Genomic DNA, 120,119 nt, shown 5'->3' with positions numbered 1-120,119 from the left:
TCCTAAATCCCTACTGAACTGTTACTCACCATATCCTCATAACGGATATTGCAAAATATATTGAGAAGTTTTGTATCATTTTTACCTTATTACTACTTTCATTTTCAAACAAGTAGCTGTTATGTGGTACATTTAGTGCGTTAAAATGGATTCATCTTTTAAGTTTAATCAAAAACAGAATATATGCATAGATTTTTTGGAGGAAAAAACTCAAATCAAATCAAGCATCAATTAAAACCATAATTAGTTTTGCACTTTATTATTATTTTTTTAAAAGCAGCAAATGAGTTTGTGCACTAGATGGAATGCAATTTATATCTGTGCATGTGTAACTTGTTCATAGATTCAAAAGCTGTGTCGGAGTGCACTAATCACTGACAGAAGGTTAACTGCCTTTTTTTCTTTCAATATCACAAATACTTATGTGTGAAAGTCCCTTTTGGTATTTCAAACAACATCAAATTAATCTTAAGAGTATACACAAACACTGAGTTAAAAAAAAAACATCACACTTGATTACATAAAAAAATAAACAGTACATGACCATCTTAAAAATCAGTTTGGTTTTATCCACCAAATAGCAATGAATATGGTAATTTGAATGCTCAGAGTGCTAAGTTTGATTTTAAGAGATATACAATAAAATGATGACGCCCTTCAGTCTGAAGTTATGCAATTCATCACTTTCAGACAGACTTAAGCTAACTAGGAGTGATTGACAGAGGTATGTTCTGAGCAGCTCTGGGACGCACTTTGAAACAAATGAGTACAAGTCAAGGAATTACGAATGCAGGGAAGCGGGTCTGGTGCTCACACCTGACCTCTATACACAATGCTGGTGTTCACTTTGAGTGGAACATTCAGTGGATTTTAAACCCATGGTTAGTCTTAATCGCAGCGCTGATGCATAAAAGAAAGTTCTGGTCCTCCAACAGTCATGACGACGGATGTCCTGGCAGACCATCAAATGAAGTTCAGTCTTTCCCGTTCCCCTCGTCAGAACAGCTTTATCATGCTCTCTCTTGACTTGCCAACTCCCACCCACTTCACTAAAAAGAGAAAACATTTTCTAATAATCATTTTGTCATTTCTAAGCATGCCAGTAGGACATATTTCATTCTGTTGCTGCATATGTCAGAGGCTGAAACATTCTAAATGAATAAATGATATAGTATGTGTATTTTTACCTGGGACCTGCAGGAAATTCTCGATAAAGTGAATGTAAGCTTGAGCCTGTGATGGCAGCTCATCAAAACTGCGCACTTCCTCAGTGCTACAACACCAGCCAGGAAACGTCTCATAAGTCACCTGAACCTTTGTGAGGACATCCATGTTTGCTGAAATATACAAATATTACCCCTCCATTATCAGAAAAGGTCTATGCTAGTAAATGACAAAAAGCATGGTAATATTGTAATGTGTGTGAATATCATTGTAATCCGTGACAAATCTGAACATGTGTTAAAATTGGTAACTTACCAGGAAAACTGGGAAGAGGCTTTCCATCAACTGTGTAAGCTATGCCAATCTTTATTTCTGGCAATGTGTCAAGAATGTCTAGCTTTGTCAGTGCAATGCTGAGAGAAACAGAAGGAAAAGTGTTGTTAAATTAAACTGAACAAATCTTAAATTCAATCTTGGTAATAGCTACAACAAAGAAAAATAGAGACTGGTTCAAACTGTTACAATTACATAACTGTCCCACTTGTACTCTCTACCAAAAGGTTTGGGGTTTTAAGATTTTTTTTTAAAGAAGTTAATTTATTCAGCAAGGATGCATTAAATTGATCAAAAGTGCCAGTAATGATATTTTTAATGTTACAGAATATTTCTATTTCAAATAAATGATGCTCTTCTGAACTTTCTATTCATCAAAGAATCCTGAGGGAAAAGTATGACAGTTTGCACAAAACTATTAAGCAGCACTGTTTTCAACATGTTTCTTAAGCAGCAAATTAGCATATTCAAATGATTTCTGAAGGATCATGTGACACTAAAGACTGGAGTAATGGTGCTGAAAATTCAGCTTTTCCATCACAGAAATAAATTATATTTTAAAATATAATAAAAAGAAAACCATTATTTTAAATTGTAATATTTCACAATATTACTTTTTATTTGTTGATAAAATAAATTGATCCTTGGTGAGCAGAAGAGACAACATATTAAAAAAATATTACTGAGCTCAAATTTTAGAACGGTAGTGAAATTAAAACACTGAACATAACTCACGCTGAAAAACCATTAACCATGTGGGCATAGCGAACCAAAACCAAGTCCAGCCATCCACAGCGACGCCGCCTGCCTGTTGTGACGCCAAATTCCCTCCCTTTGCTCTGCAGCAGATTACCAGTTTCCTAGAAAATACGAGAATATTTTCAATTTTCAAGTACAATACATGTGAAGATATGTCACAAGTTTTACCCCGACTCCTCTTCAAAACACACCCTGACACAGACTCACATTATCTTGCTCAGTAGGGAATGCTCCCACTCCCACCCTGGTGGTGTAGGCCTTCACCACTCCATACACACGGCCAACATGAGACGGAGGGACTCCAAGGCCTGTGCAAACGCCTCCGACCGTACAGTTTGATGAGGTCACAAAGGGGTAGGTCCCTGAGAGAGATGGAAACATTCTATGTTAAGACAACATTTGTATCATTCACACGGTCAAATACAAATTCCACTGTTCTTGGAAGGTCAAAACATTTTAAAGCACACCAGTGGATCTTCCCATTTATGCGGGATTGACAATCATACCAAAATCGATATCCAGTAAGGCAGCATTAGCTCCTTCCACCAGAATCTTCTTGCTTGGTCCAGTAAGGGCTTTGTGCATGAAATAAACCCCATCAGTTACAAGGGGCCGTAACCTCTCAGCATAACCCTGTGGGTGAAATGGAGAAAATACTACTGGGCAGGTTCATGATTTAGAAGTTGAACACATACTAATGATGCCGAGATGCTAATCACCTTCAGTTGCTCCAGCTCAGCATCAGTATCAATATTAAGGTTAGGATATGTGGTCTGAAAATGACCAGCCAGCACCCGAAATCTGCAGACAGATATTTACAAGTTTTTAATCTGTCTTCATGAAGTCCTAATTTTCACAGAGAAAGAAAGTCTAACAAAAGCAGATATGATTATTACGAAACAATACATAGAATTCAATGTAATCAAGTAGTTTTCTGAAATATTAAATAGAAATCTATCATTATGCTCACTTTTCCTCAAATACTGAGAAGTCTGAGACCAGATCACACACTCTCAGTCCATTACGTGCTGCTTTGGAGGAATATGCAGGTCCAATGCCCTTCTTAGTGGTGCCCAAACTGTAAAACAAAGGAGGATGAACTCAATATCAATCTTGTAGAAAATTATCTGCAAATGTGAGCTGTTATAAGTGAAAAAAAGAAAGAAAAGAAAACCCACTTTTTCCCTGCCTGCTGCTGTCTCAGCTGCTCCTGTATCCCATCAACAGCCTGATGGAAGTTGAACACTACACAGAAAAAGAGAACAGCTCTAATTCTAATGTCATTGATATAAGTTTCCTGGTATTTTTATTTATCCGAGACAAAAGCATGTCATCTGGAATACGTCAAAATTACTCATGAAGTCCAAACAAAACCGTACCAATATGTGCCCTGTCAGATATCTTCAGTCGTTCCTCCCATCCTTGAAGTCCTAATATAAACAAAGCCATAAAATAAAACTCATTAACCCCTTACTAGACACCCCTCATTTTGGCAAGTGGGGCATATATGACATACCCAAAATAAAAAAGTTGCTGCTCACAAGTCATTCTGGATAGACACATAATCAACATATTTAAAAAGCTGACACCTGAGAGTTTACAATTCAAGACTCAGAATTACTCAGACTGTTATTAATATGGAGATATATAAGCTCAAACATAAAAACAAAAATAATAATAATATAAGTTGAAATGTATAAAAAATATTACATAAATGGGGTATAACAACTTATAACCAAAATTACAGTGAAGCCACAAGTGTGGTCAAGCTTCATTTCAAATCTGAGGATTATGTCTTAAACTATGCATTTTCTGAATCATTTCATAAGACCATGTTATGCGTTTTTAGAGAAGGCTAATAAAAATGCTAAAGAAGTTATTTATGGCCCATTTATAACTCTAATGCACTCTAATGTCTGGAATGGAGAACTGCCCATTCACGATTTCAGATCAAGTACGAGTGGGATGTTTTAACGTGCAGTGATGTTGAACAACAATAATCTGGGGCCGACTGCGATCTTTGACGTTAAGTGGTTAATGTAAAAACAGCATTAATACTTCATCTGACAGAGCTCAAACAATACAAAAACAACCATATATATAATTGTTTCATGCTACTATCATCTACACATTGCAGAATTTTTGTATTTGACAACCTTATTTAAAGGCAGGATTAAATTGGAAAATGCAATATTTTGACAGTGAAAATCGTCGCGAAAAAATCTGATACTGTATGTCAGAATAGATCTGTGCATGAAGTCTTGCAAACTAATAGACTTTCCACTTGTTCTATGTAATGTGTGATGCTTCCATGTTTCTTTGTTCTACATCTACAAAGTACTGATTTTGTTGTTGCAACAACCACAGCTTTTTGTAAGGAAGACTGGACTTTTTTTATAATTTTCATACTTGTATATTTCATGTTTTCATATTCTACGTTATTATAATGTATGTTATACGTTATTGTACATTGCACGTTAAGTACCCTTAAGTTAAGTAAATATGACTTAAATCTTCCTTTTGCGTTCGTTTATTAAAACAAAAGTACTTGCCTTGGTCACCACTAGGACCAGATTATTAAAAAAAATGTCACTGATTTTGCAGTAAACCATTTGTATGTACTTTGTAACAATAGCTGTTCAATCCAGATCATGTCTTTTTCATTTGCAAAAATACTAAGGTACACATTTTTAGCTACATTGTCCAGTCCTGATATGTAGGTATCTTAAATACATGGAATATATATTAAGCAAATGATATCACAATGACCTCATGTTTAACATTGTTGTGTATTTCACTCCATATACTGATCATTTTACCATCGCCTTTCTGCAAGTTCTTCTCAGCCTCATCAAAAAGACCTGGCAGATGTATCACAACACCATTTCCTGTGGGAAAGAAAAAGAAAGGATGTCAACAATCACAACAGCAGGTCAAAGGTTAACATCCTAACCCAAACAATGAAACAAGAAAAATTCAATGAGAAATGACTACGTTTTAATGGAGAGTTATAAATACATAATGAAACGGACACTTAGTAAAAATTAGCGGGCAGTAAAGCAAGCAACATGTGATTTAATAGATCAAACAAAACATACCAATAAATGAGATGGCCTTTTTGTTGAGAACGCCACTAGGAAGCAGGTGAAAGTCGTACTCAACCGAGTCCACGACCACTGTGTGTCCCGCGTTATTTCCTCCCTGATAACACAGTTGAATCAAACATGAGCGCAAGTATCGCGATAAGATAAAAACAGAGCCGCAGGAAACGTTACCTCACTTGTCCTGCCGCCAAAAAGTGGCGATGGCGATGACAACAATAAAGGAAACTTTGGCTTCATTGCTAGGTTAGTGATACGTCGTCTGAAAGTGGTTGTATGTTTTTTCGCTTTTACCTCAATTAAACTGTGTAATAAACGCAATCCTCAGACACCACAGATAATGTTTGCTCATAAACTCTTATAAACACAAATTGATGCGCGGTTGGACACACACCTGGCATCTGCATACAATGTCGGCGTCCATTGCCAAGAGGTCGACCACTTTCCCTTTCCCCTCATCTCCCCACTGAGCTCCCAAAACTACGGTCACTTTATTCTGGGGCTCCCGCAGGATCCGCAGCGAGTCCACGCTGTCTCTGGAGCGCTTGAGCACGGGTTCGCCGTTCAGCGAGGCCGTTTCCTGACCATTAGACATTGTGCTATCCGCAGCCATGCCGAGAGTGTGAAGAACAGCGTGAAAGCGGCTAGGCTACTGCAACAAAGCAGCGCACGAGATTGGCCTTCAAAATAAAAGTCCGCAGTCAAAAACAACAAAAGAGGCGATGGAGTTCGAACACACGACCTTGAAACCTGCACTGGAGGAATGAACACATGCACGCTTGTAAAAAATATCGGAATTAAATCGGAGTGTATGAGACATGCTAATGTAATGAAACTCAATTAAGTTTATTCCCGCCCCAGGTTATTGATATTGCTAGTTTTATACGCTTATCATATATTGCTTCACGTGGGTATTTGGCGGGTATTTTTTGTGGAAACATAACTATTTTTGCATTTAATTGTTTTTGTCTTTTATTACTTGTAAATAAATAAATAATGTTTTTGTCTATGTTATTATTGTTAATTCTGACTTTCGGCTGAGGCTTCTTTTGTTCAACCACAACATCTGTCTTATTCTTTACGATCTAGTAAAACTAGTAATCTGAATATTTATTTAATATAAACAAATCGGAATATTTATTTAATATGAAAAAATGTTTGACTCTCTAAACTTCTAAAAAACAGCCAAACCAGTCTGAGTTGCAAATCCAAACACTGGTAAATTGCATTTTAAAAGTAAAAAATGTATAGCCACTTCCACTATTAAAACATTTTATTCATTCAGTTGTTTAAAGTATAGTTGACCATGAGAAGACATGCATAAACTGGACAAAAAAACATGCTATTCCACTGCTTTGCTCGAGCTTGATAACAGGCTACGTAATGAACTGCAAGCAGCTCATTATCTACTTTTCAGAGAGCAGCATGTTTCTTTGGACTAACGGACGATGTTATCAATCAAAACCCTCCCAGAAACTTTTGAAGGAGAGTGTTACATGTATGTTATGTGTTGTTTACTGCTTGTCTGTTTGTATGTTGGGAGTTTGTATGGAGGGGCAACTTACCCAGGTAGTGATAAAGCTGTAGCAAAGCACTGGACTATCTAATTATCTAATTGAAGAACAGTTCAGTTGCAGTTTAAAATGTTTCAATTATGTCATATTCTCTGTACATTCTTAGGGATCATCCAAACACAATAAAAAGGCGTTTCACCGGTGTTTTGTGTGTCAGCTGTTTCAACACTAGTTTTGACTGGCATGGACTCATTACATAAAAGTCAGGGTGAGTGTGAGCTGCATGCCAGAGAGATCCATGCATAATTCAATATTCAGGTACTTTATCAAGTGTTAAAGAGTATTCTTTTTTTAGTAAGTTAATATAAATTAAAAATTGTACTTAATTTGATTTAATTTAATATGATGTACTGTATGTTTCAACTGCCTGCAACTCTGCTGCTGCTGACACTCACTATGGTATGTTATTGCTGTCTTCTCTTTAGTTGCAAATTCTCACGAGCAGATTCTCGGTCATGGAGCAAGTGTGTGAGACATTTATGATGGCTTAGAAACCAGGTGTTGGCTCCATTAACAGAGGAGTTAGTTTTTCAAGCGTCCATGATTCCCATGTTGGTGCAATGCATCGGTCCCACTGCTGCCAGCTTCATCCTCTCTTCTGGTGGTGGTGTGGGTAAGTTTAAAATAGCAAGACGATAATGTAGAAATATGTTGTCCTTCCAGCAGATGGCGATGTCGAGCTCTAATAACAAGCAGTGAATGTAGGATTGCTTGTGTGCATGCTTTTAAAAGGTATTGCATATAGTTCAGAAATGTTTAATCAAGTCAAGTTACCTATATATAGCACTTTATAGATGGTGTCAAAGCAGCTTTTTAGTGATAAACAGGAAAATAAGATTAAATGATGCAAACAGAATTAAACTCTGCTGTAAAGCAGCTGTAAAAAGACATTACTAAACAGTAGTGCTGCACGATTAATCATATCGCAAAAGCCCTTATACCAGGGCTCCAGAATAACTTTTTTTAAGTGCACCAGGACAAAATGTAGGTGCACCCAAATTTTTCCTTGGCTGCGTTGCCTTTAACGCCACAGTTTCAATGTCACCTTTTTATCACCTCCATATACATTCATATTATGTAAATTATTTTAAACAAGAGTAAGGTGTAGCTAATACAGAAACCGAAAATTGTCGGGACAGCAGCATTTGTCCAAATTTCAATCTTAACCGTTCTATTTCATCAGAAACGATCTTAAAACAGGGCTTTAAGTGTAAAATACCAAACTTGTCTTTTAAGCAAAATAAACATTTCAAAATAGAAAGTGCTACTGTTTAAAAGTGCTTCCCTGAACCGTCGATCATAAATGACATGTGGAATTCGCTATGGTAACAGTCGTATTTTTTTAAAATTTGACGGCCATTAGGCTACCCCAATAAATTGGGCACATGCAACGTCATTGCTGTACGTCGGGTTCACGTCTAATCCATTTTTCTTAATCAGAATGATTTCCAATCTAAATTTGGTGAATGGCAGCTCTTCTTTTGCGATGTTATAGGCGACGTTGAATTTTATTATCATCTCTGATTGTTCTGAGGACCTGATAGCTGCTGCCTGCCGCTGAAATGCAGCCGGGAGAGGGGCCACTTTGGTGACACAATTATCGCGGCATTTTTTAAAAAAATATTGTGCTTTTTCAGCGTTTCGATTTGAAACGTTGTTGATCCGCTTACAAATGCACTGTTCCCTGCCATGTTCTGGCCACATTCTTTACAATAAATGCAGTGTATTATGTTCTCTTTCTTATTGGACCTTAACCAGGGAAACTGGTCTAACCAGTCTTTACAAAATGTATATGTTTTCCCCAATTTATTTTGAGTCTCTAGCTCAGGCTCAGTAGGCTCTGAGTTGGATGCCATCTCCGGCGAAGGACCAGTCCCTGGTAAGACCAACTTGGCATCTTACCAGGGACTGGGGAGACTGGTGGCTGAAGGAGCTCCATGTTTGGGCTGTTGTCGGAGCATTAACCAGGGAGAGTGTTGGGGGGAACAGGCCTGCTTTTCTTAAAGAAAAAACTCTCTATGGGTCTATTTCTTTTCATTGTTCGTTGTCTGTTTTCTTGTGTTTATTCTGCTGATGCTGATTGCCATAACTGATTCTCTGGTGCTCAGGTCGCAATTTCAAACACACAGCACGGAGCAGTGTAGGCCTACAGGAATATCTGGACCACAGCCAATCATAGGCAAAGACCCGCCCCATCTCTGTCTCTTATTGGTTTAGACAACGATATGATCCAACCATGAGTGTGAGTTCCGTCAAAGGAGGTCAAATGTTAGGTGCACCGGTGCGACCTAGGAAAAATTTTAGTCGCACTCTAGAGCCCTGCCTTATACCATCACGCCAATTTTTTTGGCCAATAGCACTTAGCACCACCCTAAGAATGCGTCACGTATGCGTTATATTAGTGTTCTGCGTGCTATTTCCTCAGATTTTATTCCTTCAGGAAGTGGATTTTCTGTTGCCCGTAGGAAAGCATGTTTGTCGTGTTCTTTGCTATAATGCGGAGCAGTTTTACCTCACCTCTCAAGCGGACACGATGACAGGTGCGTGCAATGTCTGGGTCTTAAACATGCCCAGGCGGCGATTAACGGCCTATCTTACTGTCGTCACTGTGATAGCCTGCGTTTGAAAGTTTTGCGCTCCAGAGTCACCTGGTTTCTGAGGAAAGAAAGCCTCGTTTCTTACCCCCTCCTCTCCATTTCTGCGGTTGCAGAGGTGCTGCAACAGATGGATGCTTGGGGTGACGATTATGAGATTGAACGCATGGAGAGCGAGCAGACGGAATATTTGAATATTCAGAGCCGATTGCTCGCAGACTAGTGTGGCTCGGACCCCGTCATTTTCGTTTCTTGACGATTTGCGGCCTAATCCAGAAGCTCACAATCCAATTACACCATCCAATTCAGGAAAGGCCCACCTCCTTTTGGCGGGATCCTTCTCACCACGGTGTATCCTGGGGAGATTTCGACTCTGAATCAGGAGATTGTGTCACTCCTAGAGAAAGGGGCTATAGAAGAAATATCCCTCACTCAGATGGAGTCTGGCTTCTACAGCCGCTATTTTGTTGTGCCCAAAAAGGATGGTGGCTTGAGTCCAATACTGGACTTAACGTCGCCTAAACCTTGTGCTCAGAGTGAGCAAATTCAAAATGCTGACGTTGAAGTGTCCACTCACTCATGTCCAAACCGGAGATTGGTTTGTGACTATTGATCTGAAGGATGCGTACTTCCACATCCAGGTCGTCAAGAGGCACAGGAAGTTCCTCAGGTTTGCGTTCGAGGGCAAAGCATATCAATACTGTGTTCTTCCGTTCAGATTGGCTCTGGCTCCTTGAACGTTCACAAAGTATATGGACGCAGCTCTGGCCAGGGCATCCGAATTTTAAACTACCTGGACGATTGGCTGATATTAGCTCAATGTCAGGACTTGGCAATAGTACATCTCAATTTGGTACTCAGCCATTTGAGGAGCTTGGGTTTATGCATAAACCTTCAGAAGAGTGTGTTGCTGCCACGTCAACACATGACTTTTCTGGGCATAGATCTAGACTCTCACACAATGTGGGCATGGCTGTCTCTCGCACATGTTCAGTCATTGCAGTAGTGTCTGAGTCAATTAAGGACAGGATGTCGAGTCCAGGTGGGTTTGTGCCGCAGACTGATGGGTCTTAAGGCAGCAGCATCCCCTCTGGTTCAGTTGGGCCTGCTCCACATACAACCGTTACAGTGGTGGATCAAAAATCAAGGAATCACTTCCCTTTGCCACCCGTTTCGCAGAGTTATGATAACACGCACAAGGTTTTTATGCTCTAGATCCGTGGTCGAGACTTTCACTCCTTTACAGAGGGGTCCAGCAATCGTCTGGAGTTGCTAGCAGTGTTTCTGGTACTCAAACGTTTCTCACCCTGTCTGAACTCTTTTGCAGCCTTAAGAAGCCAAAATGGCCAAATAAGTAGGCCTATTTCTATCATGTCTAGACCGTATGCAAAAACAGCTGTACCTTAATTCCAGGTAAGATAACCATCTCATGTGAAACTTAATAATCAACAAGATTAGAAGATCACACTGATAAGAAAACGGAAAATACAAATAGCATGTCAGCCCACAAATAGACATACATTTGTCAGAGTAGAAGTAAAATGTCATGAATTACCCTGGTTTACTATTGAGCTCAGGGCTCTTAAAGCAAAGAACAGGCAGTTGGAACGACAATATAAAAAATCAGGGCTCACTGTTCATAAACTTATGTATGATGAGCATTTGGTTCGGTATAGCGATGCCCTCAAAATAGCAAGAACTGAATACTACTCTCAAATCATTAATGACGGTACTGCAAAACCAAACAAGATGTTTAGAGTAATCAACAAACTCCTTAAACCTACCAATCCACTTATTTGTTCCACTGTGCAGCAGTGCAATAAGTTTCTGATTTTCTTTACTGATAAAATTGAGAATATTTATCAGTCTATTACTTCTTTCTCTTTGTGTGCACCTCCTGAGATTCAGCCTGTAAATTGTCCACTTACCCGTTTTCTAGTTTTCAAACGGTCACCATTGATTACATTTCCAAATTAATTATGACGATGAGTTCCTCTACCTGTACTCTGGATCCTATTCCAACTCATGTTCTCAAGGAGTGTCTGTCATCTATCAGTCCTCTCATTTTGAACATTGTTAATGCTTCTCTTACTACTGGACTTGTTCCCCAAGCCCTTAAGGTTGCTTCCATCACACCCGTTCTTAAAAAGCCTGGGTGTGATGTGTCTGATCTGTCTAATTACAGGCCAATATCTAATCTTCCTTTTTGGCGAAGGTTTTGGAACGTGTTGTTATGTCAAAACTACATTCTCACTTGTCCATGAATGAGCTTTTAGAACCTTTTCAATCTGGTTTTCGATCAGGACATAGTACTGAGACTGCCTTGGTCCGAGTTATGAATGATCTCCTCGTCTCTGCTGACTCTGGTGCCCTTACTATCTTGGTGCTGTTAGATTTGAGTGCAGCTTTTGATACGCTGTGTCACTCTATATTGATTGAGAGACTTGAGACTTGGCTTGGTATTTCCGGTACAGTGTTGGAGTGGTATAAATCTTACCTCACTGATCGTACCCAGTGCGTCACGTTAGAAAATAATAAATCTAACGTTGGACAGGTATGTCATGGTGTCCCTCAGGGGTCTGTCCTTGGCCCAATACTTTTTAATATTTACATGCTTCCTTTAGGGCAGATTATTAGAAAGCATGGTTTGGGGTTCCACTTCTATGCTGATGATACTCAGATTTATATTAGCACAAAAACTAATATCACAGGTACATCAGCAACGCTTTCTGACTGTCTGCACGAAATTAAATTATGGATGTACCACAATTTTCTTAAATTAAATGGTACTAAGTCAGAGGTTCTTTTAGTTGGTACCCCTGCAGCTACCTGTAATGGTAAAAAAAATAATTTAGACATTGAAAACAATGTACTGTCTCCATTACCTCAAGTTCGCAACCTTGGTGTAATTTTTGATTCTCACTTAACACTTGAAGCACATATCAAGAGCATTTCAAAATCTGCATTCTTCCATTTGAGGAATATTGCCAGGATCAGGCCTTTTCTTTCATTACCTGATGCTGAGAGGCTTGTCCATGCACTTGTGACCTCTAGGCTTGATTATTGTAATGCCCTTTATCTTGGCCTACCTGCAAAGTCCATTAAGCGACTGCAACACATACAGAACTCAGCTGCACGTGTTCTTACACATACTCCTTTTCGTCAGCATATCTCTGGTGTGCTTAGGAACCTGCATTGGCTTCCGGTACATGCCCGTATTGATTTTAAAACTCTTATTTTAACATATAAAGCTGTACATGGAACTGCACCATCATATATATGTGATTTGATTACGCCATATATGCCCTCTCAATCTTTGGGCTCCGCCCACTCTTTTCTACTGAAACAGCCTTCTTGCAGACTGAAAACGATGGGTGAAAGAGCTTTCTCTGTGGCAGCCCCCTGGTTGTGGAATGCACTTCCTTTAAAGGGATACTCCACCAGTTTTTCTTATTAAACTATGTTATTCCCTTAACTAAGACGAGTTGATACATACCTCTCTCGTCTCAGTGCGTGCACTATATCGCTCTGTATTGCCGCAAAACTATGTTAGCACTTAGCTTAGCCCATGCATTAAATATGGGCCAAGTAGAGAAGCGACCAAACACTTCCACGTTTTCCCTATGTAAACACAGTTACTCGAGTAGTGTAACTTGACCTGGGCTGGTGACACAAAATAAACCGTTGCGCTTTTCTAAGCGTTTAAAATTGATGACTATATTGTATGGCGGAATACCATAACAAGTGCTTTTGAGCACTTCGACTTGGCGCAATAATATCTTCACTCGTGAAAAGTCCTCTTACCAGCTCCCGCTTCCTCTCGTTGTATTGACGGAAATGTCAGAGGGAGAGGAAGCGGGTAAGGAACCTAATCGTTAAAGGAACCCTTTAACGATTAGGAATGCTACAACATTAACGAGTTTTAAGAAACTGTTAAAAACCCATCTTTTTTAAGAAGGTGTTTGTGTCTTAATTGGTGTATGTTAATTTATCTTAATTTTTAATGCATTTACTTTTGTACTGTACTTGTAGCGCTTTGGGTACAAGAAAAGCGCAATATAAATAAAATTTATTATTATTATTATTATTATTATGAATACGAGTATAACTGTAAGGATTTGAAAGGATTAATCTTAGAAATAACCATAAAAGATTAATCATAATTATCATATGCGTATTTTTCTTTCTTTTTCTTATACAACACATGTTTAACAAGATTTCATCTTTGATATGAATTAATAATTTTTACTTTTATACATTTAAGTTGCATTTGTTTGGTTCTTTGTTCAATCTCTAACAATTAATTTATTTGTATTATTAAACTGCAAACATTAAACTTTGCTAAATTAAATATCTTTTACTGGAAGTATTCTGTTAACTCTGCTTAATTATAATTACAAAAACTGAAACTAAATATATAAAAACTAAATATAGCCTAAATGTGTTCACAAAATAAAAACTAAACTAAAACTAACTAAACCATTAATGAAACTAACTAAAACTAAACTAAAATTTATAGGAAATTTGAAAACGATATTAAAATACAAACTAATTTAAACATGCAAAACTATAATAATTAGTTCTTAGTAAATAAACATGAATGAACAATAGGTGTGTTGGAAGATACAGTACAACTTAACGAAATGTTTACGCCTCATACATAATATCGATCAATCAGTGTTTTTCAACAACAGAAAGAGGTCAATAACACAGCTGGCGAACAATATGTCACAACGTTAAATTTACCTCAGGAAAGCCATTTGATTGGACATTAGTTGGGTAGACAAATTATATATAGAGAAAGGAGTATTTTGCTAAATATGTGCACTATATTAAATATTTATTATATTTTTACTTACAGTATATCATTAAAATATTGTAATGTTGTTATTATAGCCTAGTAAAAAACACATTATATTTAAATTGAGTTGTTATTTTTAACCTTTAATAATAATACCAGCTGACAGGGCTCTCTGTATATTTACAGCATTAGGTGAGATTTTTTTTTTTTTTTTTTAGAAAAATTAACATGTAGCTAATATTTATCCAAATGAATCGATATTGAATCAAGATCGGAATCAAATCACAAGATTTGAATTTAAATCGTGAAATTTGTGTCAAGCAATCATAAAAACAGTAACCTACCAGTCATTGTACCATGATTTAAACATTGTAACATGTTGTCACTAAACTTTTCTTCACATTTCTTTTTACTTACCAAATATTTTGACAATCACAATACACATCCTGCTTAAATGTCCCTGTTTGTCTGGACAGAGTGTACAAAATATCTTATTTTCATGAGCATACTTGTTCTTATTTATTGTTCTATTTATTTTATACTATTGTACTATTGAGACAATAACAAGTTTGCAGTAATGCAAAGATGTCATTATTTCATTTTTAAAAAATATTATTTTAATTTGAAAACACTGCATTTAGTTGTGGCTAGTTTGAGTAGAGAAATACACATTTCAGCAGTATCACTGATCTGTGTGTGCATTTTCCTTGAGAACCAAGCAAGATAACTCATGAAACCATTTGTTTATTATAGCGCAATCGCAATATTGACCTCAATAATCGCAATATGACATTTTCCCCAAATCGTGCAGTGCTACTAAACAGTAATTATTCAGTTGAAATCAGTTCAGTGTTGATTCATTTCAGTTCAGTAACTGTAAAGTACATCAATAATGCAATGAGTTTAATTCAGCTATAAAGCAGCTCTGCAGAAAACAGTGATGTCATCATCCAGCTAAGTTGAGTTCTCATCCAATAGTGTCAGTGCGGTCAAATCAGTAATATTGCTGAATATTAAGTATCCCCAACTGAGCGAGTCAGAGGCGACACTGAGTAGGAACCCAAACTCTATCAGGAGACAGAGTGGAGAAAAGAATTTGGGTGAAACCTCAGTCGGGGAGCCAGTTCTCCTCTGGCCGATGAACGAACATGGTGTGATTATGATTAAAAACTCAGCGTGACAGGGAATCTGGAGTTTAAATTTTCCATTATGTTCAGACTTTACTGTGTTCTTTCTGTCCCACATAGCCCATTTTCATCATATCACTGAACAGCTTCTCTTTGGACAAGACACTGTGTTTGAGATCCTAATTTGTACAGGTAAATGCTTTTAAATGCCTAACATTTGATGTTGTCTCATCTAACACTTCATAACGTTATCTTTTCAGCTTTCTAGTTCACTTATACCTCCATTTTTGCCTTCATATTCATAAGAACAGGCGAGTGTCCGTGACATGTAAGTATAAATACAGTGTCATCAGGGGCCTCATTTATAACCGTTGCATACGCGCAAAACAGGCCCTGAAAGAGGCGTACGCCACTTCCGACGCTCAAGTTGTGATTTATAAAAACAAACTTGACGGGAAAATTTACGCACGAACGTTTTGGAGATGGAGCAGTTTGGCGATACCGATGGTGAGCTTGAGTTAAATGTCTTTTTGATCACTTTTAGACAGAAAATCTAAAAAAAATTATACATATACAGAAAGATAATACAAATAAAAATTTGCACCAAGCCTATCACATGAAGCAAACATCCATCCCTTCTTAAAAGCGCGTTGGGCCATTAAGTGGAACTGACGCATATGTAGCATCTAACACATCTAAAACCATAAACCTTAATTATAAGTCCTAATCATAAATACAGTTCATGTTCACAATTACAGTTTAAATAAATAAAATAATGATTTAAATTTTGTTTTACTTCTGTTGTAAATATTTAGATTAAATATGCCATTCTGATTAATGGAGTTAAACACTTAAATTACATGAAATCATTACTGAAAAGTTACAACATTTTTTATAGGCTATTTAATAAATATAAATATTTGTTGTGGATGCAATGCTTTTGAACACTTTTCCTCTGGCATGCTGTGTTTTAATGTTTTAACTACAGAGATAATTGCTTATCATGATAATAGTAGAAATAGTTTTGTGCAAATAATGCACAACAAGGTCTATCTGTTTCCATTAAAAACATAAATCAATTAAAAATACTCTTTGGCCAGTGGAAAAGATTGAGAAAAACTTTCTCCGAAATGTATTGTACACTATTTAATTTATTTATTCAAAAACAGGGCAAGGATAGGCTACTAAATGATCAACTATTGTGACATCACATCCGCATTTCATATTTTCTTAATGTCTTGTACCTAAACATGTTATCACGTGGATGAATAATTATATGCAAATGATATGCAGATGAGGATATGCATAGTAAAACTAGGCGTTGTAAGCTCCATATATGGTTGTTTCGAGGAGGAGACGCATGTGCGCACAATCTTCCGCTGACTGGGATTTATAAAGTGAATTCTGCGCAGGTTCCGTCGTACGCACCGGTTTATAAGTCTGAATATTTTTTTGCGTAAGCCATTTTTGACTTTCTGGCGCACGTACACTTTAAGTACGGCCGTCTAACTCGATCCAATGGCGGTATTCGAATTAGCGGTGAAGGTCTTTGCTGTTACTGTCATTTCTCGCGGCAAAGTATTTTTGGTTAAATGCAATACATTTTCTCATATGTATTAACTCGTTAATAAGGCTTTAATGATATCTGTGCATCATTAAATGTGAGCGAATGTTTTACTATTCTTTTAAACTCTTGAATGAAAATAATGTCACAATTTAATATGTCAGGTAAATGTATCATTATACAATTCCATAATCAATTCCAAGGTAATCAATGCAAAACATCAAATGCTCTAGTACAAAGAGGAAAATACCCGACAAGAAATGCGTGAGGCAGAGAGACTCGGCTCTTGACCTCACGGGCTGATCTGGATACAGAAAAAAAGCCCCGAGCTCTCGCTGCGTTTCATTATATACCCAGACCTCATTTCAAATCTAAACATCATCCACAGTGGAATTTACCTGTAAGTCACCATTTGCTAGCAGTGGAAAATTAGCATTCAGTCAAATGGTCAGGTGTTAACTCAAAGACACACCCTCCAGTGTGGAAGATGTTTCTAAACTTCCTAAGAAGTTTATTACCTTTTGGTTTACTTCTCTGGGAATGAGACATTTGTACCAGTCGCACAGAGACATTTCAAATAATACCAAACATGTATAAAACTCGATGATATTCATTCACATTAAACCATTTAGATTCTTGTGTGAGTTTGGGAGACCTCTGCCAGGATGAAGAATGGGGGAGAGAAATGTAGATTAGGATGAAGGAGGTGAGACCTTCATCTCAATAGTGCATGAGGGGGAGTTCAAATGTTAATTTCCTTTGTTTTCTCAGAGAGTGGCCCTCTCTTAAAGTCCTTCCAGTTTTTCCAGTCTTACAGATCCTACGCACAGTTTTATAAAAATGAGGTCCCTGGTTTGTGTCTCACCTCAGATTTCAATTTCTTAATGATCAGGTCATCTGGTGGGACCTGTGTTGTGCCATTCGTTTTGCAACTGGATGGGTTTTCCAGCCATTGACTCAGTTTTGCTGCACCCACAGAGGCCTGTGATTTTTTTCTCCTACCAGATGGGTGTTCTGCTCTTCCTTATCCTCCTCTTCCCCTTCACAGATCCTGCTCTCTATGGCATGACCCCCATCTGCAGTCTACTGCTTACACCTCGCTCTGACTTCACATGACACATCTTAATGGTGCCTGGGTGGAAATGTACCTGAAAGTCTTAAAAAAACATAACTGGGGCAAGAGATCCCTTCCTGAGAGCATGAAAGACAGTAAATGAAGCATATTGCTTTCATGCAAAAGACTCCACACATTCATCAGCCTAAATGCTAAATTAACGACTCTCATGTTTCATTTCTTTGCATTTTGTGTTAATAGTTTTCAAACTGGAGTGTAGCTCAGAGGCTCTTTCGAATGTTTTATTTTTTCATTTCTCTTTCATTCAATTAAAGTGCAGTTATCAGCTGTCATGTTGTTAAATTAAAACCAGATGCTGATGTGTATGTTGCTGCGCTCTCTCCTATTGCGGCCTTTGATTTTGAAATTAGATGATAAATAAAATGCAGCTCATATTTGTTGCTTTCGGTGACGTGAACTCTATTAAATCAGCATATATACCGCCAGAATTGAAGATCGGATATATATCCATTGTGAAAACGCATTTATGTGACCAAGTGTAAATGGAATCATTTTGATAAATTAGATGGCTATCTAATCAGTAAAAACACATAAAGTGTTTATAGATTGAAATGGCACAGAAACATACACCAAACAAAAAACGAGAGAAAAGGAGTACATTTTCATCAGAAACAAACGAGAGAAAAGGAGTACATTTTCATCAGAAGGAACTGTCAGAATTGCCGAACAAAGAAGGGAAGCCAAAGCTGCCGGGGACAGAAACAAGGCGGTTAAATGCGGAATTTCAAAGAGCAACAAGGAAGGACAAAGAGTCATACTGTAAGCAAACTCTCTTTCAAGCCTGTAAAGCAGTGGTCTCAAACTCAATTCCTGGAGGGCCAGAGCTCTGCACAGTTTTGCTCCAACCCTAATCAAACACACCTGATCCAGCTAATCAAGGTCTTCAGGATTGCTAGAAACTTCCTTGCAGGTGTGAGTTTGAGCTGGTTGGAGCTAAACTGTGCAGAGCTGTGGCCCTCCAGGAATTGAGTTTGAGACCACTGCCGTAAAGGAATGATAAAAGACAAGTATGGACGACTCTTGACTGACCAGCAGGACGTTAGAGCCAGGTGGCAAGAATACAGAGAGCTTTATGTAAGCACTAGCAATAGAGAACAACCTTACAATGACCCGGTGGAAATAGAACCAGCAATTTTAAATGAAGAAGTTAAATGGGTGATGCAGCAATTAATAAAACAACAAGGCTCCAGGTTTTGACTGTATCCCAGCAGAATTGTTGAGTCCTATTTCCACCTGCGGCCATCAAAGCAATTTGCCAAAAGCTCTGGGAATCCAGGAACTGGCCAAAAGATTGGAAAAGTTCAGTTTTCATTCCAGTACTAAAGTAGGCGATGCAAGGAACTTTTGCAACTACCATTCAATAGCCTTGATTTCTCACACAAGCAAAATCCTTCTAAAAATATATTAAAAATGATACAGCAGCGCCTACACCTAATCATAGAAACAGATCCTGACTCGCAGGCTGGGTTTCACTGAGGTCGTGGCACACGTTACCCCATAGCAAATCTGGGGTGGATCATTGAAAAATGTTATGTAATGAATCAGAAAGGCATCTACATTTGCTTCATTGTCTATAGCAAGGCTTTTGATTGTGTTGAACATGACAAGTTATGGAAGGTACTTCAAGAACTGAGTCAGAATGTCAGCACATCTGTATTAAGATCGCTTTATACAGATCAAGAAGCAGTTGTCCTAACACAGCGGTGATACAGAATGGTTCAAAATTGAAAAGGTGTGAGACAAGGCTGTATTCTCTCCCGATTTCTCTTCAATCTTTATGCTGAAACGATCATGAGTAAATTAGGTCTGGAAGAATTCGAAATGGGTGTGAAGATTTGCGGCAGAAATATCTATAATCTCCATTGGTGATACAACCTTATTAGCAGAAACCGAAGATTGTCTGAACCACCTTATAATAAAAATTCAAAAGCAAAGTGAAAAGATGGGACTCCAACTGAACATCAAAAAGACTAATATTGACAATAGCCGGAACCGGAGCAATTTAAAGTAACCATCAATAGAGAAGAAATTGAAAGTCAAGGACTTCTGCTTCTTGGGCAAACTGGCGACTGCACACCTGAAATATGGCGCCAAATTTCATTAGGACGTAATGCAATGTTGAGCATGAACCAAATCTGGAGGAGCAAAGACATCAACATCTCAACCAAATGCAGGCTAGTCCAAGCAATTGTGTTTCCTATATCAACATACGGATGTGAAAGCTGGACTATGAAAAAAAAAATGATCGAAGGAGGATTGACGCTTTTGAGTTGTGGTGTTGGAGAAGGCTCTTAAGGATACAATGGACAGCGAGGGTTACCAACAGGGAGTGCACCAAACCAGAGATGTCGCTTGAGGGAAAAAATACCAAATCGCGGCTCATCTTCGGTCATGTGACGTGAACAGCTTCATTGGAAAATGTAATAATGCTTGGCCAAAACTTTAACTACTATGTACTAAGTTATTGGTTAATTAATTAGGCTTTTACATTGTACTTATATTATTATAATTACTGCATGTAATGATATCTGTAATTAATTTCTGTATTTACAGTTATAATTACCATTCCCTTCCCTTTTAACCCATACCCATATAACTAAAACTGTCCATAATCTTATCCGTATTGGTCCTCAGTAGCAGCAAAAGTGTTTTGCAATACCAACACAATAAGTACATTTTACTTATTATTTGATATAGTTAATGACAATATAAAGTGGGACTTTAAATAAAAGAAACAGCACAACTGTTTTCAACATTAATAATAATCTGATATTTGTAATTATTATAATAGGCTGGTTATGAATATTTCATTTGGTTTATTTTTATATTTTCAGTTTTCTTTTTAATTTCATTTTAAGTTTTAATAATTTTGCTATGTGCTTTTGTTATGTTGTTTTAAAATTTTTTGGTGATATCAGCTAAATTGGGCCACTTTTTGGTAAATCGTTTGGGACAATAATACAATACCATATATGCCTTTTCCATGTGTTTTTATGATTAATAATGACTGTTTTTGATAATTTTGTGTTGAAATTATGTAATAAAATATAATTATTTAGGCCCTACATTTCTTGAAACATCAGCTGTGCCAACTTTTTTTGCATGAGCAGTTTCAGGTAAAATGGGCCAGTTGTTCAGGTAAAATGGGCCAGTCAAACTGCAAAGGGAAATAGTAGGCTAATTTATCCTCAATTTTAATTTTAAAACACAATTGCTTATACAGCCACATGACATTTAAACTGCATTAAACAAACATATTCATATGCGCCATTAAAAAAAACATTTTGGGTGCAAACCCACATATTCAAATGTGCAATTAAAAAAGTCCATTTTGGAACAGCATCAGTAAACTGATGTCAGTGGTGTGTGTGTGTGTGTGTGTGTGTGTGTGTGTGTGTGTGTGTGTGTGTGTGTGTGTGTGTGTGTGTGTGTGTGTGTGTGTGTGTGTGTGTGCGCGCGCACGCACACACACACACACACACACACACACACACACACACACACACACACACACACACACACACACGTCTGGTTCGCTATCTTTGTGGGGACTCTCCATAGGCATAATGGTTTTTATACTGTACAAACTGTATATTCTGTCCCCTTACACTAATCCTACCCCTAAACCTGCCCATCACAGAAAACTTTATTCATTTTTACATTTTCAAAATTCAAAGTTTAATTGAGCGTCAGCGTCAGTTCTGGCAGGCCAAGTAGTAAAGATGCTGCTAACGCTATTGGCCATCACGGTCTCATCAGCGATCTGCTCAGCGGATCTGCATCAGCGCATCAGCTGTTCATCTCCCCTCGCTGCTAATGGCTACGCTCAAATCAGGGCGCCCTATTTAAACAGATTCAGTTCGCTCCTAACTGCTTGCTGCTCGCTCTCTGCAACCCACCACCTCCCCAGCTCCTTCTGGTCGTGTATAACGTGGCATTTGCTATTCTGTCATTGTTGCTGCTCTGTTCATATGGGGGAATAGTTCTGCTCTCCCAGTGCTAAACTGTGAGCGTTCCCTAATGCTGCTGCTGTCCCCTGACTCTCTGTTATTTCATGGTGCTCATGAAAGGTCAGAGGACTCCCTGAACAGAGCCATACCGCCAAATTTCAATTATCAACTGAATTGCAATTTATTCAATACAATTTCCTAATCATTTCTATTGTCTTGTGTGTTCTTGACTTAAATGAACCTGACAGAAGTATATTTATTAAACCATTTCCCTCGTGGGGACTGCTGGCTGGTCCACACAATGTAGGTGATCTAAGATTTTACTATCCTTGTGGGGACATTTGGTCCCCGCAATGTAATATAAACACAGGCAGACACACACACACACAGACACACACACACACACACACACACACACAGATGATGGCCCATTTTAGCTGAAACCATGTGCCCATTTTACCTTAGTGGGTTAAGGTAAATTGGGCCACCAAGAAAAACATCACTTTTTCAAAAAATATGTTCATATACCAAACTAACAACATTATTTCTGATTGATGCCATCAAGACAGATATTATGCATATTTTTTTTATGTGCATGTTTGTTTTTTTATAGATTTATCATCCTTATAATATTAAGTTAGATTGGGTATGCCAGGCTACTTACCATGCAGCTTTCTGGTGTAGTCTTGATTTGAATGATTCCCCCGCCCACCATATCAACCATAAACTAATCATATCACCTGTTACTTGTCAAGCACAGTTATGACAACAGTTTGAAATAATTTGCAGTCATTGGCTCTAAATTCCAGAGGAGCTGGAACCCCCAAACCTTAAATGGCCCATTTTACCTGATGGCCCATTTTACCTGATATCACCCTATTTACATTTTTTTCTTTAATTTATTACTATTTTTAGTTTTAGATTTCATCTTAAACCTTTATTTCAGTTACTTGCAAAAGCAAGTTGCTTTTTTTCATCTAATATATATATTTTTTTCAGCTTTATTTCAAATAATGAAACAATTTTTTATTAGTTTTAGCTCTTATTTGATTTAAAAATGACAACCCTGATAAATTTCATTCTAAAAGTTATTGTAAATTGGAATAATATTTCAGAATATTACTGTTTTTACTGTATTTTTTTTCATATAAACGCATCCCAATATAACTTATAAATAATCAATGTTACTCTGTACGTAACTTACTATTTTCATAGTTTAGTAATGGTAATGAGGACCAGTGAACATCCCCTTAGAGACATGTACATAACTCAACAAACAGACTCAAAGAGCTGAAAATACCTGAAAGTCCCGTACAGTTATCTCCTGTGAGTGCTCCTCATTTATGCACTTTCAAAATAATCTTGTGGTTTGGACCTATAATCAGCATTGTGCATCTTCCTTCTAACAAGCAGTTCTGTCTATTTTGGATCTATCATCTTTTGTATGATTGATCTTCAATGATTTGCCACCCTCCAAAAATGTACTAGTGCAAAACATTTCCTGCACATACAAAAATAATATCTCCTGTGTCTGTTGCCATATAACTTCTCAGGTCACAGTGAAAAGAAATCTTCCAAACGGCAGCTCCTGCCAAATACACATTTCTGTGGAATGTTGAGTTTTGACTGTATGAGATTTCAAACCATATGGTGGGCATCAGCAGCTGTCAGTCTTCCAATAATGATTGCCAATCAATACAACACAACATTTGATGTTCAACAAAAGGGATTGCCACAAAAAAAAAACAGATTTTGTATCTGAAACTTTAGAGTACGTGTCAGCACAGCGACGTTGAGGATGAAAAACCCGAGCCCTTTTTTTTTCTCCTATAAGTGTTCCGAATAGCTCATATTCGGCTGAGGTAGACTAAGGCTCCAGGAAACTTTAATTCCAGGGTCCTCCTGAGGCCTGGTGGAAACCCAATTGCAGGGTATCTGGGAGCTGTAACAAGATAGGCGCAGTGGGACGCGGCAGGGCTGTCTGAGGTTTTTTACTGTTCTCCAAACAAAACTGTTGCCCTTTGCTTCGTCTACATTGACGCTCAGGTGTGAAGGATTGAAGGCATTCAGTAGCCAAGAGAGTTAGCTTATATGTTTTGTATTACAGCATATATTCATAAAATGAATGTGGCGAACAGGACGGCCGAGGGACGTGAGAGAATGGCGCGAGGCCGGTGGTGCGATTGATAATGAGCAACACCTGTGAGCACACCGGTCTCGCATCTCTCACGGAGGAGCGGAAGCATAAAGGAGGAGCGACGACGTTGATGATCGAGAGAGGAACAGGCCTGATTTTAGTTGTGTTTTTGTATTTGTGTTTTATTTTAGCCAGCAGTCGTCCGCGAGGGGCTGCTGGCCGTTATGTTTTAGTTTGGGTAAGCCAGCAGTCGTCCGCGAGGGGCTGCTGGCGGTATTTTAGTTTGTTTGTTTTATTTTAAATAAAGTTTATTGTTAAATGTTCGCCGGTTCCCGCCTCCTTCTTCCCTGAACATTGCTACACTGGTGCCGAAACCCGGGAAGAGGGAGGAACGCGCTGTCAGAGAGTCCTCGCCGCTGTGGGGAATCCGCGGTGTCATCGAGCATGGTGCGCGAGTCGCCGCCGCTCGCCGTGGGCCGGAGCCTGCTGCCATCCGCCTGTGTATTGGAGGGACGACTGCTGGCTAAAATAAAACACAAATACAAAAACACAACTAAAATCAGGCCTGTTCCTCTCTCGATCATCAACGTCGTCGCTCCTCCTTTATGCTTCCGCTCCTCCGTGAGAGATGCGAGACCGGTGTGCTCACAGGTGTTGCTCATTATCAATCGCACCACCGGCCTCGCGCCATTCTCTCACGTCCCTCGGCCGTCCTGTTCGCCACAATGAAATCAGGCAGCGGCTCTAAAGCTTTACAAGAAATCCAGATTTTCTGACTCTAGGATCTAGGATATTTCCATGATGAATTAACTGTCACCCTCAGGAGCACCGGCTGACTTTTGCGGTCGGAGGACTAATGCAATTCCGAGGGCAGCAATAGTGTTCTGAAACTTTGAAGCATTCCCAGGATATCTTGCCTCCTGGAATCCATGCAGATTGTTAATGTGTTCACCATTCTCCCGTTATATATTCACATATGTGTTTCATTGGCCTCATGCGAATATATGGTTTTCCACTGGCAGTGTCAATGACAAAAACATCAGTGCTGGTGAAATATGGTGTTAGTTGGTGTATTCTGAAACCAAGTATCGATTTATTTTGTGCAATTGTGATTTATTTGCCATTTGTTGTGGAAGATGTTCTGTTTTTCTAATAACCGATGAAGAAAAAATGACCGACTGTTCTGAACTGAAGCTCAATTACATGCCGCATAAGAACGGCAGTAGTGTTAAGCATATTAAGAAACTTCCATTGGAAGAACATATTATTTTAATGATTGAAAAAGAGGATTATTGGAGTCTGTTTGAGGTCAATGGGTTGCCTCCAGATAGACAGCCAGAGATCATGGAAATAATGAGAGTTTTGACATCATGACTCTCTCTCCTCCTATTCCAGACCTTTTCCTCTTTATTGGTCTCTTTTGTAGCAATTTAGCTGGCGAAATATGGAATATCTGATCATCTTTTAATTCATTTTCCACTTCACACAGCTCAAAATCTTCTTGCCCCCTTCTCCCTCATAAGCAGGTGTCTGCCTGGCTACATCTGACAGTCTGTTGCGTTTATTATCAAGGTGAAGAGTTAGAAAGACATTGATAGCCCTGGAATCTTCATTAAGGGATCTGATCATCCCGTTTAGAAAGCCAACATTACCAATACTTTCCACTGATGGCCGTGCATAGACTTACAGCTGATTTTTTAGGATCCCACAGCTATACAGTGTGCTGTATGATAAGAGCACCATGACTTAGTGTTTTTATGTCGTTCTATGATTTCCCATTTTCTGGTTACAAGCAAATAGATAAAGTGGACACAAGGGAATTTAATGCGATTTAAAAGATTTTTTTTTTCCTCTTCAAAGACAACAAAGGATGTTTTCGGTGTAATTACAGGACGGCCAGATTTCCTGTCTGTGAGCAGCAGACGTTATTGTTATTCGTTTGTTTTATCAAAGAGCCAAAGTAAATTTTTAAATTCCTGTTTTAAATGGAAAAAGCAAAGTCTTTCTGAGCTTGTTATCTAAGCCTTTCCACATTATGTTACTTTGAATTCCACAAAACCCACAACATTCCATTCATGGCTTTACATATTATGTTTAACACAGACCATACATTTGATAATATATGTGTGGTGCAAGGAAACAAATGTTGCTCAAGTTTACCCTGTCATTTGTCTCCTTGTTTTGAAACATGGATAACTGGAACTTATTAAATCTTCCCTAAGATGTGGCTTTGTCTTCAAACCATCCACTTCACAATGTTAAACAGGCTGAATAAAACAACAAAGGAGTCTGTGCATTGTATCCTAGACATGTGTCTCCACCGTTGTTCTTTTTAACGAGTTGGGAGTAATTCAAGAATAAGATGGAGACAGCTTATATGGTCTGAGCTCTTGCAAATATCTCCTTAACGGAAACGGGCTATCCCGGTGAGATGGAAAACTTTAATGGTAATTGAGTCGCCTTTTCTCAAGGTGAAATTTCCTTGGGAATACATTCTGCTGAATTCGTTTACCATGTGGTCTTGACTAATAGTTTCAGGATGTCTAATGAATGATGAGTGGCTGCTGCCTCCTGCTCAGAGGCCGCTGTTGGGTCGGCCTCGCTCGAGAGCCTTGCCGCTTTGAGTCAATAAATAAATGATGGAACCTATTAAATCTGTACACACATATTGAATGAATTCAACACATTGTTTTTATAAAGCTCATTATCATTGGATGGCAAGTACTGCATTAAGGTAACGTGTGTCTAAGATATGTGTTAGGTAAAGGAGCTAAAGGCCATAACAAAGCAGCCTTTATGTTCTTTTATCCCTTTTGACATCTCATGGCCAACTGTGTAAGAATGATATAGCCCATCATCAGTTTTCAAATAGTGGGATGTGACGCGTGATTCTCTGGTAGGTCGTGCAAAGTGTGAGATGCGTTCATGTCATGTAAAAATTATAGGCCTGGTTTCACAGACAGGGCTTATTATCTTTTATAAACGTGCCTTAGAAAAAAAAACATTACTAGTCTGCATCTTGAGACAAAACAATGGCACTGACATATTTTAAGATATGCCAGTGCAAGTTGCTTTCAGTTAAAACAGCTCAAATCTGCATTTTAGACTGGGTTTGAGGCTTGTTGTCTGTGAAACCAGTAGGAAAAATTCTGAAATTCAGTGAACAAGTTTGTTAATGGCCATAATTTGCATTTACATTTTTCTGACATGACCCACCACAAGTGTGTTGCAGATCGCGGCAGTGTTTCTTGTTTTTGGAGGAGGCGTTACTCACATGCAGCAGCACACAAAAATACACAGTAGCCACATTTACATGGACAATTTATATTTCATATTATATTTATTGAATCTATCATAGGGACTCCGGAACTCAGGCTTAAAATCTTTAAATTAATGCTTCACTTAATTAACTCATAGAATCCGTCAGATTGGCTTCTGAATAAAAGAATTGTTCACTTCATGAACTGCAAGGCCAATGCATTATTAGCAGGGGTGGTAAGTAACGAAGTAAAAATACTTCGTTACTTAAGTATTTTTTATTTGCATCTACTTTTACTCTTACTCTACTACAATATTAAAGACAAAGTTTACTTTTTACTCCGTTACATTTCCCCATGCCTGCTCCAAGTATTTATTACACTGGCTTTCCAAACCAATTAAAAACTTGGTTTTATTTTGAAAAAAAGAACGCACGAGCTCTTTGCCAGCATTCGCTCGCATAGCAGTCAGTTCGCCATTGTGGAAGATGACCGCAGAAACAGGTGAAGGTGCAGCTCTGGCCAGCAATGACCCAGAGATTCCCGCTTACACTGTATCTTTCACATCTTCTGTTTGATACAGCTAATGTTATGAACATGTCTATTGCAGAGCTGCCAACTCTCACTCATTCAGACTCACGCAATCGACACTTTCCACACGCTCTCACGACACATTCATTTTCTCACGCAGAGGAAAATCGCGAAGCAAAGAGGACATTGACACCGACAGACAGGACAGAGTGGGTTACTTTTGATATTAAATAAATTCTCAGCTCTCAGATTCTGTCAATTTTATTACGAAATTCAAACAATAAATACCGTTTTGGAGCTTTTAAATGTGACGTGACAGATAGCTAGCGCCTGCTATATGGGGTGGCGTTAATCTCTTTACTACTCTAGTTAATTGTAAATAAACACAAATGAACAATAATAGGTAGCCTATGTTGAAAGATACAGTACAACTTACCGAAATGTATATACCTTATACTTAATATCAATAAATCAGTGTTTTTCAACCGCAGAAAGAGGTCAGTAAAACAGCTGGAGAACAATATGTCACATAACGTTACATTTAGGCTACCTCAGAAAAAAAACAAAAAACATTTAATGACCATAGCACGTTAGTTTGCTAGAAAAATTAGTATTTTATAATATAAATAATTATTAGTATAAATTAGTATTTTGCTAAATATGTGCACTATATATTTATTATATTTTTCACTTATATCATTAAAATATTATAAAGTTGTTATTATCATAAAAATCACATGTATTTTTAACATTTAATAATACCAGCTGACAGGGCTCTCTGTAGCCTATGTTTACAGAATTAGGTGAGATTTTCTTAATTTAAAAATTAACATGTATCTACTGTACCAAATATTTATCAAAATGAATCTATATTGAATCAAGATCGGAATCAAACCACAATAATTGAATTGAAATTGTAGAATTTGTATCAAAGAATGGCCTACCAGTCATTGCACCATAATATGCTGTCACTAAACTTAATGAAATTGTTTAGAATTGATGCAAGGTGCTTCATTGTCTCTTGACTGATTGCAAATCTAACAAATTCTTAATTGCAGTATCTAATAATTTGTTCAATTAAAACATTGCATATCACTCCCAAAACAATTGATCTGTTTAATTATTAATATTTACAGTTTGAATATTTACTTTTTACTTTCGGTACTTAAGTACGTTTTAAATCGGATACTTTTGTACTTTTACTCAAGTGATGTTTGAATGGAGGACTTTCTACTTTTACTGGAGTCATTTTTTATTTAGGTATATATACTTTTACTCAAGTATAATTTTTGAGTACTTTTACCACCCCTGATTATTAGGCACTTGAAAATAGCTGCTCTTACTTGCCTTGCCATCAAGAAAGCAAAAATATAGTCCTTTTTTCTGTGTGCACAGTCATGTCGTTTTTCTGTCCTCGTTTATATCCATATACATTATATGCAATGAAATGCATTAGTAAATAAGTTTATCCAATGCTATAATTTGACAAGGAAAGTAAAAACAATAAAAAATAAAAAAATAAATACCCACCATGAATGGTTAAGAACACATTTGGAAGAATATATATATATATATATATATATATATATATATATATATATATATATATATATATATTCTTCTTCTTCCAAATGTGTTCTTAACCATTCATGGTGGGTCTCAAGATTTATTATACCTCTCTACATGAAAAATTGTGTTTTTTAAAAATTAAGGTCATGGGTTCAATTCCCAGGGAATGCATGAACTAATAGAATTTGAAAACAATGTTGCTTTGAATAAAAGTGTCTGCCTGATGTAAAAAGCTATGGAAACCCTAATCTATACCACTCACAGTACCACCGGTGGTTTCCAGATCGTTTTCATTAACCCTTACACCTCACCTGGTGTCCTTTACTGCTCCCTGTATTGTCCAATTGTGTGTAGACAGATATATGTTATTGCATAATAGTTATGAGGGAAAAAAATAACATTGGATTAGTTAAGCTGCTGCTAAATACTAAGGACTGCGTTCGATGGCAGTGAATCAAGAATTTTTCAAACAGTAGAGGGAAAAGCAGTCTGCTTAGAGCCTTGCAGTAGCACAAGAAACATGTGATCTCAACATAGTCATACTTCTGTTAGCAATGTAACCAGACACTAAGCCTGCCAAGCACTTTTATCCCAAGGGGACCAATGAGATATTTTGAGGACTTTAAGATCATAGACTACCAGCAGACACCAAACATTTGAGTTTTTCTTTATATCTTGGCCTTTACAAACTATTTTGGGTTGTCTAGACCATAGTCAGGTTATGATATTCAGAGAGACGGTTGTGATTCGATTCTTTTCATAAAGCATCACTGCTGAAGACTCCACAACAAAGACAAAGACCTCGACCACAGCAGGGAAGAAAGCTCTGTGGAATGTGAAGGTTTCTCAGTCTAAGTAAGCAAATCTACAGAGAGAATGAGCACATGCTATCTAGATCAGTCGCAATGGGGCCAGCATATGCTATGCACATCAGTTAGAAGAGGGGCTGAGGTAATAAAGAAACTAGAAGTCACTGCAGACTTTCATACCTGGCTTGAGGACCTGAGTGAGATGGTTTTATAGATCAAAGCCTCCTACAGTCACAAATGAAAAACCAGAGAGGGATGGAGGAGGCCAGGATAAATGGCTAGATTTTTTTTTGAGTCCAAAGAATAAAAACTGGGGAGAAAAAAAGGATGGTAGAAGAAAACAAATGTTCAGAGTTCTGTAAAAGTTAGTTTGCTCTCAAGAATCTGATCTAATACAGAAAAATGAGAAGCTTATCATGGATAAAGTAGTGAAAAAATAAGAGTTATTGGTTTATTCTCCACAGTAGGTCACAGATGTGTGTTTTATTGACATTTTATCAAATAAGTAACTATGATGATTCATTTTGAACTAATAAAGGAAAAGTGTATACGTAGCGCTTCGATGTTGGCTACAACCTCTTGGAACAACTGATGACAGAATGAAATATAGGCTCAGCCTGTGTACTGAATTAGAAAAGAATTACATAACAGCCCATAAGCTTGGGAACCAGTTTTTCCAAACTCCTATCCACCAAACGACACGCGTTGTATATTCCTGCAAACCCTTTAAAACAGCCCAAAACGACCCATTTTGAATTGAAAAAACACAGAAAGTGCACATCCCAAACCACCCAAGAATCAATGTAGCAGTATTTTCCTGTTCATATTCAAAATCCTCATGAGCTAAAGGTCATCAATGCTAGAGAGGCTAGCAGAGATTCCTACTAAATCAAATCTACTAGTACAGACATCTGTAGTAGTTTTCTGATCTCTCAAAGTATAGGGTGTTGAGAAAAGGGGAGACAGGATGCTAAAAGACCCCCTACCCCCAAATTACTAACCCATTTTTCCAAGCATTCCTCACCAGGATATTCCCTTAGGGACCATCACTTTTCTGTGTATACATTGGGCATTCATGCTCTGCTGAGGGCAAACATACAAACAACATATTTTGTTAGTCACATGGAATCTGAAGCTTTGGCAGTGGGATGTGGAATGTTGCCTTTAATAGGTCAAACACTGTAGCTGATGACTGAGTAATAGGGCCTACAATTTTTAGAAACAAAAAACAGTATAGACCAATCCAGATGAAAACAGTAAAACAAAACATATAGGCTAAATTAGTTTTTTTGTTGTTGTTTTTTGTTCCAGTTCGATGCTCTCAAATAGTCTAAATACTGTATAAGCCAAAATTTTTTTATTTTTTTATTTTTTTACACCAATGTGTTGACCACGGGATGAAAGCGCAGAGGTCTGCGAGCGAATTGGAGCAAGTAACCTCGTTTTATTGTGTTCAGTACCCATTTTGACACACCGTGGGATGGCTTCCCAGGCCTTGGCCCATGTGACAAGGGGCTGAATAAAGTCTGGGGGCAGGCCGCCGTGTGTCGTGGACCCGGGCGCCCAGGTGTTGTGCAGAGGAAAAGTGCTCTTTTTCTGAGAATTCTTGCAGTTTGGGTCGGCACGTTCTTTGGGCGACCTGAAGCCGAACTTGGAGCGTTTAGGCAAAAAGTGTCCCATGGCCTGCGAAGACTTCTGTGCTTCAGTGAAACGCTCAGCGAAACCCTTCACCCTGGAACTGAAGAGGCCGGTGGTAGACACGAGGGAGTCCAGGAAGGCAGTCTTATCTGCGTCCTTCATCTCTGTGAGGTTAAGCCACAAGTAGCGCTCTAAAACTACCAGGCTGGCCATGCTTCTTCCAATGGCCTGGGCGGTGGTCTTTGTGGCGCGCAGGGCCAGGTCAGTGGCACAGCGCATATTGCAGAAGGCCGTGGGGTTCGGTCCAGACTCGTCAATGGAGAGGAGGAGTTTTGCCTGGAACACTTGGAGGACCGCCATAGTGTGCAGGGCTGAAGCAGCTTGACCAGTGGAAGTATTGGCTTGGCCGGCGAGAGCTGAAGTAGTTTTTGCACAGTTTGGACGAAAGAACCACTTTAGACCTCCATCCAACGGCGGTGGGAGGGCAGAGATGCGTGGCCACCGCTTCCTCTGGGGGGCAGTTTTTCGTATCCCCTCTCCTTGGCGCCGTCAAGAGTTGAGAGCGCTGCAGAGGTTGAAGTGTGTAGGCGGGCCGAGTAGGGGGCTCGCCATGACTTCGTCAGTTCGTCTTGAACTTCAGATAAAAACGGTACTGATTATTGATGAGGGGCCTGTTGGCGTCGAGGCGCCGAAAACGTCATATGGGTTTGGAGAGACAGTGAGTAAATAATAGTGAGTAAATTGACAGGATCTTTATTTTGGGTCCACTATTCCTTTCATATTGGTCCTGCAAAGCACCATCATTTAGTACACTATTTATTCATTTCTTTTTGTTATGTTGCAAGAGACATATTTGTAGTGTAGCCTAGGCTACTTCTACATTTTTGCAACAGAAATTAACGTAGGGAAATGTAAATGTGTTGGGTTTCAAACATTTCCCCTAGGCTTAAATCGACGAAAGTTATATAGGGCTAATAGATAGAAAGCATAAATCTTGTAGCTACTGAGGTTTTATCCACATAATAAAATTTCTCTCCTGCACACCCTTTGCAATGGTCACTTACGACTATTATTTATTTGTTGAAATCTTAGTCAGGGGAGAGGACCAATCTGATATAAGTGTTTCCTTTTTGGACTGACCATAACAGGCCTGTCTGAAAGCTGTGCACACACTGAATTGGCTGTCACAACATCATCGTCAGTTATCACTTTAATATAGTTTTAGCCAGCTTGTTAGGGTGCATAAAGATTACTATCATATTCTACAAACAAAACTGTAAATACAAAAAGGTTCTCAACTGACCGTGATTTACTGTGTGAACTTCTGTGTGAACTTTAAGCTGTACATTTTTGACTGCTGAAATGAAGTGAATTTGGCAAAACATTCAGTCTGATTTACTGACAGTCATTTCTCAATGCGGTGGAAAATTTGTTCAGCTGAATCAGTTTTAATGTGCTTGTCATAGAAATGTTCCAAGCTATGAAACACAAGAGCAGTTGTGGTGCTTTGAGCATCCAGTCTTTCTGATCTCCATTCAGGAAGCCTTATCTTGCACAGGCAAAGATGCAAATCTCAACATTTAATGTGGAATTGCAGGCAGACGTGTTTCAGACTAGAGAGTGTTTCAACATCTGAGAATCAAGGAGGAAAAAATGGCCCATGTAGATTAGTGTCTCTGGAGGGTTACATAAACAAAACCAAGAGTCACCTCTTTTGTTGAATTTTCTTTTTCTCATTGAAAGAATTCATGTTTTTACAGAATTCATCTGTGGTGCTACTTTTGTCTCTTCAATGTCAATTTTTATTAGAGTATTCTGTTGTCCATATACAATGAGGTATTAGGGAATTTTGGTCAAGCATGTTCGAGTTAGAAAGTCCACTCCTGAACAGACTTGTTTAAACTGGACGATTTTTTGGGATGGATTTCAGAAAGGTTTATTATTTGGATTAGAGAAATAGAAGTAAAAGAGTTTGCTGGGACAAAGAGTGTGGTTATTCCAAGTTGGAGTGCTGTTATTGAAACTGAATGACATAGTAATGAAGAAACCTTTGCTTAAGTTGCCTGACTGTTAAACCGCTAACATCATTCTGTGCTGATAGTTACTGATAGCAACATCGGATATCAATGTGCTCATTGTGGATCAGTGTCTCAGAAAAAAAAAAACGTATTGATAACTGGATGTCTGTATCTCATGAGGGTCTGAATTCAAATAGGAAAAGATTAGATTGTGGTCTTGGACAAACACTTCTCTCCTGTCTTGAAGGTGGACGCCTTGAACCTATGTGGTTTAGTTGCTCCATGCAATTGAGAAGAAGGCAGTAACCAGTGTAAGAAAACCTCTACATATTCACAAGTTTTCAAACATTTCCTTTAAACCTTGATTCAGTCCAATAGCAATTTGAGCTCAGCGGGCACTTCTGCTTTTATTATGCATATTAGTTTTATATGGAAGCTTTAAGAGACCATCATGATTTGTCATGATCATGACCTAATTGTCTTGAGATCTTGAGAACTTTAAAAGTTTTTCTCCTCGTTGGTCTTGAGGTAACAAAAACATTCTAAGCACTATGTAGGCTATTCTTTTTATTATATTGCTTTGAAATAAAAATGATAAATCGTGATATAGCAGTATATTTTTATTGCATGGTTATAGAATGTTTTTGACAGATGAATGGTGATCGACATACACGTTGGTATTACAAGAAAACTTTTGTTATGTTGAGATCATGAGAAAATTAATTATTGATCATGAGAAAATGACAAAAATAATGCATGAGTTTCATTTTTCATAGTCTTGCACAGACAACCCATTTTGACATTTTTACAATGGTCAGTCAAGAAAAATATTACACTCAAAAAGAAACATTTGCTATTAAACCATCTTCTCCTCATTAACTTCACATAAAAACCCTTTTTTAGATGCCATGAATTAAACCTGCATATTCTCTAATCATGTTTGGTTGCTTTCCATTGTGAAAAGGAATTTGAATGCATTAATACACCTTGGTTACTGTGATGAGACAGAATAGGCTATACAAAATAAGTTAAATATTTTTAAACCATTACTTCAAAATAATTTTATATTAGACAAAATAATTTCATATTAAAAAGTATGCTAAATTCACTTAAAATCAAAAAGAAAAACAGTCTGAGCAGCTGTGCAAAAATTAACCATAGAAGAATGGAAAAAATAGAAAATCTGATCAGGATGACCCAGGATGAAGTTTTCAGGTTGGATAGATTTGTGATGGTGATTGTTGTAGTGATTGGACGAGTAAGTGGAGGATGGGGGGACTGGGGGAGGACTTGTTGGCAGGGTCACAAACTATTTCCTTAAACAGAGTTATGAAAACCATACGGCACAAGGGAAAGCCACAGGCCGAATCTCCCCCACCAGTCAGTGAACTCATTACCCGCCCCCTCTTCTAATAACAAACGCCTGTACCCTCCTTCTCTGTCTCTCAGCAGCTAACAGACTGCAGACAAAATTCATCCCTTTAAACATAGAGACCAGAGGTTTGAAATAGAGCAGAGGTTTGAAAGAGCTCATAGGTAAATTTTAACATTTGATTAGGTAAAAAAAATTAATTAAAACAAAACGCAGACAAGTAAGATTAACAGACAAACCAGGAAATAGCTCAGCTGCAGAAAAAAACAGTTATGGGAATCAGGACTGTTAGAAAATGCTGTCCTGCATATCCCTGTCTTTTTTTTGTTCTTCTATATTTGAATTGGTCTAAGGGAGTCGTGGGACAAAGCTTGCAGGAGCAGGATGGTGTGTGCAATGCAGAGGGATGCTATTCTATTCATCTCCAGCGCAAGACGTTCCGTGAGTCTTGGAGGAGCTGCAAGGATAAAGGGGGGAACCTGGCTACTATGAAAGGACCAGAAGAAGCTTCTTTGATCCATGACCTCCTATCGTCCAGGGTTAGACGTGGCCCCCGACCCAGAATCAGGCTTTGGATTGGCCTTCAGCGTCAGCCTCGGCAGTGCTCGGCCACGCGTCCTTTGAGGGGCTTTACCTGGATCACTGGGGATCAGGAAACGCAGTATACGAACTGGCAACGCGATGATTTACCCAGTGCTTGTGCTGCTCATCGTTGTGTGGTCATTACCTACAACACAGCTGACAAAACTGGCAACAACCAGTACAACTTCAAATGGCTCGATGGGTCTTGTGCAGTGCCTGTGGAAGGATTCCTCTGCCGCTACACCTACCAAGGGATGTGCCCCGTTCTTCAAAAAGAAGGAGGGGGTCCTGCACTGTACACAACCCCGTTTGAACTGGCAAGTACTATTCTTACGCACATTCCTTTCGGCTCAGTGGCAACTCTTCCTTGTCCTGACAACGAGAAGGAAGACCAGTCAGTTCTGTGCATGCTGAGGGAGGACGGGAGCATTGGCTGGTCGAAGGATGCACCGCTCTGCTTGAATACTGCGAGGAACTGGTGTGAACAGGACAATGGAGGATGTGAGCACTACTGCTTGAACTCAGATACCCATTACTACTGTGAGTGCTCCGAGAATTATGTTCTGGGAGAGGATGGAAAGACCTGCCAGCTTTCGGACCCCTGCCACACTGCCAACTGCGAGTTTGAGTGCGAGTCCACTTCTCAGGGACACCACTGCAAGTGCCCTGATGGGTACCTCCTGTCAGGTGATGGTCAGAGTTGTCTTGATATAGATGAGTGCTTGCAGAAACCATGTCCGCAGGAATGTGTCAATGCACCTGGTACATTCGAGTGTAGATGTTACGAGGGCTACCTTCCGTCTGAGATTGGAGAATGTGTGGACGTAGATGAATGCATGGAAGGAAAGTGCGATCATTTGTGCGAGAACTCGCCTGGTTCCTACACGTGCCGCTGTCACGAGGGATTCTTTCCACTCAGAGAAGATCCAGATCAATGCGAAGATATCGATGAGTGTAAAACTCCAGACATTTGTGATCAGGTGTGCAGAAATTACGAAGGTGGATTTGAGTGTTTTTGTGAGGAGGGTTATATGTTGCAAGTCGACAACTACTACTGTCGGCCAGTCGAAGACGATGAACATTTGATGGTCGAATCAGATGATGCAACTCTGAATGATCCCAGCTTGCCTGAACTGGTGACAGATGCCAGCCCAGAGTGGCTAACAGAATCCCCAAGCATGGAGTGGCATCCGACTTACCTGAGCTGGTTGACGGAGAAGACCCAGGAAGGAGATGTAGCTACACAGGAACCTGGATTAAATCAGCATGTATCCTCAGATTCACCTTCACCTAACTTTTTGATGGATACTACAACTTCAGCTGATTCAAATGAAGAGGATGCACATGAGGAAATATCAATAGCAACTGGTGATACAGTAGATGTAAGGACTTCAGGAGACAAAGGACCCTCAATGGCTTCGACATTTGCGCCTAAGAGAAAATGGGATTTTGTCATGCTCACTCCTGAAACATCACAAATACCAGAAGATACATCAGGAACAGAACAGCGTCCAGGGGACAGAAAGAAACATGACAAAAGCTGGTTGCTTGTGGCACTGCTGGTACCACTGTGTGTTTTTCTTGTGGTCATGTTAGCATTAGGGATTGTCTATTGCACAAGTTGTGCTGTAGAGCCACGGAGCAAAAGCGTGACAGACTGTTACCGCTGGACCACCACCTCCAAGACTGAAAAGTCAAGCACAGCAAAATCTCGTGCTTGAGTAATGTACAGTTAAACTTGACTTTTTATTTTATTTTATTAAAAAAGCAGCAATGACCCTGGACTTCGTCAAGCTATTTTGGTGTGATCACACTGTCACTTTGGTATTCTGTAGGACCCTGTGGGATATAAGGGCAAAATAGTAACTTAGATGCACAATATAACTTTCAGACATTGTTTTAGTCAATGGATAAGATTTTAAAAAGCATCAACAATTCTTTCCAAATGGAAGTTGAGCAGAGACATTTTGTGCAAAGTAGGACATAGCAAACAGAATTTAGCATGCTTCCATTTTTCATATAAAACAATAGCCTAAATGAGAATTTTTATGATGCCTACAAGTGAAAATAAAAATATCAACAGATAAAATGTATTTGTTCCTGTCTTAGCTTATGCTACAGCACCCCCAAACAGTGAGGTATGTAACTACAACTGTTTGGCCAGACAACTGTTTTCAATCATTGACATTTACACATAAGAAATTAAACAGATATGAGTGCGTCAGTTTAACTTACAGTTAATATCCCTTCATTTTATCCAGCACAAGTTATATTACTATAAAATTGTGGCAATTGGATCAGACATACAGTAATAATGGAGATGCCCATGTTACTTTGATTTTGACTATTAAGGCAGAAAAAAGGAAAAGTGTCACAGAAAAATCGAACAGACCATTAGTCATGAAACTAAAGAAACAGTTCAAGCACAAAACACTCATGTCTTCAGTGAAATAGTAAATTAAATTAAATAATAAAACGAATTAAAAGATTTTATTATTCCATAATAGCCTATATATTACATCCATAATAACAAACATTTGTTTCATCAACAAATTAGTTTTTCAGTGTATCTCACTATTCTCATTTAGTGTTTATCAAAAAGTGTTTTACTATAGTGTTAAAATAAACGTTTCTTGCTGTCGCTAATAAAATTTTATTAGCACTTTCAGCATCCCAATTCTAATTCACGCCTGCTGTGACAGTGATATCAGCTAGAATGACTGCTGGCTTGGCTGTTTTGTGTTGTACAGGCACAGCCACACCAGTAGCTGTCACTGTATGACATTTGAGTTATTTTCTATACAAACTAACGTGATTTTAATAAAGCTGAACTTGCACTATGGTATGGTTGTTTCCCCATAATTATTTGTGTTGTTTTCAAAAGATTCTTTTTCACACTTTCATTTTTTGTTTGTAAAAATGCTATGAGCAAAAGCATGAAAGCAAGTTAGGGTCAGTTTGTTTACTGCATTAGGATTGTTGATGTCACATGTGGAGTTTGCAGAATAATTTTTATCTAATGACTGACTTGATGATCAGCTGAAATATTTGTCTGAATGTATTTTAAAACAATCTGTCATTACATAATGTATTTCTGTCTACATTTAATCTATGGGAAGCTGATCCACTAAGGAATTGCTTTAAATTGATTGGCTGCATAGACGTCATCCTTCAAGAAAGTAAAAGTAAATAAAGAACAATGCTACTAAAGAGGTAATATGATTGAGTTTTCATCTTAAAAAACGTTTATATATGAAATTGCAGGAATAAAGAAACAGTATTTAATGTTTTCTAGTGTAATAAAAATATATAGAATTTATGAAAATAAATACTGCCTGGTACGTCATTACTGACAAACTCCTTAAAAACGTACAATCCGACGAGGATGGGATTCGAACCCACGCGTGCAGAGCACAATGGATTAGCAGTCCATCGCCTTAACCACTCGGCCACCTCGTCATACAGATTAAGCGTGTTTGTGCTTATAAATAAAAGAGGACATATTTAACTCATGTCATACATTCAATTTGACTTTAGTGTATTCATTTTATGTAAATATTAAAACTTTAATTTACTAAATGCGTTTAAGCACCTTAGTCTCCATGATATGTTGCTAAACCGCTACCGCAACACTGTTCTAGTAAACACTAAACAGACATTAAAATTAGCAATTATAAAAACGCATTCTTGAAAGCACGAAACGGCTCTTGAAAACCTTTGAAGACACTGATACATCAAATAATTTTTGACTTGGAAAATTTTAGCTTGACATTCGTGTAACCGTAGCCCCATGCTGCCCTCTACTGGCCACACTGATATTATATTTATATAATAGTACCCTATTATAGCATTACCCATTTCCTATGCCGTAACTTATATGGAAACTAGTTAGCTCCAGCATATTCAAAGCTTAAAAACGATTTATTGTGTAATCATTTATTATTAAATATATTATTCATCTGTATGATTCAGCTGAATAATGTAATTAATAGTAATGATTTATTTGTAAATTGATCTATCTAAAATATATCTAAAATGTGGATCTCTCTGTCCACATCTGTGATCACTTACCATTGACCATCAAGGTTTACATAATTTAAAGATCTGAAAGGTTAACGTTGTCTCGCATTTATTAGTCTCCGTTTACTAGATAAAGAACAGGAAAAGAAACATCTCAGGGAAGTCAGCAGCAGCTGAGCGCACTATCAACGTCACAACCAATGAAACAGCGGCTTCTGTGGGCTTGGCCAATCACACAAAGAGTACTATAGAGCCCTTCCCCGCGTCTCTGACCATGTGAAGCTTGCCGCGAATTTCAAGCAGTTCAAACTGTTTAGGCGCGCACGGAAACATTTAAGCTGGTTTTAGACTTTAAATAATAATAATAATAAAACAAATCAAGTGGTTTGTTTATTTATTTAAGCATTTTATACGATAATGGCTACTCCTCCCAAGAGATTTTGTTCAAGCCTCGACGTTGACCTCAGTTTCGAAAAAAGGGCATTGAAGGTATCAATAGAGGGAAACATTGGTAAGTTGCTTTAAGTAACGAAATAATATACATAACATAAAACCCACTTAATATATCATGTAAGGGTTTTTAACACGTTCGTTTATTTATTTATTAAACGAACCAGTAATACCGGTATGCACGAGAGTTTTCTTGTATTGTTATACAGTAGTGCTGTTGGCGCCAAATACTGTATCTATTTTGTAGAGTGAGGCTTCACAACCATCAACTATGACTGAATTGTTTAGAAATAGTTCATCAAACTTCCCTCACGTTGGGTCATAGCATTTAAAAAAAATCGAAATCTTAAACAAAAAACTCAAAGAACTGTTGACAAGTAAAGGATGTTTTTTCATAAGTTGCAGAGCCATGCCAACCAGGCTAATTAATACAAATATATAAACATTAGGGAATTGTTTTAATCTTTGATAATTATGGGACAGCACAAGTTATGATTGTTTATTTTGGTATTGTGAATTTTAAAACCTTTGTCTGTGCAACAGCGGCAGGCAAGTCAACTTTTGTTCGGTTGTTGGATCGGGCGTCAGAGGAATGGGAGGTCATACCAGAGCCCATTGGGAAGTGGTGCAATGTACAAACCACAGAGAACGAGTATGAGGTACAGCATGTGTCTTATACAAGAGGTTTTTATTAAGGAGTGTCTTCAAACTCAGTCTCAAATGTTAATTGGAGTTTTTTAAATAATATATCCCAATCAAACCTTGTAGGAGCTCAGCACATCCCAGAAGAGTGGAGGCAACCTGCTGCAGATGTTATATGACAAGCCCAGCCGCTGGTCTTACACTTTCCAGACCTACGCCTGCCTGAGTCGTGTCCGTTCACAGCTTCAGCCTCCTTCTGCCAAACTTCAGCAGGCAGAGAAACCGGTCCAGTTCTTTGAGCGTTCTGTCTATAGTGATCGGTACATACAAACAGTTTCTCGCAACAATTTATAAGACAATAAAAAAAAGACATGTAAAATGGTATTGATCTTAAAAAGTGTTAATGTTTTGAAACCTCCAGATATGTGTTTGCTTCCAACCTCTTTGAGTCTGGAGATCTGAATGAGACAGAGTGGGCCATCTACCAAGACTGGCATTCGTGGCTCCTCACTCAGTTTGAGTCCCAGATTGAGCTGGACGCCATGATCTATCTTCGCGCTGATCCCGAGGTATCTAGCAGCTCCCTACATGTTGAATGGATCACCTGTAGTAATATGAAAGTGATGTAAATGCAAGGATATACTATGATTCATTGATTTCACGCATGATCTGCAGAGGTGTATGCAGCGCCTTCAGTTCCGAGGGCGAGAGGAGGAACAGGGGATTCCACTGGAATACCTGGAGAAGCTGCATTATAAGCACGAGTGTTGGCTGTCCAACCGAACCACAAAGTTAGTGGTCAACGTAATATGTGCTAAAACTTGTATTTCAGCTGTTTTCACTGATTAGTTATCTAAATGGATCTCTTGTCGTATACAGGTTGGATTTTGAGTATCTTAAAGACCTGCCAATACTGGTCCTGGATGTAAATGAGGATTTTAAAAATGACAGAATTAAGCAAGAAGGTGTAATTGACAAGGTACGTATAAATGGGTCTGTGGACAAATGCCATCGTTAAGAGTTTTGCCTCTTATGCCCGTTTCACACTGGATGCGCAAGCAGAGCGGAGGCAGCGTTTGTAGTGTGCAGATGAACCGCAGCTTGTGTTTTTCTGCAAATACTGACGAGTATCATCCATTCTGTCAAGTTTTTCAGATGTTCTCGTGTGCTTTGATTTATGATGGGCATACTCTGCTGCAATGCAACAATGTTCCTCTTCTACTGTCCCACACACATATTTATATAACATGCTGTATATATGTAGGTTACATGATAAATGTAATCTTAACGTTAAGATACCTCTAGTTTTAATAATTTAAACAGACTTTTGAAGTTTGGGCAAAAACTCCTGTCAATATTTTCATGTATTTTATTTTTTCACAGTGCTGATTGTCATTTGGTGATTGTGAAACATAGAACACCTCACTTATACGATTTTATGATGAAATTTAAACTCAAGTCTATTTTGAATGAGAACAACGCACTGTGGCTTTAATCCAGCGTAAGCGGCGTAGCAAACATAGACTTCACGCCAAAACAATCGTGGCACTGCCGCTTCTGCTCAGCTCCTGCTACAAGCTGCCTCAGCGTGTAGTGTGAATAGTCTAAATTTGTTAAAGGGATAGTTCACCCAAAAATAAAAATCATCATTTAATTACCCTAAAGTTGTTCCAAACCTATACATTTCTTTGTTCAGCCGAACACAAAAGAAGATATTTTGAAAAATGTTTTTAACCAAACCATTGTGGGGCACCATTGACTTTCATAGTATGGAACAAAATACTATTGAAGTCAATGATGCCCCACAACTGTTTGCAACAACTTGAGGGTAAATGATGACAGAATTTTCATTTTTGGGTAAACTATCCCTTTAACATGGGCGCTGGGGAAAAAATGCTCTGCTTACTCGTCCAGAGTGAAACAGGCCTATCGGTAAAGTGTTTTAGAATTACCATGATTTGATTTTTTTTTTTCCTTTTCTTTCAGGTGAAGGAGTTTCTGAGCACCTTGTAGCCTCTAAATGTAAATTGATCTGTGTGAATGATGGACATTGCTGATTCCTCACATTATTCTGGATTCATGTCTCTGATCATTTGAATGAATTTATGATTGTATTTTTTATTTAGCTTGTTGTACATATGTATTTGAATAAAATTAAAACTTCATTTTTTACACAGATTTTTTTAAAAACTCTTCTGCAATGGAAACTGAAGCAGGACAGGACATATGTAAAGTGCAGGACATTTTTGGACAAACAACATATACAGTCCAATATGAAACCATTGGCTTTTAGTGCAGAGATTAGTATTTATATACGTTTCGTCATTAGGTCTGAAGACTATTCCTTAAGGGAAAATATTAAAGTTCATTTTACAGGGTTCCCACAGACATAGGAAAGGCCATTTTGAAAATTATGATTTACTCAACTGAAAAGTGGCAATAAAAAAATCTCAAAATTGCATTCGATATTCTTTGTTCTTAAATATTTCATACTCCTGTAATTATACCTCTAATTCTGGTTGTCAGAATGCTGACTCACTCAGTAATGAGGACTTGCTGGCTCATTCTGTGATTTTAAGTTCATTATTATAATTAAGATTGGTTTCATAATTTTCGGCTTTCATGGTCAGTGAAGGCAATTCATTTATGACCAAATTCCAGGTTAATTTTATCTATGTTCAGACTGGTTTACCCATATAAAATTAAAGAAATGTATCACTGTTTTAAATGTCATTGAGGCATATCCCGACAGCTCATTTGACATGAGAAACAATGAAATACATTTGCAATACCGTAATCATGAACAGGAATAATTGTGGCATGTAAATATGTCAAACTAAGGTTGTGGCCCATATTCATATTTTAGACTCAAAATGAAGAAACTTTGTTTTTGAACGATATTATGAGCTCACTCATAAAGCCAATGTATGCAGTGCACATAGATGAAACAAGTGATTTAAACAAAAATTTTCACCTAAAAAACCTTTTGCATGTAATCAAACTGAGTTTTATTATTAGGAATATTAAAATGTCACATTGTTTATTGAAAAACATTAAACCACTGTCTGTTATTGAAAAATATTAAACCACTGTCTTCTAATTGTTCTAATATTTCACATTCAAAATCAAGAATGTCAAATTATTAAAGTCTAAAATCTTTGTTTAGCTTACAATTGCCATCTAAACAGAGTTTATTGTGAACATTGAATTTGGCTTTCAATGCAGGAGAATGTTATCTGATTTTGAATAACTTCCAATTAGTTTTCAGTTTTAACTGCCAAGAAAAAGCTTTCCATAGACTTAAATAATTCCATGGAGTATTTTTTAAATGCATCCAAGTCGAACACAGCTTCTGTACCAATATAAGAGCCTAAATAGTTTTATGCAGAAGAATGTGAAGAAAAAAATCCCTATAAAAAATACGATTTTCCAGGAAAAGAAGGATATTATCCTTTGTGTACAATATTATATACAAGTCAAAATTAAACTACAAGTCCCATAATTAAATCTTCCAGAGAAATCCGGGTATTGCTTCACCCAGGTCGGTCGCGCCCTCCTCTAAACAGAATGTTATTGACACAGTTGTCCTTACATGTTAAATAGTTAGAGTTGCTTAACATCGGACGCAAAGAGATGACAGCTACACTTTTAACAGTCAACACATTAGATTTTATATTTATTAAATAACTAGACAGTTAGTGACCGACTAATCTGATGCATCTAGCATCGCGTTACTGTAAACATTAGACCTCGGACATTTACAAAACTTCCTAAATATGATTCTGAAACAAATTAACCTCTACTTTCTCGATAAAGACAAAAATAGGCGTATCGAGAGGGCGGGAATTTGTGACAAGCGTACCCGCGTCCAATCGTCTTTACTAAAGGATGTTTCCTGGCGTTAAATCTTAAAGCCCTCTTGTAAACCAACCTTGACGTCGCGTGCGTTCGCTTGAGTAGCGTGCATTGCAGCCAATCAGGTTCCAGTACTTAACTCTCGCGCCCAATAACCTACGCATATTTTGAACAAGGGCGGGACAATACACAAATGGAACGAAGTAGGGTAGGTTGTTAGAAAGTTAATGGCTTGGGGGAAAGAGATTCTCTTCTCGCTTCAGGAGAGTTTGAGGATTTTTCTGAAGTAAAACGTAATTATTTTATAACAATATAACCCCAAAGAAAGTAAAAAGACAACATTACCTTCATAAATAGACGTACTATTTAGGAAAGTATGCAGGATGCAGTAGCCGGGACGGCAATGCTGACGGACGGCTTCGAGGACGAGATTGACTCGGTGACTCCGCGTTCCCCTGCGTTAGGGATGGGGGTTGGAGCTACACCAGGAGCCGGACTCGGGGGCCTTGGTGGCAAGAAAGTCCGCTTGTTCGGCGAGGCTGGCGGGCCCACCACAGACAGACTTGATTTCAAACTCACAGCGGCCGCGGTTTTATCGTCAGGCCCCGGATCCGGCAGCGACGAGGATGAGGTGTCTGAGGTGAGAGCGAGTCAGCCTGCAGGAAAGTGGAGAGAGAGTGTGTGTGTGCTAGCTCACATGCTAACTCCTGCTAGCCCTAATAGGCTTCATTCCCAACCCACCAAAACCCTGGAATTAATCACCTCATCTAAAGAGACCGACTTATCACGTCCCACTTTTGACACCATTCACACAACAACAGCTTTGCGCGGAGCGCTGTTAGCAACTATTTCAGTAGCGTTTCGCGCGACCCACGTTGCCAGTTGCGTTTCTAAATAGCTCATATTCAGGCGAGTTAGCTTAGCTTAGCACGGGCTCAGATGAAGGCTGCGATTTGGGCCTAAAGAGAACATCAGGGGGCAACGCCATCGTCTGCTAGTTAGCCATCCCAAATAATTTCACAGATTTCAACCACTTGTCACTTGAGTTTACACCTTTAAAGTGTAACTTATCACACGTCGCGTCTTAATGACAGTCATTTTGAAGGATGTAGAAATATCGCTAGCCGGGAGGCTAAGTGGCTCTTGGTACGTATCTAAATATTAGCTGGAAATATTAGCTTTTTAGCAAAGCTTATCTGCGTGACGGTGCCTCGCCAGGCCTTTGCACTGTGTTGGTAAACTTAAGATTTGACTTAGATCTGACATCTGTGTCAGTAGATGCAGGATGTTATAACGTTCACATATCCTTAGTGTCAGTACTTGTACTTAGGTTCAAGACATGTAAATGTTACAACACAGCAGGTTCTGTAATTTCATGGGACACAAATGTTAAAACAACAAGCTTTAGGATTAGATATTTATTATTTGATGTCAGAGGGGCAATCATTAGCCATTGTGATCATGAAGTGTGGCGCTGGGCTTCAGGACTACTTGTCATGTGGGTTTGTACATCAAGATGCACCTGTTGGGTCCTGTAGATGTTTAATTATCAATCCCACTTAGGAAGGTTTTTTATAACTGCAGCAACGTCTAATAGAATCAAGTGCATGCTTCCACTTTATTCAAGCATTTGTAATACTCAAACAGCCTTCCAGAGGTATGGTCTGAATCTTAATTTTTATCAAAGGATTGTATGGATTTACCTTTTATTGACTGATGACATGGATTTGCCATGCAAGAATTGCATGATTAAAATGAATGCATGTGTAGGGGTGGGTGATGTATCACAATATAGTTTGCTTGATAGAAATTAGGTTTTTGCGATATCAAGAGTTTAGATAGTATTGAAATTATTAACACCAAATTTGGTAAAAGTAATTACGAGCTGTAGGACAAATAAATATAATAGAATAGAGATGCAAATTAAGTAAACATACTTGTTTTCCAGGTCGATCTATGCGTTGATACCAAATTGAGTTCTCTTTCGTGGCAAATTGGGGCTTGATCTGTAAAAAATCGCTTTTAAAACTTAAAAATTTACCCTGTCTATTTTCTAAATGCATGTTCCAGATCTTATTCATCTGATTCTATTCTATTAATGGATTCTATTTTATTAATATCTGGATCCTCGGGTGTAAACGACAGACTTCTCTCTGGTTTTCTCCAATCATTTATTTCACGTAAACCCCGCTTCTGCAAGTTTCTGTGCAACGGCCACATATCAAAAACCGATGCATATAAATCAATTTTTTTTATTTTTATAATTGGTTGCACTTGGATGTACATTACTATAGTGGAAGAAAATATGTTGCTACCATTTTATTTACGTTTTTGTTTTATAGTGTGTCCATTTTTTTATTAATTTAACTGGCATGTCTTAAAAACGAATACAACTGATAGACTTTCATGACGAAGCATATCATGAGACCATAACCGCAATCTCTACCGGTTGACAAATTTCTTCTTTATCGTGTCTATTGGTATATCGCATACTTGCTCCACTACCAAGTGTGAAGTAAAAATATGAATGCGTTGTTGGCTGCAGATCTACCGTAGGCCTGTTTTAATGTAAATGACTGAAGTCAAATGAAGTTCTCGGTGAGTAAGCTGTGCTGAAACGCTTACAAACATACACCGTTGTATTTCAGAGCTGCATGTGATCCCCCCCCCCCTCTCTGTCTGGAGTACAGGGGTGTGTCTGTTGTTGCCTTTTATAACTTGTAATGGTTGCCCCCTCCCCATGTGTTGTTGGTATTTGTTTGGAATTTAGGGGGAGGGGTATTAAAGTCAGTGGAGGTACACATAGATGATGACAAGCTCAGGTAGGACCCGCATTCCCACAAATTCTGGCACTCTACATGAACTTCCTGTTGGGTCACTCTGCTTCATGAGTCAGTCTGCTCTATGCTTTATGACTTAAAATTAGACTAAATGTGTTTAGAAATGTAATCATGTATGTGAAAAACAAGTTTAGTCATTCTGCAACCCAAAGTATAGCTGAATCAGAATATTCAATCTGACCTGGAAGCAGGATCATGTGAGAAGTTGTTACATTACATTCATTAATTTTATAGCCTTGTATCTTATTTGTCACTTTAAATTGTGACCGTGATTTTGTTCTCTTAATATAGGCCTCTACTGCGAGCTATATTCATGGTTCTGGAAAATCTGGGAATATTAGGAAATGAATGAAATGTTAAGGTCATGGGATATTTTAAAGGCAATTTAAATTGTATGGAATCACTGTTTTAGGCCACATCCACACGAAACCAGAGCTTTCCCGATCCAATCTTTTTCTTCTTGTTCTAAATTCTTTTTCGTAAACATGGCGTCCTCTCAATAAATATATGCGTACACGCATGATGACACTGAAACCGACTGAAAACGATGTAGTATACATGCCAGACCAGTATATGACGCTGTAATTCTGCCACAGAGATACACTAAACAAGGAGAAGTTTCAAACTTGGAGCATGCACATAACCTTTGCTTGCTCTATACGAACTCAACACGACAGCAAGGTGAAGGCGAAGATTGCTCACCGTAGTAGCATAGCAACAGAAAATTTTGGCTCAGTAGCTTCTGCAGCACGAACACAAGCATATAGTCCGCCGTTGTTGCTGTTACGTGCGATGTAGCGGTGTGTGACTAATGCTGACACGTGGTGTGATGACATAATCGTTTCACAAACTGTACGGATTGGCCGTACACACGAAAACGCAAGGGTGACGTTTTCAGATTTATCTACTCTGGGTCCCGGTTTCAAAAAGTAGCGGTTTTAGTGTCCCAAAACGCCGGATCCGTCTGGATGAAATGCCAATACAATACAAAATTTGTACGTATACAGCTAAATGGGTCTCCGTGTGGACAGGGCCCTAATCACTTCTTGTGAGTGTGGTGGTGTTTTTCACACACTAGTCAACATGTGGAAACCCACTATATGTCCTGTATATTAACAGGCTCAGAAGTGATGTTCTGGGTTCATTCAGAGACTCTTTGTTAAATCAATATCTGAGTCAAAAATATTAAAAATGTCAGATGAAAAGAGCAGCATACTTGTAGCGGACAATTGCCCCTTTCTGCTCTCATGTCAAAATGCTTTTTCTTAGGAGAATAGGGAAAAAAACACATTTAGTATTAAAGTTTGCATTGCATTTACTGAGTTTAAGTCCTCGTCCTCTACTGAATCCCTCATTAACATCTTTTTATCTTAATGTCTTATGAAAATAATATTACACCATAATATTTTTGACTTATGGAAACTCCTAACATAAAAAGGTATTTCTTGTGAGCATTTGTTAGTGTGTGTGTTTCTTTCTTTTTTTCTTAACACATATAATGACCAAGACCATACACATGACTGTGGCCTATGACACAGCATGTGTTTTCTAATTAATTGCATATTGCTTTCTGAAGAGGGAGTCAACTAGACAGTCGTTACATGTTAACTCCCTGTTTTTGGGGAAAACTGCAGATTTAATCGTATACAAACCTGGCAATCCTTCTAGCCTAGATCATGGCTAGTGCAACATGTATTTGTGGTGTCTGTTTAATAGGGGTGGGAATCTTTTAGTACCTCATGATTCCATTCTAATCAATTCTCGAGGTCACGATAAAAAATCAAAAAGAATTCTCAATTTTGAGTATTTTGATTCGAGATATGTGCATGGATTTGATTGTAGTTTACGGTTTTGTTACTTTTCTTATTTGACTGCGGTAGACAGTTTAATCAGTCTAGAAGAAAAAAATCTCACTGAATTAATTGTAAACAAATTCTATTTAAGCTGACTGCAATCATTACTCAAATGACTGGCAGTCTTCTGTAATAAAGCAAGGCAGTCCTGAGACAAATAAAAAAACTACTTAGTACATAAATTAAATTCCTTGATTCAAAAATAAGATTTTTTTCAAATATAAAATGAAAATAAACCGTACAAATACAAAAGAAAAAATATACAAATTCAATGGGCTAAACTAAGTTTTTCAGGTACAGTAGCCCAGTTTTATTTGACATGTCTTAAGAAATACTATAGAAATTGAATCAAATGTAAAAAATAAAGAACTCTATAGTCTTCATGAATTAACTATAAATTGATTATTAATAAAGATACTGAAGTAATTCAGTCAAAAACAGCGAGTGATTTTGGAAAAAATTATTACCATTAATTAAACAGACGGAATTATTCAATTCAAATTTATTTGTATAGCTCTTTTCACATTGTTTCAAAGCAGCTTTACAGCAAGTGCATTTCAGAAATGTACATAGAAAAATACAGTTAGTTAATCATGTATTAATTTAGGGCATAACATATCACCGGCGTCGATTCGTCTCTTCACAGGCGTTTAGTCATGTCATCGCAGGTGTTGGGGCATCTGAAGTCTCCGTGAGAGGCTGGATACAAACTGGAGCTGACGAACGCCATTTACAAGATAACAGCAGAAAAGCAAATGGGAAATAATTAGCATAGCTGCTGTTCATAATATTAATGCATTCGATCTGATTCAACAGTGGTATAAAAGGTACGCATTATGTGAATGCTTGACTAAAGAGATGCGTCTTTAATCTAGTTTTAAACTGGGACAGCGAGTCTGAGCCTCGAACAATATCAGGAAGGCTATTCCAGAGTTTAGGAGCTAAATGCGAGAATGCCCTCCCTCCTTTAGTGGACTTAGATATCCTAGGAATGACCAGAAGCCTCGAATTTAGTGATCTTAAAGAACGAGATGGATTGTAGGGCGATAGAAGGTCCATTAAATACACAGGAGCTAGACAATTTAGGGCTTTATAGGTCAGTAGTAATACTTTGTAATTGATACGGATCTTAATAGGTAACCAGTGTAAAGATGATAAAATTGGTGTTATATGATCATATTTTCTTGACCTAGTAAGAACTTTAGCAGCTGCATTTTGCACTAACTGTAGCTTGTTTATTGAGGATGCAGGACAACCAGCTAATAAAGCATTACAGTAATCTAGTCTTGAGGTCATGAATGCATGAACTAACTTTTCTGCATCAGAAACAGATAGCATGTTACGTAGCTTAGCAATGTTTCTAAGGTGGAAAAAGGCTGTTCTTGTAACAAATGAAATATGATTTTCGAAAGACAAGTTGTGGTCTAGTATAACACCCAGGTCTTTTACTGTAGTGGATAAAGTAACAGGACATCCTTCTAAATTAAAATTGTATAGTACGAGGTTTTGTGGGTAGTTTTTTGGACCAATAAGTAGCAGGAAATTACACGTCATCCAGCATTTTATATCTTTGAGACACTGTCATTTTAGATGAGTTAGTGTTTTCATCTGGTCGTGATGAGATATATAATTGAGTGTCATCAGCATAACAGTGGAAATTAATTCCATGTTTTCTTATAATATTACCAAGTGGCAGCATATATATTGAGAATAGCAGAGGGCCTAACACAGATCCTTGCGGCACTCCATAGTCTACTGACGTTATCTTCGATTTTTCCCCATTTAAATAGACAAAATGATAACGGTCTGATAAGTACGATCTAAACCAGCTTAATGCCTGTCCCTGAACACCAGTGTATTTTTGTAGTCGATCCAAGAGTATTTTATGATCTATTGTGTCGAACGTTGGCTAATACGAGTAGAACTAGTATAGAGATACGGCCTTGGTCAGGAGCTAAAAGTAGGGATGGCCCGATACCATTTTTTTCAAACCGATACGAGTACGAGTATTTACATTTGTGTACTTGCCGATATCGAGTACCGATACCGATATTTCTACCGCAAAAGTAACTACAGGCTCCCAGAAAAGAAGACAGAAGACTATTTTAGAACACAGGTTAGAAGACTGTTTTTATTTTCTTCTCTGCTTGTTTTAACAAGTCTAAAAATAAATAATAATGAGTAAAATAATAAATGTATTAACACACAAACCACTGTTAATTTAACATAAAAGCAAGCAGTTACTGCGTGCATGGTCTGACATGACTGAATGCGCCCAAAGTGCGCTCCCTTAATAGTCTAATTCCTAAAAAGCTGACAATTCATCGCGATCTCACACATCTGTTATTATCAATGAAGCTGACTGCACAATGAATCTTTCATAATATCCACACTTTGTTTGTTATAATTAGAGGATTTGCCAGCATACAGAATTCAGCACTGAACAAAAAAGTTTTGAGCTGTGAGGTGAGTTTATCTAAAATGCTTCTGATTAGCCATTGCGTTCAAGAAATCAACACACATGTCTGTGATTGGCTACATCGCTCAACTCTGCAAACATGTTATGAATAGAAACTCTGGCCTGTAAATCGTTTCTATTTTGTTTTAGTTGTTCTTCTTGCTTTTCTGCAACAGATGAATGAAAATCTATTAGTTTTAAAATGTTGTATTCATAGATATTTCTAGTTTGCGGGAGTCCCGCGAATCGTTTTATTCTCCCGGAACCCGCACACACAGAGTGAGTGCATTACCGCTCGCGCTCGGCCATCAGATCTAGTGCCGCGCCGCACTCTTTTGCGTTGGGAGTGCACGTCCCTATGCCTCAGTTCACCTCGACAAAGCACTCGCGGCGGCCAGTTTCGTTTCGCAAAATGTACGTGGTATCGGGGCGTGGTATCGGCGAATTTTTATGAGTACGAGTACATGAGGACAGTATCGACCCGATCCCCGATGCCAGTATCGGTATCGGGCCATCCCTAGCTAAAAGTATATCATTTGTAATTTTAACTAGCGCAGTTTCTGTGCTATGGTGCGGTCTGAATCCTGACTGAAATTATTCATAGATATCATTTTCGTTCAAGAAAGAGTACAATTGGGCGGACACAACTTTTTCTAGTATTTTAGACATAAATGAAAGATTTGAAATAGACTTAATTAAACTTTTATGAGACTTGTATATGATCCTCTCTAATTAGTTTTTGTACTATTGTGTAGTTCAGAGTGTATTTAAGTGCAAGGGTTAGTTACTCGTTGCTATACATGCGAAAGAATTTAAAGTTTATATGCAAAATCATTTTTATTTTTATAAAAGCTGTGGATGTAGTGGGCGTACTGCGGCTAGAGAAGCAGCAACGACGGAATACAAAAGCGTGGGCGAAGGTATAATGCGTGTATTAAATTGTATGAAATAATCCCGAAAAAGCACAAACACGGCATAGATGCCAAGCTAAGCAGCTGGAATTAGCTGACGTGACACAGCCAAACGGCTAGGAGTGACGGCAGCGACAATCCACCTGTCACTCTAGTGGCCACGTCCTTAAAGAGCAACATGCAGGTTGGAAACCCCTATATAGCATAGTGTATGTTGATGATAGAACAACTAGATTTTCTTAACTGGAGTAATTTATATTTAGCCATTAACGATATTTTGAGATAAATTGTGATAAAATAAGTTCCGCGTCTGTAAAGCACTAACCGGAAGTGACGATCGATGAGGGAGTCTGGTCAAGTTGAAGCTCAGATTACAATGGATGCGAATGAAGAAACCGAGTTCTCCGATGTGGACGAACATGCTTATGATAGCCCACAGGCCTATAATTATGAGCCTCCTAGGCGAGATAGTAGTCAGGGGGAGATCAGGGGGAGGAACAATGGGCAGAGGAGAGAAGTAGAGTTGTGGTGTCAAGAAAACCAGTGGCGAATAGGGCAAGTGACTTGGTGAGTTCATGTAAGTTAGCACCGTGGCTAAAGCTGGTTCATCTACTGTATTGCTAGTACCTTGGTGTTTTGCAATAAATCTGCTTTAACAAACATACGTTCGACCTTGTTCTTGATTAAACATCCATTTAGATTGTCTTAATTTAAGCCAGCAACGTTTTGTCTTCTCATATTCTACGCTGACAGTGATTATGCAGTCCATCCAAGCTGGTTAGCACTATCTACATTGACTAAATACCATGCCATAACAACAAATTAATTATGACAGTACCTAAGCTACAATAGCAACAGTCTAATGGCGCTTTTCCACTGCATGGTATGGCTCAGTACGGTTCTGTTAGCTTCGCTTTTCCACTGCGTGGTACGACTGCGCTTTAGCTCGGTTTGCTTTTCAACTGCAGTTAGTGATACCATTTAAAGCGAGCCGTACCGTACCATGCAGTGGAAAAGCGGCATAACAGTCATATCTGTATAAAACTCCAGTACGCGGTAGGACTTACTCTAAGTGCTCGTTTTCATTGCACAGAATGTTTGCTACCGTTAGCACTTGGTCCTCCAGTCCCGCCCGCGCCAAAATCCGGTGTAAACTTTGACGGTGGACTTGATTCCAGCGAGTGCACCGAGGGAACAGCATCAGTAATCAGCCTCACGTGGTCCTTACTCCAAAATCCCATCCGAGAATCCATCAAATCTCCAGGTCGATAATTCTCTGGAGTGAAATGTGCGCCACAAACGACCGAGTGTGTGGTAACAAACGCGGCAGTGAAGTCTGCTCTCTTCACCTGCACAAAACGCACCCAAGACCGAAAAGACTTTTTTTCCTAGAAGGAAAATTATGGACACGATGTCCTGACAGGCTGGAATTCGTGCAACTAGCACAAACACAATAATTTACCATTATGGCTTCTCTAAAACTCAATCTAAAATTTTCTGTCTCTCAATACTGCTCTAACTACACCAACACCCAACAATGAGAAAGCTGACCGTGAGCTCTTTTATTTACCTCTGCCCACGTCATATGACGCGTTGCTATAGCGGGAAAGGCGTATTCCAAAGCCTAGTACATTTTCATAATCTCAATATCAAATGAGATTTCATTAGTAATTTCTACATATGTGTTTTTAAAATACCTCTGCAGACAATTTAAAGTATTAATTCAGAAATAAATTGAACCTGCATGTTGCTCTTTAATTATGCAGAACTTTAAGGCTTAATATAATTTAAACGGATGAGTTGTAAAAAAATTCACCCCCCTCACAGTTGTCATGAAGGCCAAAATTAGCTATATATAACTAAACCCACTTTTTGCACCAGGGTGTAAACATTGTTTTCTGCTGTAAAGTTGGGCATTTTAACGTGGGGGAGATACAGATTTGACTCACTTTTGCATCCAGCCTCATCGGGCAGTCGATAATTTAAGTTTAATTCACTTCCGTGTAGGTTTCAAGAGAAAGAAAGGGAGAAAGGGTGGTTCCCACTTGATATAAATTGAATTACATAGTAACAATTGCAATATTAAACATTTGGGTCAGGTTTGCGTGATTTCCACATTGTTTTTACCGCTTAAGGTACTAATGTTAGTCTTCACAGTCATTGATGGCAAATTTAATGCTGTTCTTTCTCAGCTAATGCAGCATCTAGTCAGCAAATTAATTACTTTATAATGATATTGCAACATGGACTGTAGTGTTCTGTATTCATACCGTTTCGCTTTCAGTGTTTTAAATGCTCATCTGTAGTGTCAGCGCTCTCAGTGCTGTGCGCAGTCTCACGTGTTATAATAAACAACACGCGGTGCCAGTAATAGTTTTTATTTGGCCTCTAGAGACTGCTCTCGTACTGTGTAATGACTGCGCACACTTCTCAGCCGTTCCAGCAAAGGACGCAACCTGGAAAAACTATCGGTGGACCACCAGGGGTGGACTGGCCATCGGGGAGACCGAGCACTTCCGAGCCGACGTGCTTTTTGGACCGATACATCTTGTACTTAAAAAAATAAAAAAATAAATATATAGTATACACATACATACAGTGTTGGGAAAGTTCACTTTCTACATGAACTAGTTCAAAGTTCAGTTCACAAATTTTAAAATGAAAGTTCAAAGTTCATACTTCCAAATTTTGAACTAGTTTATATTTCTTTTTTTCCATATGTTGCTACGAGCTATTATTTTTCAAAATTCTTGCCACAGCCCATACAGAACCAAGGACAGCACTTATTTTATCGGCGGGCAAAGTTTGCACAGAAATGTACGATTTTTCCCATCCTCACCGACCTTGTCATAAAACGCGTTTAAATGATCATACGACGCCTCCTTGATGCTTTGTTTTGATGACGCATGCGGCGGTGTGACACTGGTGGCTGGTATTGCCAGATTGTGTGTTTTTAACCACATATTAAGGCCTGTTTACGGTGTTTTATCCGGGTTTTCGCCTGAAAGGCTCTATAGAAATCTGACACCCTATTGAACGAAGTTAAACTGAGAGAGCTTCCTTTAAGTTTCGTTGAGGGTGACCCGTTTAAGAACAGAACGTAAAGTGCTGTTATTAACTTCACTTTGCACACTGTCTCTGCAACGTCTGTCTCTGCAACGCGTTTTCTCACTCGAGCATGTGGATATTGTTTTTCTCAACATGAACGTGAAACAATATAAACACGATAATAAACACGATAACAATATAAACACGACTCGAGCGCATGTACGTTCTGTGCGATAGCTGCACAGTCTGCTTTATTAGCGTATTTTTTCCCGTTCGCACTGCTTGAGCTTAAATGCTTTTGTTCTTGCTTACACATATTGTTAAATGTTTTCAACTAAAAGAATACCTTAAGATATATAGTAAGCTTGTTGTGTATATTGCGTAATGTAAGCTTGTTTAGTGAGGCGGGTGTTGTGAGGTTTTGCGCTCGTGCACGGCTGGATGCGAAATCGGAGCAACACCCGCCCCTGTCAGTGATTGGTTGGAACACTGTTTATTTTGGTTTTGAGTGGTGGTTGTACCCATTTGTTTTTGTGTGCAAATCTCAGAGCCTAGGCTGCCTACAGAGACGCGTTTTTTGGACGGCATGCTTATGGGGCGGGCAGCTAGCGGATCGTTAGGAAAGATTAGACATTTATTTTTGGGCCAGAAATCACTGATAAAACCTTTAAACTTAAAAAATAGCGTCTTTCTCGAATGACATTAATATATTTAATATAATAATATTTGATTTTTATGAACCCAAATATTCGAGTACAATATTTTTTAAAAATGCCCATCCCTAATATACAAATTCAACGGCGTGCAAAGATCGGTGGTGTTTATGATCATATGTAGTGGGACGGTCTGGGACAAAATTCCAGGGCTGATTTATTTGTCCCAGCCCTGAATTCACTATTGCTAGCCCTTTTTTTCCAAGCCAATACATTTAAAGTGATTCTAAAGTGCTCACCCTCATGTTCTTCCAAACCCGAATGAATTTGTCTTCTGTAGAACACAAAATGAGATGTTGGAGAGGATGTTTACTCTGCTCTTTTCCAAACAATATAAGCGTAAGGTGACCAGGGGCTTTTAAGCTTTTAAAAACCCATAAAATACCATAAAAAGTCTATATGACTAATGTGCTATATTTCCAGTCTTCTAAAGTCATGTTAGAACGTTATGTGAGAAGAACAGACTGAAATATGTGAGAAGAACAGACTGAAATATGTGAGAAGAACAGACTGAAATGTAAGTTATTTTTGTAATATCGTTGTCTTCAGCTCACCAATATCAGCTGTGTGATTTAAATATATGCCCGTTTATATTTCTCACGTAATGATCAGTTACGAGACTCTCAAGAACCAAGAATATCTTGCATCATTGTTGTGACTGTTTGTTGTGCCATATATAAATGTGAAGATGCAATTTAGTGTCTGTTGCAGCTCAGATTAATAGTGAATAACTGCATGAATTGAAGAAGAAATTAAATCAAACTGGTTAGGAACAACACAGAGTAAATAATGACACAACTTTTATTTTTGGGGGAACTTTTCTTTTAGTATACACGTGATAGACCAATACCTTACACATGCTTTTCATCAGATATTCTGTGTTTATCTGAAGAGCATGTCCATACTAAATGTTATCCCTCTGATTTTCCTCATCCACATGTCTCTCAAAACACAAGCAGATAAATATGCTGTGATTAGTTTGAATGAACCTGGCTGACACGGGTCATATGTTGTGCAGAACTGTTGTGGACGAGTTGCTGTTTTGGACTTTACACACTGTATTAGGGGTGTGCCAAATCATACCGTCCACGATAATACCGGTATACATTTTTACATGATAAAAAAGTGTCATATTGCGATATCAATGATATAGCGACGCGATGACGTATGGCGCATTTACGTTCCCTAGCACGCACAACAACAACACCTGTCTGAGCGCGAGAGCAGCCTGTCAGCCTCCGATGACGATTTAGCAATTTCACAAACAGCGTGAGTGTTCAGCGGGACTGCCGACGCGCGTCTTCTCTCGCGCGTGTTTAGGAGTCGGGACATGACTGAATGGTCTCTTGCACAATCGGGCCATCAGTGCATCGTAACTAAAGTTTATAATTTTCAAGTCTTCTTAATTCTTATCAGTTTAAACATTCAAGCGGTTTTAAACTATCCAGTAAGCTACTCGCGCACTCTCTGAGAGAGCTGCACTGCGTGCATACATAGAGTACAGCTCGCGAGAAACTAAAGTTATTTTTTGCGGATTATATCGCTTTAAATGGAAAAACGCAAAATTGTGTATAACTTCCGGTCTTGGTAAGTATACTCATAAACACAGTCGGTTATGTATAAAACGCATGTGACAGTGTGACAGACAGCATAATGAAAACAGCAATGGATCCGTGCACTAGCTGTAAAAGTGACAGCAGCCATAGGCTATGCGTCTGTCATTAATGTTGTCGTCAAAACAACAAAAGATAGCTTTAATTGTAATGAATGAGAATTATTAGCCTATGTATTTAATTTAATCAGGAAACAGAACTAAAAGACTGTGTTATTTTACATTTGATTACTTTATTATGTTTCTGTAGTATTTCTGAATGCTGGTGTTAGACCTACACACATTTAACATTTAATTCAAAGATTGAAATCAAGCTTCCTTGTGTTGTGTAAACTCTTAACAACAAAATTACCACATTGTAAAAACGGAATGAGTGAGCAAACATTTAGACGAGATAAACATAAGAAAATTTTCAACAAAAAAAAAAAATGTTTATCGTCATAAATATCATTATCGCAAATATTCTTGAAATATCGTGATAGAATTTTGAGGCTATATCGCCCACCCCTACACTGTATGTTATTGTTGTCTCTCTGCCAGGTTTCCTGCATGCATGGCTTAATTTTCACTGTCATTTTTTCCCATCTCAAGAAGATATTGAGTAAAAGCACTTTGTTTAACGACACCTCAAGGTGTAGGAATATGAGCTAGTGTTTTTGATTTCACCAAGTCATCCTATTGTTTTCGTAATGGTTTAGGGTTACCAGCCCTTAACCTGTCTGCAACCACCAGACATGTCTTGTCAGGTATTCAGGGGATTTTTTTTATTTTTTATGAGGGGGGATTTTTTTTAGACAATTTTAAAAAATGTTTACCTAAATATTTGCTCACTTATTGTATTTGTGTTTTTACAATGGGGTAATTTTTTTTGTTTACACAACAAAAGGAAGTTTGATTTCAATCTTTAAATTAAATTGGAAAAAAGTAGCACAAATAAATACATGAAATGAAGAGAAATGTTTAGGTCTAACACTAGTATTCAGAAATACTACAGAAATGGAGAAAAGTAATGAAATGTAAAATATCCCGGAATAGTCTTGTAGTCCTGTATAACAGTGGTTCTCAAACCCGTTGCCAGGGGGTCCGAGAAAATAATTTTAGAACCCTATGAACGGAATCGCGGAATCCAGTGAGACCATCTGGGAAATTCTTGGCAGAGCGCTCCTGCTCTCTCTTTCTCTCCCCCCACAAACATGCGCGCATATCCTGAGAGAACAGTGAATCCGCGAATATACAGTAGCCTAGTTGTAAAATCAAAGTTAAGAGGCTAGGTTTATATTTTTCAGTTCTTTTTTTTTTATCCGTCAGTTTATTTAAACTGTTTTAAATTAATATTGTTTAAGACGTTTAGTAGCTTGCCTATGTCATTTGTAATGGAAGCCCGTTTCCGCCACTGAATACAAAAAAGAAAAGAAAAGGTAATTGTGACTTTAAAGTCGGGATTAAGTCACAATTAGCCTAGCTTTTTTATAGTTTTATATGGCGGACACGGGCTTTCATTCTCTTTGAAAGGCGGCATAGGCCTATCAGCCTTTCAAATAGCCTTTTGCCTTTACACAAGTGCGTCATCTCCAGATATGAGTCACTTTGAGAACGTTTCAGCATTTAATTTGATACAAAAATAGGGGCGGTTCTAGGGTCAGTCAGTGGATATTCGGGGCTTTAGCCCAAACTAAAATTGGGTATTTTTCTTTAAATTAATGAATTGATTATAAAAGTGATTTAAGGGAATAAAGAAAAAGAAAGGCTTATTGTATTAGTGAAATAATTACAGTTGTCAAATATTAAATCTTTATCGACTTACATTTTACCAGGTGTTCGTTCACTGTTAACATCCTTCTGTGAACGGTAATAAGCCCCGCATTCTTTAATCATTTTGACATTGATGAGCTAGACTGCTGAACTTTTTGTCATCCAACAAACAGAGTGGTGCGTAATGGAGTGCATCAGAGCAGCATCAAGAATATCAAATACATTGCAGTGAATCTCTTATTTGCATCTTAAGGTTATTGCCAATAATAATGACAGGTTTGCGAAAAGTGTAGAACTCGGTGAGCTCGCGCAAAACACATCTTCAGCACGCGACGCGTTTAAATGTCTCTGATTGGCCGATGCGTTTAAAAGACATGTCTGTGATTGGCTACAATGCTCAATGCTACAAAAGCACGTTGTAAGTACCTTTAATGCAAAGGGAAAAATATAAATAAAACTGTTATATGCACTTTTCATGATTAGGTAATCACGGCAGCTGTAATCTTATTCACATTTGTTTTTCTGATTAATTGTTTTGCTCTATGAGAAAGACAAGATAGCAAAATATTCGGGGCTTTACTAAAAACATTCTGCCACTGGGCCTACATAAATAATAACAATACAAAACTTTTATTCACTACAACCCACCAAAATAAAAGTTTGGTTTAACTTAATTACTAGGATGTGTTCTGCAACAGTGTTAATTCTGTTATGATTTGTTGATTGTTCTGCGATTGATATAAGGTGCAATGAGTTCATTATTTTAAAGTTGATGCACGTTAAGTAACATTACATAATTTAAATGTTATTTTAATTGAATGTTCACCCAAAAAAATGAAAAAGTGTGTCATCATTTGCTCACCCTCAAGTTGTTCCAAACCTGAATGAGTTTCTTTCTCCTGCTGAACACAAAAGAAGATATTTTGAAGAATGTGGGTAACCCAAACAGTTTCTGGTACTTTAAAAAAAAAAAAAACATATGGAAGTCAATGGGGTCCATCAACTGTTTGGTTACTGACATCCTTCAAAATATCTTCTTTTGTGTTCAGCAGGAGAAAGAAACTCATTCAGGTTTGGAAAAACTTGAGGGTGAGTAAATGATGACAGAAAATTCATTTTGGGTGAACTATTTTAATGTAAAATGTTAATGTTTTAATTTTAATCTAGCGAATTTTAATGTTTGGTTTTATTAGAACAAGCCGGTGCTTGCTGTCTTGTTGTTGATTTTATAAAAGCTTTAAGGATAAATTACTTAGTGTAAAAGCTATTGAGTCCAAATGCAATTTGAATGAAAGACCCACTGTTTACAAGTATATAAGTGGTATCAACATGATTTAAACTGACATGTGTTTCTGTACTATAAAACAGGTCTTAAGTTTTTAGGGTGAAAAAGATTATAATGCAATTAATTCCAGTGGCATTTAAGAGTACAAATAGTTTTAAGCATATTAATCACAGACATTTATTGTTATGAGGGGGTCCTTGGAATTTTTTCTCCGCTCTAAGGGGTCCCTGGTCCCAAAAAGTTTGAGAACCCCTGCTGTATAATTTGAATACATAGGCTATTAATCCTGATTCCTTACAATTAATGTTATCTTCTGTTGTTTTATATACAATAATGACAGACACATTTTAGGCTACTCTCACTTTAAGAGCTAGTGCACGGATCCATTCACATGTTGCGTGGAAAACGCAGTCTGCGCCACTTTCTCCTCTTTTAAAAAGGGCTCCCCGTTGCTAAGCAATCATGAGCCATGTTCTCCATGAAGATGAAGACATTTCAGCAAAGAATAAATGCTGAACTTGAGCACGCAAAAGACGTAACGTGAACGGACCGTACTGTTTTCATTATAGTGTCACATGCATTTTCTTTTTGTATTATTTTTATTTAAGACATAACTGTGTTTGAGAGAATACTCACCAAGACCAGTATTTAGACAATGTTGTGTGCTTTTAACTTGACTGTTAAAGAATCCGAAAAAAAAATCGCTTGAATGTTTAAATAGGTAAGACTTAAAAAGACGTACAAATTATAAACCTTAGTGACGATACAATGGCCCGATTGTGCAAGTTACATTTCCATCAATTGTCCCGACTCCTGGAAACGCGAGAGTGTAGAATCGCCCCCTGCAGCTGCAGCGCGATTGGCTTGCCTTGTGCAACCCATTTTGAGAGACAGAGAAGACGCGGCATTGGCGGCAACGCTGAATCACTCATGCTGTTTGTGAAATTGCATCTCGCAGAAGGTTTTAAAATGACTGATTTTATCTTATAATCTTTTAGGTTAAATTTACTCATATAACCTACATGCTAGATTGAATGAATGTTTGCAGGAATTTCCCGCATTATAAATGCAAGACCTGCAGGAATTATTAAAATGATACGCAATGCCCACAATCCCGCGCCGAAATTCGAGCCCTGGGTACTTGTGTGTAATAAAGGAATTGTGCCGCCTCCTCCAGTTCTCGCCTCTTCCTGGAAGTGTAGCACTCGCAGTCTCTCTCAGTGCAGAGATGAGGTAATGAGTCACTTGTTTGGACGCCCTCATCTCTCTCTCTCACACACACACACACACACACACACACACACACACACACCATGAGACGGATGCTTCCCAGAGTCTGACCAGAGCGCAACAATTCCAGCCACGCCAGAGCCCTGCACATTCAAATGCTCCTGAATGCTTTTAATTACTGTTACTGCAGATGAGCGCTCTGCTTTGACCACACCCGGCCTCGCTGTCTTACTCACCCTGCTTTTTGGGTCAGCTCCTTTTGGAAGCCCTTCATATTTATCTTGTCTAAAATTGTATGACCCCTCCCAGTTCTATGGTCTTGATACTTCAATACACAAAAAGGGTAATCTCTTCACATAATTATAAGAACAACCAGAATGGTGTTTTGTGTTTTGCAGTGTTTCTGGTGGTGGCCTCCTAGATGTTGGCAAGAACCAAGGTCTCCTAAATTGTATAACTGTTCTGCAAGGTTTGAGATTGAGTTGGTTCTTTCTCATAGAAAATACGAGATTTTCATCTTGTTCATTTCCATGAATACTTGTGAAATGTGTGCGTCCTTCTGCCAATGTGGGTGGAATACGGTACTAAAGTATGCAGAATAGGCACCAGAGCGGTTGACATGACAATTGCCGCACATCTTGTTTTTTGTTGGCTGCATGCAGAAATGCTTAAAAGTTTGCTGATTTATTAGGAACCGAGCACCAACGGTCATTACTGTTGTCTTCAGTGTCACATGATCCTTTTGAAATCATTCTAATATGTTTCGTCTTATTATTATTATCAATGTTAAGAACAGTTGTTGCTTCATATATTTTTGATAAAACTGTAATGCATTTTCTTCAGGGTTTTTTGCTAAATAGTTCAAAAGATCAGCATTTGAAATGGTAAGAACATCCTGACAGAATAATAGTATTAATTTCTTAAAAAAAAAAAAAAAGTTAAAGAACTTACTCAGCCCAAACTTTTGAATCATAGCACACTGACTGCTCAATGAATGGAATTTGTTTTCCAGGAAATTTGTTTGTCGTCTTTTTTCTGATTGTAATACTATTTTGTTTGAATTATAAAATATAAAAATTTGACAGCCTCATGAATGTAGTAAATGCAATAAGAATTCTTTATTTGCCTATTCATTCTCATTGGTAAAGAAACCAAAATCAAATTCCATATGACTCTGTCTGCGAAACCGCAGCACAGGGCAGATATTCTCTTGTGTGGGAGTGTTGGTAGTCTAGAACTTTATCAACAGTTTGTACAGGCAATAGCAAACAGATTTTAGCTTAACACAATTTGATTGAATGCTTCATGCACGTCATATGCCTCCTGCTCTGTTTACATGAAGCAAGTGTTTACAACTGGGTTATTTAAGCATGCTTTTCCTTTCTATTTGCATTTCAAAAACGAAGTGATCCTTTTGGGCACATCAGGCATTATTTGAGCAGCATCAGTTGTCACACTGGCTTTGAAGGGTTCTGTGGCAGACCACAGGAACAATTAAAAACTCATGCAAGGTTACTCTGCATTGTTAGATCTATTATCTGATATGAATGAGGACAATTATTTATTTGAGTGATGTTTGAAAGTTTCTTGTAAAACCAAAGACATGGGCAAAACGTATACTATGGAGAATGTGATTCTCTCTCATCATATGAGTATTTAAATGATTAGTAGTACAGTGAACTTGATCTGCCGTTGTTTGAGTAATGGCCAAAGTTCATGTAGCATTATATGAGCTCTGCATTGTGCACTTTAGTACTTTAAAACCACCTTGTAAATTCTGTTATTTTGGACTTTCTATTCAAAGATTCATGCCCCACGTTGTACAAAATGTAATCTGGTTTCCACAAAAATATTAAGCAGCAGAACAGTTTTCAACATTGATAATTAAAAGAAAAATATCTTGAGTAACAAATCAGATTCACAAATATATTGACAAATATTAGATTGATTTGTGAAAGATCATGTGACACTGAAGACTGGAGAAATTCAGCTTTGCCATCACAGGAATAAATTCAATGTTAAAATGGAAATGAGTTATTTTAAATTTAATATTTCGCAATATTACATTTTTAATAATTTTATCAATTCAGCTTTGGTGAGCTTTGAAATGGACTCCTTTTAAAGGGGTCATATAATGGTACATGCACTTTTTCAAGTTTATTGTACTGAAATGTGTGTTGGCAGTGCCTGTACACAACCATCATATAATGATAAAAATCTATCCAGTGTTTTTGTTTTAATCTCCTTATGTTTTCCCCTGCCTCAAATTGAGCTGTTCGATTTTATGACGTCACTAAATCGAACGCCCCTCCCACGATTGTTGATTGACAGCAGCGTTTCAACAGATTCCTGCCCTGAGCGAGCTGTCAGTCATCATAGTCCGTCATTGTTGATACGCTGGAGCAGAATGGCGTCTAAGCGATTGTGGTGGTCTGTTCTTGGGTGTAATAACGAACACAGCAGTAATTTTGATGTTCCTAAATCCGTAACGCTAAAGACACAGTGGCTGAGTTTTGTTTTCGAAGGGAATATTCCCCACGAGCAATGTCAATGCTTTCATGTTTGCGCGATTCGCAAATCTTTTCTCACCAGACTGCTTTATTAACGAAGGAAGTAACTTATAAAGCTGATTTTGATAAGAAGCTGGTCCTGAAAAAAGAATCGTAATCAACTATTCATGTGAAAATATAATAACCAACCATTCAGAAACGTCATGTTCGAGCCTTAATTGTCAAACTTCTCCGGGCCGTCATCTTGTTCCGACTCCGGTTCAAACTGATACGGTTGCACAGATGTGTCCTCCTCAGAGACTCCCGCTGCCATTTTTTTCCTATTAGAGCTTAGATTCTCTGCCCGAGCCCGACCCGACCCGCGGGCCGGGCCGATATTTCCCGCCACTATCCTCGGGTCGGGTCGGGCCCTTGATCAAGCACGTCACGTGTCACGCGCAGCGTCTCCTCCACTCGCACGCTGTGCTGTATTGTGTAGCTTAAGTGCAACATGGAGCTTGAAGAAGTAAAGAAAAAAATTAAAACAGGAGAATTAACTTTGAGCAAGTATGAAGGAAAGTCGGAGGTATGGAAATATTTTAAACTCGTGGGCAGTGACAACATGTGTTGGCTTTGTTGAGTCCAAATGCGGCGCGCTGCTAGAGAGTCTGTATGTGTTGTAGCCATTAAATAAGTGCATTTAGTTTCATATTTATTAAAATATTATAATGTTATTTTTTTCCATCTATGTTGATTATGAAAGTGAACAGAGTAGATAGGAGGATGCGCAATATCAGGAGACATGGAGTGGTTCAGGCATGATTTTGACCACTTCATTGTTTTGTTTTGTAGAAAGCCTTTATTTAAAGTGAATTTCGTTTTGTATAAATTGTATCTTAATTTTAATACATTTTTCATCAACCAATTGCCTGAAGAAGAAGAAGCATTAATAAGAAGCAAATATAGAAGGCAATATTCATGACATGGAGGCGCCGGCGAGCCGTGTTCACCATAGCACGTGAACTGGAGCATCTCATCATGAAATTAAATCAATTCTCGGCACGCTTGTCACCGAATTTACTAATTGTTCAATTTAATAAAATTAAAACTATCATTGTGATAATTAAAATAATTGAATATTAAATATTAAGTGGCCAATTTTTGCACATTTATTAATAGTATATATATATATATAATTGCGCAGCTCCACACTGTCAATGGTCTAGCACCCATTCAGCACCTGCGTTAAAAAAGATCTGTCGTCGCCCCTGGTTATAACGGCCCACATATTAAAAATGGTCGGTTTTAAATCGGGCTCATAATTACAGTTAATGTGTCGGGCCGGGCCGGGCTCGGACACAACGTGCACGGGCTCGGGTCGGGCTTGATTTTTTGGGCCCGATCTAAGCTCTATTTCCTATACCCTTAACTGTTGTCAAGGAAACACTCCAGGTGCGGTGTGGTCATAAAGCTGTTATGAACGCCCGCAGAACAGAGGGGCGGAGTGAGCGACGCTCATTATCATTTAAAGGCATATGCACTGAAATGGCGTGCTGAAAACAGAGCTGTTTTTGACCAGTTAAAATTAGTGTCGTCTTACAATACTAACGGAAATTTTTAATTAAAGTATATTACAAACTTTTCATTTAGACCCTAAAGAATCAAATTAACTTGTATGAAAATGGCATTATATGGCCCCTTTAAAAAAACAAAAATCTCAGACTCCAAACTTTTGAGTGTGTATGTGTGTGTACTATCGATCTATCTATCCATCTTGGTCTGTGACCGTCATGGGATCCAAGTTCAATTTTGCTGAGTTGGAACTGGCTGAACTTTTGATGCGTCTCACTTTCCATGTAAGTTTTAAAGGTTGTAGCTTTATTGCTAGGGGATGCTTTGAAGCACCTGTGTATTTATATTATTCTTAACTTTGGTAAAATTTTGTGGCTTATTACTTTAGTCTGGTAATCACAAATGTCTGAAACGGTCATGGAAATTAAGTTTAGGAATATCTTCTCATCTCAAGATCACTGATTTAACTTCATCTATTGACATAATTATGAGAAAAAAGATCAGACGAGAATTTAAAAAAAATCAGGAATGTCAGAATTATTCTGCATTGTGCATAATGTCTGTCAAAACCAACATGTTGTAGGATGTTCACTGAGAAATATCTTTATACTGCAAGGCTATATTTTTTTTAGTTTTTTTTGCCATTTATATATTTTATTTAGTTTTTTTTTTATATACCTGTTTTCATACAGAAGTTTAGTTTCCTAAATAAGTAAATGTATCACATTTTTGTATAGTTGAATATAGGAATTGAAAATGGTTCTTCCATACCATAACACTGCACTTAGATATGTGTGAATTTCCAACACCAGGAGTAATAATTTATATAGTTCAATATTCTTTTATTTGTTCAAATGTTCTATGTAAAATGTTCTATTAAAGAAAAGAGAGAATATAAATATTTGTGTTTGCTGTAAAGGGGTTAGAAAAAATTAAATTGGAATCGGCTCAAATCGGTATCGGCAGGCCAAACTCATGAGAAATCAAAATTGGCATAGAAAATTGTAAGCGGTGCATCTCTACTTAAATTACATGTTACTCAGAAACACAACATTCAGCTGTCGCAAATTCGTTGACTTTTGAAAATTAAGTACTTTTTTTTTTAACCATAAAAGACGAGTAGTTTTTGTCTCTAATAAAAATTTCGGTACACCTGTACTTTCTGAAAACTGATTTACTTCTCTGCTGATGGCTTTTGAGATCACCGTGCTGGTCTAGCCTGCCCAGGTTTGTAGCCATCAATGTGCTTCTGCCTACGCTAACAAGCAGCCCAGTTCCTCCCAGTACCTCACAGTGTGGGATTTCCTACCCTCCCTGCGGGTGTTAAGGGAGGTGTGTGGAGGTCAAGGGCACAGGGAGAGAAGAGGGAGGGGGGAAACTCGCTGATCAGCTCATCTTAATGCTTACAGTAATTCAAAGGCTGAAAGGCTCAGGGCCTAAATAGCATGCAGCTTTTTCTCCCAGCTGCGTTTAAGAGAGGGCCTAGTGGCTGATGTGAACTTTGTGACTGGTGCCCTCATTTGTGTTAATTACCTGTCCCTGTTCAAGGGGACACAACATGTGCAGCAGCACTATTGTTTTAGAAGCTCATGGAATAAACATTTTAACACCTTAAAGTCACCAAGAAAATTCACTCTGTTTTGTAAATGCATGTTTTGTCCTGTTTTCCACGTCGGCGCTGTTTGATCTGACCTGTGTGGTTTATAACAGAATTCTGCGACAAATTTGAATGCTTCCAATTAGATCTCGCTGCAATGTTATTTATTTTGCTGTGAATTCAAACGGTTTCTCACTGGATCTCTCAGCGCTGTGTAATAGCAGTGTCGCGTGACTGAGATCAGCCCATGGGTAAAGCTGTTCTGAGCTCGCACTAAACGTTTTGCTTAGCTCAAATGGATAGCGCTGTTTCATTTCTCTTTCGTTTCGTTTGATGGTTCTCGTATGTAACAGAAGTTGCAGCTCCAATCAATTGGACAACTTGGACAACTCTTGTCGCTTAATTGATCGCAGTCCTGGAGCCCTACTTGCATAAAGTGTGACTCTTGTCCAGGTCCTTTTTCCCTTCAACTTCATAGAAGCCAAAGTGGCGCTAGATTTTAATGCAGAAGGGTGAATCGAAAAATGCTTAAACACACAATAAAACACAAACTCGGTGTTAACCGATAAGAGGAATGTTCTGCAGTAATTCACATTCACTTTGCACCTGTTACTGTAATTTCTTTATCCTGTAAATATAAGAAACGTTTTACATTTACACTTAATTACATGCTGTTATCCCTTTTCAGTTGCCACTCTCATAAAATACTGGAATTACACTTTGACTTTTAAACATAAATTTAACGTTCAACAACAAATATTTAAGCCAAATGAATATTTTTGTGCTGAATATTAATAGTCTCCCTCTCTAATGCATCTCGTTTGTTTGGCGCGCCCTTTCACAAACTGGGGCTCATTCAGTAAAGTCTAAAGTTTAACTCAGACTGTCAGGTCGAGCCTTCATGCAAAATGCGTGAATTTGTAACATTTACAGATAAGGATATAACGGTCAAAGTAAAGTTCTGCGCTGAGGAAACATTACGCATTATTAAACAGCACACACATCTGTCAAGGCGCCTGACAGGGCAAGTCATGTTAAACATCACGCTTATGCATTATCTTGAAGCTTAAAATAAAGAATTCTCATTTTTTGAGCAGCTTGGATTACATACCTTTCCAGCAGCAGCTCACTCTTTCCTCCACTATTTTTAGATGCATTTTGTGCATAGACATGCGTTATTCAGTGCTGTAATTTAATGCGACTGACGGATGTTTTCTGTGCACAGTGGGCAGACGCGACTAATCGATTGAAATCGTTGTCAATGATTTTATTGATAGATTATCTATTTTATCGGTTAGTTGTTACTGCCCTAATAATCACGATAAATGTCAAATCTTTATTTCTTTTGAGTTTAAAGGCTGATTTTTTTGCTCCGAAATGAACGTTGTTGAAACCAGACAGTTAATTGTAGTTTAAAATTACTCCTTTATTGTCAGAACATGGCTGCGCGATAAGCGTTCTTGTTTTATGACAGACTTCTCCAATAATTTAGTCCACTTAAACTCGGCTCCTCCACAATCAACTGCAAGCTCGCATTTATTTTTCAGTGCAACATCAACATCTCAAAATCCAATCAGCAGCTGATGGATAGAACAAATTCCAAAATTGTTCAATAATCCGCTACACTTCGATATATGCAGGGTTCTAAGAGTTTAAGGCTATAAAAAGTCTTATTTTTACTTATGAAAGGTCTTAAATTTTAGCTGACACTCTGAATTAGACATCTCTTAATGCTTTCCAAATTTAATCTAATTAGCATACATTTTATTTGTTATTCTTTCTTTGTGGATTTGTTTGTTTGCTTGTTGCATTCACCATTCGTACAATCACCAAATTGGGGTTCAGTTCTGTCTATTTCTCCTCGCGAAACGAAATGCGTTTCAAATGCAGAGACGAAAAGAACAATGTGGAAATCATTAGCACCACGAGCATAAAACATTAGCTTTGCTGTTATGTTAGTTTAAGCACAAACTAACCAAGGTAAAACCTTTAACGTTTCAATCATAAATTTAAACTAACTAAATCGCAGGCTATCATTTGATAAAGTGCAGCCAAACTCAATATGACTTGTTAACGGTGTATGTCCGTAGTGTTGTCTCCAGCTGGCCGTGTTGGGGCCGGCCTGGGTAGACAATATAATCGGATATCGCAGTATTTTTTAAGGCAATTATCAATAAAATGCTTTTTTTACATTTCGCCCAGCCATAGCTTCTAGTGTTACTGGGTTTTTATGCATACTTTAGGGTATGCATACAGCGTGCGTCATTGTTATAGCATGTGCCTAAATGCATGTATTCTGTACGTTCATCTTCAATATGGAGTAGCCTATACTTTGAAACGCGGCTGTAAGAATACCCTAAAGACTTAAGTATACTACTTTTTCTGCACAGTTGAGCGTGCAAGTCCACATGGACGCAAAAACTGGGCTGCACACTGATTTTGTGCATGGACATCAGCATTATGTACCGATTATTGAGTGGAACATGTACAAGGGAAGTATTCTTTTGTTTGCTTCAAAACTGAAGTATTAGTTGAGCTTAAGCATGTTTCTGTGAACGCTTCAGCTGCTACTGCAGGTGACAAACCACACATACAAAATGCATGAGCTAAAAGCACCGGTCACGTTTTGTTTTCAAAGACAGCTGGACATTGCAAAAGAACGTCGGTGTCTCTACAAAGAATGTAGGGTTGTCGAGACGTGTGATTCAAAGATGAACTACATTTAACTTAACAGTGTTTAAGAAAAATACAGCAAAAATGCGAGACATGTTTTTTCCCCCCGCGTGTTTACATAATTAATAATAATTCAGATGCAATACATGTCTACTTAGACACATTGACAAAGGTTTCTGGCATATAGTCCATATGCATATTTTCACTGTCATGTTTATTCAATGCTTTTGTTTACTTTAGAGTCTTTTCTGAGCAAATGTTTATATTCCAATTAATCAGATTTAAATACTTGCAATGTCGTTCATTCAGCTGGAAGTTTGACTAAAGGGTGACTAAAGGTTTTGTTTCTTTACCAGAAACAACTGGACTTCGCTGGTCTCAGTCAGGGAATGGTTTACTTTGTATCTGAGGATCAGTGTGAAGCTCTTGTATCACTTCAGCACTTCTTGATGTATGGTATTGTCACACTGTGGAGTCACGGTGTTCATTGGAGCACAGCAGACCATATTCATTTTTCACAATTCAGGCCACAGTCTGCGGATTCTGATAGACACACATGCTGCCCATTACACGGAAGAGAATTTTAAAACCATATTTCCTTCTAATTGAAGTTGCTTTTTGAGTTTATTTTGCTATCTAAAAAATGTGCAAGACCACATCCTTTTCTTTTTTTTCTTTTCTGGTTTGCTAAATATAAGCATACAGTTGCTGACACTGACTCTCTCCATGCAGGTGGAATCGTTCATACTAGACCAGGAGGATCTGGATAACCCCGTACTAAAGACCGCTTCAGAGCTTCTCCTATCCAGCGCAGCAGACGGAGCCGACCTCAGAACAGTAGACCCAGAAACACAGGCCCGGCTCGAGGCATTACTAGAAGCAGCAGGTACATCCTCCGGCCAACCCTGATGTGATCGCATTAAGCCTAATGATTTATCCTGTGTCTCTGCATGCCTGTGCTCACACTTGTTTATTTAACGTGTCTACACAGTGCTGAGCATGAGATATGCTTTCGTTTCTTGTGTTTTAGAGCAAATTGCTAGTACAATAAAATTCACAATAATAATTTGAAATTGGCTAATTTCACATTGAGACTGGAGTGAGACCATAGGACGTCTCTCGATCTGTCTCTATCTTTTTCTGCGCTGTAATGTTGCTTTACAGTCACAGATTGCTGTAGCGCCTCAGTTCAAGCAAGTGGCAGCGTAGAATCTGATCACCTGTTCATCTTTACAGCACAAAAATAATCATGAACGAACACAGGGCTCGACATTAACACTTGTCAGTTTGTCTGGGACAGGTGGAAGTGGCAAGTGAAAGTTTTCAGTGTAAACAGCGATTGGTAATTGATAGTGTATTTTTGGTAGCAAGGAATTTAAACCGCTTTAAATACGTCACCCACCCCCACTCCCCCTGACAGACTTTCGCGCACACACCAGGTGCTAAAACAATTGAACATAAGGAACATGTTTATTTTAAAGTTATTATTTCAAAATTTAGAACTAAGATAAGGCTTTATTGTCTCCTATTGGAGAAATTCGTCTTGTGCATTCGAAAGAACAATGACATCACATTACGCATAACACACAACAACTCAGAACATGCTCTTAAATTATCCCATTCAGTACTTCATTTAACATCCCACAACCACACTCAATACTAGGGATGAGTCGCGATCTTCGAATAGTCGAACTGCGTTCGAAATTCGATCATAAAATTACTTTTCCGAATATCGTTATATTTTCGCGCAATTCCAATGTGTCATAATTGACGGCGCGCCAACTGTCACAGATCGCGCAGCAGGGTATTTTCCTTTCGGGGACACAAGGTGCCACTAACATGAATGAAACCCCCTACTGCGCGATAGGATACCAGTGTTTTATACATAGTGTAAACAAACAACAGAAGAAGAGCACCGTGACCGTTAACTCTGCTCCCAACAGAGTTGGGTAGTAACCTTTACTGTCTATGGTAGTAACAGTCTACAAAGTAGGCTACATTTACTTCCTTACGTTGGGGCGACGTTCCTCTCGTTACTTTATTTATGCAATACATGCTGTTAAATGCATAGTTTATTCCAAGCGCGCTGCATCTGTTTTATGGGCATGAGCAATGCTCAATTCACAAATGAATCACTCTTTTGAGTCGATTCTGTTCAAAGACTTCATCAAACAAGTTGGCAGATCTGTCTAAATCGGTTCACAAATCAGTTTGAATGGTCTGTTCAGTTTCCTGCACGCACTGAATCCTCTGAAGCGCTTCCAATTCACACTCGGAGTCGTAACAGGAAGATTTAAGAACATCAAGAGCGTTGGATGAAGTGGCCGTGGGCCTAACAGTTACAGTTTAGTCTAGTGAAAGCAAATCTGCAAATGCAAAATATTTTTGCTAGCGATGAAGACCTAGTTGAACATCTTCTTATGCTGTCGGTGAATGAATGATTCCACAGGACGATACATTCGAGTTCATTTCATTCAGGTAATACATTTTACAACCAAACAGATTATTACGCGACGATAGCACTACTACAAGTATGATGACATTATACGTTTTTTGAACGCATTAATTTATAGGCTACATTAAATAAGCTACCATTGTTTATGAAATGAACACCATCCATCCCGCGGTAATGTGTGTGTATTGCGCAGTAGCATCACACGAATAGTTTTGATTGAAACTAATGTGTTTAAAAAGTAGGCTATTGCAGTAACAAGGCAGGTTCGCATAAAATTATGATATATGACATTATTTTTTTATCTAACGAGCATCTGGTTTGGCGATGCAAAAACAGACTGTCGTGCTTATTGTTTTTTTCTTCTATGTTAACTATGTTAAAAACGACGAAAACATGTTACTTGTTCAATTAATAAACAGTTTGTTTGATGACAAATCGCTAAAGATGGAATTGACCTCTCTTTCTGTCATTGTGAGTGTGCGGTTTTTTTTTCTGGTTTTTTTTCGATTTTCGAACGATAATCGACTTTTGCTCCTCGATTTTCGAATGGCATTTTTGGCAGAAATTCACATCCCTACTCAATACCCCCCACTACTTTCCTCACATTCACATAAAAGAGAAGAAAACCTGCATCACACCCCCTCCCGACAACTGCACATTTGCTGTTAACTCGTACTGTAGTCAATAGCTTCTGTATTGCACAATTCCCAATTGCATACTACGATATCAACTATAACATAGCATACATATACATACCCACATATATACACATACACGCATGCATAATATTGCACCAGTGCCCTATCATTACACATCCTATAACAATAATGTTACTACCACACACACACACACACACCTTATCCGTTGTTATTCATTAATTTGATTGAAAGCGGCACAAATGAAAATTTAAACCTGTTAAGCTTAAAGTTTGGTAATGTCTGGCTCTACCACGCTTTATAATGGGAGTGAATGGGTGTATGTCTTTGGAAGTCCATCAAAGCACATCCATTCATGATTAAAGTGCTCCATGCATCTCTGGGGGTTAATAAAGGCCTTCTGAAGTGAAGTGATGCGTTAATTTAAGAAATATATCCATATTCCATAAATCGATGCGGACGGCCGTCTGCCAGAAGCTAATTATTTTAGTCGATAAAGTTTTAAATATGGTTATTTTTCTTACACGATTTCAAGAAGACATGAAAGAGATCAATTCAGTATTTGCATGCTGTCAAGACTCGGCTTTCTGGGTATGCGTTTCGGATGTGCGAGTTATTTTTGCTTCTTGTGATTGAATGTTTAAAGGAGTCCTAATATTTTTTTTCACTTTTAGAATTGGAGAATTAACCATGTTTTTGTGATCAATTATGGTTTGTAGTTTTCCGACAAAGGTCATAACATCGTATCTATAATGTATAAGAAAAACATACCACTCTAAAACGTCCTGTGAAATCCGTGCTTGCACAGTCGGTGCATGAAATGCAACACAGTTGGTGCTCTCAGCCAAGCAACAAAGAAATTTGTGTCTGTGCTAAACTTATTTTTTGCCTCTAACTCAATCACAGGCATCTGAAATCCTTCAATTTACTAGCCATTGGCTAATTAAATATTTAAAAAAAAATTTTCATCTAGCGTGAAATCTGTTCTCATGTGAGTTATTTACTAACATTGTAGATGGTTGTTACAGACTGATAGATTTTCAAAATATTTGCAAGAAGTTGCAGCCCTAACAAAAAAGCAGTTATTTTTCAAAACTACAGTGTAGCCACAATGCTAATCTGTTTCTCTTAAATGTAAATTTTATTATGAACAAAAAGTAAGCGCTGTTTCTGGGTCTCTCGGCTAAAAAGCTCACGGTTACAGTATAAATAGATCTACTACTGATTGAGCAGCACAGAGGTTTTTTGAGATCACACACAGAAATATCTGTATACAGAGAGCTAGCACTTAATATAGCCCTGCAAATCCTTAAACCGGTTTATTTTTACATTCTGTAGTGTTTTTTTTCTCCTTATGGCTCACTGTGAGCTTTTGTTGCATACAGGTGCTGATGGACTCAGGGTCAGTGTCACATTGTTTGTGTGCATAACATTTTATAATTGTTTTATTATAAACTCGAAAACTGGTGCCATGTTCTGTTGAGCTAGTCTGTGTTGTGATGTTGTGTGTGTTTGTTTGGCTGAGGCCTAGCGTGTTAGGCCTGATTCTCTACACTAGCTTGCCCTGTTCCGTGAGCGGATGGTTATCTCGCAGAGGAACCAAAGGGGAGATTAGTGGCAACAATGGATTTCCATACAGCAGCAGCAGCATCGCTCATGACTCAGCACTGGCCTTTAGTACTCTTGTGTACTGTCTGTGTGTGTGTCTTCATCTGTGTCCATGAGCATCACTATTGCTTTTTCCATCTGTGCAGAGCTTGTGAACGTGTGTCTTTTTCTGTCTGTTCGTTTGTTTCTGTGTGCTTTGTTATTGTCTGTATTGCTATTAATTGTGTGCCTGTTATCCTGTATAGTTACCTTCTGTTTACACATGTTTTGACGTGTTTTCATTCCACCTGAACCACACTATTGTCACTGAACACATCTATACCACATGTTTTACCTGCTACCACAAGCATTATCTGTTTTACGTCATCATAGGAAAGCAAATACTGCTCTTCCTGGTTGAGGTCAAATCACTTGAAATCTACCACTGTTCGGTTGGCTAGTGGTACATGCTCAAATACAACCGTTTTCATGAAAATCCAAGGTGGAATTAAAAACAACCTGCTAATAAAATTTGAGGGTTGGGAATGGTGCATAGCATACACATTTCAAGGTGTAAATGGCCCTTGTTTGACAGTTTAGAGGTTGACCGATTTCTGCTGAAAATAGCCTTTATAACTTAAAGCAAAAATTAAGACTTTTTTTGTATGTTTTGCAAATCCTGTTTGCTGTGTCTAGATCTGCTCTCATCTATATTTTTATCCTCACTTTAACACGTCTATTTATAGATGGTCATTGAATTATTGACTCTCGCGATTCATTTAAAGCCGCAGATTCGTTCACCGTTTTGTTAAACGCAACAGTTCTGCTGTGGCTTTCATTTGAACTATTATTTTGTTGCAAAAAAGAGCAAAAAATATTGACAATACTGTGTTTAAGATGTACATCGCTTAATAGGACCTTTTTGATTGTGAACTGTTGAATAAAATTTTCACATTTGCAATCGTGTGGATTTTCAGGACAAATTTCGGGTTAATTTCTGTTAATTTCAATCATTGAATGTTCATTTCTCTACCATAAGCCGTCTCCAAAGGCGTTTCAGAGAATTTGGCAGTGCATACAACCGGCCTTACAACCGCAGACCACGTGTGACCACGTGTAACCACACCAGCCCAGGACCTCCACATCCAGCATCTTCACCTCCAAGATCGTCTGAGACCAGCCACCCGGACAGCTGCTGCATAACCAAAGAATTTCTGCACCAACTGTCAGAAACCGTCACAGGGAAGCTCATCTGCATGCTCGTAATCCTCATCGGGATTTCGACCTGACTGGAGTTCGTTGTCGTAACTGACTTGAGTGGGCAAATGCTCACATTCGATGGCGTCTGGCACTTTGGAGAGGTGTTCTCTTCTCGGATGAATCCCGGTGTTCAATGTACAGGGCAGACGGCGTTTATGGCATTGTGTGGGTGAGCGGTTTGCTGATGTCAACGTTGTGGATCGAGTGGCCTATGGTGGAGGTGGGGTTATGGTATGGGCAGGCGTATGTTATGGACAACGAACACAGGTGGATTTTATTCATGGCATTTTGAATGCACAGAGATACCGTGACGAGATCCTGAGGAAGCTGAAAACATCACAGATCTCTCATGGCCAGCATACTCACTGGTAGGGCTGGGACGTTATGGATTTTTTCTAACCACAGCCAAAAAGCAAGAAATTCCCGCAGTATAGCCGTAAACCGATTTAAATGGGCTACACTAGGGATGTGACTGTGAGGATATTTTCCCACCGGTTAATCGACGTGTGACAACACCGGTAATACCGGTATCACCGGCGTGGGCTTTTAAATCACTAATTTAAAGGCAAACGTAAAATGCGCGCGTTTGCCCGGGCATGCATAATGGTGCGGTCGTGCGGAGCAGCACTGTTTTGTTATTGTGCTCTGAATTGGCGCTAATTTGGAAACAAAACCCTTTTATTTTTTTTATCGCTTATAATAAGCTGGTGCGGCAGCACTTCACTTTCACTTTTAGCGTCAATTCAATTCATCCTTCGCAGGGAGTTTGATTGACATGCGATCTGACAAATCAAAATCCCACATTTTTGTCCGACAAAGCAGTCAGAAGTAGATTAATGTTGGTGGATTTGAATTTGGCTTTAACTGAGGCAATCTGTCACGACACATTAAACGGCCACAAAACGGTAGGCCTACTATGCTTTCACTAGCGTACTATAATATGGAAGGTAAAAATTAACTGATTTGTATACAAACACTTAAATTGCACTTTTATTTATTTTTTCTCATAATAAAGTTATATGAAATATAAACATTTAAATGGTGGCTGTCATAAAAAACTTGCCAGATTTATTCAAACATGCATTAAATATTGAAGAACATAAAAAATTAAAATGAATATGTTATATGGTGCATATATTTAGCAAAATGCTCCTCTCTACAGTTAATTTTTCTAGCTGACAGTTTATGGTCACTGGATATGGTTTTTCTGAGGTAAATGTGTCGTCACATGACATTGTTTACAAGCTGTTTCACTGATGTATTTCCACGGTTGAAACACTGAGCGATTCCATATGACGATACTGATTTCGTCGTACTCTATCTTTTAATACACTTTCAGATGCTCATTCATGTTTATTTTGCGCTGTAACTGATATTAAGGCGGAAGAGAAGATCATGTGTGCTGCACGCTACTGCTTCTCTTGAGCTGAGCTGCGCCACAGTGCCAAAACGGTATTTGTTTTTGAATTTCGTAAGAAAATGGACGTAATTTGAAATCTGAGACTTTTTCATATCAATAGTAACTGAAAACAGGATGACTATCCTTATCGAATCTTGGGATTTAAGAATCAATATCGGTTTGTAAAAATGAGAAACGAGAAATCAATATTTTTTTACCCAGCCCTAGTGACATCACTAGAAAGAAAAGTATTTGATTGAAAAATAAATATTTGTAACCATTATAAAGGTTTTTACTGCCACTTTTGATCAATGTATCCCTGCTTAATAAAAGGAACAATTTCTTAAAGGAACTATTTCTTAAATCTACTGATGTGTGTTGTATTGTGAGGTAGCTGGCATTACCCAGCACTAGTTTATATAAGCTTGCTATTCTCATGTTTTCTCACTGCTCGTGTACAAACACACACACACACACACACACACACACACACACACACACACACACACACACACACACACACCTATTGATACAAGGCCTTACACTTACTCAACACACAGACGCATTTATGCAATCATCTTTGCACTTGCAGGCACGAGCCTACTTAAAATTTCACAATAAAAATGGAAATTGCATAGTCAAAATAATTTCCAGCATGCTTGATTGCCAATCGATAGGGACAACCCTGTTTATTGACAACCATTTATCTGCTTGAGTGCCGCAGGTAGCAAAGATATTTTAGAATTCAAGTATGCTGTATTTTGGTCCTTTTTAAAGTTAGTCATCACATTGAGAACAGAATTATCTTTTTGGGATTTGTATTCTCAAAATACACTGCATGCATTTTGGACTGAGTCTCTGCCCCATTATTGGCATACAGGGCTATAGAAATAACTAAGGAACAACGCATTCAAATATGGACTTTAAATCTAGCATCCAGTAAACTGGAAATTTTCTTCTCCCCACCTTGGTTATTGGTATCAACAAATGCATTATCGGTCAACCTCTAAAAAATATCATTTATTTTACGGGAAAATCATGATAATTTGTTTGAGCATTTATAGTGTTTTGCCATTCTGAAACTCTGTGGGAGCTTTGAAATTTAGATTTAGACATAAGGTCATATTTACTAAAACTGCATGGTGTGAATTTGGCTAACCCACCGTTGTATTTCCTGTGTGTGAGCGTGTTGGGCCTGTACTAACCATGGATGCGTTTGTTCTTGCTGGATGGCGTGTGGTGCTGGTGTGGGGCTGGATGCTGCAGGCATTGGTAAACTCTCCACTGCCGATGGCAAAGCCTTTGCAGATCCAGAGGTGTTACGCCGCCTGACTTCGTCAGTGAGTTGCGCGCTGGATGAGGCCGCCGCCGCCCTCACCCGCATGAGGGCCGAAAACACACTCAACGCCAGCCAGGCCGACAAGTAGGCATCTTTTCTCACACATACAATTACTTCTCCTGTGCCCACACATTATGATGCAACACTCATGTTCAACCAGCAAGAATTACTACATTAAAGCTAAAAGCTGAGCAATATTAAATGTGTTTTAAGCTTTGTCTGAATGTTTAAAGTGCACTTGATATTTGAACCCTCTTTAATTAGACACAAGTATGAGCCTTCTTGTTCCTCCTTGAGTTAGAGTAGTTAGCTTAGCTTCGCCTGCACAGTCGCAGTAATTGTAGTAGTCTGGTTATTTTTAGCCGTAGCCTGGCTGAGGCCTGCTCGGACGGCGACGTGAATGCGGTACGGAAGCTACTAGACGAAGGACGCAGCGTCAACGAACACACTGAGGAGGGCGAGAGCCTGCTGTGTCTGGCCTGCTCAGCTGGATACTATGAGCTTGCACAGGTACCGTGTACAGACTCGGACACTTAGTGTTTTGTGCTACCAAATTTCCAAGCCTGAAGCTTTCCTTTCAGTTGCTAACAGCCAAAACAACCTCTTGTCAAATGCATGAATGATTAAAAAAAATTAAATAATTAAAATCAAATAAATAATTGAAATGTTAAGTTAAGGTGTGCGTGTGTGTAATTTCTGCACTTGAAGCAGCATTGAACTGAACTTAAAGAATTCAAATAAATTTAAGAAACATTTCCATTCTACCATTTTTTTTTCAAGACAAACAGGTAGTTAGCAGATCTCGGCAACATTATTTATATCATTGCTAAATGTATATCTATAAATTGTATATCTATAAATTGTCACATCTATCTATATCTATTTTAGCGCTATATATATATATATAAATATATATATATATATATATATGTTGTGTGTGTATATAGTTTGAGTGTTCAGAATGCATGTGGATAAAGTTGGACCGAGTTTGATACTGTATAGCAAATCTCAACTGCTTGTATTGTCCCAAAATGTAAAATATATTATCGCCCAGCTCTTATCTTCTATATGCGACTGTAAGGCATGACGATATCAAGATATTATAAACATTAACGTCATGATTTTTTTGTAAAGCTTCTTTGAAAAACGTGTGTATTGTAAAAGTGCTATACAAATACACTTGTCTTGGCTAGTCCCTCTTTATTATCTTATGATATATGAGATTCTTAAGTATTATCAAGGCTACTATCCTTTTATATTTATACCTTAAATAGATTTTTTTCTTTTTAAACAAACAAACTTTACACCCTATTTCCAGACCAATCGTCCCATTCCTGACTGCAATTGGTTATGGTGCTGTTAGTGGTGAAGAAATTGCATGCTTTAATTTTCAGTTTTAATTGAAGCATGTACTGTGGTTATCTGAGAAGAATGTCTGTTGATTTGAATTTGGGGTTGTAGGTCTTGCTGGCCATGCATGCTAACGTGGAGGACAGAGGGATCAAAGGAGACATCACGCCACTTATGGCTGCTGCAAGCGGTGGTTACGTTGACATCGTCAAACTGCTCCTAGTGCACGGAGCCGACGTTAACGCGCAGTCCTCGACAGGTACAACGATATACTACCATTTTTTTAATAAATAAAAACAACAGTGTGAAATGAAAGTGGGATGAAATGTGCCAAAAAGAGTAGAGGACATTTTCACTCTTGTGCAAGCAAACACACCTTGTTCATCCATTGCCTTGCCCTTTCTTGCAGGTAACACAGCCTTGACATATGCGTGTGCAGGAGGCTTTCTGGATGTAGTAAAGGTGTTGCTAAAGGAGGGTGCTAACATTGAGGATCATAATGAGAATGGTCACACTCCGTTAATGGAGGCTGCCAGTGCAGGCCACGTGGAGGTCGCTCGTGTGCTCCTGGAGTATGGCGCTGGAATCAACACACACTCCAACGAATTTAAGGAGAGCGCACTCACACTCGCCTGCTATAAAGGTGCGTCTCATTGTATCATAGACTGTTTACTAGAGTTGGACGGTATCCAAATTTTGATTTGTCAAACCTCCTCCCTATTTTAATGGGGTATACGGTATTACCACGTGACTAATTAAAAATTATGACATAAGGCTCAGACGACGTAACCAAACTGTTGGCTTGTGCCTAGGGATGAGTCACGATTTTTGAATATTCGATTAGTTATTTTTATTATAGCAGGGTTCCCGCGGATCCTTAGTCTTAAGATTTTTTTTAAATAAGGCCATAAAAAGTCTTAAGTCTTATTTTTACTTATGAAAGGTCTTAAATTTTAGATGCCACTTCGACTTTGACATATCTAAATGTTTTCCAAATTAAAACTATCTAATTAGCGTAGTATTATTATTTTTATTATTCTATCTTTGTGGATTTGCTTGTTCACGTGACAATTCGCATCACATTCGCGGCAGAATAACGCCCGTCTCCTGCACGCGAGAGAGGAGAGAAAAAGTTGGCAAATGTCAGTTCAGTCGTAAGTTCATTCTTTATGTGCGACGTGTATTGTCTATTATGATATTGTAATCATTGTTTTAACGATGTATGAGGCACTGTGAGCTGACATCGCATTTGTCTCTCGTGCTTTCACTGCGTGATGTGTGCAGATATACGTAGGTATGTCCCCAAATTAGTTTTTGTCTTATATTTATATCATATGTTCTTATATTAGAATATCACATCAGTAAGAGTGCCGTTTTCCCGTGCACAAGTGTGATATTTGTTATACAATAGTTAAATTAAAAAAAAAAATAACATTGTGAGTTACTTTTTAGACACCATATTGTCAATATTGTTAGTTTTCCCTTTATTTTGCCGACTAGAATTTCAAAGTGAAACCGTAGTCTCAATGCAACAGACAGCGATGATTTCTTGACTGAAATCCGCGTTTTGAACGAGTCATTTTAACGATTCAATGAACAATCACTTGTTTCTTTCCCGAATGAATCAGCCGTAAACAAATCGGTTGAATGAATGACTCCCTCAACTCGCTTATTAAGACAGTGACTTGCCCCCGCCTATTGGCGGTTTTAGTTTCATATTTAAAGTACCCTTTAATTAAAACATTAAATTAGAAATCATTTCATATTTAAATATTGAATATTGATTTAAAAAAAAAAAAATCTCATAGCATGGATTGTAAATATTAATGCCACTTCTGATGCCGCTTCTGTGTCACCTCTGCACTGCAAAGATGGATTTTGATTGAATTATTTAATTTGACTGGTAATGGTGGTATGTATAATTGTGTAATTAATAAGGCTGAGCAATTTTATCGATTCTGCGATATAAATCGATATTTTTTTTCTCAAGAAAGTATTGATTTTTAAGCTGCGAGTATAGATACACAAGTCCCATGCAAATACCCCGTGTTTACCCCCATTCGCTTTAAAGCTTGGACGTTTTCGGTTCTGCTGTCGGTACTGGAGAAAATAGAAAATACACGTAGGCTACTATTTATTATTGATATAAAGACGTAATCTTGAACATGTTTATCTCGCCAGCCAGTTCTATATATAATAATATTAAACCATTTGTCTGTGATGCAACTTTGCTATTCGCAGTCCAGAAGTGAGACAGACCGATCTCTCACGCGGAGCCACAGCGCACGCGCACAACACGACACTACAGCCCTGCTCAATGACTCACAATGAGGACAGAACTAAACATTCAAACGTGGTTACACTTTAGATCTGGGATAATATTCTAATTTTATTTTAGATCCGGCTTTCAGAGATTATAAAAAGATATTTGAGATGAAACCAAACTAACTGCATTATGTCTAGAGCAACTTCCTTCCCTTCACAGCGATGCGCTGTCGTGTCTTCCTAAAACCCAAACATACCGTCAGAAAAAGCATGATCGGTGATTGTTGTAAAATGCAGCCTCTACTGTTGCTAATTTGCGGACGCGTTTAATCATTAAAAGAGCTATTAAAAGCATAAACATCTGCGCAAGAGACGCTGTTCACAAGGCGACGGGCGCTCCGAAATGGACTGCAAAGAGAGAAGAAAAGTATAGGCTACTTAACTTTGGGCTTCATGTGCGCATCTAAACTATCAAATATACATAATAATATAAAAATGACCAGCTATGAGATTCACTGAAACAGTTTATTCACTTAAACAGTTTGTCTTAAATGGACGTAAATATTTAGGAGAAAATGATGGTGCATCAGTCACCTATTAGATCTGGACTCGGTCTTAAAGGGGCAGCGTCTAATAAACCTGCTGACGATGGAGCCATTAATGTGAATCAAACAACAAAAGGCACTCACAGCTCTTGAATGAATAACTTAAACTTGTCCAGTCAGAGACATATATTGTGTAAATCAAGTTTTTAGTTTTCAGTTCAAATAATTCAATCCAAGTAAATGGAACACTCACAAGATGTCACCAAAATCACTCTGTCCCCTTTAAATCTTTCAGAAAATGATGTAAATGATGTATCGAATTATATCGAATCGCATCGTTAGCTGAATATCGTGATGTATATCGTATCGTGAGCTGAATATCGTGTATCGTGAGATTAGTGTATCGCTACAGCCCTAGTAATTAAGTATTATTGTATAAATTAGTATAATTACTGTATAATTTAATTTGAATAATTTGAATGTTAGTATTTGACATAAAAGGGGATGCATAACTCTAAATAAGTTTAGAAAAAATGTCCATATATAGGTGAAAATGCCCCTGAAGTCAATTTAAGGTGGCAAATATTGCACATTAATTAATCATTTCTGTCACTGCTGTGAACTGACCACTGCATAGAATATGAAAAATATGAATATCTTCGTGATTCTGCTGTCAGCAACAGGCCTATACCAGCCATTGCACCAGCACAAAAACACAATAAGTAAAATATCATCTAATTATTATCAACAAAACGTTGAAAATATCGAGATACATTTTTGTCAATATTGCACACCCCTAATGTACGGGGTATTAATTTTGATTTCTTCAGGTCTTAAAAAGTTCTTAAAAATACTTACATTTTACTTTAAAAAGTGTGCAGGAACCCTGTATGGAATATCGAATAGGTTATGCTATTGTCTATAAAAAAATCCCCATGTTCTCGGTTCTGATGCGGTGACACGTTCATGTAACCGGAGGGTGGTGATGCCAATAATGAATCTAAAAGCTGTCCATTAGAGATCTGCGCGGGACGGATTTGTCCCGCTCCCGCAAGATTTTGTCCAGCTCCCGCAAAAATGTTATTTTCTCCCGTGGTCAACTTAAGTGGTCAAAATCATGTCTGACCCATTCCAAATGTTTTCCGATATATTGGGCATCTTATGATCCTATCTTACTCATCTCATGCGGTTCCCTTTTCATATAATCAACATAGATGAAATTAAAAAAATAATATTATATTATTAAACATACATATGAAACATGTTAAAGTTTTTTTTATATTTCAGCGTCACACCTCTCCGCTGTATAGGTGTGTAGCCTATACATGCATGTGTGTGCATGCATGTGGTGGAGGGGTGCAATTTTCAAAAAATTATAATCGAATCATACCAGGTGATCTTCGAATAAATACTGCCAAACTGCAGAAGTCGTGTTCTTCTTCGAGAACAGGTCACACTGTGTGCAACTTGCTATCTGCCCCCCACCTCACTCTCTTTCTCCTTCATACTGTCACGTGATGACAACCACACATAAGCATTTTTAGGCATTAAATTAATTATATTTAATCCTTGTCTCCTATAGTGCATTGCATTTTAAAAATAAAATAAATAAATGACGGTATTGAAACTGATACCGTTGCTATTTTAATACCGCCAAACCCTACTGTTTACATGCATAAGATAATCAGCAAAGATTCCTATTCTGGTTAAGGGTATCAGGTTAATGCACTAACAATCAGACTAAGAACTTAGAAATGTAAATGATGAAGTAGCCTGTATTAATTTGAATTTTGTATGTTGTAAAAAGCTTTTTCAGAAAATCCACTAACTTGATCATTCATGTTTACCTCCACATTGAAACAAAGGTAAATCTGGGTGGTGATAATTAAATACAAGAACAATTTGCCTAATGGCATTGTAATAAAGAGTATTTCTAGTAGAGAATAGCAAGAAAAAAAGTTTCATATCTTAGTTTATTTGAAATATGCTGTGTACAGTACCGTTCAAAAGTTTGGGGTCAGTAAGGTTTTTTTTTTTTTCTTTAAAAAGAAATTCTTTCATTTAGCATTGATCAAAAGTCACGGTAAAGACAATGTTACACTTTTTTCATATAAATGCAGTTCTTTTAAACTTTCTATTCATCAAAAGAACCCTTAAACTTGTCTACCGGAATATTCCAGTATTTGTGGAGCATGTTATTTCTGTCCTTTCATAATAAAGTCTTAACCAGAATATAGACCTCATATGGACAATAATTTGCATGTAAATTTTGCTCACTGAAATAGTATGCTTAACTTTATATTCAGTAATATATCAGTTTGGTACATTTTGGAGTAATATTGACCGTATCTTGCCTGTTCCTCAGGGCACTTGGACATGGTCCGGTTTCTCTTAGAAGCAGGAGCTGACCAGGAGCACAAGACAGATGAGATGCACACTGCTCTCATGGAGGCCTGCATGGTAACACCAGCTTTTATGTTCACAGTCTTTTAGACACTTCCTCTGATGTTTGTGCTGGCCTTTTGAGTTATTCTCATGGTTGTCTTGCGTAGGATGGGCATGTGGAGGTGGCACGACTGCTATTGGATAGTGGGGCACAGGTAAACATGCCTGCAGACTCATTTGAGTCGCCTCTAACGCTGGCTGCCTGCGGGGGTCACGTGGAGCTGGCAGCACTTCTGATCGAGAGGGGGGCCAACCTGGAAGAAGTGAATGATGAGGGCTACACTCCACTGATGGAGGCAGCTCGTGAGGGCCATGAAGAGATGGTAGCACTGCTCCTGGCACAAGGTACTGGGGTCATCTCACTTTCGTAGACTTCGCTCTTAGGATTTAAGTCAATAACAACCAGAATCCATTTTAAAAAGTAATACTATCTCAAAGGGATAAATTAAAAATACAATGCTTGCATTGTTAAAACTGTCTTTTTTCAAACTCTGACTATCTGAATGTTAAGTTTCCTTTGCAAGTTCACTCTTGTTCACAAACTGAAAATTGGTCTTTATTGTTTGGTTTTAGGTGCAAATATTAACGCTCAGACAGAGGAAACGCAGGAGACTGCGTTGACTCTAGCATGTTGTGGAGGTTTCCTAGAGGTGGCTGATTTCCTCATCAAAGCTGGGGCGGACATTGAGTTGGGTTGCTCAACCCCACTCATGGAGGCTGCACAGGAGGGGCATCTGGAACTGGTCAAATACTTGTTGGCTGCAGGTAAGGCTTTGCTTTGGATGTAATTCTTCTAATTTCTTTCTCCTGCATGATGTAATGTGTTCACAGGCTTTTCTCTCTCTGTTCAGGAGCTAATGTCCACGCCACAACAGCCACGGGTGACACAGCTCTGACATATGCGTGTGAGAATGGACACACAGATGTCGCCGACGTGCTGCTGCAAACAGGGGCTGACCTGGTTTGTGGATATCCTGATTTACCATTGCATTTATTTCTCCTTTTTTTCATTTTGAGTTTTATACAATTGAAGCCTGTTTAGAGGTGACTGGTCTCTTTGTTACTCAGGAACATGAATCAGAAGGAGGCAGGACTCCACTGATGAAAGCAGCCAGAGCAGGACACCTGTGCACTGTGCAGTTTCTCATCAGCAAAGGCAAGTTGTGACGTCCCAAACTAGGGCTGCAACAAACAATCAATGAGAGTGACAATATATGATGATAAAAAAAAATGAATGAATTGGGTCTTTCCAATCAGCATAGCGAACATTCATCAGTGACACCAGTTTGGTGTAAAAAAAATACTTGGGGTCACTTCATGCATGCAAATGCATGGGGTCACTTCATGTTAAATGTTTAATAGTTTGGGCCTGTTTACACCTGGTCACTTCATGTGTTTTTACTTATCGAATATCTCTGATTTGTTAAAATGGTTCCATTTACATGGCCATATAAATGTGTCTCCACAAAATGAATATAAATCCAATCTTCAATTCCGCCGCTATATGCAAATTTAACGGAGTTCACATCAACGAAAGCAATAGATATGAGCTGCATTTTATTTATCATCAGCTAATTTCAAGATCAAAGACCGCAATAGGAGAGAGCGCGGCATCAGCACTGGTAAGATAATTTAGTCTGACTACTTTTAATGAAGGTGATTGTGTTTGAGCGTCTGCGACTTTTTCATTTGTGGCAGTTTGCGCATCTGCTTGCTGAAGAGATACTCAGCTACTCATCCGATGCGTGTTGCATTAGCGCTGTCATATCTGACTATAAAATGTCATATAGCCTATAACGGGCTCTCACGTTTATTTTTTTACTTTTCCGGAGAAGTAAAAATTATGCATGTGGTTTCAACAACCAGATGCATTTACACTTGTCCAGTTTCATCTGGAATGTGTGTCAGACCACCTCCTGAAGTGGTTTCAGTGATTGGATTTAACTCTTACAATTTAAATTTAAGTCTCGAAAGCGTTTCAGAGAGCATTTACACCTGGTCTTTTCACAATCGGATAGCTATCCCATCCGTATAAACGCATGACGTGACCAGGTGTAAACAGGCCCTTTAATTATGCCAGGTTGCTCATCCCAACTGCAAATAAACAATTGAGTATCACTGTTTTTGTCACATTAAAACAGCTGAATAGTAGTTTTTTTGTTCAAAGCAGTTTCTAGTGCTCAACATGACTCTGTTTTTACTTTATTTTGATCAAGTAAATACTTTTTAACACATATTATCACAATTTAAACTATCGTATTTTCCGCACTATAAGGCGCACTTAAAAGCCTTTCATTTTCTCAAAAAAACCACAGTGCGCCTTATAATCCGGAGCGCCTTATATATGGATCAATTGGTTAATTGGACCAATTGGTTAATAAAGCTCCGCGTTATTAAATTCGCCCGCAAACTAGCGCTCGTGTCCATCTTATGCCTGCTCTGTCACACCGCCAGTTAAGCCTTGTATAAATCAGGTTATGTGTGTAAGTCACGTGCCTGCTCACGAGCGCTCACTCTTACTAACAGACATACGAACAGACACACTGTCCCCAGCGCTGCTCGCGCGTCACAGAATGTTCATAAAGCGTTCCCCGTTCACACTAACCGGGTCGTTTCATTCAAAACAGCCAGCTGTTGCTGTCAGCGAGCCGCCGCACATGAATACTCGTATGAGTCAGGCTGCGAATGTAAGTTACGTGCCCGCCCCAGAGCGCTCACGCTTACTAATAAATGCCTTGCCTCCGATGCTGCGCACTCGCAACATTCCCTTTAGCACGTCTAGTGGATGCATAACGCAAACCCAGTCAAACGTTTGACTGCAGTATCTTATGCGCCTTATAATCCGGTGCGCCCTATATACAGTTAATGTTCTAAAATAGGTCATTCATTGAAGGTGCGCCTTATAATCCGGTGAGCCTTATAGTGCGGAAAATACGGTAGCTGTTTTCTTTTTTTAAATATTTCAGTGCTCAACGCTAAGGTTTTTTTCTTCTGGCCCAGATTGGCCAGTGGTTCAAATTTGTACTTGCCCTGTCAAACTTTTCACTGGCCTTACCACAAAAAAGTTGATGGGTGCGTCCCAAATCGTGTGCTTGTGCAGTTTTCTGCGCCATTTTGTAGTTTAAATAGTGTGAGTAGTGGATTACACTGAAAATCTAAAAAGGAAAAAGTGCACTTTAAGTACCCGGATGATGCACTTATTTAACTGAAAAAACGAAGCGAGAAACGTTGAACACTTCACGCACTTAACTGTCGCAGCTTTACTTGCGTAGCTCCGATGTTGAAAGACAAAATAAACATATAAAGTTCATACACTATACGGTCGAGTACGTAGTGTAGAAGTGTATAGTGTATAGTGCGTCATTTGGAACACAGCTATTGTTTTCGTTGTTTATGGCCCATATAACCATGCATTATAATAAATGAGGTTATTTCATTTTAGATACCAACATTTTTTTTTTTTAACTATCAAATGATGAATTACATCTTATGTCAGCTTCTGCCCCCTTTGTTTCTTACTTTACATTGTATTTTAAAATTCAACCCCACACTTTTGTCTGCAGGTGCTAATGTTAATAGAGCCACAGCCAACAATGATCACACAGTGGTTTCTCTGGCTTGTGCGGGGGGCCATCTGACTGTGGTGGAGCTGCTGTTGGCCCATGGTGCTGACCCCACCCACAGACTGAAGGTGAGGGTTCCAGAGAATGACAGTGCCCAGATGCTAACTGGTGATATGTGGTCACACAAATTTTGGTCAGTCCCCTGTGTTAATCAGAGTTTCTCTTCTACTCACAGGATGGCTCCACAATGCTGATTGAAGCTGCTAAAGGTGGTCACACTAATGTGGTGTCATATCTGCTAGACTACCCAAACAACATCCTGTCAGTCCCTGCCCCAGATATGTCCCAACTCACACCGCCCTCTCACGACACTTCTCAGGTGAGCAGAAACATGCTTTACACTATCCAACAATCTAAGCATCACTACAAATTACCCTCTTTAATTTACCTAATGCTTTGAGAGATTAAATTACCAATTTGTGGAGAGCTGAGTCCATGCAACACGAATGTATATTATATAATAGTTTTTTTATACATAATTATTATATAATAAAATTATTTAATAATTGTTAATTTTGTTTCACGTGCAGGCCCCTCGAGTCCCATTCCAAGCCCTGGCTATGGTGGTGCCCCCCCAGGAGCCAGACAGAGTGCCCTCCACCATCCCCACGCCCCCACCCGTTACAAGCAAAGGTTAGTTTGACTAGAATTTCTAGTAAAGTTATTCTAATTAACTGGATGTTTTGCTCAAGTACCACTTATCAAAGTGGCTATAGTCTTATTGTTCACTGTCAGTGCAAATCTGATTTTTGTGCATATCCAATTCAGAATCCAATCACACTTAGCAAGTGTGAATGGCAAAAAAAAGTGTCTTTTAGCACATCATTGCCATAGAAACCAATGAAAGAGTGCTACATAACACACAAATCGGATCTGAACAGTTGCGATACACAAGGACAGTCACTTATTTAGATCAGATTCCAGTTGGATCCACAAATATTTGTATTTGGACTGACAGTGTGAACGTAGCCTTTATGAACTGTTATTGTATCAATTCCTGCCATTTCACGATGAAGAATCCACTTTGTTTTCTGTGATCATATCACAATTGAATAATGCTTGGCCATGTTAAAAGGCACTCTAGATGCATTGTGACAGGATCACTTTAAGCATTTGAAGATGGTTTTAGATTTTGAATATTTGATGTAGTTGTAAATGCAAATGCATTTTCGCCATCCATATTCAGATAGGCAAGTAATATGCACGCTTATTTATCCGGCACATTATCGTATACATGACGCTAAAGCGTTTGTGTTGCTGTTTCTCCTGCTCTCAACAAAAGACAACAAACACTGCTCTCATGCTTTAGATGTATTGGAATGAAAGTCTTACTGCAGTCCAGATAAAAAACTTAAGATATTAATTTTTTGTTAATCTCTTGTGTAAAGGGGGGCCCATGAGAATTGAAATGCATTCAGTTGAGTAGAATAACTAGACTGTGTTGATGAGTTGCACTGTATGCATGATGTCTGGTTAATATCAGCTTTTTGGTTTGAGCATTAGTTTGTTTTTTCTCTTAGGTGCGTCCAAGCAAAGGCTGAGCTCCCTTCAGAGCAACTCTGTGGCTTCGGGTGGCTTAGACGCTGACCTGCTGCCGCCCTTTCACTCGTACCAGCCTCTGGAGTGCATCGTAGAGGAGACTGAGGGCAAGCTGAATGAGCTGGGCCAGCGCATCAGTGCCATCGAGAAGGCCCAGCTGCAGTCACTCGAGCTCATCCAGGGTGAGCCGCTCACCAAAGACAAGATCGAGGAGCTAAAGAAGAGTCGTGAAGAGCAGGTGCAGAAAAAGAAGAAGATCTTGAAGGAGCTGCAGAAGGTGGAGCGGCAGTTGCAGCTGAAGACGCAGCAGCAGTTCACCAAAGAATACATGGAGACCAAGGGGCTCAAGGAGGAGCTGGGCCAGGCGGCAGGGGTGGAGATGCCCGGCACCCCCCTGCCCCTGCAGACCACACAGCTGGGCTCCGACAACGAAAGTGAGGTTAATTGCAGAGAGGAGGACCACAGGCCCTCCCCTACCAATGATGAGGATGAGGACGACGAAGATGAGGACGAGTATGAAGATGACGTTGACTGTGCCAAGCTGCCACGAGTGGATCCCATCCTGTACACAGAGGCAACGCACCCGCCGCCACCTCCGCCACCTCAGAACCAGGCCCTCCAGAGTCCCCCTCTGCAGACCAGCTTCATTCCCATCCAGCCTCTGGCCCTGCAGCAGTCCACAGACTTCAGTAACGCAGAGTACCCGGGAAGCAGCAGCCCAGACCTGCAGAGGGTGTTGCTAGGTCAGCAGCTGACAGGGTTGGGGCCGGGGCTTCTTACACAGGCACCCGATGGACTCATGGTCGCCACACCCGCACAAACGCTCACAGATACACTTGATGACATCATGGCGGGTAAGCTCACTGCAACAAGGGCTGCCTTTGCGTCCCTTTAGGATGACAACCAGTGATAAGAAATTAAATACCTAAATTGCTATTGGCTAACAATCCGTCTTTTGGTTTTAGCCCACTTTGATTATACTAACATTTATGCATGACTGACAATATTTATGCTAGTCTTCTCCCAAAAGTTGACTAAATTATCTTTTTAGAAGATGTACACATTTAATTCAATCTTTCTCTCCTTGGAAATCAGACCAAAAATAGTGATGACCACAAATGGTTGTATATGAATTTGTGGCCAATTAAAAGCTTTCAAGAATGGGAATATCCCTCCCCTAATATAAGCTGCTGCTGACTAGCAATAATAATGATAAATTTATATAGCGCTTTTCTAGGTACTCAAAGCACTTTTACATATGGAAGGAGGAATCCCCTCAACCACCACCAATGTGCAGCATTCACCTGGATGACCACACTCCACCACACACCAGCTTATTGGTGGAGAGGAGACAGTGATAGAGCCAATCACTATATATATGGGGATGATATATAGCAGATGGGATGAACAATAGCTGATCATGATTCATGACTTTCATGCAAACTAAAATGTTTAGGAGTATAAAAAAGGGGATGAGGGAATGTCCTTCCCCAACTTATACTTTTTTTATGCTTTTTTTAAATTTATTTGCAATTGTGGAGATTTTAGTACAAGGATACATTATTGTAGGAATCAATGTTGTTTAATGTGTCTGACTCAAGTGTTGCTATTGTTAACTGAACTATTAAACATTTTTTTATTAAGTGAAGCTTGATTAAAATCTAAATATTAGACGAAAAACGTAAAATTAAAAAGGTTAAACAAAAACTAGAAATTTCCTGGCCTAACTCAAATAATTTTGTTGAAGTACTAAAATTACTAAAATAAAGCTAAATAGTAATATTAAAAAACAAAACCTAATACAAATGATTACTAAAAATCACTAAACAAAATGAAAAATAAAAATTAAAGCTAATTTTAAATGTTAATAAATACTAAAACAGTATATTAATAATACTAAAATGCCACTGGTCTGTCTCTGTCTTTGCAGCTGTGAACAGCAGAGTGCCTGTGGTAAACACTACAACTTCGCCCTCCCCTCAACCCTCCGTACAGACGCCCATCAACACAGTCTCCCCACCCTCCATGCTCCCTCTGTATCCCTCAGTGGACATTGACGCACATGTAAGACCATCTTCTCCACATGTGACATGAACATAGCAATCATATAACACAAATGGCTGTTGTGGAGCATTTGTAGACATAAAACTATGCATCAAATTGTCCATATTTGTCTTAGTGACATATTGAAGCGTCTTCATCTATTTCCCCCTCAGACTGAGAGCAATCATGACACGGCACTGACCCTGGCCTGTGCTGGTGGCCATGAAGAACTTGTTTCAGTGCTCATTGCACGTGGGGCCAACATCGAGCACCGGGACAAGAAGGGTAAAAGGCTCCTTAATTTGTTGTGTGTATTCTTAACTGTATGATTTGTTTACAGAGATGTTGAGTGTTGCTCTTCATATCTGCCTACAGGGTTCACTCCCCTAATCCTAGCGGCTACTGCGGGCCATGTGGGTGTGGTGGAGATCCTGCTGGACAAGGGAGGGGACATTGAAGCTCAGTCTGAGAGGACCAAAGACACCCCTCTGTCCCTTGCCTGCTCAGGTGGCAGACAAGAGGTACCCTAACAGTTTTAGCTCCGCCTCTTCACCAGATAAGCTTTTAAACCCTCCAAAATGCACCAAAGACTTGGAAGTTGAATTTATCTCCATCTTCGCAGGTGGTGGAACTGTTGTTGCTTCGCGGGGCTAATAAGGAGCACCGTAATGTTTCCGACTACACCCCGCTCAGCTTGGCGGCCTCAGGGGGCTACGTCAACATCATCAAGATCCTTCTGAATGCTGGTGCTGAGATCAACTCTAGGTCAGAACATCTGCTGCTATTGGTTTAATCAGGTGTCTTAAGACTATGTATTAGGAAGCATTAAGACACTGTATGAACTATTTTCTCTATCTCTCTTTTTTCCTCTTTATCCCTTCTCTCGTTTCTCTTTCAGGACTGGGAGTAAGCTGGGCATTTCTCCTCTCATGTTGGCGGCCATGAACGGCCATGTGCCTGCAGTGAAGCTGCTGTTGGACATGGGGTCTGATATCAATGCACAGATTGAGACCAATCGTAACACAGCACTGACCTTGGCTTGCTTCCAAGGCAGAGCAGAGGTTGTCAGCCTGCTTTTGGACCGGAAGGCCAACGTGGAACACCGTGCCAAGGTCCGTAATCACCTTAGCACATTTACTTGGGCAGTGAGGTCCTTGTGTAGGGCTGCACGATATTGAAGAAAACGGCATAATACAATAACAATAATGCTTTTAGTGTGTAAAATCATTTTAAATTGTATTTAAATGTATTTAGAAACTATGGAAGCTTGTTTCCACCACAAAATAAATTTAAAAAACCCCAATTCGGACTTTTTTTCTCACAATTGCGAGTTTACATCGCTGAATGCGATTCTTGTGTATAGGCGGCTTTCTGCTGCTTGCAAATGGATTCTTTTGAGGAGAAGGCGGTTTGGGTTTGGTACCCCAATATGCTCACGGGTCCACATGAACGCTTTAACATTACCAACTTTCATGTGAACCATGCCCCGTTTTGAACTAAGCTGCCAGTGTGACACCACCCTCCGACTAGTTTGCCTTGAGTGCACCACAATGGCTTGTTGATTCTTGCATACGTCATTGTAGTGCTCAAAACCATGCACACAAACCTTAAATAAAAGCTACATACCCAGTCAATTCTCTATCTGCGTCAACCTAAAACTTTTCATACATTTTTGAAGTATTAAAAAAATCATTAATTCATCACAAGCCATTGTGATATGCCAACACTGCTCATTTTTGATGTCTCCCTTATCTAACATATTTGTGATCTTGGAGTCTTCACTAACTTGTTGATTAATTGAATCAGGTGTGTTTGATTTGGGGGACATCTCAAATGTGCACTCCAGGACCAGGATATGTAACACTACAATATGCATATCAAGATTTGTAAATTTGCGATCTTTAAATATATATCAAGCAGCCCAATCATGTGTATGAGTATAGATTTACTATTGTTTTGTAAACTTAAAATAGTCTGGCTTTAAAATCCACAGCTTAAATTGTATTCAGTTGATGCAACAACAAAAAAAAATTGTGGTAAAAATCTGCAGTTATAATTTGTAAGAACTCTTTAAGAGATGTCTAAAAGGTGCAAGTTGAAAACCTAGCATGTGTTGATTTGTAGCAGAATGTTAATTACCTTCATATTCAATTTAATGGTAAGGGGGCCTTTCCTTCCTCTAGACTGGCCTCACTCCTCTCATGGAGGCTGCGTCTGGTGGATATGCTGAAGTGGGCCGTGTGTTGTTGGATAAAGGGGCAGATGTCAATGCCCCTCCAGTTCCCTCCTCTCGTGACACCGCCCTCACCATTGCTGCAGACAAGGGCCACTACAAGTTTTGTGAGCTTCTCATCAGCAGGTATGTTTTTATAACACTGGTAGTGTTCAGTACCAGTCAGTCCTCTCTTCAGATTATAGTGTCTCATGCTGCTCTTTCTGCTCTGTTAATGTAGAGGAGCTCACATTGACGTGCGAAACAAGAAGGGGAACACCCCTTTGTGGCTGGCTGCTAACGGTGGCCACTTTGATGTGGTGCAGCTGTTGGTGCAGGCTGGAGCCGATGTGGATGCAGCCGACAACCGCAAGATAACCCCCCTCATGGCAGCGTTCCGCAAGGTGAGTGGTATGCCATGCGGTTCAAAGGATTGATGGATATCTGTGCTTATGACTGAATGTCACTGATGCTGTGCTGCTCTTTTGTTGAAAAATAATGAATGATGATAAACTGCCATAAAACACTGTAATGTGTCCTTTTTAGGGCCATGTAAAAGTGGTCCAGTACCTGGTGAAGGAAGTAAACCAGTTCCCATCTGACATTGAGTGCATGAGATACATTGCAACAATTGCAGATAAGGTATAAAAGACCAAAACGCAGAGACTGCCTTGAAATATACTCTTAGGGGACTGTTTTCATGATTTGAGAAGCTATTAATTGATGTGTCCACTCTGCAGGAACTGCTTAAGAAATGTCATCAGTGCATGGAAACCATTGTCAAAGCCAAAGATCAGCAGGCAGCTGAGGCGAACAAGAACGCCAGCATTCTGCTTAAGGAGCTTGATCTGGAGAAGGTTTGTATCTTCAGATGACCAGTTAGACCAACTATTGAGCTAACTAATTAGTTTTTATATTAGTCACAATATTCTGCGGTATGGTGCATCACGGTGAATTTGTTTCTTCTCAAATTGTTTCTTGATAGTCTCGTGAAGAAAGCAAAAAGCAAGCTCTGGCAGCAAAGCGAGAGAAGAGAAAGGAGAAACGCAAGAAAAAGAAGGAAGAGCAGAAGAGGAAGCTGGAGGAAGAAGAGGCAAAGGTGAAAGAAGTGTTCTGTGAGATGGAGGATCAGAAGGAGGACTCTGCAGAAGGTGAGGAACACCTTGTTGGTTCATGTGCAGATATCATAGAAATCTTCAGCTTTGTTTGTTTTGTTTTTTATGAAAGAAATTATGACCTTTTTAGTGATACACTGAAATGCCGACACAGCAAAAAAAAGATTTTTGGAGTGCCAAAATCAGCGATGTTTAGTTGTTGATGCTGCGTTTTGAATATTTTGTGCATGAGGATAAGCTAAAAAACATGACATCTGTGTGAATGCTACAGCTAGGTTGAAATGATAGATTTCTCAATTTCAGTCCCTCTTCATTTTGATTTAAACAAAATAATTTCTTAAATCCCAAGATCAATCTTTTAGTCTGTTATTTTGTCATGAGTGAACAACTTCACTAAACATTATTGTAGTGCATCTCTTATCCAATAAATGTAATATGAGCTTTGTTACTTTTCATTTGAAACAGTCTCAACTTTCCAATTTTATCATGAAATTCAAAAAAAAAATTTGCCACTCTTTTAAATGGTGTGACAGATTGTTGTAGCTGACTCCGTTCATGTGACCGCAACACCGAATCGAAGTAGAAACATAATTATATAATTTAAAAGTTGATATTGAAAACTACTTTGTCCATTGTAATTGTTTGTAAACAACTCAGTTTTTAATTTGAGTATTTTGTAGAGATGCTCCAATTGATCGGCCGATAATCACATTCTGACTTGATTGGTAGTCACTAAATTTGGCAGATTCAAATGAACCGATCGCGATTTGCATAAAACCATTAAAAGTTGCTGCTGACGGCCATGTAAGCAGTGTACAGATGAGAGTTTTGCTCCATGTTCTGTTTTGTAACTTCATGAAACATTAGTAAACAGGGTTCCCGCGGATCCTTAAAGTCTTATGGAGTCTTATTTTTACTTATGAAAGGCCTTAAATTTTAGATGACACATCGACTTAGACATATCTAAATTTTTTCCAAATTAAAACTATCTAATTAGCGTAGTATTATTTTTTATTATTCTATCTTTGTGGATTTGCTTGTTCACGTGACAATTCGCATCACATTCGCGGCAGAATAACGCCCGTCTCCTGCACGCGAGAGAGGAGAGAAGAAAGTTGGCAAATGTCAGTTCAGTCGTAAGTTCATTCTTTATGTGCGACGTGTATTGTCTACTATGATATTGTAATCATTGTTTTAACGATGTACGAGGCACTGTGAGCTGACATCGCATTTGTCTCATTGTGTCAGTGCAGTTATAGGTATGTCCCCAAATTAGTTTGTCTTATTCTAATATAAGAGCATAATATGATATAAATATATCACATCAGTAAGAGTGCCGTTTTCCCGTGCACAAGTGTGATATATTTGTTATACAATAGTTAAATTAAAAAAAAATAACATTGTGAGTTACTTTTTAGACACCATATTGTCAATACTGTTTGTTTTCCCTTTATTTTGCCACTAGAATTTCAAAATGAAACCTTAGTCTCAAAGCAACAGACAGCGATGATTCCTTGACTGAAATCCACGTTTTGAACGAGTCATTTTAACGATTCAATGAACAATCACTTGTTTCTTTCCCGAATGAATCAGCCGATTGAACAAATCGGTTGAATGAATGACTCCCTCAACTCGCTTACGGAATTAAGACAGTGACTTGCCGCCGCCTACTGGCGGTTTTAGTTTTATATTTAAAGTACCCTTTAATTAAAACTTTAAAATTAGAAATAATTTCATATCTAAATATTGAATATTGATTTAAAAAAAAAAACTATCTCATTGCTTTATGCAATTGTAAATGGATTGTAAATATAAATGCCACTTCTTATGCCGCTTCTGTGTCACCTCTGCACTACAAAGATGGATTTTGATTGAAAGATTTAATTTGACTGGTAACGGTGGTACTGTGTAATTAAGTATTATTGTATAAATAAGTATAATTACTGTATAATTTAATTTGAATAATTTGAATGTTAGTATTTGACATAAAAGGGGATGCATAACTCTAAATAAAGTTTAGAAAAAATGTCCATATATAGGTGAAAATGCCCCTGGAAATCAATTTAAGGTGGCAAATATTGCACATTAATTAATCATTTCTGTCACTCTTTGTGAGTCTACTGTCAACAACAGGCCTATACCAGCCATTGCACCAGCACAAAAACACAAATCAGTAAAATATCTAATTATTAACAAAACGTTTAAAATATGGAGATATATTTTTGTCAATATTGCACAACCCTAATGTACGGTATTAATTTTCATTTCTTCAGGTCTTAAAAAGGTTTTAAAAAGCCTTAAATTTGACTTTAAAAAGTGTGCAGGAACCCTGGTAAACCATAGTAAATCACATCTTTACTTAGAGCTGGTTGTCTCAATTCAAATGAGCCCACAACATAAAATGATGCGTAGATCTTGAGAAAATCCTCACGGACTGACATGACATGCTGCTTGGCTAAAGTTATAGGAATTCCAGGATCTGATTGCATCGCGATCATTACGCAATGTTATCTAACGTCATTTGAAAGTTCAACCAATGATCTGAATGTTGGGTATGGTGGGTAGGGACAATGTGTCGAGACCAGAGTAGAAACACAAGGACCTCTAAACATGATCAATTTATTCTCTTAAAAATATTAAAGCTTTTCTATTAAACGAGAGCATGTACTTAATGATGTTTTGTTTTTTTGTAGAGTTATAAGCCATTACTTTTAAGTATGCCACTTGAAATCAATAAAAATGCATTCAGTGTATGTGTATCTTTCACCATCAATAGAGAGCTTATGTCACTTACATAAAGCTTGAACGGTCGGTATCGGGCATTCATGATGACAAAAAATCGGTAGCCGGTGTCAAATGCAAAAATCCTGATCATAGCATTCCTAGCATTTTGATGTATTAAATAATTTTGTATAACCATTAAATGATAAAATAAATGCTTTTCAGCTAATTTTTCATTTTGAGAACTTTTTTACATGAATAACCTTTTGTCATTTTATCTCGCAGAGGTGGAGGTTCCCATTGAGCCCCCAAGTGCTACCACCACCACAACCATCGGTATCTCTGCCACCTCCCCAACCTTCTCTAGCACTTTCGGCAAAAAGCGAGCCAATGTGGCCACCACACCGAGCACCAATCGCAAAAACAAAAAGAACAAGACCAAGGATTCACCTAGTGAATCCATTATTCTTCAGGACCCGCAGGTGGCACTGGCACAGCAGAAAGCAGACAAAAATAAAATCCACGGAGAACCTCGAGGGGGTGGGGCAACGGGAGGAACCAGCGACTCTGATAATCTAGATAGCACCGACTGCAACAGTGAGAGCAGCAATGGCAGTAAGAGTCAGGAGCTCGCTGACCTCCCTTCATCATCGTCCTCTTCCTTCTCTGCCCCCTCAGTCCTTGCAGGTTCTAACCAGTTCCACATCTCAAGTGAGAAGAGACAAGGGCCATCGCTGCCGGGCTCTCGTGAGGAGAAGGTCACGGTGTCCATCTCCAAACCACAGCAGAGGTAAGAGTTAATATACTTCTGCTTGCCACTACCACTTACCACACTTATTATTTTGCAGTTCAAGTCAGTTACTTAATGCAAATTTTCATAATTACCGCAGCAAACTAACAGAGAGCAGGCCTTTGGCAGATCTCACAAAGTTTTTCTTTTTTTCTTGAGCTTTGGTAGTTAGAGTTTGTTTTAGTCTGACAAATGATTTGACAAGATAATGATTTTTGCAAAAAATATTTGTGGGGTGATTAAACTACTTTTTCTATTCCCCCTTTTTAACAGATCTCACGACCTCAACAGTGACCTGACCCCCAGTTCCCTGCCTTGCTCGTTCAAGACCATTTCACTGCCAGTCACCTCGCCCAACATTAAGATGAATCTCACTAGCCCAAAGAGAGGCCAGAAAAGAGAAGAGGGATGGAAAGAGGTGGTTCGAAGGTGAGGTGCAAACATAATTTCAACTAGAAAAAAGTAACTATAAAGGGAAACATTTTGATAAATATGTGCACCATTACACATTCATTATATTTTTTCTCAAACAGACATGGTTATTACTATTATTAGCAGTTTATGCTTAGTGATGATTGCTGAAACCCATCTTGCATTGTTTATGCTATGGACATCTTGCTATAATGCATTAAGCCATGCAGTTTGAGGAGAGATGTGCTGTTATTTTTCCAAGCAATCAAATCAAAAATCAAAATTTACTGTGAAACGGGATGAAAAAAATAAAAATTATTTACTGTGAAGCAAGGATATAAGCCATATCTTGTATGTCATATAGAAATATAGGGATAAGATCTTTAGAGTTAGCAATATGTTAAAAACATTTCAAATTGAAATGTCCCGGCAAACATCTAGCACTGTTCAATTTGTTGCCATTTTTTCCCTTAGATCCAAGAAGCTCTCTGTACCTGCCTCTGTGGTGTCTCGGATTATGGGTAGAGGTGGCTGCAACATTACGGCCATCCAAGACGTTACAGGTGCACACATTGACGTGGACAAACAGAAGGACAAGAATGGAGAAAGAATGATCACAATCAGGTAAAAATGATGCTGACATTTTTTAAGACACTAGTAATTATTGTTCACCCTGCTTGGATTTCTTACATATGCTCACTCTCTTGGTTTGCAGAGGTGGCACAGAGTCCACGCGGCATGCGGTGCAGCTGATCAATGCGCTGATCCAGGACCCAGCCAAAGAGCTAGAGGACCTGATCCCTCGTAACCACATCCGGCCGCCTGGCGCTAACACCAAAATCAGCTCCACCTACACAACCTCCACTGGGGCCACAAGCACTACTGCAGCCAGTTCAAAAGGCCTGCCATCTGTAGTGCCCTCTCCCAGCATGTCGTTCCAGGCCTCCACCAACTTTACGGCTCAGCAGGCAGGGAAGTTAGGCAAAAGTATGGCACCAGGTGTCAGGCCCCCCTTCGTTTCTTTGCCACCACTTGCTTATGCTCATCCTCAGCTGGCCCTTCTAGCGGCACAGACTATGAACCAGATCCGCCACCCTCGATTGCCCATGGCGCAGTTTGGTGGCACTTTCTCATCCTCTCCCAACACTTGGGGTCCTTTCCCTGTGCGTCCAGTGAGCCCTGGTAGTGCTAACAGCTCACCCAAACACATCGGTAATTCTGCACTGCGTCTCGGCAGCTCTACTTCTGCCCACACTGAGCATCCTCTTGCTCCTGTGTCCAGCACTTCGACTCCCACTGCTTTCACCACTTCTCCCACCAGTACCGCATCTGTTAACACCCCCACACCTTCTTCAGTCAGAAAGCAGCTTTTCTCAACAGAGCCCAGGTCTGGGGGTAAAGTTGTTGTGGCCGCTAGCGGCAGCAGCGCTCCCTCTGCACAAGTGGCTCCCTCTTCCATCAGCTGTGCTCCCACAACCCCTACGACCCCTCCATCTCCATCTGCGCCCATTGCTCCACCTCCACAGCATCCTCCTCCCCCCAAGCCAGAGCCGGCCAGCCTTAGTACCCCTGCTAAAGAGAAGCCTGTCACAGAGCTCGCTGCACCTGCCACAGGAGCTCCATCTGAAGGGCCCAGCCCCTCCGCTCCCCTGCACTTCACTTCATCTCCCTCAGGCCCATCGATGCTAACCGCACAGCCCGACAGCCGGCAGCCGATTGCGTCACACTTCACCTCCAGCTCAGAATCCAGTTCCTCTTCCTCAACTCAGCCAGGGTCTTCTCACCCTGTCACACGCCTGCCACCTCCAACCTGCAGCAGCACAGTCACTAATACCAGCAGCACCTTACCTCATTATGCCACCCCCACTGCACCTGGTGTGACTCCCCGCATGCAACCACCCACAACCTACTACCCCATGGCTTCAGGGGCCCTGCAGGAGCAGCAGTCTGTGTTTGTGCCTCAGGTAGCCTCACAGGAGCCCCACAAACAGCAGCAACAACAACAACAGCCTCCACCTCAGCCAAACCTGGCTCCGACAGGCATGCCACCTCCCTCACTTCCAATGTCCTCCACCATGGGCATGATAAACGGCTCTCAAATGCACCTCCACAGTGGAAAAGCGCAACTGCCCCCCAACTTTGGCCCTGCGGCTCTCTTCAATCACTTCAGCAGCATCTTCGACAACAACCAGGTGGGCAACAACCAGGTTTGGGGTGCCTGCCATCTACCTACACGTACTCCACCGGAGCAGCCCTACAGTGCCCCACCTAATGCCTATATAGGGGGAATGGGGCAGATGGAAAATGTTATGCCTCCTGATGGCTCAAAAGCTCCAGGGTATCGCTGCACCTCACAGCGGATGGTTTCCAGTCCCATTGGTGAGTGCAACCTTTAAATCAAGAGTGTCCGATCGTGTTCCTGGAGGGCCACCTTCCTGCGGAGCTTCGCTTCAACACAACCACCTGGAAGTTTCTAGTGTTCCTGAAGACCTTAACTAGCTGGTTCTGGTGTGTTTAATTAGGGTTGGAGCTAAACTCTGTTGGAAGGTGGCCCTCCAAGAGCAGGATTGGACACCACTATTGCTGATGACCTTGCATCTATATTTTGAGATTGGGGTCAAATCCTCTCGAGTAATGCTATTCACTCTTGAGTAATGCTATTCACTATGTTCCACAGGAATACACCCCATGGACAACTCCATGTCATCGTCTACTGCGCTCACCAGCTTTACCACAAGCATATCTGCCAGCCCTGTGTTCCTGTCGGGTTCTGTTCCTGTGGGCACACCTTCTTTCAGCCGTCAGCACTTCTCTCCCCACCCCTGGAGTGCCTCCACTTCTTGTATGTCAATAAGTTATTTTAACGCAAATGCACCAAGCACAGCATCACGTTTTATAAGACTATAGTGCTCGTGTTCATTCTGATAGTCCCTTCATTTCTCATTGATTTTAGGTGAGTCTCCAGTGCCCTCAGTGTCTTCCGGGGCATCCTCACCTCTTTGCACATCTACGGTGACTCCTGCTCTTATCCAGGCAAAAGCAAGTAGCTCCAACCAGCAGGACCGCAAAGTGCCCCCTCCCATTGGAACTGAGCGCCTGGCCCGCATCCGGCAAACTGGCTCTGTCAACCACACCATGCTGCCCACCAGCTACACCCCACCAGTTGGACAGGGTGGCATCTGGTCTTTTGGCGTGGGCAGTGCCTCTGGTGAGTCTATGAATGAAATGTAATAGGCATTCACAAATTGGTCAAATGCAACAGATTTGCATATTCAGTGACAATTATTTTTGCTTGTATAGAGTTGGTATTGGATCTAAAGAACTTAAAAAATATGTGTCTGTTCTTCACAGAGACAATGTCAGGCTGGTCTCAGCCCCTGATGGGAGGGCCAGTGATGCACCAGCAGATGCAGGAGCCATCAGCTTTCTCTCAGCACCAGGCTATGGAGAGAGATGATACTGGGATTGTGGCTCCTTCTAATACTTTCCACCAACCTATGCCGACCAACTTCATGGACTTTCAAAAGGTACATTGTACAGAGACTCTTTAGGAATTTAATTTTGGTTTGTTTTATTAGTTCCATTCGATAAGGAGAATTTTAATTTGTAGCTCCACTGACAAATCTTTTGTTTCATGGACTGTATAGGGGCTGCCAATGTCAATGTACGGTGGCACGATGATCCCTCCTCATCCTCAGATGACGGAGGGTCCTGGAGGCCCTGTATACAATGGTCTTCACACTTCTGACCCTGCCTGGAATCCCATCCTAAAGGTTGTTCCCAACTCTGCTGAAAATTCAGACCCACAGCAGGTAATTGCTTTTATCTGGTCCCAACTGAATGTGTTTGCAAATTAGAGCCCCATTTGTTGTCTAACTCTTGATATCCTTGGTGTTGCAGGTATGGCCAGGCACTTGGGGCCCACATGTGGGAAATGTGCATTTGAATCATGTCAACTAAACAGTGATCGAGAGGCCTAGGAGCAGTAACAAGAAACACGTTAAAAAGAACAAGATAATTACTTAATTACTGAGACGTGGTATTAACCTAGATGTGTCCCCCCAAAAATGTTAAACAAGTTAAGAAATTTGAGAGATGGACACCCTCGATGTGCCTAACTAAAAAGAAAGAATCCAGTGTGGGATTTAACATGTTTACCACTGTCTATGAACAAATCGATTGCCTGTTCAACAGGATACATTCTGAGTAGTATAGCCATTTTGACATTTAAGCCCCACGTAAGTGTTCTTGGTCGGCAGGGCTCAATAGGACAGTGCGCTATTTATACTTGGCCAAGACCTAGATGATTGCGTAAAGAATGAAATCAGACCTTTTAGAGTGGTAAATACCTGTATAATTGTTTACATACTGAAAAAAGGGTTAAAAATGAGAGTAAATTTCATGTCGTATAGTGGCTCTACTTTATGTAGCCTGTATTAATGTGAAATATTTACCTTAATATTCAATAAAAAGTTGGAAATGTATCTGGTGTATGAAAGTTATTTTGATGTCAATTGATTTTTCATGGGTAACCACTGACAATCTAAGAATGGTAATGCTTCCAATAGGCAATCTATTGCATCTGTATATGGTAAGGCACATTGCATATTACTGGTTAAAGTGGTAAAACTAGTTTTGGATGGAAAGTCCAAATAAAGAGTTTTTTTTTCTTCTTGGATGTAACTAGATGAGTTTTCACATTTTGAGATGACTTATGTTGTGAAAATCTGACCTAAATCTCAAGATAACCTATGAGAAATGTAAACATCTTAAAGACATCTTAGCACAAGGGCAACACATCTTGTAAAACAGAAAAAGACTGTTGGTATATAAAACACGTTTTCATGCAGGAAAATGCCAAGATGCACTGCCAATATGGGGAGGCATCCGTTACATTAAGAGGAAGCATATGTAGACTGGAACAGTCATGCTTTTAGTACAGCACATATTTTGTCACATAGTAGTTTTCATATCACGTGCTCAACTGAATCACTCAGAAAACCTCGTGCAGTTCGAAGAGTTTACATTCCATGAAATGGCTCTAAAAACTTGCTCCCTACAGAGGGCCTCAGCGCTGTCGTCAGGGTGGATTTGTCTTTCTGATTGGATCGTTTGCAGCTAGTGAGAAATCTCCTCCCTCGAGGGTTCCAACATGTGGAGCGCACAGACACGTAGCGCTACTGCAGATCAACCATGTCTTTAGGGTGTGTTCATTAAAAGTTCGAGTTAGATTTATGTTCAGTCATGTCAACCAGCTGTGAAGCTTCGTCTACCTGCCCGATTCCGAGCCGCTCCATCCATGAGAAAAGCTGGTCTCCTCTCCCGGACAACTACAGTCAGACTCCAGGAGGAACTCTGTTTTCAACAACTCCTGGGGGTAAGATGTAGACCTAATCTTTTGAATATTTTTTTAACTAATAGTTTTGCTGTCTGTGTGAGCTTTTGCACATGTTGCTCGAGCTCACTTTTTTTAATGAGGCAATACGATGTTTACAGGCGAGCGGTCTGCTGCCTTTTACTCGTGCATCACAGGAGAACTGTCATTTAACTTCTCTGAAATCCATTATCGTTTTCATAAGTGATTTTCACCACATCAAACATCGTTTGGTTCTGTTCAATAGAATTTTGTTTTAATGACCATTTCTAACATTTTGACTCCTTTGCTGACTACTTTAATACAATTTTACATAGGCTATCGCAAACTATATGCTTGCGTTCGCATTTTCCTCGCTATTGAACAAGAATACCTTGATCGAAAATGATACATAACAAAATATATAATAATATTTACCTTTAACTTTTTATATTTCCTATGTCATCGTCATGGCAAGACATCGAAGACAATGTTGTCGTCTTCGCAAATAAGTAGGCTACATTAATTTTTGCAGGGGTGGTAAAAGTACTCAAAAATTATACTCGAGTAAAAGTATATATACCTAAATAAAAAATGACTCCAGTAAAAGTAGAAAGTCCTCCATTCAAACATCACTTGAGTAAAAGTACAAAAGTATCCGTTTTAAAACGTACTTAAGTACAGAAAGTAAAAAGTTAATATTCAAACTGTAAATATCAATAATTAAACATTGCATATCACTCCCAAAACAATTGATCTGTTTTAATTGAACAAATTATTAGATACTGCAATTAAGAATTTGTTAGATTTGCAATCATAAGAGACAATGAAGCACCTTGCATCAATTCTAAACAATTTCATTAAGTTTAGTGACAGCACATTATGGTGCAATGACTGGTAGGCCATTCTTTGATACAGATTTTACAATTTCAATTCAATTATTGTGGTTTGATTCTGATCTTGATTCAATAGATTCATTTTGATAAATATTTGCTACAGTAGATGCATGTTAATTTTTAAATTAAGAAAATCTCACCTAATTCTGTAAACATAGGCTACAGAGAGCCCTGTCAGCTGGTATTATTACATGTTAAAAATACATATGATTTTTATTATAATAACAACTTTATAATATTTTAATGATATAAGTAAAAATATAATAAATATATAGTGCACATTTAACAAAATACTAATTTATACTAATATTACATATATTATAAAATATTAATTTTTCTAGCCAACTAACATACTATGGTCATTAAATGTTAGTTTTTTTTCTGAGGTAAATGTAACGTTATATGTATTGTTCTCCAGCTGATTTATTGACCTCTATCTGCAGTTGAAAAACACTGATTTATTGATATTATGTATAAGGTATATACATTTCGGTAAGTTGTACTGTATCTTTCAACATAGGCTACCTATTATTGTTCATTTGTGTTTATTTACAATTAACTAGTAGTAAAGAGATTAACGGCACCCCATAGCAGGCGCTAGCTATCTGTCACGTCACATTTAAAAGCCCCAAAACGGTATTTATTGTATCTGAGAGCTGAGAATTTGTTTCATATCAAAAGTAACCTAATCTGTCTTGTCTGTCGGTGTCAGTGTCCTCTTTGCTTCGCGATTTTTCTCTGCGTGAGAAAATGGATGTGTGTCGTGAGAGCGTGTGGAAAGTGTCAATTGCGTGAGTCTCACACTGAATGAGTGAGAGTTGGCAGCTCTGCAATAGACATGTTCCATAACATTAGCTGCATCAAACAGAAGATGTGCAAGTTACAAGGGATCTCAGGATCATTGCTGGGCAGAGCTGCACCTTCACCTGTTTCTGCGGTCATCTTCCACAATGGCGAACTGACTGCTCTGTGAGCGTATGCTGGCAAAGAGCTTGCGCGTTCTTTTTTTCCAAAATAAAACCAAGTTTTTCATTGGTTTGGAAAGCCAGTGTAATAAATACTTGGAGCAGGCATGGGGAAATGTAACTGAGTAAAAAGTAAACTTTGTCTTCAGTATTGTATTGGAGTAAGAGTAAAAGTAGATGCAAATAAAACATACTCAAGTAAAGTACAGATACCCGAAAAAAATACTTAAGTAAAGTAACGAAGTATTTCTACTTCGTTACTTACCACCACTGAATTTTTGCATAACTATTAGAATCGGGATTGTTGGTTATGGTGTAGTAGATGGCACACAATTGTTCGTAATTTTTGTATTCAGAATGATATTGATAATGTTTATTTCACACTGTGTGGAAAATGAAATGTTTGTAATGTATTTTATACATTTTATGTGTAGTCTGTTGGGAAAAGATGAAACAATAAAATCGATTCTTAACAGTAAATCGATTCATAAAACCATAATAAAAAAAAATAAATAAAAACTTCTACACAGAACTCAAGTTCTTGCAGAATAAACACCCATACAGACTATTGTACCACCTCCACCTCAATTGTCAATATTGATCACATGGCTATTAAATCTTGCATGAAGAAATGTTTGAGACTAAGCCAGTTATTCCATCAGTCGACTTTGTAGTTACAGCACATTTTTTCTGATTGGAACCATATCTCGTGTGCGCTTGGGTTACCAGAGGAGATGTCCAACAAATCAAATTGTCTTGAAAAGAGAGTCGTATCTAAAAAAACGAATTCATTTTTTAATATTGATTTTGAAACTTGCTTATTTTAATCCGTGTTTTAGAAATTGTTAATAGAGCCAGGGCTCAGTCTGTCCAATCACGCTGGGTCTTTATGCAGCAATGGGGGATGTTGCAACATTTTCTTGCTGCGTGGGTTACTACAGGACATCTAAACAGAGGCATCTTGTTTTTACGAGTGTTTTCACCTGCATTCATCTCTATAGCACGCATTTTGTATTATCGTGTAATTTATAGGCGAAAATGAGTTTTTACGTGCATATGATACGCAGTTTTTGCGTGCATTTGATACGCCATTTATTACGCGTAATACACACGCACCCCACACCACTAATCCTACCCATGCGTATCATATGCACGTACCCTACCACTACTAAACCTACCCATGCGTATCATATGCACGTAAAAACTCATTGTGGCGTATACATTGCACGATAAACACAATGCGTGCTATAGAGACGCATTTAGTGTGAACGGGTTTCTTCACCCCGTGTCCATTACTCAGCATGATCTGAAACAAACTATAGGCTTTCACTTGGGTGATATAACATGTTTTTCAAACCGAACACAGCAGGAAGAAAGTCCCTTGATGTAAAGAATGCTATGAACTTGTGCCAACTTTTTTTTTCTTTTTAGGCTGAACCTCTTAAACTAATATTGGTATTTTCCCTGCAGGAACTCGCATAATATATGATCGAAAGTTTCTCTTGGAATGTCGAAACTCCCCAATCGCGCGCACACCACCCTGTTGCCTCCCCCACATCCCAGGGGTCACCAGACCCTCACTGCAACCAGCAGAGCAGGAGCAGGACAGCAAAGAACTATCTGGTAATTCCTCCACCTGCCCTAAGAAGCATGTACTGTTGTGTTTTTTTAAATAACCTCATCTGACGTCCCTCACATATGGCCTAATGTACACCAATTTCAATGTCCAAATCAACAGCCTCAAGCAAAAGCCTGAGGAGTGGGTTTAAGCATGTTCTTAAATTAATTGCATCCTTTCTTCTTGCTGCAAGTCAATAAATATACTTGCATGGCACGTTATGGTTGTCTATTGGAATACAGTATGTGACAGATAAAGTCTTGTGTGAATTTCTACATAGTATATGGGTCAGTGTCAAATTATAGTGATCATAATGAAAGATCTTTAAAAAAAGATTCTTAGAAATGTACTCTTTATATCATGCTGGTTTCACTTGATTTTGAAAAAACTTTCATTTTCATAAAAGGATAATCAAGAATCAGTGCTGTCAAATCGATTAATCGATTCTAAAATAAAAGTTTGTGCTTATATAATGTGTGTGTATACACACACACACACACACACACACACAGTATATATATACACACAATGGCCCTCATTTATCATTCTTGCGTAGAAACGGGCGTATATGTTGGCGTAAGATTATGCTTACACTCCTCTCACCGCCTGATTTATGAAGCTGTGCGTACCTTTAAAATCCAGGTGTACGCAATACCTGCCCTTGATAAATGCCGCGGCTGAAAACGATCGTCATTAGAATAACACGCCCCTATATATTCAAGTATCCGCTTCCCCCACACCCTCATTTTACGCCATGGACACACGGAAGACAGCAAAGAGGAGACACTTCTCTGGAGATCGAGACCATCACCATCATCAAAAATTATTATTAAATCAAACAACAATATTGTTTATGATAAATTCAAAGTTAATTGTATTTTTTTTTTTTTCAAAACTCTATAAATCCATCCATTTTTTGTCTAAAAAAACAACAACAAAAATAACAAGAAGTGAACATGCAACATATAATCAGGGACTCATACTATAAATTAAAATAAATTAAATAAGTGCAACTGCATGAAATAAATAAAAGCCAAACAAAATAAATAGTAAAATAAATTAAATAGTAAAAATAAAATAAATATTTCCAATGTCACGTTCCAATATTGTCCACCACATAAAACAAATAATTTAAAAATAACACGCATATACAGTCCTTAAATACAACAATGTTAAAAATACATTCAAATCATTTAGTAACACATTTAGGCTTATAGTAATTTGTGCCGAACTTGAAAAAAGTAATGATAACAATATTCAGACCTACTATTAGGCTACGTGTTGTAGCCATTAACTAAGTGCATTTAGTTTCATATTTGTTAAAAAATAATAATGTTATTTTTTCCCCATCTATGTTGATTATGAAAAGTGAACATAGGCTAAGATAGGATGCGCAATATATCGGGAGACATGCTCAGACATGATTTTGGCCACTTAATTAAGTTTTGTTTTGTAGAAAGCCTTTCTTTAAAGTGAATTTCGTTTGGTATAAATTGTATCTTAATTTTAATATTTTTTTCATCAACCAATTGCCTGGATTTAATAAATAAGCAGCAAATAGCAGACAATATAATCATTAGTCATGACATGGAGGTGCGGGCGCAACTTGCATTGCACGTGAACTGGAGCGCATCTCATCACAAATTAACCGAAATATATTACACATTTTATTTAAAAGAAAAAGTTTTTAAAATATATTTTCAACATTTTTTTAGTAATTAGTATTTAATCTGGTCCCCTTTATAATATCACTTTTTATAGTTTTATACTATTTGAAATTGTAATAAAACATGCCAAACTACTAAAATGTAATTCTTGAGAACCCCCCCCCCCCCCCTCACAATTATTTTCAACCCTTTTCCCCAGTCATCTCAAATGCACAGTGTCCCAATCTACCAGAATTCACCCTATCAAAATAATTCAAAAATTAAAAACATTGAAGGGGTGTATTCAAGTCATTTTAATTTTTAAAGTATTTTTTAATAAATAAATGCATCTAGATAACATACAAATAAATAAAAACTAGAAATCTTTCCAGGTGGACTAGACACTCAGTTATACTCATGACAAAGTTAACTGAAAATGTTCCACTATTGCTTTTCTTCTCCATTCTAAGCTCAAGGTCACATCATGAGAAATGCAAACAAAAAAGCATCTGACCTGCTCACTGTTGGCAAGTGTGATTTCCATATCAGGAAAGTGTCCACAGTGTGTACTGGGCTTTGTGTGAAAGGGGTGACACCGTTCAAAGGGTTTTTATAGAAGAGATCACTTATTTTTCTCTCTCTCTCTCTCTAGTTGATGAAAGCCAGTTTGTGATGGATATGTGATGGATGTCTCCAGCTCCTGTGGAAAAATGGACTGTCTCAGCCTGTTCTACCAGTGCTCATGATCTGAGGGAAGATCAAACCAGCTGTGGATCCCTTCATTATTGCCTCCATGCTTTATTTTTTACTCTACCTAAATGCTCAGAGCAAGTATGGGGAGGTACATTTTGAGTTTGGTGGATAGTATTTTGAACATGTAGCTTCTGTTTCAGCTGCGATTCAGTGCCTTCCTTTTTTTAACCATTCGGAAGGTGACTACAGTACAGTATATGTAATCTGTATCAGAGAATGGTTCAAATGCAGCTAGTTAATTTTTGTAATGGAATTATGACCCTATGAGGGGCATTTAAGACAATCCAGAATGCCAGAAATCAACTGTACTGTTCTCTGGATATAGTATGATGTTTTGGAATAAAAATAAAACAAAGTCTTTGACTTGTGTCTTCAAGTTTTTAAAATGACACATACTGTATCATGTATGGTTCATGCATTGCATTCAGATTGTTTTAAGGAATTTCCCCAGTTCTATATAAATCCCCAGCATTTGTGGAATGGTGATAACAAAAAGTGTTAATGTATAACTTATTTTCTTCGAAATAAAATAAAACTAATGAATTGGGCCATCTTTGGTTGCACTTTACTTTAGTATATGTAATGACAGTGTACTTGCCTAAGAAGGTACTGGTTAATATTAGGTCACTATGGGTTAAAGTAAGGTTCAGGGTTGGTACCTAGTTATTACCCAGATATTGCAATATAATAATTATATAGTATGTATATGGGGAAAAAGGACTGTAAAATAAAGTGCTACCCCAACTTTTATAGGACATAAAGCAGATATGAATTTACATTCATTCTTCTTTTAAAAACTTTGTATTTGAGCTGTAAAGTTCAAATAATTTTATAGGTATAAGTTTTTTTTAGGTGTTATGTTGTCCAGCAACAAAGTTGTAAAATTAGATATAACTACACAAAAGGTTAGCAAGCATTTTTTTTTGCACTAAAATAATGTTAACATGCATATTATTGTACTATTGAAACAAATAGGCTTCACTGACCTCAGATGTAAGTTGCTCTGTAACATTTTTATGCATATTTTTTGAGATTAGGCGATGTAATTAAAACTTATTGGAACATGATGAGGTTAATTGGACACCTTCCCGTCACTGTAATGGAGACGATCATCTGTAATATCAGCAGTGCTTTTGTTTGTGGTTAAGGTGTCTGTTTAACCTAGTTTTGGATAAAGCAAAATATTTTTAAAATGACAATTCAGAATTAAACCTGTTCCCATGCATGAAATATTATTAGCTTTAATGAAGATGTGAAGAAATTTTCTTTAGAACTTCCATCCATTGTTTGGTGTAATGTCCTCTCAGTCTTACCACATTCAACACAGAAAGTCTTCAGCACGCACTTTGTCTGAAGCATGAGAGAATTTGGCCACCCACACCCTGTCCTGTTCGTAGAATGCCACTTTGTTGATATTGAGAAATAATGAAGTGCTGCCATAGGCTGTATGAGTCCATTATAAAGAAGAATAAAAAATATTTTAAAATTCTAGTGTAAAAAGTTCACATAAACGTACTCTTTCTGTTTATGTTGGTTCCATATGATTTTTTAGACCATTTTCAAAAAAAAATGAAATGACAAATATCATTTTGATGTTGCCATCGAGCAAAACATAATATATTCAACCCCAATTGCAAATCAGGTTTATTTACAAAATGTACAGACTTGAAAACACTCCAAGAGCACCATACAACACTGACCCAACAAACAGGCTGAATGTCAGTTTTGCTGTTCATGAACTTGTTCCACTCCTGCCCACTCCCAAATAGCAACACCCACTCAGAGGATGCAGAGTTTGTGTAAGGGGTTGCGGAAGGAGACCTCGTTCTACTGCAAAAGTTGTGGCGTCCCCGTACATCCTGGGAAATGTTACTCTGTGTACCACTCAAAAGCAAATTACAGTGCCTAAATTTGATATATTTTACATTTATTTATAATTTTAATTTATTTTGGAAGGTTTTATAAGGAAACATCATCTGAATGTATTCTGCTTGAAAATGCACTTGTTTGATAAAAATGACTTTTCTCAGCTTTTTGTCCAGAGTGTTGTATTTTTGACCAAACCTACCTATGTTCAAGTGGCAATAAAAAAAGAACAAATGGAGATAAAATAAGTTTAAAAGCATAGGCTCAGATCTTTATTTTGATATAGCATGTTCATATCTTCAGAAAATATTCTGCAGGCCATTAAAATTTAGCAAAAAATGTCAAAAACCCTGGCGGTGGCTGGCAACTTTTTTTTTTTAAATGCTGGCGAGGAAAGAGTTAACAATAAGTGTGTTTGAAGTAAGAGATTGAATATTTAGCAACCCAAGCTTTATCATTTGTTCATTTGTATTATATATGTTTTTTATTTGTTGAACATCAATTCAATTTTTACCCTTAAATGGGTTTGGGAGTTATTTCCTAATTCGGGGAACAGAAACAGTCTCTATATGATGATATCTAGGTGAAAGAGTCTGTATGTGATGGGATTAATCTGACCTCAGTGACGTGAAACAGCTACAGACGGTCGGTTTAGCCAGTCTGTCTGCTTCCTGACCTGAACTCTAATGTTTGGGGCTCAGGTCAGGAAGCAGACAGACTATTCAACCCCCTGAATAGAATCCCTCACAATAGCAAAAATCTGCAGAACAGGTGTTGACTCAAGCACACCTGATGTGACGGATCAAGGGCTTCATCAGTTGCACCAGAGGGCTGGTCCATAAAACAAGATTACAATACAAGCCAGGCTTATTTTGGTTAGTCAGAATTATTGTTGGTTGATTCTTTTTCATAAAGCAAACTTTAAATAGTTCAAACTCAGTTACTCTAGCAACTTATGCTGGGAAACTAACCTGGTCCAGGTTAACTGTCAGGCTAAGCCTAGGTTGTTCCACCGTTCCTCTAACACTGACCAACAGAAACGCAATGATATTACCACTGACACTCTCTCATACTATTATTTGACTTTATTAACCACTATCAGTCCAAAAATAATTATACAGTATACAGAAAATCAAGTTAAATAAGGCTAAAATAATAAATTAGACAATATAGACTTACAAACGTATTCAATTATATTGTATATCAAATGTTCATGTTAATGTTATATATATATATACATACATAACATAATTTATATTATGCAATATAATTTAACAGGTTTGTAGGTATTGTATCATTTATCATTGTACACTCACCTAAAGGATTATTAGGAACACCATACTAATACTGTGTTTGACCCCCTTTCGCCTTCAGAACGGCTTTAATTCTACGTGGCATTGATTCAACAAGGTGCTGAAAGCATTCTTTAGAAATGTTGGCCCATATTGATAGGATAGCATCTTGCAGTTGATGGAGATTTGTGGGATGCACATCCAGGGCACGAAGCTCCCGTTCCACCACATCTCAAAGATGCTCCATTGGGTTGAGATCTGGTGACTGTGGGGGCCATTTTAGTACAGCGAACTCATTGTCATGTTCAGGAAACCAATTTGATATGATTCGAGCTTTGTGACATGGTGCATTGTCCTGCTGGAAGTAGCCATCAGAGGATGGGTACATGGTGGGCATAAAGGGATGGACATGGTCAGAAACAATGCTCAGGTAGGCCAAGGCATTCAAACGATGCCTAATTGGCACTAAGGGGCCTAAAGTGTGCCAAGAAAACATCCCCCACACCATTACAACACCACTACCAGCCTGCACAGTGGTAACAAGGCATGATGGATCCATGTTCTCGTTCTGTTTACGCCAAATTCTGACTCTACCATCTGAATGTCTCAACAGAAATCGAGATTCATCAGACCAGGCAACATTTTTCCAGTCTTCAACTGTCCAATTTTGGTGAGCTCTTGCAAATTGTAGCCTCTTTTTCCTATTTGTAGTGGAGATGAGTGGTACCCGGTGGGGTCTTCTGCTGTTGTAGACCATCCGCCTCAAGGTTGTGCGTGTTGTGGCTTCACTAATGCTTTGCTGCATACCTCGGTTGTAACAAGTGGTTATTTCAGTCAAAGTTGCTCTTCTATCAGCTTGAATCAGTCGGCCCATTCTCCTCTGACTTCTAGCATCAACAAGGCATTTTCGCCCACAGGACTGCCGCATACTGGATGTTTTTCCCTTTTCACACCATTCTTTGTAAACCCTAGAAATGGTTGTGCGTGAAAATCCCAGTAACTGAGCAGATTGTGAAATACTCGGACCGTCCCGTCTGGCACCAACAACCATGCCATGCTCAAAATTGCTTAAATCACCTTTCTTTCCCATTCTGACATTCAGTTTGGAGTTCAGGAGATTGTCTTGACCAGGACCACACCCCTAAATGCATTGAAGCAACTGTGATGTGATTGGTTGATTAGATAATTGCATTAATGAGAAATTGAACAGGTGTTCCTAATAATCCTTTAGGTGAGTGTATAGCCTATATATATTATATACTTTTTGACACACTGAATGAAGCATGGGTACATTACAACTTGTTTAAAAGGTTTTACATGCTAAAGAAAGCCACATCACGAGATCGGTTTAGCTTATAAAAAATTAAACATGAACATTCAAAATGGTATTGTCATGAAGAAGCAATCAAACTCAGTATTGACAGCCAATCTAACGCAAATTACTGTAAAATAGCTTGAGAAAATAAATCGGCATCAGCTGGTGTAAACATTAGCCTACGTGATGCCGATTAGACCAAGTCATGAAGAACTTCTAGGATTAAGTCTCAAGGTTAAAGAAGAGAAGAATGATAAGAAGAGTGTTTAACTTTGAACTTGCAAACTATGCTTCCAATGGTGTCTCTATGAACATTTAGTGCCTTTGCTATCTTTTTGTATCTTATCTCTTTTTGTAGTTATATTTATTGATATATATTTTTTTGTCTTTTTTCATATGTAAAAGTGTCTAGCTATGTACTTATTGGTTAGTGTTCTAATTATGTTTTTTTTATGTGATTGGTATTATCACAAAAGGAAAAAAGTAGAAGAAAAAATAAGGAATAATTATTGGGGGAAATATTATGTCTTTATGTGTTTGAATTGAAAGACATAATAAAGTACATAAAATATATATATGCTAAAAAGTTTGTTTTTGGACATGGATGTGCCTTATTTAGAATTTTAAACCTACAAGTAAGTGTTTTTTTATGATAGCAATAACTGTAAAGGCTAATATAGAAAATTACTAAGATTCATCTTACCAGTTAAAATTTAGTCTGTGCTTTTTTAATTATTTTTTTATTTTAATTTTGTGATTTTAACATCTTTAAAAAGCTCTTTTTAAGATTGTAATGTTCTTATGTTCTCCTAATAACCATAAAAAGTACTACAGCTGCCAAACAAAGCCAGAGAGAAATGTATTCATAAAAATTTAAAACAATCTAATTAAATCTTGGGCAGAAAACATTCAGCCAGTAAGAAAAGAAAACTGTATATATATATATATATATATATATATATATATATATATATATATATATATATATATACAATATATATATATACACTCGGCATCACTATATTACATCTCAGTCCTTCAGAAATGCTGAAACCCAGATCCTTGCAATCTGTCTACATACTAACATTATATAATATTATAGGCCTATTATATTATATTATCATCCCCATGATTCAAGCGGTTGGGAGAATGTATAGTAATGTAAGACTACATGCTACAGGAATGCATGTATATATATAGGTTATATAAATAGCATATATAGTACTACTATAAAGTCAAATAAGAAATTATTCAGACTCCAGATATAATCTTTGTTATTTTTTTATTAGTGGGTGTATAGGACACTATAGTTAATTTATGAAAGTTAAAGTGAGGATATCAAAATAAAGTCAAAAAATACACCACAGCTACTATATTTATAATTCAGCTGAAATGCAGGACAAACCATGTCAAAATATTAAATTAGTATTTTTAGGCTAATTATCAATAGCATGTATTTGTTCACTAATAATTTATTATTAGTTATTTATTTTTTTGTAATTAGTACAGTAATCTACACTGTTGAAGATTATTAGTAATTAGTGGTAAGTAACTAGGTATTTTTTTATTGAGTTGAGTAACTTACCCAACACTGATAGTTATAGGCCTAGCTACAATTAGAAACAAATAGCTGCAGTAGTTGTTTATGGCAGAGAGTGTTAATCCTGTTCTATGGTGCCATCTAGTGGTAAAATAAGGGGCTGTGTCAGCAGTTCGGAATGCATTATTTTACTAATAAAATTAAATAATAAATGCCTAAATTCGTTTGGTTTGGAGACGCGTTGTTACCAAGATTTTATTGACGCATTTTGCTAATTCGCGTTGATTAAACATCTTCAGAATATACATTTGGAATAACCAATGATTCATTTCTTTTTGTACACTTGTTTTCTAAACCCTTTTCGAAAGTTTTTGGTAAATTATATTACCATAATATTGGTTAGCTCAATGGCCGATGGAGCAGTCCATCGCCTTAACCACTCGGCCACCTCGTCATATTTTTCAGTTATTTTTCAAGTTTTTTCTCTCCACTCGATGAAACACATTCGTTCATTTTTATTTAATTCTCGAACAAACAAACAAACAAATCTATAAAACCAAATACATATCAGTTACTAGTTAGATTCCTCTCAAAGTCTCTTCTCTGTTGATCTCAGCCATTCACTTCACTCTTTGCTGTGTGACTTCAGTCACAAACATCAATCACGGCGTGGACTCTCCCTGCCTCTCCTGTTCAATAGCTACGGAAAGAAAGACAGACATTGAGAAGTGTTTGAAGTGACTTACGATTGCAATTATTTTATTTTCTAGAGCAAGAGAAAAATAAGCGAAATCACTTGAGTATAATTGTGAAAACAAAGTAAAAGGAGGCAGACAACTTAATGAGTCACGTGTTAAAGGGGGGACATTTTACCAATTTTTTATTTTTATATGTAAATTATGGGAAATAATGGATGATTCTAGATAATTTCACATACAGTAGGTTTCCTCATTATAAGTTTTTAATCAAGAAATAAACAATATATTTATACAAAAACAAAAATTGTTTCGGGATCAGATACTTACTTTCTTTGGTTGGTAAGGGATTCTTTTCTTGGGTCTCTGTTTTCCTGAGTTTAGTTTTATCAAAAGATGTGATTTCCGTCATGTTGGGTTTGTCAGCCATGTTTTTACACTATAGACAAAACAATATATGCAAGTTTAATATTTAATTTGTGTAATATAACTTACACAAATAAATTAATATTTGTTTAGTCCCATCCATTCTTTTTTATTTTATTTGTGTAAAAATATAATCATTCATTCAATCAATATGAAAATGCAGCTGCTTATATTTAGGAACGTATTTCTTAATAACCATTGCCAATCTGATAAGCCTGATGACTGTGGACCATCCTTTCTTTCTGGGAACTGGGAATGTCACGCCTCTGTCTTTGTTCTATTCCCTGCTTCTCAGAGTCGTTTCTCTGCTTCTCACTTTATTTCTCTTGACAATTCAGACTCTCTCTCTCTCAGAAAATAAGTAGAAAGAAGACAAAGACACCTCTAAAAGCATCCAGAAGTTTGGAGTGTAGAAAGTCTTACCGTGATGCAGTGTATGGACACGAGAGCTGAAGGAGGAAGTGTGGGAGGATGAAGCAGCAGGTTCTGCCTTGTGCGTGTGTATGTGGGATGAGGAGGGGGTTACACCGCCTGAGTGTCCACAGGGTTATTTGATTGGCTACACCCCCCCCCCCCCCCCTCTGTCTTTCTTTTCCCCTCACATGCCATGAAATATTCATGAACTTGGAAGGGAGGGGCAGATTTCAAATTGTAAATCTGCTGACCTTGCACATGCAGAGGGGTATAGCAGATTTGATTCAGTTAGGGAAATGATACACAGTTATGTGAAGGATTAAGGGAGTGGACAACCTAAAAGAAAGAAAGAAAGAAAGTAAGAAAGAAAGAAAGAAAGACAAAAAAGTGTTAAATATTATGATTAACAGACAACAGACATAGAAAGAAAGAAAGAAAGACAAAAAAGTGTTAAATATTATGATTAACAGACAACAGACATAGAAAGAAAGAAAGAAAGAAAGAAAGACAAAAAAGTGTTAAATATTATGATTATATAATATAATCAAAATTTTTTACACTATACGGTTC

The 120,119-nt window shown here is 38.4% G+C and overlaps 7 protein-coding genes, 1 long non-coding RNA gene and 1 other non-coding gene across 12 annotated transcripts; 6 read left to right on the top strand and 3 right to left on the bottom strand.

The window, feature by feature from the left end:
- Positions 1–231: 231 nt before the first annotated feature.
- adssl (adenylosuccinate synthase, like) lies at positions 232–6,015 on the bottom strand. Its single transcript, XM_077233273.1, has 13 exons — positions 5,752–6,015; positions 5,355–5,457; positions 5,076–5,144; positions 3,636–3,686; positions 3,435–3,501; positions 3,227–3,334; positions 2,976–3,057; positions 2,763–2,889; positions 2,464–2,618; positions 2,233–2,357; positions 1,480–1,577; positions 1,188–1,337; positions 232–1,049 (listed from the first exon to the last, which is right to left on the bottom strand). The coding sequence occupies exons 1-13, from the start codon at positions 5,968–5,970 to the stop codon at positions 997–999; spliced, it is 1,407 nt and encodes a 468-aa protein (XP_077089388.1). The 5' UTR covers positions 5,971–6,015; the 3' UTR covers positions 232–996.
- A 732-nt stretch (positions 6,016–6,747) lies between these two features.
- On the top strand, positions 6,748–18,261 carry rce1b (Ras converting CAAX endopeptidase 1b). The gene is given in 6 exon segments (XM_077232680.1): positions 6,748–6,899; positions 6,902–6,926; positions 7,357–7,544; positions 15,574–15,645; positions 15,714–15,764; positions 17,910–18,261. Coding segments are annotated over 6 exon segments (654 nt in total). The 5' UTR covers positions 6,748–6,805; the 3' UTR covers positions 18,134–18,261.
- A 17,242-nt stretch (positions 18,262–35,503) lies between these two features.
- cd248b (CD248 molecule, endosialin b) lies at positions 35,504–38,855 on the top strand. The gene has a single exon (XM_077233272.1). It carries the CDS (start codon positions 35,706–35,708, stop codon positions 37,734–37,736), a length of 2,031 nt encoding a protein of 676 aa, XP_077089387.1. The 5' UTR covers positions 35,504–35,705; the 3' UTR covers positions 37,737–38,855.
- A 537-nt stretch (positions 38,856–39,392) lies between these two features.
- Positions 39,393–39,474, bottom strand: trnas-gcu (transfer RNA serine (anticodon GCU)). The gene has a single exon. It is a non-coding gene; the product is annotated as a tRNA-Ser (tRNA).
- An 839-nt stretch (positions 39,475–40,313) lies between these two features.
- Positions 40,314–43,305, top strand: LOC143741030 (deoxycytidine kinase 2). The gene is made up of 7 exons (XM_077233271.1): positions 40,314–40,546; positions 41,029–41,144; positions 41,254–41,447; positions 41,549–41,696; positions 41,803–41,918; positions 42,007–42,106; positions 43,114–43,305. The coding sequence occupies exons 1-7, from the start codon at positions 40,453–40,455 to the stop codon at positions 43,138–43,140; spliced, it is 795 nt and encodes a 264-aa protein (XP_077089386.1). The 5' UTR covers positions 40,314–40,452; the 3' UTR covers positions 43,141–43,305.
- Positions 43,306–44,699: 1,394 nt separating this feature from the next.
- On the top strand, positions 44,700–105,254 carry ankhd1 (ankyrin repeat and KH domain containing 1). Of its 4 annotated transcripts, none has more exons than XM_077233267.1 (34): positions 44,700–45,622; positions 71,748–71,901; positions 79,639–79,795; positions 80,074–80,221; positions 81,173–81,320; positions 81,471–81,704; positions 86,237–86,331; positions 86,424–86,661; positions 86,890–87,081; positions 87,168–87,277; positions 87,385–87,472; positions 89,880–90,007; positions 90,115–90,258; positions 90,470–90,572; positions 91,460–92,332; positions 93,409–93,542; positions 93,695–93,806; positions 93,897–94,042; positions 94,144–94,286; positions 94,420–94,633; positions 95,705–95,880; positions 95,975–96,137; positions 96,280–96,375; positions 96,474–96,590; positions 96,719–96,884; positions 99,855–100,359; positions 100,633–100,788; positions 101,245–101,394; positions 101,486–103,149; positions 103,448–103,612; positions 103,724–103,978; positions 104,122–104,297; positions 104,418–104,582; positions 104,671–105,254. In XM_077233267.1, the coding sequence occupies exons 1-34, from the start codon at positions 45,359–45,361 to the stop codon at positions 104,728–104,730; spliced, it is 7,839 nt and encodes a 2,612-aa protein (XP_077089382.1). In that variant the 5' UTR covers positions 44,700–45,358; the 3' UTR covers positions 104,731–105,254. The 4 variants fall into 4 exon arrangements, with proteins under 4 accessions (XP_077089382.1, XP_077089384.1, XP_077089383.1 ...); XM_077233269.1 differs by having other exon boundaries at positions 45,183–45,622; positions 79,672–79,795; XM_077233268.1 differs by having other exon boundaries at positions 45,183–45,622; positions 79,672–79,795; positions 80,059–80,221.
- On the top strand, positions 49,511–56,101 carry LOC143741029 (uncharacterized). The gene is made up of 3 exons (XR_013204931.1): positions 49,511–51,635; positions 52,662–54,225; positions 54,713–56,101. It is a non-coding gene; the product is annotated as an uncharacterized LOC143741029 (long non-coding RNA).
- A 645-nt stretch (positions 105,255–105,899) lies between the features above and the next one.
- eif4ebp3 (eukaryotic translation initiation factor 4E binding protein 3) lies at positions 105,900–112,078 on the top strand. Its single transcript, XM_077233265.1, has 3 exons — positions 105,900–106,147; positions 109,455–109,607; positions 111,901–112,078. The coding sequence occupies exons 1-3, from the start codon at positions 106,015–106,017 to the stop codon at positions 111,930–111,932; spliced, it is 318 nt and encodes a 105-aa protein (XP_077089380.1). The 5' UTR covers positions 105,900–106,014; the 3' UTR covers positions 111,933–112,078.
- A 5,664-nt stretch (positions 112,079–117,742) lies between these two features.
- On the bottom strand, positions 117,743–119,621 carry tmsb (thymosin, beta). The gene is made up of 3 exons (XM_077232712.1): positions 119,559–119,621; positions 119,040–119,148; positions 117,743–118,714 (listed from the first exon to the last, which is right to left on the bottom strand). The coding sequence occupies exons 2-3, from the start codon at positions 119,137–119,139 to the stop codon at positions 118,677–118,679; spliced, it is 138 nt and encodes a 45-aa protein (XP_077088827.1). The 5' UTR covers positions 119,140–119,148; positions 119,559–119,621; the 3' UTR covers positions 117,743–118,676.
- Positions 119,622–120,119: the final 498 nt, after the last annotated feature.

This window comes from Siphateles boraxobius, unplaced genomic scaffold, assembly GCF_051911475.1.
Source record: "Siphateles boraxobius isolate OS27281-9 unplaced genomic scaffold, OSU_SipBor_1 18, whole genome shotgun sequence".
In the NCBI taxonomy this organism is placed as follows: domain Eukaryota; kingdom Metazoa; phylum Chordata; class Actinopteri; order Cypriniformes; family Leuciscidae; genus Siphateles; species Siphateles boraxobius.
The sequence above is the reverse complement of the archived record's forward strand: the minus strand, read 5'-3'. Positions and strand labels throughout refer to the sequence as shown.

Bases quoted from the DNA above. Each gene is read 5' to 3' on its own strand.
- adssl (XM_077233273.1), bottom strand. From the start codon at position 5,970: ATGGCTGCGGATAGCACAATGTCTAATGGTCAGGAAACGGCCTCGCTG. The intron at 2,619-2,762 runs GTATGATTGTCA...CATCTCTCTCAG, and splicing joins CTTACTGGATATCGATTTTG to GGACCTACCCCTTTGTGACC. The intron at 2,358-2,463 runs GTGAGTCTGTGT...CGTATTTTCTAG, and splicing joins TCCCTACTGAGCAAGATAAT to GAAACTGGTAATCTGCTGCA.
- cd248b (XM_077233272.1), top strand. From the start codon at position 35,706: ATGGGAATCAGGACTGTTAGAAAATGCTGTCCTGCATATCCCTGTCTT.
- LOC143741030 (XM_077233271.1), top strand. From the start codon at position 40,453: ATGGCTACTCCTCCCAAGAGATTTTGTTCAAGCCTCGACGTTGACCTC. The intron at 41,448-41,548 runs GTACATACAAAC...TGAAACCTCCAG, and splicing joins CGTTCTGTCTATAGTGATCG to ATATGTGTTTGCTTCCAACC. The intron at 41,697-41,802 runs GTATCTAGCAGC...CATGATCTGCAG, and splicing joins ATCTTCGCGCTGATCCCGAG to AGGTGTATGCAGCGCCTTCA.
- ankhd1 (XM_077233266.1), top strand. From the start codon at position 45,359: ATGCAGGATGCAGTAGCCGGGACGGCAATGCTGACGGACGGCTTCGAG. The intron at 90,008-90,114 runs GTGAGGGTTCCA...TTCTACTCACAG, and splicing joins ACCCCACCCACAGACTGAAG to GATGGCTCCACAATGCTGAT. The intron at 96,138-96,279 runs GTGAGTGGTATG...TGTCCTTTTTAG, and splicing joins TCATGGCAGCGTTCCGCAAG to GGCCATGTAAAAGTGGTCCA.
- eif4ebp3 (XM_077233265.1), top strand. From the start codon at position 106,015: ATGTCAACCAGCTGTGAAGCTTCGTCTACCTGCCCGATTCCGAGCCGC. The intron at 106,148-109,454 runs GTAAGATGTAGA...TTTTCCCTGCAG, and splicing joins GTTTTCAACAACTCCTGGGG to GAACTCGCATAATATATGAT. The intron at 109,608-111,900 runs GTAATTCCTCCA...CTCTCTCTCTAG, and splicing joins GGACAGCAAAGAACTATCTG to TTGATGAAAGCCAGTTTGTG.
- tmsb (XM_077232712.1), bottom strand. From the start codon at position 119,139: ATGGCTGACAAACCCAACATGACGGAAATCACATCTTTTGATAAAACT. The intron at 118,715-119,039 runs GTAAGTATCTGA...TTCTTTCCGTAG, and splicing joins TCCCTTACCAACCAAAGAAA to CTATTGAACAGGAGAGGCAG.